The sequence below is a fragment of the Taudactylus pleione genome, unplaced genomic scaffold, assembly GCF_031769625.1.
Source record: "Taudactylus pleione unplaced genomic scaffold, aTauple2 ptg000454l, whole genome shotgun sequence".
Lineage (NCBI taxonomy): Eukaryota > Metazoa > Chordata > Amphibia > Anura > Myobatrachidae > Taudactylus > Taudactylus pleione.
In genome coordinates, this window is record NW_028284856.1 from 1,584,425 (window position 1) to 1,728,603 (window position 144,179).

The 144,179-nt window shown below is 46.5% G+C and overlaps 2 protein-coding genes across 9 annotated transcripts; one reads left to right on the plus strand and one right to left on the minus strand.

Moving 5' to 3' along the window:
* Positions 1-4,329: 4,329 nt before the first annotated feature.
* Positions 4,330-67,466, minus strand: LARP7 (La ribonucleoprotein 7, transcriptional regulator). 4 transcript variants are annotated; one of them, XM_088448330.1, is made up of 14 exons: positions 67,382-67,449; positions 66,995-67,063; positions 51,615-51,824; positions 44,635-44,735; positions 44,471-44,554; positions 42,575-42,739; positions 35,006-35,114; positions 34,283-34,654; positions 34,033-34,171; positions 27,623-27,759; positions 21,049-21,134; positions 18,603-18,762; positions 14,997-15,088; positions 4,330-5,619 (listed from the first exon to the last, which is right to left on the minus strand). In XM_088448330.1, exons 3-14 carry the CDS (start codon positions 51,805-51,807, stop codon positions 5,539-5,541), a joined length of 1,719 nt encoding a protein of 572 aa, XP_088304456.1. In that variant the 5' UTR covers positions 51,808-51,824; positions 66,995-67,063; positions 67,382-67,449; the 3' UTR covers positions 4,330-5,538. The 4 variants fall into 4 exon arrangements, with proteins under 4 accessions (XP_088304456.1, XP_088304458.1, XP_088304457.1 ...); XM_088448332.1 differs by lacking the exon at positions 66,995-67,063 and having other exon boundaries at positions 67,382-67,466; XM_088448331.1 differs by lacking the exons at positions 66,995-67,063; positions 67,382-67,449 and adding an exon at positions 67,111-67,272.
* LOC148504797 (uncharacterized) lies at positions 67,249-115,086 on the plus strand. 5 transcript variants are annotated; one of them, XM_088448324.1, is made up of 6 exons: positions 67,249-67,347; positions 88,485-88,546; positions 88,626-88,706; positions 95,393-95,452; positions 98,555-98,731; positions 113,196-115,085. In XM_088448324.1, the coding sequence occupies exons 2-6, from the start codon at positions 88,526-88,528 to the stop codon at positions 114,819-114,821; spliced, it is 1,965 nt and encodes a 654-aa protein (XP_088304450.1). In that variant the 5' UTR covers positions 67,249-67,347; positions 88,485-88,525; the 3' UTR covers positions 114,822-115,085. The 5 variants fall into 5 exon arrangements, with proteins under 5 accessions (XP_088304450.1, XP_088304452.1, XP_088304449.1 ...); XM_088448323.1 differs by lacking the exon at positions 67,249-67,347 and adding an exon at positions 67,405-67,564; XM_088448325.1 differs by lacking the exon at positions 67,249-67,347 and adding an exon at positions 67,412-67,495.
* The last annotated feature ends 29,093 nt before the right edge of the window (positions 115,087-144,179 follow it).

The window sequence follows — 144,179 nt, forward strand, 5'->3', positions numbered from 1 at the left end:
AAAGATTGATTCTCTCCAGATGGAAGACAGTATCATCTAATAAAGGTCCCAGAGGATCCTTCTCACTACAGAGGTTAATCTCTCCCTCCTGAGGTGGCTGAAAAAGGATCATCAGAACAAAGGGCGCCCATTCTGGATTCCAATTTGGGTGGTTCTCACCACGGACTCCAGTGTACGTGGATGGGGGGCAGTGACAAGTCATCACACCTTTCAGGGCAGATGGACAAATCAGGAAAGGCATCTGCCAAATAAAACATTCTGGAGCTGCGAGCAGTATACAAAGCACTTATCATGGCAAAGGGCCTGCTCCAAGGCAAGCCGGTCCAGATCCAGTCCAACAACGCGACTACAGTGGCTTCTCTCAATCATCTGGGAGGTACGCAAAGTCATGCAGCCATGAGGAACGTGACAAAGGTTCTGATTTGAGCAGAACATCATCTTCCAGCCATGTTGGCAATATTCATACTGGGAGCCCTCAATTGGGAAGCAGACTTCCTAAGTCGTCAGGACATACACGCCGGAGAGTGGTCTCTTCACCTGGGAGTGTTTCAGCACCATGGTGTACAGATGGGGCCTACAAGACATAGACCTCATGGCGTCATGTCACAAGCACAAGTTCCCCAGGTACGGGTCCAGAGACCCATCAGCAGCATTCTTGGACGCACTGGCAGTAAGATGGGACTTCAAGCTGGCGTATACCTTTCCTCCGATTTCCCTCCTCCCAAGAGTGATCAGGAAATTCAAGCAGGAAGACTGAACAGTAATACTGGTGGCTCCAGCTTGGCCCAGACGTCATTGTTTCACAGACATACAGAATCTATCCCTAGACAGTCCCATATCCTCTTCCTCTATGGCAGGATCTGCTGTCGCAGGGTCCCTGCCATCATCTGGACTTACCTTGTCTGGCTTTGACGGTGTGGCCCTTGAATCTTCCATCTTAAGAGCCAAAGGTTTCTCCAGCTGTAATTAAAACAATGCTTAGAGCACAAAAGCCTGCCTCTGCCTGCATCTATTACAGGGTTTGGCATTCTTTTAGTTAATGCTTTTCCCACAGATAGTATGATCCTAAGGTGTTTAGGATTTCCAGGGTACTGGCCTTTCTCCAGCCAGATTTAGACAGGGATCTCCGCCACTTTGAGAGTGCAGGTTTCTGCACTAGCAGTCTGGTTCCAGAGGATGTTTGCCTCATTACCAGATGTTAGAATTTTTTTTTTCAAGGACTTCTTGCGAGTTCAGCCTCCTTTTGTTCCACCAGTAGTTTTCTTTTTTAATTGTATTTATTAGATTTTCAGACATATCAAAAGTGCAGTCAGAAATAACATCTCAAAGCAATGTGAAAGACAACAGACATTGGTATACAATACAGGATTAAAGTAGCATTACAGAATAAAATACTGAAAAATGCAATGAAAAAAGTCCTAGCTGAGCGAAAGTGATTAAATAGTTTTCAGCGATAGCCTTTAAATCATGTGAAACTATATATTTGGTGAAGCTGTTTAAACACATCATACAAGGCAGTAGAGGGTAGAAGTTGGTTACCATGGTGTATAAGAATTGTCATTGGAAAGCATTCCAATGAGATGAATATAAGTATACAATTAATATCATATAAATGAATAAGAAAAAAAGGAGGGCTAAGACATAAGGAAAACACCTGAGGTGAGGTATACGGGGGGGCAGGGGGGGGGGGGGGGAGGGGAGGAGTAGTGATCAATTCAGTAAATTATCTACTTAAAGACAGCACAAAAGTTACAGGCATGGATAAAAATATTGCACTAATTAGCAAAAAGCCATAGAATAGCATAGGATAGAGATTAAATATTGCAAAATTATACAGGTGTTGCTTGTCTTTATTTCTTAAGGGGCTACAAACCTCTGGACTCTGTAGACTTGAAATGGTTGACAGCAAACACTTTCTCCTCGCTATCTCTTCTGCTCGCAGTCTCTGATTTGGCAGCGCTCTTGTCGCTCCCCATTTTTGATTTTTCACCAGGATAAAGCTGTTCTTCGTACTGGGGAGGGTTACCTTCCTAAGGTAGTGTCCCATTTTCATGTGAATGAAGAAATTGTAGTTCCAGCTTTTCAGGCTCCAGATCTTTCTGTAGATAAAGCCTCCCTGGATGTAGTTTGTGCTCTCCGTATCTATGTGGAGAGCACAAACTCAGCTAGAACATCAGATGCTCTTATTGTATTATATGGTTTTCACAACGAGGATGGCCAGCTAATAAGCAGACTCTGGCGAGATGGCTATGCATGACTATCTCTCAGTTGTACGCACAGGCTGATCTCCCTGTCCCAAGAACAGTGACAGCACATTCTACTCGGTCTGCAAGGCCATTGTGGAGCCTCTGCTGAACAGTTGTGTAAGGCAGCCACGTGGTCTTCTGTCCACACTTTTCTTAGGTTCGACGCCTTCGAGTTTTCTTTTCTGTTCAAGAGCGTCCCCCACCCTAGGGGAACTGCTTTAGGACATCCCTGTGGATCCCTATGGACCCTGAAGAAGAAAATTCGAGATATGGTAGACTTACCTTGATAACTCCTTTTCTTCAAGGTCCATAGGGTCCACAGGAGACCCACCTTGACGCACCTGGCTGCATGGGTAATTTTTTTTTTTTTGGTCACGGATTCCCTCATCTTATGTAAGTGTTTCTGGTGTGCGATTGCTCTTCCTTCTCCTGCATTGAGGCTTAACAAAACTGAAGGCCCGTGGCTAGGAGCGGGGTATATATGTAGGAGGACCCGAGGCATCCTGGGAGCGGAAAACTAACTGTTTGGTGCCTGGATCTCTCCAACCACAATATCCCCATGGCATCCCTGTGGACCTCGAAGAAAAGGAGTCATCAAGGCAAGTCTAGCATAACTCTAATTTTTAGTTGTCTGCATAGTACAATGTACTTTTCAGATTGTATTGACTATACACACACACACACATAAATATATATATATATATATATATATTTCCTTTGAGTACTTCTTGGTTAAGAAAAGAACAACTCCAGCACCTCACTTTGGTTCTACACAGAGGGCGTACTATGATGTGTTTTTCATGTGTTCGATATGAGAACACATTGGATGGCACATTGCTTACTGATCTAAATCTCACGTACACAGCTATACTATAATGTCCTTATGCACCACATAATTGAAGAAAAAAAGTTTGCTGATGAATTCAGAATAAAATAATTCATCATACTACTGCAACAATATAAACAAAATATAAATAGAATTATATGCAACCATTCTTACACACCTCCTTTCAATTGGGAGGGATGGATTCACTTAAAAGTAGTATTAAGAAAGTAGCAATTGCAACAGTTGACCATTACTTGCTAGACCACAGAAACAAGACCATGTACACTGATCAATTCTTCCTGCTTTGGAACTAAGTAATGCATGGAGACTATACACATTAAACCATTCACTTACATGGGAAGATTTTGGGGGTAATTAAATAAGCCCTGATCATTTTTCGGGGGCAAAAAACGTGACTTTCCCGTTTTTTGTTTTTTTTACCTTCGGGCAATTCAATTAGAGGCCGTTTTTCATCCCCCCAAAAATGATCTGTTTTCGGATGAAAACAAATAGGTTTGTGAAGTTATTGCTGATGGCTTCCCGAAAACAGGCTAAATTATCTAGGATTTTTTGGAGCCTGCTGAGGCACTGAAAAGAAATTACAGATGCGGCCGCGTTTTGGGGCTAATTGGATAACCCGGGGGGATCAATTAATACTTGCTAATTTACAGCGGCTGACTGAATTCCCCCCTTGGTACAAAATCTTTTCATTAGATGTATAACAGACCAATATTCATGAAATAGTGATTTCAGATCACACCTGAATATCCAGACACCAAGCAATCCTCTCTTTATTAGCAACAAAAAACATTGATGAAGAAATACTATTTTTGCCCGGAGAGAGGTTATTCAGAGAAATTGGTTTAATCCATTTGATTTAACCAATTTGTCTGAACGACCACTTTTGTTTAAGAGCAAAGGTCGATTGTCTCATACATTACCAGATTGTCATTCAAACAAGTCAACTAGTTGGATGGTTAGACAGATAGTTTTTAAGTTTATGGCCACACTAGATAAGGGTGAGGAGGATAGCGAATAATACAATTTATTTATATATACACTTATATGTATGGGGGAGGGGCATTCATTTTTCTTATCTCAAACCTAACCGACCAATGCCTTTCTGCTTAGTCATGGTCATTCTATGCCTATTAAGTAATATTTCTGAAAAATCTGCAGTGAATGATTATTTCATGTAAATACAAAATATAGATGGCTTAGAAGTATTAGTGATAAGAAAAACACAACACTGCCATTTGAGACTTGTTTATGGGATATAAAAAAAAGACGTAATTCATTTTAAACAGAGTATATAGATGTACAGATATGTGTGCCATAATATTCGCCATTATCCCTCGATCTCTGTGGTGGGCAGCAGGATTTTGGTTGTCCAAAGTGGTCTCACAAGTGGTCAACGCTGCACAACTGCAGAAAAAAATCAGATTGCTTGAAATGTTCAAACAGTACCAGTACTAAGTTGATCTATGGCTGACTATTGAGGCATCACTGACCAATCACAGGCTAATGTACTACTGTGTGAAAGCACTGTGCTGTGTCTGACATAAGATTCACTAAAATGACTACAAACAAATGGGCTATATTAATCATCTTTGAGGACCTCATCTTAAACTGTGGCATGTTGTACTCCCCTAGGTAACTAAATTAGTAATGAATAAAACATGAAATGTTAAAAAGTATATTTCCTAGTTTGTTTTGAGTACGAGTTACAATTTTACAAATATCAAGTAAGGCCTTAAAATGTTTATTCCATATAAGTTGTTACACAAAATATGGTACTTTATTAATGTGTCATAAGGATATAAAAATGTACAAAAGGGTAAACAAATACTGCTGTAATAGAGGTCACCTACCAGCAAACAAGCCCCTCTGATAGACACACTATTATTCCATTTAAGTGTAACATTTGCACTGAATGAATCAGCAACTCACTTTGATCTGTCTAGTTACTAGTATAAATGTGATAATGAATGTAAGTGTCTGTTCTATGATTTACTGCAAGAGTAAAATAACAAAAAATAAAAATCCCTCTTAAAACAATCTATGGTGCCTGTGAGAACCACGGTTACAGAAAAATACTTTGTTCAGTATTTACATCCAAAACAAATAGTCTTTAAAAATTTACAAATTGTTTTATTAAACAAACAAAAAAATACAATTTAAAAGCAAGCCAAAATTAAAGCACAATAGAATGACAAATAATGCTGATGTCAAAGCTATGGCAACAGAATTATCAATGAAACCGAACCCATGCATCACTCTGGGGTAACGTCCAATATGGAATATCAATCTCTAAAATACAGGTAGTCCGTTCAGTAACTTACTAGGTTCTTTTGCCATATTTTTTTTTTTTTAACATCAGCTGTATTTGACTTAAAGTGGACCTTGTATTTTTAAAGGACTCAAAATTGAAAAAGAAGGAAAATAGACACATAAAATCCGTGCGTCTCAGGGTTCATCGCAGAAGCGGATGTGTTTGCTTGCTTCCTGTGTTTTGGCGAGCCTGATCTTTTCAGCTTTGGCAACCAACTGCAAAAAGAAAGAAACAGTGGTATTATTCCTTAACCTACCTGAGTGTGTTAATCCATCGGTTGTACCATTCACAGTCCTATTTTGTAATGAAAATGTACAGCTTATTCCATTTCCCAAAGATCAGTAGAACAATGACCTAGTGCAGCTCCTTATTTGTTTTATTTATTTATTAACAGTTTCTTATATAGCGCAGAATATTCCGTTGTGCTTTACAATTGGAACATTAACAGAACAAAACTGGGTAATAACAAACCGATATATAGGTAGGAAGGCCCTGCTCGCAAGCTTACAATCTATACCAGACACATATCGGTAGATGCTTAACAAAACATTGCTTTACCTACACATGTGCTCTTCTAATTTTTCTACATTATTTTACACTAATTTAGTGTCTTTAAATGCACAGATATCAAAATAAACCATAGCTGTATGTAATTTTATATTATGATTACATGCAATTTAGCAACCAGATGTACTAAGGATGGCCATACACTATACAAATTTCTGTCAGATATCTGTCCAATCTGGCTGGTTGGAATGAAAACCTGGTAATGTATGGGAGCAAATGACAATCGTCCATCATATGGTTTTAAACACTGACCAATTTGAACAATTTTTTTTGTCCTTTTTTCAAATTTGTGTGTTTTAACCAATTTGTCTGAATGACCATATTTGGCTAGTTTCCAGTGTTTGTGAGCAAATGGACGACTGTCATTTGCTCCCATAGATTACCAGGTTTTCATTCCAACCAGCCAGATATCTGACAGATAATTGTATAGTGGATGGCCAGCTTTAGCCTTGGAGAGCAATAAAGTGGATGGGGATAAAGTACCAATCAGCTCCTGTCACTTTACAGGCTGTGTATGAAAAATGACAGTTAAGCTAGGTGTAGATGATGATTGTTCACACACACTGAACAACCATCACTGCCATCTAAAGATATATCTGGCCGGCGATTGTGTTGCACCCTCCTCCCCGGCAGCCTCTGCAGCAAGTGTAAGGGCAGTCGGCTGACTGCTTGTACACACAGCACGATGCACCGATATATCTGCAGCCGATGCGATATGTCTGAACGACATCGTTCACAGATATATTGCTGGTATACACTGGATGATGCACACACGACATATCGGCTGTTCAATTGCTCGGCCAATATATCTGCCAGTGTGTACCAGCATTAGGAGCGGATTGGTTGGTACTCTCTGGGTGAGATGTAGTAAGCCTTGGAGAGAGAAAGTGGAGCGAGATAAGTCCCAACCAATCAGCTCCTGTCACTTTACAGGCTGTGTTTGAAAAATGACAGTTAGGAGCTGACTGGTTGGTACTTTATCTCTCTTGAAGGCTTGATACATACGACCCCTTAATTCCTAAAACACCCAAGTAAAGAGGGAAAGAGTTTAGAGAGTCTGGCCATTCTAGAAGCAGTTGGGTCATTTAGGAGTAAGATGTGGTAGGGAGACCAAAGCCCCTGCTGTACTCAGAGCTCCAAAGCAAATTTCTTTTCTACTCATCATTTGGAAAAACATACTGATGGCACACAGCATCCATGAGTGAAGGCAACACGTCTCATTTTGCCTTTGTCCTGATGAGACACTACTCTATATAATCACAGATTATACGGTGCCTGAGCTATGAGGGAAAGCTCTAAAGGAGAAGATGCCTACAGTGAGAACACAAAACTTATATTTTGTTTTTGTAGTGCATTCAGGCTGTTGACCAAAAATTAGTTGGACATTGTATTCTGGTCATCCGTATACCAGGATACAGTGTTGTATTTGGTAACAGTTCAAAAACAAGAGATATGGTAAGAACTTACCTTTGTTATCTCTGTTTCTACGAAGTCCATAGGGTCCACAGGGTGACCTTGGGGTATAGCTGGATCCTGGATCCTCGGGCACCACAGAGTTAAAGACTTCAGCTGCTCCCAGGATGCACTTGGGTCCAACCTCCCCTATACCCCGCCCCCGAGCCACAGGCACCTCAGTTGGTAAGCAGCCCAGGCCGGAGGAGGAGACGAAACAGAGAGAAGGAAGACTGGAACACACAAGAACCATACTCACAGAAATGGGAGACGGAAAACCGGTGACCAGTCACAGAGCCCATATGAAGCCAGGTGCGTCAGGGCGGGTGCCCTGTGGACCCTATGGACTTCGTAGAAACAGAGATAACAAAGGTAAGTTCTTACCATATCTCTTGTTTTCTACTTCATGGTCCACAGGGTGACCTTGGGGATGTCCCAAAGCAGTCCAACTAAGGGCGGGGACGCTCCTGTGCTGATAGGAGAACCCGGCGCCCAAAGGATGCATCCTGAGAGGCAAAGGTGTCAAACGCATAGAACCTCAAAAAGGTCTGAATGGAAGACCAGGTGGCCGCCTTACAGAGCTGAACAGCAGAGGCGCCACGGCTAGCAGCCCAAGAAGGGCCCACAGACCGAGTGGAATGAGCCTTAACAGAGGCTGGAACAGGTAAACCCTCCTGCATATAAGCCTCAATAATAACAGAACGAAGCCAACGGGCTAGAGTCTGTTTGTTGGCAGGCCAACCCCTCTTGTGAAAACCAAAGAGGATAAACAAAGAATCCGACTTCCTCACAGAACTAGTCCGGTCCACATAAACCTGGAGTGCACGGACAACGTCTAAGGAAGCCTCCCCAGCCGAAAGATCAGGCGACTGAAAGGCTGGTACAACAATTTCCTGATTAATGTGGAACCTGGAAACCACCTTAGGCAGGAACTCAGGACGAGTGCGAAGCACCGCTCTGTCCTGATGAAAAATCAGAAAAGGGGGACGACAAGAAAGCGCCCCCAAATCTGAAACCCTCCTGGCAGAAGCAATTGCCAAGAGGAAAACAGTTTTAAAAGTTAGCCACTTGAGCTCCACTGACTCCAAGGGCTCAAAAGGCGGACCCTGTAAGGCCCGAAGAACCACCGCCAAATCCCACGGGGCCACAGGTGGATTCTCAAAACTCCCTGGAAAAAGGTGTGTACGTCCGGCATAGCAGCGATCCTGCGCTGGAACCACACCGACAGAGCAGACACGTGCACCTTCAGCAAAGAAAGACGTAATCCTAAATCCAAACCCGACTGAAGGAAAGCCAGAATACGCGAAACCCAGAACACCTGGGGATCATAGTTTCTGGCCTCGCACCACTGAAAGAAAGTGTGCCACACTCTGTGATAGATCCTCGCGGAAGCAGGCTTGCGCGCCCTCAGCATGGTGGTAATAACGGAGCTAGAAAAGCCCCGAGACCTCAGGACGGCTGTCTCAAGAGCCACGCCGTCAAAGATAGTCGACCCAGATCCGGGTGAAGACAGGGCCCCTGAGACAACAGGTCCCGCCGTTGAGGTAGGAGGTACGGAGCGTCGATGGACAGGCTCTGCAGATCGGAGTACCACGGCCTTCTGGGCCACGCTGGGGCCACCAGGATCAGTGTGCCTCCGTCCTGTTTGAACTTGCGCAGGACCCGAGGCAGCAGAGATATCGGAGGGAACAAGTAAGCCAGTTGAAACAGCCATTTCACCGACAGCGCGTCTATCAGACTTGCGCCTGCGTCCCTTGTCCTTGACCCGTACACAGGCAGCTTGTGATTGTGACGGGACGCCATCAGGTCCAGCTCTGGCAGCCCCCACTTGTCCACGAGTAGTTGGAATACCTCTGGATGAAGCGACCATTCCCCGGGATGCACGTCGTAACGGCTGAGGAAGTCTGCCTCCCAATTGAGGACTCCTGGGATGAAAACTGCAGAGAGAGCTGGAAGATAGCGCTCCGCCCAAGCCAGGACGCGGGACACCTCCGACATCGCAGCTCGACTGCGAGTCCCTCCCTGGTGATTGATGTACGCCACCGTGGTGGCGTTGTCTGACTGCACCTGAACGGCCCTTCCGTGAAGAGCGGTGCCGGACAACTGCAGGGCTCTGTATACTGCCCGCAGTTCCAGGATGTTGATGGGAAGAAGCGCTTCCTCCGCCGACCAACGACCCTGAAGTGACAAGGAGCCTGTCACCGCCCCCCAACCCCGGAGACTGGCATCTGTCGTGAGCAGAACCCATTCCGGGATCCAAAAGGGGCGCCCCTCTAGGAGATGAGCCGTCTGCAGCCACCAGGCTAGGGACAGACGCACCTCCGAGGACAACACCAGCATCTGAGAGCGGATCCTGTGTGGCAATCCGTTCCATTCCGAAAGAATCAGCCCCTGCAGGGGCCTGGAATGGAACTGGGCAAACTCCACCATGTCGAATGCCGACACCATGGACCCCAAAACTCTCATCGCTGAGTGCACCGACACTCTGCCACTGCTCAGACAACTGTGAATCCGCAGCTGTAAGGAGGAGACCTTCTCTGGAGTCAGAAAAATCCGTTGCTGACGAGAGTCCAGCAGGGCCCCCAAATGAACCATCCGCTGTGATGGGATGAGGGAGGACTTCTTCCAGTTGATCAACCAGCCGTGCGCCTGTAGACAAGCGACCGTCAGGTGGAGATGCTGGATCAGTACCTCCGGGGAGCTTGCCAGCAAGAGGAGGTCGTCTAGATACGGTAGCAACCGTATTCCCTGGCTCCGAAGATGAGCCACCATGACCGCCATCACCTTGGTAAATACCCTTGGTGCTGTGGAGAGACCAAAGGGTAGAGCCCTGAATTGGTAGTGGTTGTGGAGAATAGCAAACCGCAGAAACCGTTGGAGCGATGTTGCTATAGGCACATGGAGGTAGGCGTCCTGGATATCCAGGGAGACCATATAGTCCCCTGGTTCCATCGCCAGAATGATGGAACGCAAAGTTTCCATCCTGAATTTGGGAACCCTGAGAAACCTGTTCAGGGACTTCAAATTGAGGATGGGGCGATGAGAGCCATTGGGTTTCTGCACCAGAAACAGCGTAGAGTAATACCCCCATCCCATGTTGAGACTGTGGCACGGGTATAATGACCCCCGCCGTCAGCAAGGCCTCTATGGCTTCCTGAACCTGCAAGGCCTTGGTTTTGTCCTGAGAAGGACTTGTGCAAAAAAACTGGCCAGGCAGCCTGTGCCGAAAAGACAGGGCGTACCCCTGGGAGACCACTTCTCGCACCCAGGCATCCGTGGTGGTATTGTGCCAGCACTGGGCAAATTGAAGAAGTCGGCCTCCCACTCTGGGGTCCCCCAGAGGGAGGCCCGTCCCATCACGCAGAAGGCTTATCTTCTTGCTTGGAAGAAGGGCGCCTAGCACTCCAGGCTTGCTTCTCTGGCTTTGAGGCGGTCTTGGGTGCGGACTGCCTCGGGAAGGACTGACCCTTTGCCTTGCCCTGAACCCGAAAGGAACGAAAGGCCGAGCTCCGGACCTTAGCAGGTGTAGTAGCTGAAGGGAGGAAGGCTGACTTGGATTTTGCCAGGGTATCTACTATTTTGTCCAGGTCCGGACCAAATAGTAATTCTCCATTAAAAGGTAAGGCCTCCAAGCCTTTCTTTGAATCCGCGTCTGCTCTCCAAGACCACAACCACAAGGATCTACGAGCAGACACTGCTGCCGCCGAAACCCTAGAGGTCAACAGGCTAGCATCCAACGATGCTTCTCCAATGTAGGAGGCGGCATCTCTCATCTGTCCTAACAACGCCCTCTGGACGTCCGGAGCTTCATCCGTAAACGTGTCCTCCAAGGCGTTGGCCCACCCCTCAATGGCCTTGGCCACCCAGGAGATGGCCATGGACGGCCGGGCTACAGCCCCTGAGAGAGAATAAATAGACTTTAGACAAGTCTCCACCTTCCTGTCCGTAGGATCCTTCAGCGAGGATATAGACGGCAATGGCAAAGTAGCACTCCTGATGAGGCGTGTTACATGGGAATCGACTGCAGGCGGAGTTTCCCATTTCTTACAATGCGCTTCCAGTAATGGATAATTGGACGCCAAGCGTTTCTGTGGCAGGAAACGCTTACTGGGTGTCTGCCAGGCCACCGCCATGTGATCAGTCAACTGATCAGACAAGGGGAACGTTGCAGAAGTAACCTTAGCTTTTTTAAAACTAGGATACCTTGACTTGGGAGTGGGTGCCTCATCCTCAATCAGAAGAATGGCCCGCACCGCCTTAACCAGAGCCCGCACATTGATGGAAGACTTAGTGTCTACCTCCTGGACTGAGGCATCTGAGGCTGAGTCATCCTGCACCTCACCATCATCCGAGGACCCCTCAGAATCCGAAAGATGCGCAGCCTGCGCCATGACTGAGCGTTTAGACGCCCTGGAGGGCACGTCACTGCGCAACATCGACTGAAAAGCCGAAGATGCTGCCGCCAAATCTTGGACAGTGTGGGAAAGCGCATCCACCCAGGGTGGAGGAGCTGCCACAGGAGCCTGAAACGGCACCACAGCCTGCTGTGCCACAGGGGTGGCCTGAATATACATTGGCAACCCCGCATAGGGACCAACAGGCTGAGACCCCGGGGGAGTCTGCAATAATTGTGGGACACCCGGGGAATGGGGGATGGCAGGCAGAGGCAACGCCCTAGTAGGGGCGGCAGTCGGGACCGACAGACGGTCCGCGATGGACACCAGCACCTGGGAAAACATCGCCCATGGTGGCTCCTGCGACATGGGAGGTTTAGACATACCAGGGAGCGCCTGGCACCGTCCGCACAGGCCGTCCTGTGACAAATCTTCCCTATCCACTCCTGCAGAACAACGCCTGCAGGAGAACAATACTGGAGCCCCGGAGTGCTCAATCTCCTCCTCAGACATGACTTAGGAAGAAAACGTGCGCACTCACCAGTGTGCTGAACAACAGCCCACAATATGGTACTGTGTAGCACACAACTGTATGTGACGGACCTCACAAATACGTGATTTATATAGGCGAGGTCTGTAGAAACACCCTTCCCCCGCACACCTGTAGGGCTTGTAGGAGAAGGAAAGGGATAGGTATAAGCTGACAGTAAGTAGAAAAAAGACACAGACAGGCAGCACTAGCAAAAGTCACATACCATGCAGGAAGATATACTCACTGCACCTTTCCACTACAATCAACCTCCCAGATTCAGTGTCTGGGAGGGCTATAGTGCTGTGTACACTGTCCTTGTCGGGGGGAGAGGTACACAGGGGGACCGGTCCGCGTGCTCCCTGAGAGTATCTGCGCTGCCAGTAAGAAAATGGCCGCTGGAGACCTCAGAGGAGGAGTGGCCGTGTAACTGCAGCTCAGCGACGCCAGACTCCGTGCTGAAAGGCGCGCTGAGCTGAGGGGAGGAGCCGCTAGACAGGGAAGGCTTCCTCCCCTGGCTAGCATATTTAACACCCGGGTTGCCGGCATTCCGCTTGCCGCATAATTTACCCTGGTGGTCTAGTGGTCTGGCGGGGTATGCCTCCGCTGGAGGGGGGGCCCGCCGCCACCGCTAGCGCCCCCGGTCTGTCCCCTAGACCGGGGGCATGGGACTGCATTTACAAGTAACCCACGCACCGCCGCTAATCAGCGGTGCGCGGCTTACCTTAACCTCCCCAGCGTCTTCCGGCAGCAGTCCCGGGGGAAGCCAGAGTCCGGCTAGTACAGACTCTGGCTTCCCCCGCCGCGATCCCCAGTTCAGTGCTGGCGTCGCGGCGCCAGCAGGGAGAAGGAGCGGCAGCGTGGGCGTCTGTACAGACAGCCCATCGCTGCCGCTCTGTAGAAAAAAACTATAGTAAAAAAAATTTAACTAAGTTAAAATAAAAAGCTTTAGGGGGCTGCTCCTGCAGCCCCCCCCCGCAGGGTGACCCGACTCCGGCCGGGCACCATCTTAAACTGAGGTGCCTGTGGCTCGGGGGCGGGGTATAGGGGAGGTTGGACCCAAGTGCATCCTGGGAGCAGCTGAAAGCTTTAACTCCGTGGTGCCCGAGGATCCAGCTATACCCCAAGTTCACCCTGTGGACCCCTATGGACCCTGAAGTAGAAATAACTATTTCATATACTTCACTGGCTATGTAACACCAGCACAACAACCCATACCCCAAATAGTTGATGATATAAAAGCATATATTCCATATAAAACAGACATCAAACAAATAATTTTTCTTTTAAAACTTCAGGTCTAGGAAAGGGTTAACACTTTTTTGTAAAATATAGGAGCCAGCCACCCACACACCAACTTTAATATACTGGGTCTTAAATGGCATAAATAGTGTGCCCCCCAGTGACCAAATAATCATCGACTTTAAAAAGCAACATTAGCACAGAACATGAGCTTTATTTTATGGTAATTCTCTTGCCCATCAGGCAACACTGGACATCAGACCTCTTCACATCCCCTTACATCTACCCATATGCCCAGCTGCCCCCCACCTTGAAGGTCAACAGTGTTCAGTATCTAATTGCCAGGTCTAAGATCTTTGTCAACATTGTGACCTGAATTTGACGAGCCTTGGTCTAATAGGAGGATGTAAGATATAAACAATACTAATTATAACAACCTTTTAAATGATTGGACAAATCAACAATGCTTACAAGGAATGTACAATTCATACTGTACATCCTAACCTGCTGGTTACACACTTCTTCCTCACTGTCTACCCTGTTTTCTGTCTGTCTCCTCCTCCTCCTAATCCCCCCTCTATAGAATGTAAGCTCTCACGTGCAGGGCCCTCTTCCTTATGTGCTTTTCCTTCCCTATGTGGTGAATACAAAATAAATAAGTTGGTGGCATAACTTCCTGGGAACAGAGATATAGAATGAAATATATTTTATATATATATATATATATATATATATATATATATATATATATATATATATATATATATATATAACTTGGATGGATTGTCCGGCACTCAAATAATATACTCAACTGTCCGGGTGCTCCTCCTGCTGTAGTCCATATGGTACAGGTATAATGTAGAAGAAAAGAGATGGATGGCACTCCGGTATAAAATCAAGCCACTCAGCGGTGGGTTGTCAACGTTTCAGAGGCTTTACCTCTTTTATGAAGACATGTCTTGATAAATTGATTTTATACCGGAGTGCCATCCATCTCTTTTCATATTACATATTACACATACATACATATATATACACACACACACACACACACACACACACACACATATACACACACACACATACATACACACACGTACGTACATACATGCATACATACACACACACACGTATATTAATGCACACACACACAAATTAGTTAAGGGGAGTAAGACAATGTAAGCAAAGCCAAACTCTCAATGTGAAATAAAAATGATCTTCATACCATCATCAATCAGATCTGGCAAGTTTATTTTATGTAGCGTATTACAAGCGGAATCCGTAGAAACCAAAACACGAGCGGACATGTATAGAGCAGACATGACAAGAAGTGAAAACTGACTGAAACAGTGGATAGAGAGACAGGTACAGTGTCAGTTATTTGTGGATAAACGGTCAAGAAAATTACCTTTTCAGTCCCACGTTTCTTTTCACGTGGCCTATTTAGTTTTGCCTGCCTGTCCACCAAGATTTTCTGCCAGTATCTCTGCTCACCGTCTCCTAAAGAAGATACAAGAAATAGTATAATTAGTATTTACTAAAACAACTAGCATGATTTTAAATAAGACCAGGAGCATGGGGTTCTCCCTAGTCCATGCAATCAGATACTGGGCTGGGGGATGTTTATTTTTAACAAAGACTAGGAGATCTTGAGTTGATTTTGTACAATAGTGTAATTATCAGTGTAACGTGGATGGTGACGTCATGTCTATGAAACGCAAACGGTCATCAAGCTCTTACTAACAACTTTAGTAACTTGGGGAATTTGTTGCAAAAAACTACCCCTGTGAGGTCCCCTTTTTGAAACAAACAGTAGTCAGGAAGAAAATAAACATACTGTTCCCCACTGTTTAAACTGTCAAGAATATGGTGTTCGATACAAAAACAAATTTGGCATTCATTGTTACCTTCGGGGGTTACTATAGAACAAGTCTTGGTATAAACTATAGCAGTTTTCCAACACAGTATATACTTGCTTACACTGCAATCATCCTCCAAAACTATAGTCAACACATTATCTTGCTGGGCATGAGGCCACAGCGACTAATAGTAGGAATCTAAGTTATGGACTGTGATGGGTGCACAGAATTAGCTGAACACGTTTAGGCAATAATGCATGCATATTTAAAGCAATTTTACATAATGCCAATCATATTAGAGCGATTTTGGGGTAACTTTGTGGTGCCAATTCCTAATATGGGGTTGGGTACGGGATCCCAGCGGTCGGGATGCCAGCAGCATCCTGACACCTAAAGGTAAGTATCTTAAACCTCACCCTAGTGCATATCCCTCCCCCTAGTGCCTAATCCTAATACCCACCGCCTGGATTCCAACAATGGCATCCCAATTGTCGGGATGGTAGCTACATCCCCTAATATGACATTGGTTTTGATAGACTGGCTAAATTTTTAAGATATATACGGACCAGAAATAAGAAAAACACCATATACAATTGTCGGCTGGTTGGGTGGCCGATCACTTATATATGGAGGGAGAATATTTTAGGTGTTCACTCCACAATCATTCTAGAATATTTTCATGTCTCACCTTCTAGAATGTTCCGATAGATTCCCATATGCACGCGTTATGGCTAAGGTCCCTATTACTTCAGGGTATCCATTATCTCAAGAACTAGAGCATACATAGAGTCATGACGTCTCTCCCATAGTTACGAGGAAAGAGTGTGTGTGTGTTCGCGAGGCACTTTTACAAGGGGGCTTACTGCTGGGGGCACATTTACAAGGGACAATTTTACAAGGGGGCTTACTGCTGGGGACACATTTACAAGGGGGCTTACTGCTGGGGGCACATTTACAAGGGGCTTACTGCTGGGGGCCCCACTTACAGGGGCTGGTATGGGCATGTTGCAGAATCTGATGACCAGTAAAGAGGCATGTGGGGAGGTTTAGGGGCACTGAAAGGGCATGTGTGGTGGTCTATACAAGCTTTCATATATTTTGGTAATGGACGATGGTTTGGCTCCTAAACTTTTAAGATGGCTCCTAGATTTTACTAAAATTTGTCGAGCCCTGCAGTAATGAAATCAGAGTCCAACATGGACCCTAAATAACCAATTACAAAGTTCTTATGCCTTTTCAGATTTTCTCTTTCCAACTTCATTTGCTTTTAATCTTATGTATTTCATACTGGGGGCATCGCAGGCAACACCTGCCTCATTATGTGAGGACTACTGCTCTTCAATGCAATTATTGGTCGTGGTCTCGTTCTACTTTTAGCTTTTTCATTATTGCATAAGATTTTACCCTGAAGAAAAACCTGCATGTTTGTCTTTATTGTTCAACAGGCCATGAGCAGTAAAAACCATACTACTATTTCATCATTCATGGCTCCATCCGAATGCTTGTACTGCAAGATCACATGAAATGCCTAAACAGATCGCCCGTGTTGCCATACCCCTGAGATATTGTGAGTTTTCATAACTGAATACAGGGGTAGACAGTGTGGTACCTGCTGTAGAGCTACATATCTCAGCATGCCCTGTAACAGTTTGGCCCGAGCGCCACACGTTGCCTATCCCTTGGAATAATATATGCAGATTACGTGATAGATTACTGGAAAACCTGGATATTTCTAGTAAATTTACCATGAGAATAAAACACCACACACAGACACTGGTCACACTTCTAAATAGCATAAAAAACGTTCAGCAATTCTGGGTGTTTTCTATAGTCCTATTTGCCTTACTTCCCTTCACATGCTAATGACAGTAAATACTGTAATCCAAGCCTACAGTCTGAAATGCAATCATCAATGACAAGGAGCCTGTGTGCAGTTCAGTAATATTGTTACTAATGTATGTACATCTTGTACAAGAGGCTGTGAGGAGACTTCACAAAACGAGTCTCATTACCGTTACCAGTTTACAGGAACAATGTATAGCATGCTATAAACAAAACACACACACAAAAAAAAAAAAGTGTGTTTTAAGGACGATGACATTCCCAAATTTCCATTCAGGTATTTAATTCTGTGTGAAAACAAAAATATATATTATATACAGGTTGAGTCTCCCATATCCAAATATTCCGAAATATGGAATATTTTTAGCATGACTGAGATAGTGAAACCTTTGCTTTTCGATGGTTCAATGTACACAAACTTTAAGGCACCAAATTAAAAATATAGTATAAAATAACCTTCAGGCAGTGTGTATAAGGTGTATATGAAACACAAATGAATTTCATTTATGTACACAAACTTTGTTTGAGCCACAAAATTATTAAAAACTATTGTATAAAATTACCTGCAGGCTGTGTGTATAAAGTGCATATAATACATAAATGCATTCTGTGTTTAGATTTGGGTCCCATTCCCAAGATATTTCATCATATGATATGCAATTATTCCAAACTATGGAATATTCCGATATAACCCTGGTTTCAAGCATTTTGGATATGGGAGATGCAACACGTGTGTACATATATTAATATATATATATATATATTTAGCAAGAACGGCACATCCAATCTTTTCTAATGTCTGATCATTTTTTCATATTTCATTACGGCAGTGCAGAAGACTCGATCTTTAAGAATTTCCACTTCGGAAAAATAAAATAAGTTACTTTAGTTTTTTGCCCTCATACCACAGGAAAAAATATTTGTGAGAATCACATGAAATGGTGTGGAAAATATCTCAGATTATACAGATGAAAGAGAAAAACTTTACACTTTACTTTTGACAGGTGCAAATGAAAAGGAAAAAAAAAAAAACACCATCTGTTACAAAACGCTACAAGTGCAATGTAACATTAATGGAGATCAGAACACATAAAAAAGTACAAAATACCTAGGTCATTAATGTATCAAAGGCTAAAGCGCACGCAGCACGGAATTTGTGCATGCTAAAAAATACTCTTGAATGGAACATACCACAGTGTCAACAAAATAATCACAATAGCCTATTGTTTGGACACATTGGTAAAAGGCAACACTTGTTGTGTCCTTTTATCCCGGTTTGTTAGGTGGCTGATGCCACTTAACACAGCACTTACCAGACAGGATGAGAAGCTTCCAGTTGTGCTTGCTCTGCAGATCTGAGCGTGATTTCAGGACAGTCTGAGCATCCTCAGGAGACTTAAAACGAACATGACACTCCGTGTCACCCTCTAGCATATCTACATAGACAATTTCTGACACCCCAGACAATGCATCCTGTAAAATGTGGGAATAATTATTTATTTTTTTACATTTCTTATCTTTAGAGACATGTATTCTCTACATTGCAGCACTAAGCATTTAATTATCACTTCTACTAACCAGTACAGAGTTCCTTTCCCTGACCCATTATGCTATCATTTTAGCTCACCATTTCAAATAGTCCCTTTGAAATCGTCCTAAAGAAGACAAAACATGTTGGGAGCTCCATCCACTTACCTCCAAGAACTGTTTACCATCCTTTTTAAGATGAGCTTATTACGATCTATCCTTATCCTATTTATTGTGATATGAATTCGTCTTATTATGGAATGAGTTAAGCCGGATATGTTTTTACTTATTTATTTTAATTTTTTATTATAGTACCAGTAGAGTCTATGGATTTTTTTTATTTACTGTTATAGTTAATTAAATTCTCTTTTTAAGTGATATACTGGCATTGATTTATAGCACATTTTTTCCAGTCAGCAGATGGTTGATACATTAAGCACTTTATGAGCAAATGTCTGGTATTACTGGATTCATTTTATGCACAAAGCACTTTTTGGAGCGAATAGGCACACCTAGCACTTTATGTTTATTTAAACAGCCAATTAGCAAAGGTTTTCACATGCACTATGCACTTTTAGATTGACTACATAGCTATCATATATATTGCCATCCTATTACTATATTATTTATTCATATTTATTTTTATATTTATCCATTACTGTGTAGATTTATATTTTGAAAAAGCACTGTAAGCGCTCATTAACAACCTCATATTCCGATTGTATTCTATATGGTGGTTGCCACTACCATAATCCCGTTGTTAGAGCCGACACCCACACAAATTGGGGAATGCATCACAGAGTTTTTCTAAAGCGAATACCAGCACAATACAGGTCTAAACAGTGTACTTGAACCTATTTGCCGCTGAAATCATCCATAATTTCCAGACTTGTGGGTATATTTACTATCCATTGGTTTATCAAATCCACCGAAGATTGGCGGCTTTGACGATAGATTTAAAGTGTCAACTGCTGCTGTTTTAAATCCATCGTCAAAGGCTCCGATCATTGGCGGCTTTGACAAACTTACGGATAGTAAATATACCCCCTGGATCCTACCAATGTAATTCTTTACACCAACATACTATGGGGCTACAAACAGGTTCCACTGATACCTATTAAAGAGGAGTATATGGGAAAGATTCCTGGACTGCACACCCTGAATATATATATTGGGAGGTGCTACCTGATGAGACTAATTGCAGGCACAGAAACAGACAAATCTCAGGTGCACAACTCCAAAGCATTGATAATATATAAATGCAATAAAATTTTGCAATCAATAGAGGTTTTTAGCATAATCATGGCCAAGGTTATGGGCCTACCCACCATATTTCAGGGCACTGCTCTTAACTATCTCTTTACACTGCGCTTTTCTTACTATGGCGGTGCCCTGGGGCAGCTTAGCTGGGCCAGTTTGGGGGGGGGGGGGGGGGTCATGCACTCTAGGTTAGGTCCCTAACATACTAGGGTTCAAATCCAGAGTGCAGGACCCCCCAAGTGGCCCAGCTAAGCTGCCCCAGGGCACCGCCATAGTAAGAAAAGCGCAGTGTAAATAGATAGTTAAGAGCAGTGCCCTGAAATATGGTGGGTAGGCCCATAACCTTGGCCATGATTATGCTAAAAATCGCTCTTGATTGCAAAATTTTATTGCAATTATATATTAGCAATATTTTGGTATTGTGCACCTGAGATTTGTCTGTTTCTGTACCTATTAGAGCGTAAAAGATAACAAAATCACTAAATCTACTTTTTGGCATGTGTTACTCAGTCTTACAAGGCAAACTATTGCACTTTCAGTATGTTTTGGTTTGCCCTTCAATAAATACAGTTTATAATGACTACAAAAGTAGTAACTACTCACATAGGAATAACTATACTATACATCACATTTACTTCTACCCCAGTGGCGAGAAGAGTCAGAGAGAATACCCTTTATAGGGCTAGCTAATCAAACACACTATTTAATTCAAAATGGTCTATAAACAGTAAAAATTATCAGGTCCACTTCTGGCATCATTGGTCCTCTGTGGCTAAACGATAAGTGTGTGGTTAAATTGGACATTAAACCTATGGCCACTATAAAACAGCAGGATGGGCAGTGTATATCCAGCTTTAAATCTATGAGGCCTTATGGTGTAAGCTATGGGTCACTGCTATTCTGTGAGGACAGCCAACTCATGTAATCTGTAAGGACATAAAAATGTAATGAAAAAATAAAATGAAGTGTTACCTTAACAAGTTTGCGACTTGGAAGTGGATCTGAACTGGTGATCTTCACAATGACTCCACTAACAAACTGAGGTCCTAGTGCTTCCACTAGAAGACAAAATGATAATTGAACCATGATGAAAACAATTAAATATATAATTTACCATTATTTTATCATGAGAGTTTGTAAAAAAGTAAAAATAATAAAGGGGCTAAGGCTACTCTTGAAAACACATACTAATACACACATTTTCAACTCCTCTAACTTGAATTATGTTACTGTTGTCTAACAAAACACAACAATGCTGTAAGTATTCTGCATAGAACATACCCACTTAGGCAGAAGCGTGGACTCGCACATCTGTGAGGACACACACAAGCCATCAGTAAGGGTGAAGGGATTCATAAACATGTGGTTCACCCACAATGTTGTCATACCAGGGCCTATGACCTATTCATGACCACTTATAGCGGTTACTGTGTAACTTAAAGTTTGATATATTTATATGTACAGAGTTGCATACAGAATTCTTCACTAATAAGCACCCATATAACAGAGTGGAAATAACAGAAAATCAGACTAGTCACTAGCAACAGCAAGTACTAAACCATAAGCCAAGGCAGCTAGGAGAACTGTCAGAGGCCCATACAGGATAATGGTGCATAGAGGCTGCGCATTAACCAAGCAAAAACCATCCGAAGAAGAAACTTTACACATACTAAAATTCCATTAAATAAAATGAACAACCTGTCGCATGCTCATTATTCCCAAACTATACAAAAGTAAAATTGTGACAAAGTCACTCTATACAAACACCACAGACAAACCAACTTTCCAGTAAGCCCCACTCATTTCTGGGTCCAAACTACAGCAAGCTGCCACATATTGTTGCACTGGGGGGTAAGGTGTACAACAAAAATTTATTTTTTTGCACTATTTTTGTTATTATAAAATTAAATAACCATATAAGTCTCCTATTATGGGTCATTCCCAAATTTAGCAGAATCACTGCTCTGTGTATTAGATTGGATCCAGCCAGCGTCTATACCCCTAAATAATAACAGTTACAGGAAGATCCTTGTAAACTACAGGATTATCTTCTTAAAACATTTGTGTCAATATTTTGGCAAATTCAACTCACAACCATTGCAACAAATGTGATGGATATAGTTATTTTTTTAATTTACCCTGATTTATCGCAAAGTCCGCAGGGAACCTTAACAGTGCATGTTTTCCATATCTCCTTGCTAAGCAGGAATTTCATAATTACGGAGTTACACATTTTAAAAGAATCACATGTGGTACTAATCATTTCATTTGAGATTCTCTGAGGAGACCGGGAAACGAGGACTGTTATGGTGCCCTGAGGGCTGGAGTTTGGAAACAATGTCCAAGAATTGTTTAGGGTCCACTGATGGCCAAATTGTATGTCAATTAGGTTGAAAATGACTAAAACGAGATAGCATATCTGTACTTGTGTGGATAGCTTTCCAGCAATGAAGTTCTGCCCAGAGGAGTTTGTCGAGAGTCTGGTGCGCATACTGGCAACACAGGGTACCCTGTTAGTGAGAGACCCTGGCACTCATGTTTATGAAAAGCATAGGATCACTGTATTGGTTTGAAAATATGTTAAAAGCACTCAGAGCAGCTGTGAAGCCACAAATTACTTTAAGGTTGGAGCTTCAAATAAAAAATTTTATCTGAAGGTTTGGATGGGTAGCGCTGCACAGGTATAGATGGGGGATGGTGGTGACTGGGGGAAAGGGTGAGGGAGGGGGAGGATGAGGGTGTATGGGACAGGGGGGCGAGCGGATGGGGAGACGGGGGAACCCCGTGAGGTGGGGTGGCTGTGTGTGGTAATATATACTGGTGTGTGATGCTGGCGTGAATAAATACTGGACAGTGAATACAGGGTGAACAGGTGTTTATTGCAGTGTACAAATAAGAGAGACAGTGCTCGAAGTACTTGTGCAAGTCCCTTCTGGGTTCAGAACCGTATGAAGCTCGTTGCAGTCCAAGGGGAAAAGTCCATACCATGTTGGTGAGGGGGGGTTGAATAGTTCCAAGGCGGGGGTAGCCTGGCCGGCTCCGTGGATGCACAGTCCGGGGTGTTCCAGTACTTATCGTGGCATCCCGCTCAGACTTTATGGGTGGGTGGATGCAGGGGTCAAGCTGGTGCCTTGTGTCCTTGTCGCTTGGATACGCTGGTGTTGGACTGGGGGCGCTGTGCAGTGTTGCCTGTGCGTTCCTGGCTTCTCAAGGTAGGATCACGAGTCTGGGTGTTTCACCTCACTCGTATTGGTGCGCGACGTCACCTTGCTGGTGGTGTGGGCAGGGTTGTGGTTACCGTAGCAGGTAACTTTCGATGTCTTGGCGGTGGCAGGCTGGGAACGTGATGTTCAACGTTCCTCTGAGCCCTACCTTCCAGCTCCAGGGGCAGGCGGGTTTGGCTTTCACGGTGTTGGCTCTGGTTTCAGCTGGAGATTGGTGTGCAGAGTAGGCAGGTAGCGTCGATGTGTGACAGCTGGTGTAGCTTGGTCCCGGTAAGTCTCCAATTGTTATAAAAAAATGTATGTAGGAGATCTGCATAGTACAAGCGACTTAGGACAATTTTAACACTGATAAAAGCTATTCAATAATATTCTCTTCTCTCTGCAGCCCACATCACGGGACCCCATTTCTCTGCAGGTCCTACACTATCAGTCATACTTATGGAAACCTGGTAGTTGCTATCACAAAGGTTAAACTGAAAACTTGTTAACTGGTTTAAAGCTCATCTGCCAACTAACTTATGGCTTTTCAAGGCAAGGCAGTCACCAAACATAGCTTCTATCATACTGCCAAAAAGGCAGCTGACACAGGTTAATATAAATGAGCTTGCACAGGGGTGCATGAGGCAGCTGTGATCACTAAAAGGTTAATTAAAAATTAACCAAATAAAGTAAAAAATCCACTGCACTCGCCACTCCCAGATTTGGGGTGCAAACCTGCACTCGCCATTCCCAGGCCTGGGGTGCAATGATAGAAGCTATGTTTGGTGACTGCCTTGCCTTGAAAAGCCATAAATTAGTTGGCAGGTGAGCTTTAAACCAGTTAACATGTTTTCAGTTTAACCTCTGTGATAGCAGCTACCAGGTTTCCATAAGTATGACAGATAGTGTAGGACCTGCAGAGAAATGGGGTCCCGTGATGTGGGCTGCAGGCTTAAATGCATTGATCAGTCCATGAACCAAAACCCCATAATTTATGTATTATTGTGAGTGATTTAAAAATGGTGAGTGCTGAGTTTTCTGTTTTTTATTCATTTAAGCAATGTGGTCACAAGCCACTTTGCACCCCATGCCAGGGAATGGAGAGTGCAGGTTTGCACCCCAAATCTGGGAGTGTCGAGTGCAGTGGATTTTTGACACACACACACATATTATAATATATATAAATATATATTAGTGCCTTGCAAAAGCATTCACCCCCTTTGCATTTTTCAATTTCAACCTGGAATTAAAATGGATTGTTTGAAGGTGTGCATCATTGCATTCACAGAACATGCCTACAACTGTGAAGTTGTGTTTTATTTTATATTGTGAATCAAACATTTAGGACAACATAACAGAATACTTCAGCATGCTAAAGTATTCACACCCCTAAAGTCACTACTTTGTCGAGCCACCTTTTGCGGCAATTACAGCTGCAAGTCGCTTTGGATAAGTCTCTATAAGCTTGCCACATCTTGCCCCTGGGATTTTTGCCCTTTCCTCAAGGCAAAACTGCTCCAGCTCCTTCATGTTGGATGGTTTCCGCTTGTGAACAGGAATCTTCAAGTCTGACCACAGATTCTCAATTGGATTGAGATCTGGGCTTTGACTACTAGGCCATTCCAACACATTTAAATGTTTCCCCTTACACCACTCAAGTGTTTCTTTTGCAGTATGCTTTGGGTCATTGTCCTGCTGGAACGTAAACCTCCATCCCAGTCTCAGATCACAGGCAGACTGAAACAGGTTTTGCTCAAGAATATACCTGTATTTAGCACCATCCATCTTTCCCTCGACTCAAATCAGTTTCCCAGTCCATGCTGCTGAAAAACATCCCCACAGCATGATGCTGCCACCACCATGTTTCACTGTGGGGATGGTGTTCTTGGGGTGATGGGATGTGTAGGGTTTGCGCCAGACATAGCTTTTTCCTTGGTGGCCAAAAAGTTAAATTTTAGTCTCATCTGGCCAGATTACCTTCCTCCATACTTTTGGGGAGTCGCCCACATACCTTTTGGCAAACTCAAATCGTGCCTTCTTATGTTTATCACTAAGGAATGGCTTTTTTTCTGGCCACGCTTCCATAAAGCCCAACTCTATGGAGAGTACGACTTATTGTAGTCAGATGCACATATACACCAGTCTCTGCTGTGGAACTCTGCAGCTCCTTCAGGGTTACCTTTGGTCTCTGTTCTGCCTCTCTGATTAATGCCCTCCTTGCCCGGTCTGTGAGTTTTGGTGGGCAGTCCTCTCTTGGTGGGTTTGTTGTGGTACCATGTTCTTTCCATTTGATGATGCTCCGGGGGATCATCAAAGATTTGGATATCTTTTTATAACCTAACCCAGAATTGTACTTCTCAACAACTTTATCCCTGACTTGTTTGGAGAGCTCCTTGGTCTTCCTGGTGTGATGCCTCTTGCTTAGTGGTGTTGCAGCCTCTGGGGCCTTTCAGAAAAGGTGTGTTTATACTGACAGATCATGTGACACTTAGAATTCACACAGGTGGACTTCATTTCACTACTTGTGTGATTTTGAAGGTTATTGGTTGCACCAGAACGTTTGAGGGATTCATACCAAAAGGGGGTGATTACATATGCACATGCCAATTTTCAGGATTTTATTTATAAAGATTCTTTTTTATATATATTTTTCTCATTTCACTTCACCAAATTAGACTATTTTGTGCAGATCCATCACATAAAATACAGATTAAAAAAACTAAATTACAGGTTGTAATGTAACAAAAAAGGTAAAAAGCCAAAGGGGGGGGGGGGTGTGTGTGAATACTATTGCAAGGCACTGATATATATTTTTAGTATTCCCGATAGGCTATTTAGTTTTTAAAAGGGTAAAATGCACCCTGCTTTTTTAGCGGCGCCCCGCTAAAAACTGCCTGTCCTGAACCTTCCCCATTCGCGGGCCAGCAGTGTCCCGAGGGTGGGAAAAGTTGCATAACAGATCACCGCCCGGTGCATAGACGCCGTGCACATGCGCACAGCATCTATTCACAGTGAGGGGTAAGCTTAGGGGAAGCCCAGCATCCCCATATGTGCTAGGTACGCCCCCAACTGTGACGAATTGGGATTGCTGATTTTAACATCGGTTTACCACTCAGAATATTTATGTTTTGCTTCCCTGTGTATACGAAGCACATACTTTCTTGTACCAGTTTGCATAGTTATTAATTCCTCTATACTGTATACCAAGCTGCTCTGTCCTTCAGATGTATGAGAAAGAAGTTTCTGTACAGACTTAAGTTTGTAATGAAGAGGGCCAAAAAATGGCAACTATGTTTTACTGAAACTACACTATGTAGACAAAAGTGATTGGACACTTACAGCAAATAGATCAATGAGATGTCAGTATATCAAGTGATTACTGCAGACACCCTTCTTAGCAAACTGTTCTCAAGTTCCTGGAGGACAACAGCATCGGTATGTTTTGCCATTCCTCCTTAAATACAGTGACCAACTATGACACTGAAGATGGTCCAGTCTGCCTAGAACGCATCCGTCGCTCCAATTTATCCCATAGGTTCTCAATGGGCTTAAGATCTGGACTCTGAGCTGGCCAGTCTATCCGGGTTGCCGCATTCTCTGTATAACAGTCCAGCGCTGCCCTGGGAACATGCAAGGTGGCATTGTCATCCTCATAAAAACATTTGTCGTTTCTGTAGAACTGCAAGTGTATAGGCCTCCTATGAAGTGTTCTTGTCGAAACCGTCACATAAGTGGGCATGTGGAACTGGTGTGCAGTGGTATTCATGTCACTTGTGTGGGGGTGTCCAATCACTTGTCTACAAAGTTTTGTTCCCATATTATCACAATACAGCAGAGAAGGCATACTAAACACAAAGATCATTTACATAAGATGCTTATCAGCTGTGTATCAGACACTCAGAAGAGTCACTGTTGTGTCCTTTTAGGCATATGACATGACAACCAACAAGCATAGCAAAAAAAATACTTAAAGTAGCTTTTGTATATTTTACATTTGAATGTCCACCCTGATCTGTTGATGCAGGAGTGTGTAGACTATGTGCCGCACAGCTATATGCTCACATCCTGGTTGGATACTTGTGTTTTCCTGCCTGATACACTTTAATATGCCGTGTGTGATATAAATGACAAAGTTACATTCCTACAACTATAAAAGTTGGGCGCTCATTACGGGATAGGGAGAAAGGATTTATTTATTTTATTGGAGTCCCACAGTCTATTTTATTTCATGTATTGAGCTCACTGGACATTAAGAAACAAAACCATCACCTACAGTGTGTGCGGCTTATTAGAAGACGCCCAGCATTAGTGGTAGAAATGACTCCGTTTCACATAACTATTACCGTCTTTCATGTTTTTATGTTCTGCTTCCACTTCTCCTGTAGTAGAGACATTTCTACCACTTATTGACTTTTTGAGGGACGCCATGCTGGCTCGCTGCAGCGCCAAATACTCGGCCTTCAGGTCCATCCATTCTTTCCTGCGGAGAAAGTGACAGAAGGATCATCCAGGGCAGTACTGTCAGAGTACTTAGATGAAAAGGAATATATATGCCGACATTATGTGCATGTGGGCTGGATTCCATTGCAAAAATATTGGACAAAAAAACACCTAATACTCTAGTAAAAGGTACAACCACACAAGCCATCCAGTTGAACAACTCCTTTCTCTGACACACAGACCAGAGGAGACAAGCTAAAGGAGAAGAAACCTTTGCCTCTGTAAGGATTTCACCACTGCAAGCAGTGATCTGAGAGTTGATGTTAGCTCTACACAGCAAGCAATGCAGTAAACACTTACTATTCTCTGATGCCAGTACTCTATATTAATACAGGATTTCTAATCTAGTTCTTCAATGACTGCTTCAGTGTAATAAAAATCACAGCTGAAATGCAGTTAATAGTAAGTGCTTACAGTCCGAGAAGTTCCCATAATTATTTCCATTATTCTTTAACATTAGGCAAAACAAGTAAAAATAAATAAATAAAATAACTGCAGCTAGCATAATCATTAATGCAATGCACCAAATACCACTTATATTTTTTTCTGCTTGTTTTAGTACAAACAGGAAAAAAGATAAATAAACTACATTATAGAAATACTCAAATGTAAAAATACCAAGTCATCACACCACTGCTCACCACAGACTGAAAGCCTTGGGCAATGAGACTAATGGAAGGGTGACAGTCAGGAGTAGCCCAATCAGGCATAGTACAGTTAAACCTTACCAAAGTAAATCTGCAGTTTGTTTAATAGGGGTGCAGATAGGATTAAAGGCTTGCCGTAATTGGTAATAAAACAGAAGCAATCAAATCCAGATTTTCATCAGTAAATCATGCATAGATTAAAGACCGGAAGCCTAAAGGATAGTCCATACTCATCACATGGGACACAGAGCTGGATGTGGAAGTCATACAACAAATATACACCATTACAGACGTCACTTATGTCTGAGAGCTCCTGCAACTATTACAAGTACAGAAAAACAGCTACAAGTGCGAGTGAAAAAAAATTATGCAATATGGGATGTTTGCCATACGTATCGTTTAATTAAGCTGAAACCTTTAGAGGTTATGGTTCTGTCCAACAAATAAAGATAAAATAAAACTAAAATTTTGTTAAATTTTTTTTGACAAATCGTTATACATAAAAGGGACTGAGGGCCTGATTCAGACCCGCTCGCAAGCGGGTCGATGGTGCCCAAGTGCGCATGCGCACGATGGAGGCGGCTCCGTCGTGCGCATGCGCTCGACCCGAATAATGACGGCCAAGCCGTCGTTAAGGGTCTCGCACCAAAGGGGGCGTCCTGTCGATGGTGATTGACAGCATGCCCGCTTTGGTGGGCGTGCCGGGGGCGTGGCTGCCCAGATGGAGGCATTCCCATGGGAACACCTACCGTCTGGGTCCGGCCCCACTGACATCACTAGTGATGTCAGTGGGAGTGCTTTTGGCTCTGATAGAGCCAAAAGCACTCCTGGGCTTGCGGCAGCGAGACCCTACCGCAGGGTCTCGTCGCAAGCCCGATGGTCGCGATGGTCTTGACCATCGCGACCATCATTTTGGCCGCTCGCTATAGCTGTGGGTGACCAAAATGAAGGAGGGACGGCCCTGATTCAGAGCGAGCGCTCTGTCCGAGCGTCCGGCTCTGAATCAGGGCCTGATTCAGTAGTGGACGGAATTGCAAAGCCACACACAAGGGGCTTTGCAACTCCGTCCTGCTAAAGTTCTAATGCTGCAGGAGGCCTCTGAAGTGAAGAGACGCCTCCTATTAGCATCTGCGATCGCAGCCTGGGATGACCATTGTGACCATCAGTTATGTTGTGCAGTGCTGTGAAAGGGCTGCACATCATCAGTTATGTTGTGCAGCACTAACAAGCTCAGTAAGCCTCAGCTTGCACAGGCTGTCCAGCTTGCGTGGACAGGAAGTCTGCGCCCATGGACGCTGACCTTGCCCTCATCCCTCCTGGAAAACGGGGGCGACACACCCCGTTTCCATGAACACACGCTTCTGCCTGTAAATGAGGAAGAGGCATAAGTGGGTTGTGTGCAATGCCGCAGGTGTGCAGAATGGGTCCTGCGCAGGTTCCCAATAAACGGGGTCCTGCATGAATAGTATCCTCTGCTGAATCAGCCCCAAAATATTGCAATATGTGAAATAGTATTATTAGTATGTACTGTATTACAGTTTTCCAATAGAATGGCTGAGTGTACAATCTGGAGAAAAGGACAGTCACTAGAATACAGAGAGTGTAAATTAAAGATAGAAACAATGCTAATTAAAGATAGAATTGCTTGAAGGGTTCACAAAGGTAACTGAAGTTTGCACACATCCCAAAGTATCCCTGGTTGTGTATACTATTAGTATGCAGTCACAGCCCAGTCTGATAGCAACACAATGGTCTCTCCTGGCTGCGAGTAGCTCATTCCTGTGTACATTTGCCCCAGGAAAGCACAGTAAGTCTAATTGGGAGCCTTAGCCCTTGCAGGTACTTATTAGCATATGAAATGCACCTGAAAGCAGAACATTCAATGCAATTCAGGCATCAGAAGGGTTAAATGCTAACAATTTCCTCTGGTCACCTGAGACAATGGGTTAAGACACCCACCACAAATGTTTCATTTTGAAAACATCTTGTGCATCACAATAGCAAAAGGGCAGCAACTGGTGCTTTTGGATTGGATTTATCCCAGAGATAATATAGAGGTATAAAAGTCAGGGATGGGAAAGCAGAGCTCAATCTAGTCAGGAAGACAGGAGAGGAGACACAGACCTTGTAGGTGAGTAACCATTACCAGCAGCTCTGGTTCTAGGTGTGAGATTAGATACGTTATTCAATACAAAACTTAATCACACCTGCATTAGGCATTCTCATCCTTACCGTATATGTTTTACTAACTCCATGCGGCTAATCCTGTGTTGCACTTAGTTTTGGTTTTTTTAAAGAGGTATTTCCGGACATGTCACGGTTATCATCTAGCCATGTGCATGGAGATTGTTAAATAATGGTTTTCAAAATAATTAGTGTAAAGCCTTAATGTGTATATTGTAGCCATTTGTGACTGGAATAAAGGCTGAATATTATGTGCTTTTGTTTTATACCTCAGAATAATGCAATTTCCTGCGAGTTACATTTGATCAAGACATTAACAACTACACTCAAAAGGTCAAAATGTTATTTCACACCAATGTAAAATATATAAAAATCTATACACATATCCTAAACATTTATACCAGAAGCCTTTATTCCAGGGATACCAGAAGTGGTTTAAACAAATTTGTAATCCTGACATGCCTAAAATGTAGTTGTGGATTTGTTATTAACTATTTTTATTGCAAAACTAGTAACATACTGTAGTATGATATGAGTATAAGGCCTGTATATTGCAATTTTCCTAATACCTTTCTGATTAATAACTTTGGAGATACGTATTGCATGGATGTTAAATGATGGATATTGGTTTATTAAGAATGTGAGTAGCACTGGAATATTAATTGTCTATTTTAATGTCAAGCTTTGTAAAGATAATGTATTACTGGTATAAATCTCATATCATTTCCTCACTATATAAGTGTCCTTTCTCTATCACTCTGTAGATCACAAATGGAAAATAGAAAAAAAAATAAAATAATTATAGCGGGAGAGATATCATAACTATGGAAAATATTGTTGTGGACACACAATCAAAATATAATCCTTGATCAAGAAAGACATCTATGTATCAACTAAATGGAACAGAGAAGGGCATCCTTATAATGTTACAGAACTGAATATTGCATAGCTTGTTCTAGGACTTGCTTGCATGTAACACATATATTGCTGTCTTTCGCACATAAGGTTTGAAATCATTTAAAAAGAACCCCTGATACTTTAACATTGGGCTGCTTACTGAGTCTTGAAAAAAAAGAGTAAGTGCTCCAATGTTTTAGTGTTAGTGAATCCTGTATTCCAGATAGATACATGTCAGATATTTTAAAAGCATGGTTCCATGGAAGGGAGTTACAAGTACAAAAAATATGGAGCAGTTAGTGCCTCCTGTTTTTGCAGCGGTGGTCCCTTGATGCATGTTTCTGGGCATAAGATAACTGCTGTATGCACTTATCATTGCCAATGTGCACCTCTATGGTATTAAAGCAAGAATTGCACTTTAGCAATGGTGACTGTGTGTGGCTCACCTACAGTATCTGAACATTGTGTATCATGGCAGGAAGATATGTAACATTTTATTCATTTCTAATATGTCCACAATTGTCAAGTAAATACATGGTGTTATATTATAGAATAAAAGATATCATAGATGCATACATATCTGCTTAGTGTTTGGCAGTGTAAATAATACTATGTAATATCAGTCCCTTGGTCTACGTGACACTTCTCTCTCTTGGCTGTCCTCCTACCTCTCTGACCGTTCCTTCTCACGACTCCTCCCCCCCACAGCCTCTTAAAAGTAAGTGCTCCCCAAGGTTCTGTTCTAGGACCTCTCCTATTCTCTCTCTATACGTCCTCTCTAGGTAAACTCATCCGCTCTTTTGACCTCAATGATCATCTCTATGCTGATGATACTCAGATCTACCTTTCCTCACCTGGGACCTCAGAGGCGGTCGTTAGATGCAAGCGGTCGCTCTGAATGAGGGCGGCCACTTGCATCTTGTAGTGCCGCCTCTTGGTCGATTGCTAAGCTGTGGGTTACCACCCACAGCTCTAGCGACCGACCAGGGTGATGGTCGCGATGGTCAAGACCATCGCGACCATCGGGGCTTGCGACGAGACCCTAAGGTTGGGTCTCGGCACTCGCAAGCCCCAGGGAGCTTCCTGCTCTGATCGAGCAGGAAGCTCCCCACTGACATCACTGCTGATGTCAGTGGGGCCGCCCCCAAACGGCAGGCGTTCATTCTTGAACGCCTCCGTTTGGCCGGCCATGCCCCCTGCCCGCCTCCCAAATGGGGCAAGCTGTCACTCACCATCGACAGCTTACCCCCTTTGGTGCGAGACCCCTAGCGACAGAGCGCCCGTCGCTAGCCAGTTCTCGCGCATGCGCACGTCGGAGCCGGCGGCAGCTGTATGCTTGTTATAGCAGCCGATGAGTCAGACAGACTCTCACTGGCTGCTGCGTCGTCCACGGAGTGAGCTGGCTGGAGCTCACTCATGAGCTCCGCCTTCCGGCTCACCTCGCAGCAGGTGATGGGACAGACGTCTGGGGACACTGTGGAGGCAGTGCATAGGTGGGGGTGGCCGCTACTGGGGACACTGTATGGGGGCGCCACCACTGGGGCACTGTACAGGCTGGGGCCACTTCTGGGGGCACTGCAGAGGGGGGGACCACTTCTGGGGGCACTGCAGAGGGGGGGGACCACTACGGGGGCACTGCAGAGGGGGGGGACCACTACTGGTGCAACTGCAGAGGGGGGGACCACTACTGGTGCAACTGCAGAGGGGGGGACCACTACTGGTGCAACTGCAGAGGGGGGACTACTACTGGGGGCACTGCAGAGGGGGGACTACTACTGGGGGCACTGCAGAGGGGTGCCCAAAGCATATTCTTGCATCTGGGCCCACCACTCTCTAGTTTGGCCACTGCCGGCGGTGGCTTTGCTTGCCCGGGGTTTTTTGGCTGCAGAGGGGTGGTCTTTCTGGGGGTTGGTTGCCTGGAGAGGGGGGGTTAGCTGCTCAGTAATGTGGCTGTGGGATGGTGGTTTACCTGGGGTACCCAGTTAGTGGTGTGGCCATGGGGGTTGGTTGCCCGGGGCACAGGTATTCAGTAATGCTGCCCCGGGGGAAGAGGGGGTCTGGCTCCTACACTTTCATCCTGGTTTCTTAGGTTTTAGAAAAAATTGTCAAGCCCTGACATACATTGGTCAGCTACATGTAGCTAAAATAATAGGTTGTTTCAGAACTTGCATGCAATACAGCACTCTGCCTACTGAAAAGAGGAGAGATTGTATTTCCTCCCAGTACTTCAGGTGTAGACCTAGATCATACATTTATTTATTAACAGTTATTTATATAGCACCCAGATATTCTGCAGCGCTTACAGAGCACACCACACACTACTTACACCCAGACATTAAGGGGGCAATTCAATTCTGCAAGATGTTGGGTCATGATGTGCGGATGCACACATTACTGTATATTACGGTAGTCTGTCGTACAGTTACAGCTCCCCCTACGTCTAGTAACATTGCAAGTTACACCACTGCTTAAATCAGTTTTTTGTGTGTGACACTGTTTTATGGAATACATTGTAAAGGACATACTTGAACAGGACTCTTAAGGGGACAACCTCTTCCCCAACCCTATGTCTCTCCTTATGTTTCTTCTTTCGCTTCCGCTTTACTTTCACTGTAGACGTTTCCTTCTTGTCAATGGTGTCCTTTTCTTCTTCTGTAGAAACCTCTGAGAAAAAATAAAAATTGTATTTACAAATTATGCAGGATGCACAGCGATCTAATACCTGCATGAACATCCCATCATGTCCCATATATATGTCACACATAGAAATGTCACCTTTACATTCTGGAAGCTCTGTAGACAGCATTGCTGACTTTGAATTTACAGCTTCATCTTTCGCATGTGCTTTTCTGTACTTTGATGAGGAATCCTGCTCCTCCGAGCTGCTACGTTTCCTCTTGCCAGATCGGCTTTCCTCTGACTGGTCTGAGCTCTCTGCCCTATCCCTTTTCCTCGTCTCTTTCTTAGAGATCTGCTCTTTAGATTCTGATGTCTCAGTCATAGAGCTTTCTGACACACTGCGATGTCTTTTAGTCCTTTCTTCCTTGGTGGACACTTCCATATTTTGGTCATAATTTTCCTCTACTGCTTTCTCATTGCTCTCCTTACGGCTTTTAGTCTTTTTCTTCTTCTTCTTTTTCTTCTCCTCTAGTAAATCAATGACACTCCATTACACTTCTACCATATGTATACACCCCTGCCTCCACATTACTGACGAGGCAATAACATACTGCCATGGTTTTGTGTTAGTGGCTAGCAGTATAATACCAGAGAGGTGGAGGTACAGCTAAATGAAACAGCTCTGCAGTGCATGTTCTTGTGTTAAATATAAATTTCAACTGTGTAAGCCTGAATTTGCTTTTTTAGATGGAGAAAGTAAAAAGCTCATCAATTACTGCAAAAAAATAATACACACAAATTAAATGATAACCTATGCATGCATGGGACCTGCACAGATCTAGCAACCTATCCAGGGACAAAGATATGTTTAACTCATACCAAAGTCATTGGCCTCAGGTGCTGGCAGCTCTGGAACAGGCTTGCTTTTCACTGTTTTTGGGAACATCCCAGCCTTCCTAGGCGCTTCTTCGGGTGGGTTATTTAGAAACTAAATAATTTAAGGGGGAGGAACAGAGGACAAATATAATGATTACCACATGTCTCATGGAACATATTTAATACTTTCTATTAATATAACCTGATTTATAAGATCTTATCTTCCTATTTTGTACCAGCATGCAACTGCCAAATGCCATACCTGGTGCCCATAGCCGACAGATTAGAGCACATTGAAGAGTCTCATGGACATTATATAGCAAAAATAAGACAGGACTATAACATAATGAATATAATCTTAGAAATTTCAAAAAGAGAACTTTCTAATCTCAAAGGGATCATACAAAGCATGTAAAATATATATCTCTCTCTCTATATAGTAAAGATGAATGGCGGCACTCACAGGTCTTGAAAGATAAGGATACGCAGACAACTGTGTCACTCTGGTCCGACGTTTCAGTCAAAGACTTTTATCAATAACATAAATGAAATACCAAACATACATACCTATATAACAGTGTGTCTAATGTGACGGGTGCTGCCTCCGTGCGCTGGCCACCGGGTGCTCCGAGTCGGACGTCATCCGCATGCGCCCATACTGCGGCACTGGCGCGATGACATCACCAGCGTGGTGACGTCACGCGTCAAGCCAGGTACAGTGGGCCACTCGCAGGCTAGTCTAGTCTAGCACACCAGTGGCCTGGAGGATACATTACAATGAATAAACAAACAGTAAATGCACCGACAATTAAACAAAGTGCATGTATTTGAGTATCAAAGTGTTGAATACATGTGTAAAGCACCCAGATGTAAGGTATAGGAGATGTCTGGTGGGGAAATGTGACATGAGAAAATAGAACATGATAAAATTAGTGCATAATGGATATAGTGTAATGCAATCACCCTGATCTCTGGGGAGAACATATAAACTCCACATCATAGTGTCAAAAAAGGGGATGATAATATTGAGTGCAAATAAATGTATAACCTAAATGTCATGTAAATAGACCCATAAACACATCCATAAAAAAGAAACTATTTATAAAGTCAAAAAGGACGTCATAAAATCGAGTTTCTTTTCACCATGTACAAAAGTAGGACATTTTTCTGTGTAACAGCTACAGATAAAGGCTTTTCTATATAGTCGTCACAATATACTGGACTACTATAAAGCAGTAACCAGTTGAGGTTTGATAATATCTATTATATTAATAAACAGAGGTTGGCCGATATCACTAATGCTGGGGGAATCGGTATGTAATACCGGACGAAATCCCGACAGCGACAGGTCAAAATCCCGACAGCTAAAGGTAAGTTACCTAACCCTCCCCTCTCCCCCCACCCAACCCTCCTTTAGGGGTGCCTAACCCCAACCTCCCCCCCTTAGTGCCTAGCCCTAACCTACCCCCAGGGGTGCCTAAACCTAGCCTCTCCTGCCCACACCCTAAACCTAACCCTCACAGGGGGTAGCCTAACCCTAACCTCTCCCCATAGTGCCTAACCCCAACAACCCCTTCCCCTAGCTTAACCCAAACCTTCCCCGTGGGGGGTGCCTAACCCTAAGCCCCCCCGAAGGTCCTTAAACTTAACCCCCCCATCCTCTGCTAAGTGTTATACATACCTGTCTGAGGACGATTGGGATGGCGGGGGTCGGTGTTTCAGCGTCGGGATTAAGATAGGCGTCTGCATTTCGACGCCTATCTTAAGTCCCTTGTCGGGCAGGAGTAGTCGGGTTTTACCTCATCCCAATGCTGGATACACACTGGCCGATCAATTGATCAGCCAATATATCTTTTGGCCGTCGGCCAGTGTGTACAGAAGATACGTCTGTGAACCGCGTCATTCACAGACATATCGCATTGGCTGTGCTGCACAGCCGATGGACAGATATGTCTGTCCTGTCCAAGCATACAGTAGCAAGTACCTTAATATGTATCCGGTGATTAAATCCCTCAATATCCTTAAAAATTGGCTTTGAAACCCATTAAATATTCCCTTAATATTTAAGGATCACTCTGAGCCCCGCATTTGATCAGTAGGGCCTACAAGCAAAAACTAGCTGTGGCCTGTTACTGCTTGGCACAGTCCCCCCTCCTCCATTTAGATTTTTGCCTATATTATGGGAGTCACTGCTAATAAGTCTAATTTACGATTAGAATGTTAGGGAGTTAAATGAGAAAATTAAGTGCTCTCTGGTGTTATGTCAGCTGAAGAATAACTCTGATAATTGTTTACTGAGTCGCCATGGCGGTGGTGTTGGGGTCCTTCTATCCCCTGGTTACTCCTACTAACTCATACCCCCTGAACCATCCTTTACATTCTCTACATTTAATGTTCATGCTATAGGCCTCTTCCAACCAGTACACCTCCGAGTAGCTGTCATTTACCATCCCCCTGGCACTCCATCCAAATTCCTTGACAACTTTGAATCCTGGCTCTCTCACCTTCTTTCCACAGACCTTCCCTCCATTATCTTAGGTGACTTCAATATTCCAATAGATATCCCCACAGAATCCTCTGCCTCCAAACTCCTTTCCCTCAAATCTTCATTTGGTCTCCCCCAATGGACCTAGTCATCCTCCCATGTGAGTGGGTATTCGCTTGATCTGGTCTTCACTCACTGTTGTGATATTTCTGATTACTCCAATTCCCCATTCCCCCTCTCTGACCATCACCTTCTCTTTTAACTTATCCCTCTCTCCTTCCCCTCCTCAAACCCCTAAGGCCACCATCACTAAGCGTAACATTGAGGCTATAGACACAGTTTCTTTTTCTTCCCTGCTTGACTCACTGCTTTCCCCTATTCGCTCTCTCTCTCCTGCCCTGAATAAGCTGATTCCATATACATTGCCTCCTTTACTTCTGCTCTTGACTCTGTTTCTTCGGCGATCACTACTCACCCTCGCAGATCCACACCTCAACCCTGGCATTCCAAATGCACCAGATACCTGCAAAAATGTTCATGAACCGCCGAGCAATAGTGGAGAAGATCACGCTCTAAAGCAATTTTCTCCATTCAAAATTTATCATACAGCGCTGCCTTTCCCTCTCTAAACAGTCATATTTCCAGAACTTCATTTCCTCCCAGTCCTCAAATCCCGAAAATCTCTTCACCACCTTCAACTCCCTCTTCTGCCCACACCCTCCTCGCTCTCTGTCCTTGGCTTTGCTACCTACTTTACATCTAAAACAGATTCCATACGTCAGGACATTATATCCCACCATGCCCATAGCACTCCACCTCCTCCTTTCCTGGATCACCCCTCCCCATCCATTTTACCAACTCTGACATCATTCTACCCTGTATCTGGGGAGGAAGTCACGGCCCTCATCCGGTTCTACCCCTCTTCCATTCCCCCCCCCCCTCCCCCGACCCTATCCCTTCACATCTCCTCTGCTACCTCTCACCTTGTGTCTGTTCCCATCAGGCTCACCTCCTCAATCTCTCCATCTCATGTGGCGCTGTCCCTTCGGCCCTGGTCTACCCCATTCTTAAAAAAACCTACCCTTGCTCCTAACACTCTCTCCAACTATCGACCCATCTTTCTCCTTTCTTTTGCCTCCAAACTCCTTGACCGTATTGTTTACAGCCGCATTTATTTCCTCCCACTCCCTCCTTGACCCCTTTCAGTCTGGCTTCAGTACTCTCCACTCCACTGAAACTGCCCTCAGAAATTACATCCTTGATGCCAAATCTACGGGCCACTACTCTCTGCTCATTCTCCTCGACCTCTCTGCTGATTTCGACACTGTGAACCAACCTCTCCTGCTGCATATCCTTCACTCCCTTGGTCTACGTGACACTGCCCGCATACCCCTCTGACCTATCTGCCTCCATCTCCTCTCATGACTCCACTTCCCCACCAGATTCTCTAACAGTAGGTGTTCCCCCAAGGTTCTGTTCTTGGACCTCTCCTATTCTCCCTCTATACGTCCTCTCTAGGTGGACTCATCAGCTATTTTGACCTCCATTATCATCTCTATGCTGACGATATCTACCTTTCCTCCCCTGACCTCTCCCCCTCTGTCCTCACTTGTATCACCAACTGTCTCTCTGCTATCTCTTCCTGGATGTCCCAGCGCTTTCTTAAACATAATAATAATAATAATCATTATCTATTTATATGGCACCACAAGTATTCCGCAGCGCCTTACAAAGTAGATAAACAAATAAGTTGACCAGTGACTTACAGTACAATACAATACAGGACAAGGATAATATACATTGCTATATTAGCGACCATAACACCAAGATAAGCAACAGAGCAAAGTAACCAAGTGTTAGGTACCCTAGTGGGGAGTAAGAAGTAGATGAAAGTAAAGTAAGGAGAACCACTAGAGGGTAAAGGGCCCTGCTCGTAAGAGCTTACATTCTAAAGGAGAGGGGCAGACTAACAGGTGTGACACAGATGGGGTAGACAGGGAGGAAGGAATATGTAGCAGCAAGTTAAGATGAGAGCTGGAAGGCTTTGATGAAGTAGTGGGTCTTGAGAGCTCGCTTGAGGGATTGTAGAGAGGTGGAGCGTCTGATGGGAAGAGGGAGAGAGTTCCAAAGGTGGGGAACAGCGCAGGCAAAATCTTGGAGGTGGGAGTGGGAGGAAGTAAGGAAGTAATCAGTTTGCATAAGAGGTGGCGTGCATTTCTTGAACAAAGAGGGAGGAGAGTGGAGGGAGATGAGGTCCGAGATGTAAATGGGAGAGGAATGGGTGAGGGCTTTGTAAGAGAGAGAGAGAGAACCTTCAATTGGGTTCTCAAACCTTGCTTTCATAAAGAACACAGTTCACATAGACCTCTATGTTTTTACTAAAGGCTTTTTGACACGGTCTGCATACACTCTCCCTCTATACAACTTTGGAGAAATCAAACTTGGTAGGGAATTTATGGCACAATGTTCCAGCTGTATGTTTAGGATATTTCATAATATCCTAGATGCAGATATTGATAGATGTAGGGAATATAATATCCTGTTACAAAGGGAACACATTTTTTCACGTTTGGCGGGCAGATGAATGTACGGAAGCTGAGACAACCTCATCTTTTTGAGCTTCTCATAAATCATTTTCCTGTATAGATTTGGCACTCCTTGTCACTATGGTTACTGGTGTGAAATAAATGCAGGGTAAAATCTCTATTACCAGAGGCCACCGTAGAATTTTTGTTTCCCAAAAGGTCATTTCTTCTGGAAACTTAATTTATTATGGTTGACAAGGATGTGATTAGGGTCAGGGATGGTTAGTCAGAGTAAAGTATATTTTGACTCAAAACTGGCCACAGCACAGCACCCAATACTGTGGGTTGCAAAGTCTTTATATGAGGAACATTAGACAGTTGTCAAAGCTTTAGAGATTGTCATCCAAAATAGGAGTTAAAAACACAAACGTAGGGATGTGCATTCATGATCCCTATGACAGGAGGACATAGCTGCCGGCCCAAAGATAATACATACACTTACTGTTGGATAAATCTAGGTCCCTGTGGTTTGTTAAACATGTTTAATAGGAGCATTCTGATAGATGAAGTAGTTATACTTGGCAAGAGCCTACAGCGCCAGAGTTCCGACAATTCTGAATAATGGGAATAGTGAGGCACTGCTTAACGCCAGACACAGCACAGGTGTTTAAAGAGTATTATTGATAGTATCTACAAATCAGTAGCGAGCTATACTATGGCTGACTTTCCCGAGTTACTTAGTGAACATATCTCTTCTCACACAAGCCTCATCGGGTAAAGCATTTTTATATTGTTCCTTTATGCTCGAGGAGGTAGACAATCCATTCACTTCTTTTGTGAACAGAAAAGCGCCATGACGAATGGTGGAGCTCGACAAGAAGCACAAAGAAAATTTCTCGATATCTTTAACCAACTATAGTCGAGTGAACTCTCACCGTCTATGTCCAAAACCAGGGAAAGATTTGCACCAATCAAATTCGTACTTCCCTATTTTACTTCTAGCTACCAACATAAAAAACGAAGGTAAAATCCTAACTAATAGGTAGATCAATGTATTACTGGAAATTAGCCAGACTCAAACAGGATTCATGCCAGATAAGCATTAAATTACCAGATGTATATACCATATTCCAGCTCCTTCTATTACTTTCCCAAGATGCAACTATGGTGATCGATTGTCCTTACCTGTTCTAAATAATGTGGAAGGTCTATATGGGCTCAGTAGCTCTATTCCTCCTCCAGTTGCTCAGGTTTGGGTACGTGTATGGGTCATTTGCCATTGGTTGTGTAACAAGTCAGATATGCCGCCCTTGGGCTGTTTTCAGGGGCCATTGAGCCCTTGGTGGGTAATATCAGAGATTGTTCAAATATCTGTGCCATTCCTATACTTTAGAGAATAAAATAGAGCTTATGCTCAATGGACTAAATTGCTGCATCTAGGGGACACATATCAACTTTTGGGCTTAAATAGGAGTATTTTTCCTGTAATTGGGATTCTGCCAGTCCATCCTCCAACATAAATGTACTCTGTTTCAAATACTTTGGGATCTGTATTTTAGCTACTGCCGAAATATGTGCATTTAAATATTTGGCCAAAGTTTCTCTATATACAACAACAACAGACTCCAGTACCGATATCCACATATATTTTTTTAAAGACTGATCATAAAGTTGGGTACAGCATCACGATGGTCAGAACGTTTGCTGTGGGATCAATACTGTGAAAATGCCAGGGAATTTGAGTATTTTCACGCTAACCCTCCAGTTGCGCAGCCCCCCCCCCAACCGTCACGCAGCCCAACCCCCGCGCCACCCAACCGTCACGCAGCCCAACCCTTACTGTTGGTAGTTGTTGCCATTCTGACCGGTCTGGATCCCGTCGCCGGTATTGTGAACGCCAAGATTCTGACGGTCGGGTTGCTGACTACATTCCTGATCACCTTATCTTTCTTGATATTGTTTGAGAAACATGCTAAGATCAGTCTTCATACAATGCGCATACACAGAGACAGGGGTGTTCTTGTCCTGCCCAATCATACACTGTTATTACATTTTGTTCAACTTAGACATCCCAAACAGTGGGTGGGAGACAGAGTCTATAATGACCTGCATTGCGAGCTGGTATGACAGTACAAAGTGCAAATGTCCACAGCAACCACTCAGCACTTACCTTACCCCATACACAGGAAGACTTAGCAAGTAGACTGACTGCCTGAGCGTGTCCCCAACTTGGCTATGTAGGGTGGGATACCAAAGTCTAAATTAGTGCAATATATCACTGCCCTTATAGTCAGTCTCAAACAACTGACCATTTACAATCACATGTTGCTGTTTTGGTGAATGTATTGGAGCCACATTTGCTGCAGTTCCGATCTAAGTTATCTGAAACGACATCATGAGCTGGTGTAATTACAACATGTAGAGACACCCTAATATTACATAGATCAATTAAAAGCAATTGCTAGGTGGTTGCTACAGCTCACAGCTCTTTATACTGTGTGTACTACTTTATCTTGACTGCTTACAGCCAGCCATGTAATAAAAAAAAAGAAAGATCATTACCTCAACTGCTTTAGCAGCTTGTTCCCGATTCTCAAACTCAATAAATGCAAATCCCTTTGGGTCGCCTGTTGATTTGTACCGGGGAATGCTTATATAGACCACTGTGCCACATTTACTAAAAACCCGTTCAATCCAGCTGTGGGTAACGTTTTTAGGCAGCAGCTCCTGAGAACATAAGAAACATCACACATGAAACGTGAACAGCAATTGTATAAGGGTAGATAAACTGAAAACGTTGACACCCTGTTTTGCTTGCTTGCAAAAATAAGTGATTCTAGACAGGTCACTGCAACCATTCTCTGTGTACTGTATGATAATGTTATATTGTCTGTAACAAAAAAAAACCCAGGCTTTCAAATGATTCTACAGAAAAAAATATTGCAGAGCCAGCACTATGAAATACTCCATTCACAAGTTATGGGCCCTTACATCTGCGATGGATTGACTCAATTCCCCGTCCTGCTGACCCCGGGGAATCAGGCAAATCCAACATGTTGTAAATCCTCGATGAGCCGATCCCACCCAAAACACTATCGGGATTGGCGAGTGAGAGATTTTTAACATGATGGTTTGCGGATCGGCAGAACCGGGAATTGAAGCCGTAGATGTAGGACCCCACATTATTCATGACAGATAAGTCACTGCAGATCTTCAGAAACAAAAGCTGAGGGAAAGCTGTCATTTTTCTAGGTATTTACTGCTATACATACAAATGTAATATTTTGAAACATATTAACACTAAAATATGTATGTGTATTGCTTTACAGTATAGAATAGCAGGCATCTCCATATTCAATTCCAAAGACTTTTCGCCGGTGCGCAAAGTCTGCTCCTTGTAACCAGCGGAAAAGATTCGCCTCTGAGTGCAGGTGGAAAAAAGTGCAGAATTGGGGGTTTGGGGTGCAAAGTTGGGGGAACACCCCTGCAGCCTTTGGACATCCCCCAAAAGGTAAACTGCATCAAAAAAAGTTTATTACTTTAAACCACCTCAAAAAAGTACTTTCGTTTTAGGGGGCGAAAAAAATGTAAAGTTGGGGGATAAACTTAAAAACTAGCGAAATAGATTCCAGGGGGACCCCAAAGTATGGCCCAGCTGTTTTTTTTATTGCAGGTGCTCGCTGAAGGTGCGTGTACATTTTTTAAAACAGCACTTTAGCGATTTTTAACCATGCTTGCACCCATTTTCATGTACCCCAAAATTGCTGGGACTACTTATTTTTACACCCAAATAACGGCAAAATTCTATTCTTCACCACTTGTGCAAAGAAGCTATTAGCAGCTCAAAATCACAGAAAAAGACTAAACCCTATTTAGCATCTATTGAGAGCATTTAAGCACCCCAAATACCTTCTTGCAGGGCTATTCGGGGATATCTATAGTGATCCCCAATGTTAGTGCATCTTTTGGGGGGGTGTCAGGCTGATTTCCTCAAAATTGACAGCACTTTGCCTGTTTGAGTTTCGCCGGGACGCGTTTTCGCGTACTTGAATAGAATAGGGCGAAAAGCGGAGGTAATCCATTTACATAGGCTACATGCTTCTCTTTTTCCGCAGTCATGGAAAAAAATGTGCAGAATGGATTTCCACCTGTTTGCCAGTGTCTCCGACTGTCAACATCACTGCGCCCAACAGCAATTCACTGGCTATACCACAATTTTCCCCACCCACGGGACACTGCGTCCCACGGGTGGGGATGGCACCTGGCAGGCTGTTTTAGAGGGGCGCCGGGTGCATTCTGCCCTTTTGAAATCGGGCAGGGAGCAGCGCCCCACTAAAACAGCCTAGCGGGAACGCTGTAAAAAATACTTGACATTATAAGATTACCATGCTGTGCATATACAGTACTTTTGCGGATACCAGAACATTAGGTTCCAATTGACGTACAAGAATGACTTACCGCATACACAGTACGCTCATCCACATCTGGTGGCTTCTCTCCTATAGGAAGCCGTCTTCTGATTTTGGTACTTTCCAAATTCACCTTGGAATTAATTAAATAAAAATGAGAAAAATCCCTTCCATAGTTGGAGCATAGGGATAGGAGCTATGATAAACACTCACCTCTACAACCGAGGAATTCTTTATGGCTCTGGCAATTAGCTTGGCATCTGTGGTTAGTTTCTTCATCTTATTAAAGGAGGCCAGCATGGATAGGTCAATGTCTAAGATAAAAGGACAGATATGATAGGGTATATATGCTGAAAATATTGAGTATATAAAACAGACAATTCGATAACAGTATTTACATTATCCATATACATTTGATTGTGAAATACTCATCTAAAAACCATCAAGTGACGTTTATTACTGTTGCACTTATTTAGATTGGTGTTATTCTACCCATACGCGGCTGACTGCCTGACTGCAAAACACCTTCATCTGTACACAATTTGCCAATACATTCAATTTATGTCATTTCAGCATCTGGCCATTTACTGATCACATTGTTTTGAAAGAACAGTTATTTAGGACCCCCATGCAAAGTGATGCTAGTATGGCAGGACTGAAAACAACTAAAGCTTGGTGACTCGATTTGGGGTTGTGCATGGCACTTACAACCAAACAAAAGGCATATGTATGGTTTTATACAGAAGTTTGTGCCTTTGAAATAGCTTAATGAAAGGATGTAATGTAAATCAAATCAAATGTGGGACGAGCTGAAATAATAGTGGTAGTAAAAACAAGTAGGTTTTGAGCTTTAAGTAAATTGCAAAATAAATATTATAGAGAAAGAGTACATAAAGATCACATTTTAATGCAATAAAATTCCATGGATATTGCATGCTTCAGAGCCACAATGTCCCTTACAGGCTTGAGACTAACAACATTTCCACCTTGAAAATAAAGCTGTGAGGTTAAACACTAGGACCTTTGTACAATGTAAGATGCAGAGTGCTCAATGCCAGGTGACAACAGGGATACAAAGAGGCCTCTCCACATATACTCAGTCCTAGCTACTGGGTTCTCTGCATTGCACATTTTCATGAACATGCACAAAATGAGATTAAAACTTGAATTTCCTCACACAAATGTGACAATGAGGTAGCATGAAACTCATCTCCCCCCCTGGGATGTAAGAGGAAACACACAGCCATTTGTTTTCTATATGCAGATTACCTATTGAGATCCTAATTCGGGTTTAGAACACAAATAAAAATGAGCTCCCCTGCAGTATACTGAATGAGTGACTCAGTAGGTCAGGATGATTTACCTAGATATAGATAAAGGACTACACCGCACCTTGTCCCATCACGATGAAGCAAACAGCAAAACATTATGCTTTAAATCTTCAGATATGGAAGTGTTAAACTATGGAATTCATTATCTAACGCAGTTACATTCCAGAAAACACAATAAAGGAGCGGCAATGCATATCTTTCTTTGCAGAAATAGCTTTGTAAGCAAGGGCAGTATTCAATAGTTTCTACTCCCCTTCGCGCCCGACGGAGCTATTCAATTGTTGCTCCTGCCGGGCGCAATCAGCTGCTGGCACACCATTTCAGCTCACACCCCCTGCGGGGTGCAGCGGAAATGGGTGAAAAGTGACCAGTTTGGGCACCCAAATGGCACTTTTCGTGATCGAGCCCAGCACTTTGGTCGGGGGTAGCTGTTTTAAGCGGCTAAACCCGACCTCTATGGGCGCAATCAGCGCGGTAATCAGCAGTGATAGCGCTGAGCGAAAAAAATTGTGGGTCCCAGGGCCCCTCACTTTAAAAAAAAAATAAGAGATATGGTAAGCACTTACCCTTGTTATCTCTATTTCTACGAAGTCCATAGGGTTCCACAGGATACCTCGGGGTATAGGTGATGACGTCAGTCTTCAGGCACCACAGAGTTAAAGTTTTCAGCCTCCCAGGATGCATCTGGGTCCCTCTCCTATATCCTGCCCCCGGGCCAAGGCATCTCAGTTACGTCACAAGCCATAGGCCGGAGGAGGAGAAGAAAGAGAGAGAAGAAAAATCTGGACACTCACAAGAATCACATTCTCACCATAGGGAGACGGAAAACCGGTGACCAGAATAAAGCCCATCTGCAGTACAGGTGCGACAGGGCGGGAGTCCTGTGGAACCCTATGGACTTCGTAGAAATAGAGATAACAAGGGTAAGTTCTTACCATCTCTCTTATTTTCTACTGCAGGGTCCATAGGGTATCCACAGGATACCTTGGGGATGTCCCAAAGCAGTATCCTTTAAGGGTGGGGACGCTCCTGTGCTGAGAGGAGAATCCGCCGCCCGAAGGAAGCATCCTGAGAGGCAAAGGTGTCAAAAGCGTAATACCTCACAAAAGGTATGGACAGAAGACCACGTAGCAGCCTTGCAGATCTGAACTGCAGAGGCACCACGTCTAGCTGCCCACGAAGGACCCACAGACCTAGTGGAATGAGCCCTCACCGAGGAGGGGACTGGAAGATAAGCTTCTGAAATTGCCATACGAATCCAGCCTGCCAAAGTCTGCTTTGAAGCAGGCCAACCCTTTTTACGGAAGCCATAGAGGACAAACAAGGCGTCTGACTTCCTAAAAGAAGAAGTGCGGTCAACATAAATTCTCAATGCCCGCACAACATCCAAAGTGGCTTCACCCACTGAAAGTCCAGGTGAATTGAAAGCCGGCACAACAATTTCTTCATTGATGTGAAAACTGGATACCACTTTGGGAAGGAATCCCGGACGAGTGCGAAGCACCGCCCTATTCCGATGAAAAATCCGAAAAGGGGGTCTACAAGAGAGAGCCCCTAAATCAGACACACGTCTGGCCGAGGCAATGGCCAGAAGGAACATGGTTTTAGCTGTAAGCCATTTAAGGTCCACTGAGCCCAGTGGTTCAAATGGCGGTCCCTGGAGAACTCTCAGGACCACAGCCAAATCCCAAGGCGCCACTAGTGGAACAAAAGGTGGCTGAATGCGAAGAACACCTTGCATAAAGGTGCGCACATCAGAGAGCGCAGCAAACCTACGATGAAACCAGACTGACAGAGCAGACACCTGCACTTTCAGAGAAGCCAGGCGAAGCCCATGATCCAGCCCAGCCTGTAGGAATGCCAACACCCTAGACAGGCGGAACTCCCTAGGAGAATACCCTCTAGGTCGACACCACCAGAATAAAGTATGCCACACACGATGGTAGATTCTTGCCGAGGATGGTTTCCGAGTTTTTAGCATGTTTTGCACCACAGAGCCAGAAAACCCTCTGGACCTTAACATGGCCGTCTCAACAGCCACGCCGTCAAAGACAGCCGAGTCAGGTCATGGTGAAGACAAGGATCCTGTGACAGCAGATCCGGTTGTAGTGGTAACCTCAGAGGAACGTCTACTGACAAACTCTGAAGGTCGGAGAACCAGTGCCGTCTGGGCCACTCGGGAGCTATCAACAGTAGCGTACCTCCTTCATGTTTGAATTTCCGGATTACCAGCGGAAGAAGGGAAAACGGAGGGAAGAGGTAGGCGAACTGGAACGTCCACTGGACGGACAGAGCATCTACCAGAGACGCCTTTTCGTCTCTTGTTCGATACCCGTACACCGGCAACTTGTTGTTGTGTCGGGACGCCATGAGGTCTATCTCTGGGAGACCCCACCTGTCCACCAGAAGCTGAAAGACCTCCTGGTGCAAAGACCACTCTCCCGGAGGCACGTCCTGCCTGCTGAGAAAATCCGCTTCCCGGTTGAGGACTCCCCGGATGAACACTGCTGATAATGCTGGGAGATTGCGCTCCGCCCAGACCAGAATGCGGGACACTTCTGCGAGTGCTGCCCGACTTCGGGTTCCTCCTTGCCAGTTTAAATAGGCCACTGTGGTGTCGTTGTCCGACTGGACCTGCACAGGGTGACCCTGAAGAACCGGCTGTGCCAGCTGGAGAGCTCTGAACACCGCACGGAGTTCCAAGATGTTTATTGGAAGCTTCGCTTCTGCCCGAGTCCACCTTCCCTGAAACAAGTGCGGACCCGTGACCGCTCCCCAGCCCCGGAGACTGGCGTCCGTTGTCAACAGGACCCAGTTCGCCACCCAGAACGGGCGACCCTTGTTGAGGTGGGTCGTCTGCAACCACCAGGTTAGAGACAGGCGAACCTCCGGAGTAAGCTCCAATGTCTGGGACCTGAGACACTGAGGCAGTCCATTCCATCTGGACAGAATCAATAGCTGCAGAGGTCTGGAGTGAAATTGGGCGTACTCCACCATGTCGAATACCGACACCATTGAGCCCAACAACTTCATTGCCGAGTGTATCGACACTCGACGACACTGCAGACAACTGCGTACCCTCAACTCCGTCACAAAGATCCGCTGCTGCCTGGAGTCCAATAAGAACCCGAGGTGCAGGATCCTCTGAGACGGGATGAGAGTGGACGTCTGCCAGTTTATCAACCAGCCGTGACGTTGCAGTACCGCAATCGTCAGATCCAGATGGTGTAAAAGTAGTTCTGGAGACCTCGCTATTAACAGGAGGTCGTCCAGATAAGGCAACAATCGGACTCCCTGCGTCCGCAGGTGAGCCGTCATGACCGCCATGACCTTGGTGAATACACGTGGAGTTGTCGCCAGGCCAAAAGGCAGCACCCGAAACTGGAAATGTTCGTTGCAGATTGCAAATCTGAGGAACTGTTGATGGCGCAAAAGAACAGGGACATGCAGATAAACCTCCTGGATGTCCAATGACACCATGTAGTCCCCAGGTTCCAGTGCCAGAATAATGGACCGTAGGGTCTCCATCCAAAATAAATTTGTTGAAGGCCTTGAGGTTGAGTATTGGACGGTAAGACCCATTGGGTTTCTGCACCAAAAATAGATTGGAACAGAAACCCTGGCCCCTCTGGGAGAATGGAACATGCACTATAACTCCACCCTGGAGCATAGTGTGCAAAACCTTCCGCAGTTCCGAGGCTTTGTTCCGGTCTAATGGAAGACCTGTGGTAAAGAACCGGGATGGAGGCCGGAAGGAGAGGGCATACCCGTGAGAGACCACCTCCTGAACCCAAGTGTCCGTCGTAGTTCTTGACCAGCACTGGGCGAACTGAAGCAGGCGGCCCCCCACTATGGGATCCCCCAAAGGGAGGCACGGACCGTCAGGCCGCAGGTTTGTCATCTGACCTAGGGGCCGGACGTCTGGTACTCCAGGCCTGTTTCCTGGGCTTGGACGATTTCTTGGTCCCAGCCTGTCGTGGAAAGGACTGTGCTTTAGGCCTACCTTGGACCCTGTGAGGCCGAAAGGACGACATACCAGCACTTGAATGCATCGTAGCAGACGGGAGACATGCAGATTTTGCTGCTGCCAACGTAGCTACTATTTTGTCCAGATATGGACCAAATAGGACCTCTCCATTGAAAGGCAGACCTTCTAATCCCTTTTTGGAATCAGCGCCCGCCTTCCAAGAACGCAATCATAAGGTGCGACAAGCAGCCACAGCTGCAGAGGAAATCCTAGAGGTGAGCATACAAATATCTAAGGCTGCTTCATTGATGTAAGTGGCCGAGTCTCGGAGACTGCCCACCAACTCGGCCTGTTCAGCCGAACAGTCAGAGTCCAAAGACGCCTCCAAACTATCCGCCCAGCGCTCCATAGCTCTGGCTACCCAACACACGGCCATAGCCGGTCTGGATGCTCCCCCTGCCAGGGAATAAACAGATTTGAGGCAGATCTCCACCCTGCGGTCTGTGACATCCTTCAAGGATGACATCGAAGGCATAGGCAACGTGGGACTTCTGACTAGGCGTGTGACATGTGAATCCACCTGCGGAGGGGATTCCCACTTAGAAAAATAATTGTCCGCAAACGGATAAGCCACGGCTAAGCACCTCTGGGGCTGATACCGTTTTCCTGGATTTTTCCACGCCTCCTCTAAATGATCCACTAATTGATCAGAAAGAGGGAACACCGTAGCCTCACCCTTAATATCCTTAAAAAAGGCATATTTGGATTTGGCCACCGGAGGATCCTCATCCTCAATAACTAAAGCCGTGCGGACTGCCCGAATAAGACCAGGGATATACACCTTGGACTTCGCGTCCGGCTCTTTGGTACGGAGAGGTTTTTGGTCAGATAGACTAGTGGGGCCGGCTTGAGACGGTGGGAACGCCTCCGTCTGGCAGGGACGCCCCCGGCACGCCCACCAAAGGGGGCGTGCTGTCAATCAACATCGACAGCACGCCCCCTTTGGTGCGAGACCCGGAGCGATGGAGAGCTCCCTCCGTCATGCGCAGTGGAGGAACATCGACCCGCTTGCGAGCGTACTGCCGCTCACGAGCGGGTCTGAATGACCCCCTATGTTCCCAATAATCTGGATCTACATGGACATAGAAACTTTGCAACCTGTCTTGAGCTGAGGTGACAGACTGGCAGGAGCAGAGAGGAGAGTTGGTGATGTAGATCTGTCAGGGTGGGATGTAATGGGCATTACTGTTTGGCATAATGTGTAGTTGGCATTACTGTGTGCACAATGTACTATTAGGGGCATTACGGTGTGGCATAATGTGAAATAGGGGCATTATGTTGTGGCATAATTTGTTATAAAGGCATTACTGTATGTCATGTGTTATACGTGGCATTGTTGTGTGGCATGTGTAAGGGGCATTGCTGTGCGGCATAATGTTGTAAGGGGTATTATGGTGTGGTATAATGTGTAAAAGGGGCATTCCGGTGTGGCATACTCTGTTATAAGTGGCATTACTTAGTGTGTCATAATGTGTAAGGTACATTACTGTATCATGTAACCACACACCTTAAACGTCGTCTTTGGGTGTGTTTGATTTTTATTTTTTTGGTCTGCCTGAAACTTTTTTGGCATGGGGGAGCAAAATTTATAGTTAAATTTATAGTTAGGCCACTAATGCCAGCCCTGTTCTATTCTAAAGTATGTTTTGACTGAGGTTTGGCGGCGGTTTTGCTATCTGCAGATTTACTAAGGACAAAACCGCGTCAAAACTGCCGTCAACACACATTTTAGAATAGAAAACAGGGCTGTCATTCTGAAACATACCCAATTTTTTTTTTTTTTAAATTTATAAATAACGTGACTGACGTCACTAGTAGTATATGGTTGGACTTACAGCCATCTCTGGACTTCTCAATCTGTTCCCGCAGAAAACGATCCTTGTGAAGGTTAACATCGCCAAACCAGAAGTCCACCTGCTTAGCAATGTCGGTGAGTATCTGCTTCACCCGAGAACGCTTCTTCTTCTCACGGTCCTTCCTCGTTTCTGTGCTTTCATCTTCCTTTAGCTTGCTCCTTGGTGTATCCATCTCAGTTATCAGGTCCGCTACATAAATATACAAAAAGATATATGTTAGGACAGGCATATATATTTGCCACATGGCTATACTTAATAGGTATCCATGTCATAAGCTTCTTTCAAAGTACAGCATTTCACAAAGGTCACAATTCCATTTGTACACATTTTGGGAGAACAACAGAATCAAGCAGGAACATTTTTAGCCCCTTAAGCAGTTATTTTCTTGCGATTACCAGACCATGACACCCTTATACATAGGAATTCCAGAGATGGGGATTCTAATGCCCAGATCTTCCCCATAATGGAATCAACACAACAAGCTCCTCAATTCATTTGGCAAGCCGTCTGGTTTTCAAGATGGTATACATTGAGCTACCATATTATCCCTACACAATTTATTCAAAAACGTAAGAAAAGAAAAGTAAAAATGCATTAGTATTGTCAAGTGCAGATTTTTGCTGTTTTGGAAAGGTAGATTATGTTGAAGGAAGAACCACAAAGTATATCTTGACTATGGTTAAAAATTGTTTTACTCGCATTTACTTTTAGGTCATTTTCATGAAATTTCAAGAAAAGATTTTTTTTGGCCATACTGGGAAGTTTGGCTATGTTGTGTGAGGAAAAATAAGTAAACTAACACTATTTCCCAGAAAACTCAAAATCTTCTTATATAAAAAGGTATAATTTGTGTGGGTACCACATAAACAATTATGGATATTAATGTAAAATTAAGCTCTGTAGTGAGGGGCCAAAGCAAAATACACTCCATAGGCAATGAAGCTTTATGGCAGTGGAAACCAAACTCAGGGGGGAGATGTATTAGATCATATAACTTGCCGCTATAACTCTTTCTGCTTCGCCTCTTTACCAAGGCCAAGCAGGTAGTACTACCGAAGAGATGTATGAACATCTCGTCTGCCGGACTGGGGGAGTGACACCCCCCCTCCCCCCTCGGTGATCCCTGCCACGGCACACAGCATATAGGCCTAGTGCTGTGTCTGTCCTCCCGGCCAACTCCACTGGGCATACGCAAGATCTTGCAAGCATCGCAAGACCTCTTGAGCAGCCCAGAGCCCGGCAGTCGCCACAGCCAGTTATAGGGCTGTTCCTGCTGCGGTGTTAGGGCAACAACAGCGACAGCTGTCGGACTGGTCAGTGCCAATGACCGTTCATACATTGGGTAGCACACCCGCATGCTATCTTGTAGAGGAATCGGTATGAAATCACGGCAGTCGGGATGCCTGCTGTCAATATACCAACAGTGGCATCCCGATGTTCAGAAACTCGACAAGGATCTGGTAAGTATGGTAAACAACCCCCCCCCCTTTCTCCCCCTAACCCTCTGTTCTGCATCCTAACAATAACCCTCCCCACCACTAGGCATAACCCTAAACACCCCCCCACACCTATAGGCCAAGAGCTAAACAGCCCCGCTATATTAACGATTGGCATCCCGACTGTCAGCATCTCCACTACTGCCGGTGTTCCGGCGCCGGTCTTCTGGCCAGGTAGTGGCATTCCAGCGCCGGGATTTTGTCAGCCGCTATGCCGGCTGTGGGTAGCAGACCCGATAACACCCGATAACATCTATTTTGTCAGAAAGGAGTCTTAGTCGCAATGCAATGTGACTAGGATGCACCAGGAAACTGAAATGCGATACTTGTATATCTGTGTGCTACTGAGTCTCTGAATCAGCATACGAAGTGCTATGATGCAACGGCCGCAGCTTTTTTCTAAGTTCCGTTCACAGATATAAGAGTGTTGCATAACAAATTAATCAGCACAGTCTCCTGGCACGTTGTAGTCGCATCACATTGCAACTAAGACTAATTTTCTGCAAAAAAAGATGCTCGATCTGTTTGGCGCAACTGCAACAAAGATGTAAAACCCAACCCCACATAGGGGAGAAGCGGTATCAGCGCACACATGTTACATATCTAATTAATCAGCAGTCACCTGGCGTGTCGTAGTCACATCACATTGCAACTAAGACACATTTTCAGCACAAAAAGATTCTAGAAGCTAGCAGAGTTGCATAGGACCTGGCGGCCTAACTCACGCCAGGCATATCGCGCTGCATGGCTTATTGAGGACACATCTGTACCTCAGTCAGTTTGATTATACCATCTATACACAAGCATGGATAGCCTTAAAACTTGGACTGTTCGGGTGCCTTGAGAACAGTTTGGGAACCCCTGCTTTATACTTTGGTTAGGCGAAGAGCATTCACAATTGCAATTATGAGGTTGCCCTACGTGAGCTAAACCTATTTAAAGTTGCACAACCACCTAGGAAAATATTCACGTAAAATATGACCTGCTAATTAGCCCTTTATTACAGTGGTTACTCAAACTGGGCTCATATTAGAGAAGCAACATCTTGCTGACTTCCCAAGGGGACAGTGAGCAGACCAACTGTATGTAATATAGGCAGTAATTGCAATTAATATGCAAGTAAAAACGCTTATAAACAGCATTGTGTTTATGAATGTTTGTGTTTTCATGTGTTCGGTTGTTTTTAAATATGCATTATCTTGTTCAAGCCACGTGCATGTGTAAAGGTTTATTGACAAATAGACAACACATTTACTGGGGTGCAATATTCAATTATTTTTGGGCGCCCATGCATATCGCGCCCAAAGTTTGGGAGCCCAAAACAGGGCTTTAAACGGGTTTAGCCGTTTTACACAGCTAAACCCTTTCTATTTGACCGTGACATGCATGAGTGCCTAAAAATAACTGAATATCGCACCCTGATCTCACATCACTTTAGACAGGAGATAGGGTATGCTAAAACAATTGAATTGCCCTAATACATACAGGGTACTGCTAGCACTCACCCGTTCAGGGTTACATAAAAATCTGATTTTTTTAACATAAAAAAAATAAAAAATAATCGGATTTGATTTAAATCAGATTTTTTTTAAATAGGATTTTTTTATTAACTTTTTTTTTTAAAGTAAACTGTTTGATTTTAGATGTTTACACCTTGTTTTTAGTAATACATGAACAATTTTTGAAGTGAGAAGAGTAACAAAATGAACACAGTAAAATAAATACACACTAAACAGTTGCATCAAGAAGTACAATTAGGCTCTGAATTTCACTCAAATCAGTTGTTTGAGTCTAAGTCAAACATGTACATGTCTTTGCACACGTCCTCACATTTGTCCTCAAAAGGCTCTGTAGCATGCAAACAGCATAGCTGCTTTTTCATTTCCTAATCTGTTGCGTGTTTTGGATTGTACAAAACTGTACAGTGAAAAAATCCTTTCAATACCTGCACTTGATGAAACTGCGGTGAACATCTGCTTTAGAAGATTTACTACAGAAGTGTCTAACTGAAGATGAGCTGCGTAGGACATCCACCAGGCTAGAGGAGATACTTGGTGTAAAGTGTCCACTTCAAACATATATGGTGCAAATGGTTTCATGGATGCACGAAAGTTGATGACCAGCATAATTTGACGATTATTAACATGAGCAAACTCTATAGCAGTCTCAATTTTAGCAGGACTAAGCTTTTCATTCCCCTATACCTAGGATCAAGTAGATTAGCCAGCAAGTGGTCATCGGTGAGTGAAATTTTAGCTCTTGCCTTTGCCATCTTTACTACATTGCTGTGGTGACCACTCTCTTCAAGATCATCTAACAGCTTCTTCCACACTTGTACGACATCACTGATTGTTCAGTTGCTTCTTTGTGCACAATCCAGGGCTACATTTAAATCATTTTATTTAAATCGTGTAACCCTGAACCCGATATTTTAAAATCAGTTTAATGTTTTATTGTGATATATTTATTATGAACATGTATTACTAAAGAAATATTTTTAATATCTTCAGCCTATTGTTTTCCAAATGGGGAGCAGACATATACATTTTCTTTGAATTGGATACAAATTAAACCAAGTGAAGTGATTTTTTTTATTTTTGGTCCTAATTGTAAGCAATATATGATTTTCTGGGAGCATTAGTAAAGGTACACATCAGAACAACATACAAAAGATGTGATGGTCGTTTCAATTTCTCTTCATCCCAGGACACAAGATGCTAGGTGCGTACACACTGGGCGATTAAAGTGGACGACTGAACGATAACGTTATCGTTCAGTCGTCCACTTTATAGTCCATTTTTAACCTCAAAACGATGAACGATAACGACGACGGGCATTCCCGCGGGTCGTTTGTCATTATCGTTCATCGAGTAAACATGCAGGCCAACCAGACGATGTCGTCAGGTTGCTGCATGTTGAGGAATGGAGGGGAGAGCCCGGCGCTGAACGATATCGTTAATATCGTTCAGCAGCTGTGCTTAATGTCATGGACGACATTGAGCACACCCTGCCGGGGACACACTAGACGATATCGCTCAGGGAGCATATCGTCTAGTGTGTACGCTCCAAGTGAGCGTACACACTCGGCAAGCTTCAGAATGACGGCACAATATATCATGTTGGAGCTGTGTACCCAATTAATCTTTTCTTCTATATGCAATCATCGTGGAATTAACGGTCAGTTCAGGTGATGTCTTCAGAGGAAAGATTCTTATGGTGTTCCGATTGAGCGTACACACCGAGTGATGTGCACCACATCGTATACGACATCTGCCCATCTGATGTGCAGTACATCAGATGTGAAGATGTGATGAATGACCGTGAAGATATGTGACGAGATGAAGATGCGTGACCGCACGACTGAGCGTACACACTATGCAATGTGAATGACGACGTTTTCAGGCAAATTGGAACAGCATACAGTATATTGTCCAATATATCGCCTAATGTGTACCCGGCCTAAGAATACATTTATACAAACCAGAGTAGAAAGGCATTTTGGTTTCAGGGAACCACAAATGTCTTATCACTATATTAACTTAATCTTTTAAACAGACATTATATTGCAGCAGCCTCTATTCAATGAAGCATTTTTTTTCAATGACTTGAACACAATGATATAACTTTACTGCATAAGTCTATATGGCAGAGACTTAAACTATATCAGCAAACATTTAATCATACTGGTCTCTTTTATGGCACCTATTAATTTTTTCTCTGTAAACAGCTTTTCTGAAGTTGAGATGTTGTCACAACTAGATATGACTTCGGTGCCATCTACTGGTTGTTTTTTTATCCTGTTTTATTACATTTTCCAATGAAAGTAAAAACAGTTCCAAATATGTAATGCCATTACAGAATTGACAAACTAGCAGTTGAAGAATATACAGCATAAAATTCAATATACAGTATTTCAATGTAGAAGCGCAAAACAAGCAGATTAAACTTGGAATATATCACAGCACATGCTCACAATGAAGCAAGTAAAATAAAGGGTGGTCCATCCATAAGTGTGGAAACACCCTTATAAAAACAAAATGAGTAGGGAAATAATAATCCAGTGTCTACACATATGATACGGGAGTGGGGAAAACTATTTAGGGTATATCACCAGTATGGCTGTCATCTTGAGGTCGGCCATCTTGTATGCAAAGAATTGTTTTAACAGATCTTTCTTTATTCATTCTCGAGTTTTTAATTGCAGGTAGTGACTTTAAGGACAATGGCACTAACACAAAGAGAACATGTTGAGATTGTCTTGATATCGAAGCACACGTGCCATTGCAAATGATTTTAACGTCACCCAAATAGACCACCCATTAGTCACAAATTTAAAGACACCGTGCGCACTCTCTGCCAGCACCCTGCCCACACTCTAGTGGGAACACTATATTCAATTAATCTTTTCTCTTGTACACACAATGCAATCCAATGGAGTGTCTTTCGCGGACAGTCCACCACGCCGATCACGCTTGACATGCGGTTATTTTCCCAATCAGTCGACGGGTATGACATTCAGCATTTTGCAAAGGGGGGGGGGTTGGCTTTGTGGTTTAATATGGTTGCGATTTAATACGGTGGATTTCAAGCCAATTTTCCCTGAAGATCTATGGCGATTTCGAATTTGCTGAAAAAAAACAGTAGCTTAAATATTGGAGGCTATTACCTGTCCCCTATAGATATCTTTTAAAAAAAACAACCTCTATTGATACATATAACAGTGACTTGTTACAATTTCCTTAAGGGTTTTAGTATGTAGCCTAAGACAAAGAAAATGTTTTTCAACAAGTGGCATGTTGTGTGTAACCACTAGCAGGGAGGTTTACTATTTCAAAGTACTAATTTGAGAATGTAGGACAGACTAAAGCACAGCTTCACAAACTCCGCCAATAGGGCTATTTCACACACGCTGGTTTTCACTGGCCGACAAAAAAAAAAAAACAGGCAAAGTTGGCAGTTTTTTCCGGGCAATAAGTGTCTTTCAAATTCAACGGCTTTGAGACGTTTTTTATGCTGTGGGTTTTTTTTCTCTTCATTTATTAGGCATGCACAGCAGCAGCACAAGCTCAGAAAATCCGGCCGGAGTGTAAAAGGAAACATTGTAATATATACTTGACTGACTTGCAGTGACGGCACAGCAGCCCTCACTGTCAATGGATATTCCAGGCTGTAACACGGCGACATTGCCGTGTGAAAGGACCCACAGCAGGTTTTTTGCCGGCCGGTGAAAACCAGTGTGTGAGAAATAGCCATTACAGTCCAGATTTTAAAGATATCCAGGCTTGAGTGCAGATGGTTAAATCAAATTGACTGAGTTTCTAATTAAGTCACCTGTGCTCAAGCATGGATATCCTTAAAATCTGGACTGTAATGGCAGAGTTTGGGAACCTATGTACCAAAGGATAAAACCCCAAAATAAAAATTATAGGTGGATTTCATAAAAATGATCTAAAACACCAAATTTGTATTTATCTTTGGTCAGTCTGCTTTTAGAGTATTGCTCAGCTATCCCCAATTCTTCAAATGAATGAAGGAAGAAGCATTAAAAACATCATTGTGTGCATGGGTCAATTCTGAGTAACTCTAGCCCAAAGCAAAGTGGATGGTATATTGGGTGATTTATTAGATAACAATAATAGTGCATACACACGGTCAGATTTTTCCTTCAGTTCTGAACGATAATGATTTAAAAATCGTTCAGTCACTCATATCTGAAGGAAAATCTGACATATCTGAACGTTGGACGATGAACGATGCGCGTTCCCGTTTGTCAGATAACGATATCGGACATCTGATGTGTTTGCAGTCAGACTTGGACGATTCCATTCATTTTAATGCAGTCAAAAATCGTTCAAAACTTTGGTAAATTCGTTCAAATTGTTCATCTTACAAATCTGACCGTGTGTATGCTCCATTAGAAGGCAAACGAAGTGAGCAGACTGGAATGTTATTATATCTCAAATGGCAGACTGTGTATATCTAAATTTAGGCCATGTGCTCCTGGACTTGGGCTGTGCTTACACCAGTTTAAATAAGTCCTGGTTTGTATTTTGTGTGTTCTTGTATGTCAGAACTTTGAAAATATTTTACTGTTTTTAGAAAGTAGGCTGCACAGTGAGAAACTACTAGAGACGGGAGTGGGCAGAGCAGAGAAAATTAGGGGAAAGGTGAAGAAAGTGAAAAAGTGGGGCTGCGGGGGGAGAAAAACCAAGGAAAGATTACAGAATTTATCTTATCTGTATACCAAACATAATTATGAGGGAGATGCATCAAAGCTACTATAGAGTGGAGACGTTGCCCATAACAATCAATCAGCTTCAATCTATAATTTTATAGAATGCAATAGATAACTGCTAGCTATGGACAACTTTTCCACTTCTCTCTTTAGAAGCTTTGATACATCTCCCCCTACGTCTGACTGTACGGTATAACTTCTAGGGGTCAATCCTATTAGGTGCGAGCGAGGGGGCAAGTTGGTGTCGCAATGGTGTGGAAATGAAAACACACAACTCTCGCCCCACACAGGACAGGGAAAAAAAATCGTGCCCTTTTTTGTAGTATTCGGGATTGAAAAAATAAGAGTTTTGGTAGACTTACCTAGATAACTTTTGTTGAGGTCCATAGGGTTACCATGGGGATATTATGGTTGGAGACCAGGCACCAAACAGTTAAAGCTTCAGCTCCCAGGATGCCTTGGGTCCTCCTCCATATATACCTCACCCCTAGTCATAGGATTTAAGTTTAGTTAACAAGCCACAAGGCAGGAGAAGGAAGAGCAATCATACATCAGAAACACTCTTACACAAAATGAAGGAATCTGTGCCCAAAAGAAAAAAAAATGTACCCCTGCAGCCAGGTGAGTCAGGGTGGGTGCCCTGTGGATCCTATGGACCTTGAAGAAAAGGTTATCTAGGCAAGTCTACCATAACTCTAATTTTCTTCTTCAGGGTCCATAGGTATCCACATGGATATCATGGGGATGTCCTAAATCAGTTCCCCTAGGGTGGGGGATGCTCCTGAGCAGAAAGGAGAACTCGTTGCCCAAAGAAAGCATCCTGAGAGGCAAAAGTATCAAAGACATAAAACCTAAGAAAAGTGTGGACAGAGGACCACGTGGCTGCCTTGCCCAATTGTTCAGCAGAGGCACCATGGCTAAATGTTCACGATGGCCCTACAGGCAAAGTAGAATGTGCTGTCACTGTACTTGGGACAGGGAGATCAGCCTGTGTTTACACCTGAGAGATAGCCATGCATAGCCATCCCGCCAGAGTCTGCTTATTAGCTGGCCATCCTCATTTGTGAAAACCATATAATACAAAAAGAGAATCTGATTTAGAGAGTTTGTACGCTCCACATAGATACGGAGAGCACAAACTACATCCAGGGAGGTTTCACTTACAGAAAGATCTGGAGCCTGAAAAACTAGAACTACAATTTCTTCATTTACACAAAAATGGGACACTACCTTAGGAAGGTAACTCTCCCTAGTATGAAGAACAGCCTAGCAGATCCTGCCATAGAGGAAGAGGATACAGAGTGTCTATAGACAGATTCTGTATGTCGGTGAACCAATGACGTGTGGGCCAAGCCGGAGCCACCGGTATTACTGTTCCGCCTTCCTGCTCGAATTTCCTGAGAACTCTTGGGAGGAGTGAAATCGGAGGAAAGAGATACGCCTGCTTGAAGTCCCATTTTACTGCCAGTGCGTCCACAAAGGCTGCTGATTTGTCTCTGGACCTAGACCCGTACCTGGAGACCTTGTGGTTGTGAGGTGATGCCATGAGATTTCTGGCAGACCCCATTTGTTTAACAGAAGCTGAAACGCTCCCAGATGGAGAGACCACTCTCCGGCGTGTATGTCCTGGCGACATGGGAAGTCCGCTTTCCATTTGAGTATTCCCGGAATGAATACTGCCGAGATGGCCGGAAGAAAACGTTCTGCCCAAAATCAGAACCCTTGTCACCTCTTTCATGACTGCATAACTTCTTGTGCCTCCCTTGTCGCAATGTCGACTGGATCTGGAACGGCTTGCCCTGAAGTAGGTCCTGTGCCCTGATAAGTGCTTTGTATACTGCTTGCAGTTCTAGAATGTTTATTGGCAGATTACTTTCCTGATTTGTCCATCTTCCCTGAAAGGTGTGATGACCTGTCACTGCTCCCCATCCGAGAAGACTGGCATCTAGTGACCAGTTCCCAATTTGGAATCCAGAATGGGCACCCTTTATTCAGGATGATCCTTTCTCAGCCACCACAGGAGGGAGTGACGAACCTCTGGAGTAAGAAGGATCCTATGGAACTTCATTCAATGATACTGTCCATTCCACTTGGAGAGAATCAATCTTTGCAGAGGCCTGGAATGGAACTGAGCATACCTCATAATGTCAAAGGTGGATACCATTGATCCCAGAACCTGCATTGCTAGAATGAATACCCTTCGCTTTCGAAGCAGCTTGCGTATTCGCAATGATAGGACCACAATCTTGTCCTCTGGCAGAAACACTGGTCTGTGCCTGAGAACCCAGAAGAGCTCCCAGATGTATCATCTGCTGTGTTGGAGAAAGTGAATTATTCAAATTGATGTCCCAGCTGTGCTTTTGTAAGCAGGCTATGGTCAGTTGAAGATGGTTTTGTATAACAACCGGAGTCTGTGCCATTGTCAGGTCGACCAGATATGGCAGAATTCTGACTGCCTGACTCCTAGAGGCCGTCACGACTGACATTTTTTAGGTAAAAACCCGGGAATCCGTAGATAGGCCAAAGGGTAGAGCCTGAAATTGGTAATGCTGAAGGACAGCAAACATTAAGAATTGCTGGTGGGATGGTATAATAGGAACATGCAGATATGCATCAGTAATCCCCCGGCTCCATTGCCAAAATAACTGATCGGAGAGTTGCCATACGAAACTTGGGTGGATAAACCTGTTGAGAGTTTTCAGATTCTGTATAAGGCGATAAGCCCCTTTCGGTTTCTGAACCAGAAAGAGAGTAATAACCCCTTACCTGTTTTGACACAGGAACCGGGACTATTACCCCCGCCTGCAGCAGGGAGTGCATGGCTTCCTGAAAAGCCAAGGCCTTGACCGCATCTAATGGGAGATCTGTGCAAAAGAACTTCTGGGGAGGATGCCTCCTGAAAGTGAGGGCATACCCCTGAGAGACCACTTCTCGGACCCAGACAAATGTTGTTGTTTAATGTCAACAATCCACAAACGAAGAAGTCGGCCTCTCACCCTGAGATCCCCCAGGAGGAGACCCGCCCCATCAGGCAGAGGTATGTCGTCCGGATACATCAGTGACCTGTTCGGATACAGGAAACTTTATTTTGACCACCTTCTGGTGGTGTTTAAACACTGGAGCCTTCTTACTAAGAGTTGGTTTATCTTCCTGAATATCTAGGATTGATTTAGCCACCTTCACCAAAGAAGGAACATCCACTGTGGACGGATGGTTCTCCTCCCCCAAGCTAAACCCTGGAGATGAACCTTGCACATTATCCGATTCCTGTGATCATGCGTCTAAATCCATATGTTGAACAGATTGATAAAAAGATAACTTGCGCTTAGGCGCCTTAGTAACTACCGGTCAGCTATCCACTTTAGATGGTGCCATACTCTGACTAGAATGGGCAAAAACATCCTTCCAGGAAGGATGCATAGGAGGTGCAGACATAGCATGCTGTGTACACCCATCCAAGGCGGCATAGTGGGAGCAGCCATACGATCTACAAACTGCTTCATTACCTGGTGTGAAATACTACATCTGCTGACGCCACGTGGACGCACCTTGCGTATGGCTATATGCAAATGTGAACGCACGGTGTACAAAACATGTGATGCACATATGGACGCACTATGAACACACTGTATGATGCATACATTATACCTTCCCTTACTGTAACACTAACAGTATACATAACAGTTGCTATCTTTATATCAAATTATAATGTATATTACAGAGTAATAAATATCTAAGCATAATAAGTTTACGTGAAAGCAAATGAAAACACACACACCAGTTTCTGTGGTCCAAAGCACAAAAGTAAATATCATATTGAAAGAATATATAACATTATTATTACAAGTATTACAGCGGTACAATACAGTTTCAAGAAAGAGTCAGAGTTACAATACCACTTACGTTCGCATGCGCCCCCCTGGAATCCAGAGCTCAGTCGTCACCAGATGACTGGTAGAAATACAGCTACTACTTTCTGGATCTGGGGAGCCCACTCTTATACTGTTAAAATATGGGTGTCCCTAATGACAAGATGTGTCTCCTTACATTGGTCCAGGGTACGGGATGTTTCCAGTTTACTGGGGGTCATTGGCTGCTTCAAGCAGTGGGTGATGCTTAGGCTTCAGGATGCCATGAAAGGAATTTCCTCTGGGCTCCCTCCAAAAAGCTAGCTCAAATCATCCATTGTTATGTGTTATTATTAAACATAAATCCGGTGTTGACAATATCTGCTTACTACTATGTGCGACAATCTATTTGCAATCTCCGGAATACTGCTACCACAATATGATACTAAACATGATATTAATATGTGGTTCCATCCCTGAACTATATGTATGTTGTGAACTACAAACACTGGGATATATGATAATACATTGGACATGTAATATAAATGTCTAATTCTTCCTATATACATACATAGTGAATTTTCTAAAAAATAACAAAATAGAGTTTGGTTTGGTTTGAAGAAATGTCTCAAAGAAAGTTAGTTGTGACTAATAAAACCAATCTCTCACAGCCACAAGAATGAGCATTGTTGCTGCAACTTGCTGGTATATCACTTGTCACTTGCAAAGTTAAATATTTGTTTAGGAACTATTTCAAAAAAACATCGTCAGAAATAAAACATCACCAATCGTCATTTTAGATACACGGTAATATATACATATATTTCAAAGAAAGAAATACATTAATTTAGATATAACACACACATATACATATATATATTCCTGCAGATGCATTTTTCTCCACTGTGTGACCGTATGGAAACCTGTTCCTTACATAATTGTTAAGCTATCTATCTCACAAAACAATGGATTTGGGCATTCGTGTGCTCAGGTGTGTGTATACGATACGTATAATTAAGATCATATCTCAGTACAGCAGACCTGTGGAGGTCATTAAACTAGTTCATCCATTGTCCAGTGAGGGTCAGCTTATTTGTACCTTAAACACAGGGAATGCTAGTGAATAGAAATTAAACATTTTATGACACCATTGTTGTTTGTTCCAACTTGGGCCAGCAAACATGATTCTGTGAAACTATGCCAGTTTAATGCATAGTCATTATTATTATTTAATATATTTAATTTATCTCTGACTTTGACACTGGGAAAAAAGAGGATACCTAAAAAGGCTCTTGTCCAGGGACAGGTAAACTAGACTGGTGAGGTGGCTCTTTATAACAGACAACACACACACCATCCTAAATGTTCTGAGGTGACAAATAGGCCATACATGATTTACATGAAACCAGCACAAGGGGCTCCCCCTCCTGTATCCCTTTATCTTTTGACATGTTCAATAAAGGTAATAATTGCAATGTTATGTGACAGCCTTCACAAAATCTTAATGAATGTGAAGTACTCAGAGAAAAATCTCCACCCGAAGAGGATGGAGAAAAAAAAAAAGTGATAACTATAAGTAACAGACAGAAATAAAAGACAGTGTCCATACAGCAGCTAGCAAACAGTCACATACAATGCATATGTAATAAAATTACAATCGACTCTAAATCAACTTACTCAAAGGAATGGTAGGATATAGAGCACTATATATCTTAACCAAGGGAGTGGTATATAGGGAGACTGACCCAAACCCTCCTGAGACCAATAGCTACAGGGTGCACTGAGCGTGGACCGTGAGCGTCTCATACACGTGGAGGGTAGGCGGAGCAACCCAGACGCACGAAACCCTTCGTAAGGACTGCATCTGGGTCGGGGGAGCGCCTACCTTCCCTAAGCTGCGTTAACCAGTAGGGCACGCTGGCCTCATGGCAGAAGCGTCTGCTGCCGATCCCCGGCGTCAGACAATATGGCCCCGTTGGTATAGTGAGGACACAGACAATCCCGGGCCCTGACTGCAGCGGCTTCTGGCAAGTCTCTGACACCAGAAGCAAGGACTGCCGCACGAGATTCCCCGTAAGTGAGTAATCGCCTTACCTGACATCTATGTGCGTCTGGTTGCAGCATTGCTGCTAGCAAGCTCAGCTGTGACCTGCCGAAAATTACCAGCCCAGTTATTGGTGTTGTGGCCAGGCGGAGGCAGATGGAGTCGCAGTACATGAGTCTCAATTCAGACGCTCAGTACTGCCAACCCAAAAACATGAAAATAAAAAAAAACAATAAAAGCTTAGGATTGCAGTCCCGTTACAAAGGTGCGTCTTGATCCTGCTGCAACAAATGAACAACTGAAATCCTATGGCTAGGTATAATGTATAATATATTTATTATATGCGGACCCGAGTAATCCTGGGAGCTGAAGCTTTCACTGTTTGGTCTCTCCAACCATAATATCCCCATGGTATCCCTGTGGATCCCTATGGACCCAGTAGAAGAAATCTCAATCCTGGGATTGAATTGTAAAACGATATCCTTCCTTCCCCCTTGTCCCCACCTGGCATCCCTCTCCCTCCTCCCCCCTTCACTTACCTTTGCCACGCAGTGGTAGTCAGAAGGGGCTTCTCGGGCGCGTCGTCCAGTCGCCTCCCAGGCTCAGCTGTACTAGAAGACCTGTCCTGTAATGCGGCTGCTCTCAGTCACTGATTGGCTGGGAGCGCACCGCACACTGAGGACCAGATAATGCATCTAGAATTAAGAAGGCAAGTACTAGCCCTCTGCCCCCAGCCCAATCTACAGTGTGCTTCGAATCCCATAATACCCGGTATAAATAAATTATAATCCCTGGTATTTTTAGGGCTGTAAAAACGTCCTGCTTCCTTAATCACGGATTGTTGTATGCAGCATTATGGGGCTGTAAACAAAAACTAGTGAGTACGGAGACACTGAAAGTGCGGCTAATAGGACCCTCTTCCCCCAGTGACCAGTATCAGTTAATTCATTTATAATCACTATCCCCTATATTTTTTTAATTGGGGCATTACATCCCCTTCCACCCACCCCACTATGGGGCATTACCCTCCCCACATGCAGAGTGCAGTGGAGCGTGTGTCAGGGAAGACTGACAGAGACCAGAAAAATGTGCAAACAGCCGGACTATTCGCAGGAATCTGCTCGCCACCCTAGGAGGGTGCAAGCAGAAATTATTGGCGTCCGCAGTATTGACGCCCGAACGGAGCAACAATTGAATTGCTCTGTTGGGAGCAGGGTGCCCAAAAAACAATTGAATTCTCCCCACAGGTGAGAACAAATGTGCTCTAATGACGGGGATAGTGTTGGGAGACCATAAAGAAAGAGGGCTCTGTCTGTGAGGGTTTACAAAAGAGAAAGTAGAATCCAAGAGGGTCACCTGGGAGAGAGGGTAGGTGGATTTGCAAGAACAGAGTATTATGAGGGCTGATAGGCTTTTATGAAGTAGTGAGTCTCAAAAGCTCATTTAAAAAGAGGTGGAGGCTGGCGGTTAGTCTGACAGAGGGTGGAAGTGAGTTCCAGTTTGCATTTGTGATTGGATTGTACATTACATGGTAAATGCAGCCTTCGTTTTCTTAATGAATAAGACTGTCCAGGCACTAGTCTATCCCGTGTATAGGATATAATTTTATCACAGCACTATACAATGTACAAGCTGGCTCATCATGTCTCTTTAGCATTTACCACTATAAGCCACTTGTTGTGCTACAACCGGGACTTGTTACATGCAATGTGTACTAGTAATAGCTGTATACTCACTGTGCAACTGCCGGGCAGTAGTGTGGGTGCTATCCGCAGCTGACTGGTGCGAAGAGTTCTAATAGCCGCCTGCAGCGCCCCGCAAAACAACAATCACACAGTGTTATTATAATTACCAGTAGTACAGAACCCGACCCTGCCGCTCAGCAGCAGCAATGACTATAGCCCAGCCAATCCCAACATCAGTGCCACTGAGAGAGCGGCAGGCCGTAGCCTGACGCCATAGCCTACGCGTCACGGCGCTTCTCAAGACCCCACCACGGGCGCCCTCATTTGCGCCTGCGTTACCATGGTAACAACGCTCTGCCAGATGCTTGCCGGCACCCCTGTCCGTCTGCAGAGCAATATCAGCGGTAGGTGTCACCACAAACACATGACAGATCATACCTGCCCGAATCTAACCGGGTCAGGAACACAAACAGCAGCACCTATATCTCCGGGGCGGCGCTGGGTTATGACGTAAACACGCGGGAAAGATGAGTAAAGCTGCTGCTCGTGATGGTGGGTGTGCGTGTCTCTTAGATTAGTGTCACACAGATCACACACACGGAGAGCGGTCTCTCTAAGCAGGTATTGCTGGGGTTTTACCCGGGGATCTTCAATAATAGTTTTAAAATCTACAGTATTACGTTCAAGAATGATTAGTATCTCCCAAACAGTCCCCGGGAATCCTTCCCGCCTCTCTTTCTGTAGCTCAGCTGCTGCGCAGTGATTGCTGGAGAAGGCAGTGTCGGATCATAAATTGTGTATGCAGATGGCTTACTGACTGTCTTCCTGAATATTGTGTGTGTGTGTGTGTGTGTGTGTGTGTGTGTGTGCAGATGGCTTACTGACTGCCCTTCCTGCATCATGTGTATGTATATATTATATATGTGTATGTATATATGTGTGTATGCAGATGGCATACTGACTGCCCTTCCTGCATCATGTGTATTTATATATTATATACTAGCGTTCCGCTAGGCTGTTTTAGCGGGGCGCGGTGCCCTGTCCTTCAGGAGGGCAAAAGGCGCCCTGCCCTCGCAGCCTGCGGATGCCGTCTTCACCCGCGGGTCGGGAAATGTGCGGTGACCCGGTCACTGCCGGTGAATAGACGCCCGGCGCATTTAAAACATGGTGAAAAGTTATCCCTGTTTTTTTCAAAGACTTTTTGAACCTGCGAAAAGTCTTTGAAATTGAATACGGGAATAATTGAAATAGGCAAAAATGACGTTTTTATCGCCGATTCCAACTTTCCGCAGCCTAATTGAATACCCCCTTTAGGGTGAAAATCCCTGTGTACTTATGTTACTGTCCTATCAGTATTTCGTTGGGTATCCTTTATTTTTCAAGACAGCAGCACAGCAACGTGGCATTGAGCCAACCAATGTTTGGAGCTTTTCCTTTATTATGTGGTGCCATGAGACAATTATAGCCTCAATTGTCTTTTATTGGATGGACGCCTGAGATGTACCAGTCTTTTCAAACGGAACCACAAATGTTCTATGGGGTTCAGGTCTGGGCTGTTTCATGGCCATCCTAGCACCTGTATGTCATTCTCCATGAACCACTGTTTGCATATCCGTGCAGTGTGGTAGGGAGCTGAATCCTGCTGGAAAAAAAATGGGGCATTATCTGGAAAAAGAGAAGGTAGAAGTTTTGGTTGTAGGATGGTGTCAATGTACTTTCTGCTGTTCAGTGTGCCATCTATGACATATAGGCAGCCTACAGCATCTGCTGTCATACATGCCCAGATCATAACACTTGTAGGATTCTTTGTTGTCACTTGAATGCAATCTGGATGTATCTCTTGCCCCGATGCGATGTCTCGTATATTTTCTGCCATCACTACCAAATATCGATATCTTAGTTTCATCACTCCATATCACTTGTTTCCACTGACCTTCTGTCCATGGGAGGCAATCGAGAAGCCGACTGCCTAAATACCGCAGCCGGCTTCCCGACTGCCATTTCCCAGCAAGGGTGAAATACCGGGCGTCTAGATGTGGACGCCCGCATTTCCCCGACGCCGGAAGACCGGCGCCCGGCATCCCGATCGTAGGGATGCCGGGCGCCGCGAGCGGACAGCCGCGGGGTGGGAGGGTTAGGTTTAGGGCTCCCGGTGGGGACTTAGGGTTAGGCACACCCCCCCCCCCCCCGGGAGGGTTAGGGTTAGGCTAGGGGGAGGGTTAGGGTTAGGCACCCCCCCGGGGGACTTAGATTTAGGCAGCGGGGAAGGGGGTGGTTAGGGTTAGGCACTTAGAGGGGGGATTAGGCACTTGGGGGGGGGGAAGTTAGGGTTAGGCACCCCTAAGGAGGGTTAGGTTAGTAAATACTTACCTATCCACGATCGGGATTTCCAGCGCTGTCGGGCTTCCGCTGCGTCGCACTCTGCTCCTGTCGGGCTGCCGCTGACGGGAATCGAACCATGCGGCCGGCGGTATTTCATACCAATTCCCTGTCCATGCAATGTGTTCTTTTGCCCACTGTATTAGTTTCTGCTGCTGCTTTTTATTCAGCAATGGCTTTTCTCGGGGAATCCTACATGTTAGTCCAACCTCCGTTAGTCTTCTCCGTACCGTTCTTACATTGACAAAAACACCAGTTGCACTCAGGTCACTGCTAATGGCCGCAGATGACATCCATCTGTCCCTGACACAAATTTGTTTTATTCTCCTATCATCAACAGCTGTTGTGCACTTTTTCCGGCCTTTTCCTTCTTTGTTTTGTATAGATTGTGTTTCCTGATAGCGTAAACAAAACTTTCGTACTCCTGATGTTGTCACATTCCCACCAACTTCTCTCGCAATTGCTGCATGCGAAAGACCATTTTCATGTAACACCACAATCCTGAATCTCTTCCTGGGTGACCAGTCACCACTTTGCCTGGACAACATTGTTGTATTTATTTCTTACACTGTCAATAGCACTAAACAATACACACAAACATCAAACCGTAGTTGCACTTCAGTAACCAAGTTTATTCTGCAAAATGAAACAGCCAAACTGACCTTTCCCACCTTTGAACATGACCCTTCACCTGCTCATAAACGTCAGCTGATTGGTCCTCAGACCGACGATTCCAATTGGCTTGTAGTAGCTGTTACTACAATCCGCTTCTTGAATCTCACGCATCTTTGCTTCTTTGTCTGACTGAAAGTAGCATAACTTCCCTTTGTAATGCAAATATTTGACCTCTGTTTCTTGTGTTGAATTCAGCATTAACTTTCATTTAATTTGATATATGAATCGCTGCACTGCGTGAAGTGTAACAGTTTTTATAAGCATTCAAAGTTGAAAAACATTCAAATTTCAGAATGTGTGCGCAATTTTGCCCATCAGTGTATGTATATATGTGTGTATGCAGATGGCTTACTGACTGCCCTTCCTGCATCATAAGGGCACAGTCGTGCCCTTATATTAAGGCTGCATCTAAAAAAACGGATTTCTCCGTAGAGAATTACGAAGGAGGGTGGGGGGGGCATGGTGTTCAAGGGGCTACACCTCAAAAGCTATAGGAGTTACCGAGTTGAAATTTGGTAGGGGTGGGTAGAACTGTCGCACGGTGCTGCATACCAAATTTCAGGGCAAAAACATAAAAAATGAAGACATGGGAGTAATCTAAAGCTCCAACTGTCAATTTTTTCTGACATTCTCAATTAGGAACCCTTTTCTGCTCTAGTCTATGGGGGATATCTGGGAAGGCACAACTCAGGGTAGGGGTGGAATTTAGATTTGGGGTTTCTATTAGGTAGCTATAGTGCCAGGGTATGTGCTTTTGTGGCTCAGGTAAATTAGAAAGTTACTGTTTTTAATCTATAACCTCTAGAATGCGCCATTGTAGAGAGAGGACTTTTCAACTTGTTGCGCAGCCGCAGTAGGAGCCTCCAGCAGGTGTAATAACTGGCTTCACTTGGGTGCACAAAGATGGCTGTTTGCGAGCTTTAGCGGTGGTGGGCTCGGGGTAAAGAAGCTGGCGTTAGCTGCAGCAGGAGCCGGCGGAAAGGCGCGCGGGGGGGTAGCAGGAACCAGCTGCGGCTAGAACCTGGGGACAGTAGCAGGCTTTAGGACCCGGGGGAGGTAGCAGCACACAGAATGCTTGGATCTGGTAGATCCATGATACCTGCGTCTGTGTTTAATGTAAAAAGAAAAAAAATGGTGTGGTCCTGCCCCCCTAGAAAATAATCAGCACCGGGTGTGGAGCCCCAGTAGTGGTTGTGCTAAATACAGGGGACAAACGACGTAGGGGTCCGCCGTATTAAGTACAACCAGCACCAGGCTTTTCGGAACCTGTCCTGGTTGCCAAAATACGGGGGACAAATGACGTAGGGGTCTCCCGTATTTAGCGCAACCAGCACAGGGCTATGAGCCGGTCCTGGTTCTGGAAATACATGGGGAAAAAATGCGTAGGGTCCACCTGTATTTACCAGAACCAGCACCGGACTCCTTGTAGCGGGGGGGTGATGCCATAGCCAGGGGAGCCCTTTCACCGGGCCCCCCAGCCGCAGCATCACCCCTGACCACTAGTCAGCCGGGGATCCCCCAATAAAGGGCACCCCATGCTGATAGCCCGGGGCTATCCCCTGGGCGGTGGGTGTCGGGTTGATTATTTAAAGTTTGGTGCATATGGAATATATAAATATTATCTTTTGCTGTGGAACTACAGTTCCCAGCAAGCCTCTCCCGCATGCTGATACTTGGAGAACCACAAGTATCAGCATGTGGGGCATTACGGGCAAAAGCAATATTAAAAAAAAAAACCAACACCGTAGAAAAGTAAAATTTTATTAAAACATACATGCACACACACATGTACTCACACATGCATACACTATCTCACATACGCACCTAGTATCACTGAAGCCATTCTCTTTTCCAGTAGATAATCCAATGGGGAGTACCTGTAATAGAAACTCACCTCCTCCTATGCGTATTTCAGCTCCTGTTCACACGATCCAGGTTCTTGGTAAAAAAAAAAAAAAAAAAACCGAGATACCCGGACCCTGGCACATTAGTAGTGTTCTCTATGAACACTACTGCCCGAATGACAGCTCCGCCCGGGATTTCAGTACAGAAATCCCGATGCGGGTCGCTCATTGGCTGAGAGAGGCGAGCCTTCCGCCTCTCAGCCAATGAGCTGTTCTCACCTTTGACTTCAATGGTGAGAACCGAGCGTGCCCTTCTCAAAAATGGCCGGCGCGAACCAATCACGGGTCGCAATGTCATCGCCCTGCCCCCTCGGCTGGCATAAATATAGCCAGCGCGAGGCCCCGTCCATTCAGTCGATAGCCGGGGAGCTGGAGAGACCAGCTGAAGAAAGGAGAAACCACGGAAGCCCTGGATGGGCGGCGGCCGCGCAAAAGAGCTTAAAGGCTACTTCACAGGTGAAGGTGCAGCATAATAGAATACTTTAAAAAACGGTGTCTGTTTGTTTTAATTTAATACTTCTTTCTACTTCAGGGTCCATAGGGTATCCACAGGATACCTTGGGGTATAGGTGTGACGTCAGTCATCGGGCACCATAGAGTTAAGCTTTCAGCCTCCCAGGATGCACTAGGGTCCCCCTCCTATACCCCGCCTCCGAGCCAAGGCATCTCAGTTTAGTTTGGTGCCCGGCCGGAGTCGGAGGCACCTGTTAGAGGGGGGCCATGAAGAGCCTCTGAAGTTTTCGTTTTGCAGCTGTGGCTGCACATCTGGAAGTACAGCATGGACAGTCAGTTTTGACGTCCATGCTGTCTTCCCTACACCCCCGCCGGTACCAGAATGCCGGTACCGATCCAGGGATGCTGGTAAGCATCTGGGGTCACAGCTAGCAGTGACCCCAGATGTTTAGGACCATGGCCGGATTCAAGGGGGGCAGCAAGGTAAGCAGCGGGGTCCCGCGGTGGGTCCCCGCTGATACATGGTCCAGAAGTCCCCAGGCAGGGGGCTCCCTGGGGAATGGCTGCAGCGTGGAGCCAGGTACTAACCTGCGTTTCCACTACCCCCTGCAGGACCGCAGCAGAGCGGTAGCGCTGCGGTGTCCCAGGGGTTAAATGCATGCCAGGGGAGCGCGCCTTCCCTGTCTCACTGCCGGGGCCTCCACCGCTGCACACAGCCCTCTCTGCAACACGCTGACTGGCCCTGTGGCAGCGCTCCTCCCCCAGGCCAGCCTCCTCTCTGCTCCTCGGCGGCCATCTTCAAGAACGCATGGTGAACGCTGCTGGAAGTCTGGACGGAGGCATCGTGGTCTGGGTCCCCCCGCATACCTCTCCTCCGCTGTGGTCAGGTCTGTGTATGCAGCGCTGTGTCCTACCAGACTCTGTGTCTGTGTAGTTGATTTATCAGCGCTGTTAGTGCAGGAATTGAGTTTCTTTGCATTGTATGTGACTGTGCTAGCGCTGCTGCCTGTACTTTCCATTTCTGACTGTCAGCCTTATTACTGTCCCTGTTCTTTCTGCTAAAGCCCTTGCGGCGCGGTGCTGCAGGGTGGTCTCTCGCCTTTTTAAAAAAAATTGGTGAGAGGGGTCACATACTTTCTACCATCATGTCTGAAAGTGACTTTCCTCTCCGGCTGCAGTGTACTACGTGTAAAGTACCTTTAGCGGAGGTGGAGGATAGCGCGGAGGGCCTCTGCCGGCAGTGTTTGTCGTTGGCGCGGACTATTACGGTTATAGCACCGCTACAGGAGCCGCCCTGGGCTTGTTTTGCTTAGGCGCTTACAACCTTAGTGGGCCAGTTAGCTCCGCAGCCAGCGTTTAGGCAGATGGATTAGTCCCAGCAGTCAGTGGTGTCGTCACCCATGCAGGGTTTCCCAAGACAATTGGTGGTACCCCGCAGTCTCCCTATTTCCCCTCTCCCGGTTTCTCAGGAGCCGGCGTGGGTTAACTCCCTGACGAGTTCTGTACAGCACTTGTCGGATGTGTTGCAAGGAGAGTCTGTGATGTGGCCACATAAACGGCCGGTGGCGTCTCTGTCGGCTCCTTATGAGGATGACGAAGGGACGTCTGATGATGGGGAGATTCTGGATCCTTACAATCAGGAACCTCTCCGTACTAAGGAAGCGGACGCTAGGTCCAAGGTGTATATTCCTGGACTTATTCGGGCAGTCCGCACAGCCTTGGTGATTGAGGACGAAGTTCCCCCAGCGGCTAAATCCAAGTATGCCTTTTTTAAGGATGTGAAGGGTGACGCCACAGTCTTTCCTCTTTCGGGTCAGTTGGTGGACCATTTAGAGGAGGCGTGGAAACAGCCTGGCAAGTGATACCAGCCGCAGAGGCGTCTGGCGGTGGCTTATACGTTCGTGGATAATTATTTTGCTAAGTGGGAATCCCCTCCACAGGTGGATTCTCATGTGACACGTCTTGTCCGTAGTGCCACATTACCAATGCCATCCATGTCCTCCCTTAAGGATGCTACGGACCGCAAGGTGGAGATCTGCCTGAAGTCCGCTTATTCACTTGCGGGGGGGGCAGCGCGGCCGGCTATGGCCATTTGCTAGGTTGCCAGAGCTATGGAGCGCTGGGCGGATAACGTTGGAGGCGTCCTTCGATTCCGGCTGAGCAGGCGGAGTTGATTGGTAATCTCCGTGATTCGGCCACTTATATCAACGAGGCGGCCTTAGACATTAGTACCCTGGTGTCTCGAATTTCTTCGGCAGCGGTGGCTGCTCGTCGCACCTTGTGGTTGCGATGCTGGAAGGCGGACGCTGATTCCAAAATGGGTTTGGAGGCGTTGCCCTGGGCCCAAACCACAGTCTTTTCCCCGACAGGCTGGCCCCAAGAAATCGGCTAAGTCCCGGAAGCAGGCCTGGAGTACCAGATGTCCGGCACCTAAGCCAGATGACAAGCCTGTTGCCTGACGGTCCGGGCCTCCCTTTGGGGGATCCCAAGGTGGGAGGCCGCCTGCTGCAGTTCGCCCGGTGTTGGTCGGTCACCACGACAGACACTTGGGTTCTCGAGGTGGTCTCCCACGGGTATGCTCTCTCCTTCCGGCACAGACCCCCGGCTCGATTTTTCACCACGGGTCTACCATCAGACCGGAACAAGGCCACGGAGCTGCGGAAGGTCTTGCACACTATGCTCCAGGCTGGAGTTATAGTGCCTGTTCCATTCTCCCAGAGGGGCCAGGGTTTCTATTCAAATCTTTTTTTGGTGCAGAAACGCAATGGGTCGTATCGTCCGATTCTCAACCTCTAAGCTCTCAACAAGTCTTTGCGGGTGCTGAAGTTTCGGATGGAGACCCTACGGTCCATCATTCTGGCGCTGGAACCTGGGGACTACATGGTGTCATTGGACATACAGGACGCTTACCTGCATGTCCCTATTCTTTTGCGCCATCAACAGTTCCTCAGGTTTGCAATCCGCAGCGACCACATTTTCAGTTTCGGGCGTTACCTTTTGGCCTTGCGACAGCACCGCGTGTGTTCACCAAGGTGATGGCGGTTATGGCGGCTTCTCTGCGGCTGCAGGGAGTCCGCATGTTGCCGTACTTGGACGACCTTCTCTTAGTGTCAGTATCGCCGGAGCTCCTTCTGCGTCACCTGGACCTGACCATTGCCCTATTGCACAGGCATGGCTTGTTGTTAAACTGGCAGAAGTCCACTCTAATCCCGTCTCAGCGGATTCTGTACCTCGGAGCCTTATTGGACTCGGGACAGCAAAGGATCTTAGTTACGGGGGAAAAGATCTCTGCCTTACAGTCGAGGGTGCGCAGTTGTCTGCACAGCCGCCGGGTGTCTCTACACTCTACAATGAGGTTACTGGGCTCCATGGTGTCAGTGTTAGACATGGTGGAATATGCCCAGTTTCACTCCAGACCTCTGCAGCACCTAATCCTATCCAAATGGAACGGACTGCCTCAGTCTTTAAAATCCCAGACGATAGTGCTCACCCCGGAGGTTCGCCTGTCCCTTGCCTGGTGGTTGCAGATGACCCATCTCCGCAAGGGACGTCCGTTCTGGGTACCAAATTGGGTCCTGTTGACAACGGACGCCAGTCTTCGGGGCTGGGGAGCAGTTTCGGGTCCACACTTGTTCCAGGGCAGGTGGACTCCGACAGAAGCAGAGCTTCCAATAAATATCTTGGAACTCCGAGCGGTCTTCAATGCTCTCCAGCAGGCACATCGGGTTCTCCAGGGTCGCCCAGTGCAGGTCTAGTCGGACAACGCTACCACCGTGGCCTAAATAAACCGGCAAGGAGGAACCCGAAGTCGAGCGGCTCTCGTAGAGGTGTCTCGGATCCTGGTATGGGCGGAGCGTAGTCTTCCGGCCATATCAGCTGTCTTCATCCCGGGAGTGCTAAATTGGGAGGCGGACTTTCTCAGTCGCCAGGTCGTTCATCCGGGGGAATGGTCCCTGCACCCGGACGTTTTTCAAATGCTGGTGGACAAGTGGGGTCTTCCAGAGATCGACCTCATGGCGTCCTGGCACAACAACAAGTTGCCGGTGTACGGGTCTCGCACAAGAGACGAAAAGGAGTCTCTGGTGGATGCTCTGTCCGTCCGGTGGACGTTCCGGTTCGCTTACCTGTTTCCTCCGGTTTCCCTTCTTCCACGGGTAATCCGGAAATTCAAACAGGAAGGAGGGGACGCTCCTGTTGATAGCTCCCGCGTGGCCCAGACGGCACTGGTTCTCAGACCTTCAGGGTCTGTCCGTGGACATTCCTCTGCGGTTGCCGCTACGACCGGACCTTCTGTCGCAGGGTCCTTGTCTTCACCCGGACCTGACTCTGCTGTCTTTGACGGCGTGGTTGTTGAGACAGCCATGTTAAGGTCCAGGGGGTTTTCCAGCTCTGTAGTGCGTACCATGTTAAGAGCTCGGAAGCCGTCTTCCACAGGGATATATACGATCACGTATGGCATACGTTCTTCCAGTGGTGTCGACCGAGAGGTTATGCACCGCGGGAGTTTCGTCTGTCTCCGATACTCTCCTTCCTACAAGCGGGACTAGACCATGGGCTTCGCCTTGCTTCTTTGAAGGTACAGGTTTCGGCCCTGTCATTCTGGTTTCACCGTAGGATTGCTACAATCCCTGATGTGCGCACCTTTATGCAGGGCGTTCTGCGAATTCAGCCGCCTTTTGTTCCACCTGTTGCGCCTTGGGACTTGACTGTGGTCCTGAGGGCTCTCCAGGGACCGCCGTTTGAACCACTGGGCTCAGTGGATCTTAAATGGCTAACAGCTAAGACTGTTTTCCTTCTGGCCATAGCTTCGGACAGACGTGTTTCTGATTTAGGGGCTCTTTCTTGTAGACCCCCTTTCTTGATTTTTCATGGGAACAGGGCAGTGTTATGCACTCGTCCTGAATTTCTTCCCAAAGTTGTTTCCCAGTTTCATGTTAACGAGGAAATCGTTGTTCCGGCCTTTAACTCACCTGGCCTTTCAGTGGGTGAGGCCACTTTGGATGTTGTGCGGGCCTTGAGGACTTATGTTGACCGCACTTCTCTATGGCTTCCGAAAAAAAGGGTTGGCCTGCTTCAAAGCAAACTTTGGCAGCCTGGATCCGTATGGCTATTTCTGAAGCTTATCTTCATGAAGGCCTGCCTGTTCCTCCTCCTGTGAAGGCTCATTCCACTAGGTCTGTGGGTCCTTCGTGGGCAGCTCGACGTGGTGCCTCTGCAGTCCAGATCTGCAAGGCTGCTATGTGGTCCTCTGTCCATACCTTTGTGAGGTATTACAGGTTTGACACCTTCGCCTCTCAGGATGCTTCCTTCGGGCGGCGGATTCTCCTTTCTGCACAGGAGCGTCCCCATCCTTAAAGGATACTGCTTTGGGACATCCCCAAGGTATCCTGTGGATACCCTATGGACCCTGAAGTAGAAAATATGAGATATGGTAAGAACTTACCTTTGTTATCTCTATTTCTACGAAGTCCATAGGGTTCCACAGGACTCCCGCCCTGTCGCACCTGTGCTGCAGATAGGCTTTTCTCTGGTCACCGGTTTTTCCGTCTCCCTCTGGTGAGAATGTGATTCTTGTGTGTGTCCAGATCTTTTTTTCTCTCTCTTCCTTCTCCTCCGGCCTATGGCTTGGTACAAAACTGAGATGCCTTGGCTCGGGGGCGGGGTATAGGAGGGGGACCCTAGTGCATCCTGGGAGGCTGAAAGCTTAACTCTATGGTGCCCGATGACTGACGTCACACCTATACCCCAAGGTATCCTGTGGAACCCTATGGACTTTGTAGAAATAGAGATAACAAGGGTAAGTTCTTACCATATCTCATATTTTTGCAGGGGTACTATAGGTGCCAGCAGGCCCTTAATGCCCCACCTGCTGGTATTTGTGGTTTTCCAAGTACCAGTATGCGGGGATGCCTGCTGGGACCTGTAGTACTACTGCAAAAGACAATATTTATATTTTCATATGGACCACACTTTATGTAATCAACCCGGCACCCACCGCCCTTTATTGGGGGGGGTCCCCAACTCCCCAGGGATCCTCGGCCTGGGCTGACTAGCGGTCAGGGGTGATGCTGCGGCTGGGGGGCCCGGTGAAAGGGCTCCCCTGGCTGTGGCATCACATCCCCTTTCCGCTAGATGGAGTCCAGTGCTGGTTCTGGTAAATACAGGGGGACCCTACTCATTTTTCCCCCCTGTATTTCCAGAACCAGGACCGGCTCAGAGCCCTGTGCTGGTTGAACTAAATACGGGGGACCCCTACGTCATTTGTCCCCCTTATTTTGGCAACTAGGACTGGTTCTAGAAAGTATGGTGCTGGTTGTACTTAATACGGGGGATCCTCACGTCGTTTGTCCCTTGTATTTAGCACAACCAGTACTGGGAGTCCAAAGCCCAGTGCTGGTTGTCCTCTAGGGGGTGGGGCTATGCCTTTATTTTTTTACACATTCAATTTTTAACAGATGTGTAGATGGATCTCACTGCTGCATTCATGCATCTGTGACGTAATGATTTGATTTTCTCAGGTGCATATGCACCACCAGTGAGCCCTCTGCCGCCCACTGATGCCCCCTTTGCACTGCTGCCACTGCTCTGCACCACTGCTGCTACCCCACACGGCCTACAGCCATCTCGCACTCTCCACCTCCCAAACCAACCTCCTGTTTGCTGTCCCCTCTTCCACCTGCGTTAGTTTACCATTTTGTTGCCCTTCTCCCCTGCAGGTGGCCCGGTTGCTCATCAAAACCCTGATAGTGAATACATTTTAAAAATGCTATGAAATTCCATAGACAAAAAAACCTTACGGTTTCATAAGTCCCATTAATGCTGCTTAGACATGATCTGAAATTTCACAAACCCAACTTGAAAAAGCAATGAAATTATGATAAGGCTGACTCCTTAATGGATGTGTTCCTTGCGCAATACAGATATGGTATGCCATCACACCCTGTGGTTAACTGCAGATTCAGCACTCTCACAGAATGAGATTGCTGTAACTCACAAAATGGTGAAGCTGCTAATTCACAGAATTGTGTGCTCATTGGAATACACACATGCAGTCTCTGCAACTGAGGTCAAAGCAGAAAATAGAGCTGTGCAGATGGGATAAAAGGGTGGATGGGGAAGAGACACAGCAGTGTGGATAGGTGGGACACAGGTGTGTACAGGAGGGAAGGTTAAGCAATACAGAGGGGGGGGTAGCCAAAGTAATGCAGATGGGTGGAAAACAGTGCTGCGGATGGGGGGAAACAGAGTGGCACGGTTTGGGGGGACAGCGATGTGGCTGGGGGGAAAAGAGTGGCATGAACATGGGAAGACAGCAGTGCATATGGGTAAAGACAGATTGGTGCGGATAAGGGAATACAGACTAGCACAAATAGGGGAACACACAGTAGGAATTGGGGAAGTCAGATTAGTGTGGATGGGCAGGAAGACAGAGTAGTGCGGGTTGGGGAAGGAGACAGAGTGGTGCAGATGGAGGAAGAAAGAGTGCCACAGAGGAAAGGAAGACAGCGGCGTGACTTAGGGAAAGGCAGTGGTGCAGAAGGAAACAGAGTGGCACGGATGCAGATGTAGAAAGACAGATTGGTGCAGATGAGAGAACACAGACTACCATAGTTCGGAGACCACACAGCAGTAGGGATTGGGGAAGACAGATTGGTGTGCATGGGGAGGAAAACAGAGTGGTGCGGGTGGTGGGGGGACCACAGATGAGAGAAAGAGAGCAACGTGTCTGGAGAAGGCACGGATGCAGGGCGGTGCGGCTGGGGAAAAACTTTGGTGCAGATGAGGGAACACAGACTATAACAGTTGGGAGACCACACAGCAGTAGGGATTGGGGAATATATAGTAGCATGGAGGCATATAGGGGAAGAAAGTGTACATGCATAGACAGAGTATGATATTTTTAAAAATGGAGCTGAACATGTATTCTAAATGAGATAAATGTATTATTATTATTATCCTTTATTTATATGGCGCCACAAGTGTTCCACAGCGCCTTACATAGTACATAGAACTAATAGGTGAACAGGAAACAAGTAACTTACAGTACAGTGCAGAGCAAGGACACGATTTATATACATTGCTGCAATAGCGATTGAAGAACTCACAATAAGCAGCCGGGAGTTGGCAGTCACGTGTTAGGTGCCCTTATGGGTAGTAAAGAGAAGCACATGAGGTAAGAGGTCCCTGCTCGTGAGAGCTTACATTCTAAAGGTGTGCAGTGAGAAGGATGTTGGAAGCCAGTGAGATTGTTTTGGTGATCAAATGGGAAGATTGTGGGCACTGAGTGGGATGTGGGAGCCACATAACTGCTCAAACCTCAGTTGCATAGACTGCATGTGTGTATTCCAATGAGCACACAATTCTGTGAATTAGTAGCTCCACCATTTTGTGAGTGACAGCAATCTCATTCTGTGAGAGTGCTGAATCTGATGTTATGCTCCTCCAGGTCCCTCTGCGGTCACTGCCAATCCGCAGGAACCCCCTTGGTTGTGCTTTGCGCAAGCACTTATGGCCATTGCGGGACGTTTAGCTGTCCCTCCTATGTTTTCCCTGCTAGGGTTCACACAGCAGCAGCTTATGCCCTCTCAGAGCCTGCTTCAGCAAACCACCTATACAGGTATTCTCCCCTCCATGGGTTAATACGATTCCCACTGCGCTACAAAGTGTGGCTGAGGTGCGGCAGGGGGAGGCATCCCCATAGTAGACCGGCTAAAAGATTTTTGCCGTCGTCTCAATCTACTCTGTATGATGACAATGCTGTATCACCTGATGATGGGGTGCTCCCGGCTGAATCTGAGTCTGAATCCTCTGAGACCAAATCAAAAATATATATTCCAGGTATAATACAAGCTGTCCGGGCAGCCTTGGTCATAGAGGAGGACGAACCTCCAGCACCTAAGTCCAAGCATGCATATTTCAAGGACATAAAGGTAACCACGGCTATATTTCCTTTGTCTGATCAACTGGTTGAACACCTGGAGGTGGCTTGGAAAACACCTGGAAAGCGTTACCAGCCGAAAAAGCGTCAGGGCTATGCTTACCCTTTTGCCAAGGACTATTTTAATAAATGGGAAACTACACTGGCGGTGGATTCCCATGTAACGCGCTTGGTTAAAAGCGCGACACTTCCTATGCCTTCCATGTCATCCCTTAAGGATACTACAGATAGGAAGGTGGCGGTTTGCCTGAAATCCATCTATTACCTTTCAGGTGCAGTGGGCAGACCAGCCATAGCTATCTGCTGGGTGGCTCGGGCTATGGAATGTTGGGCAAACACCTTGGAAGGGCCCTTGTCTACGGAGGCGACCAGGGAGCAGTTGAATCTGGTGGGCTACCTATATTAACAAGGCTGCCTTAGGTGGCAGCTTGTTGAATGCTAGGATTTCCACTGCGGCCATTGCGGCTCGCCGCTCTTTGTGGCTTCGTTCTTGGAGGGTAGATGCGGACTCAAAAAAGGGCCTTGAGTGTTTACCTTATAACGATAAAGTCCTATTTGGAGCTGATTTTGACAAAATCGTGGATACATTGGCAGCAGCTAAGTCGGCTTGTCTGCCTTCTGCTCCTGCTCCCGCAGGGTCTCAGACTTTGTCCTTTCGGACCTATCGGGCCCCAGGTAAGGTTAGAACTCAGTCGTTTCCTAGACAGTCAACCACCAAAACAGACCCATCCTCAATCTCAAGTCCCTGAACATTCAGTCAGGTGCATAAATATTGGGACATTGACAGAATTTTCATATTTTGGCTTCTATTCACCACCACAATGGCTTTGAAATGAAACAAACAAGATGTGCTTTAACTGCAGACTTTCAGTTTTAATTTGAGGGTAATTACATCCAAATCAGGTGAACGGTGTAGGAATTACAACGGTTTCTATATGTGCCTCCCACTTTTTAAGGGGCCAAAAGTAATGGGACTATCAACTCAAAAGCTATTTCGTGGACAGGTGTGGGCTATTCCCTCGTTATTTCATTATCAATTAAGCAGGTAAAAGGTCTGGAGTTGATTCTAGGTGTGACATTTGCATTTGGAATCAGTTGCTGTCGACTCTCAATATGAGATCCAAAGAGCTGTCACTATCAGTGAAGCAAGCCATCATTAGGCTGAAAAATCAAAACAAACCCATCAGAGAGAAAGCAAAAACATTAGGTGTGGCCAAATCAACTGTTTGGAACATTCTTAAAAAGAAAGAACGCACTGGAGAACTCAGCAACACCAAAAGACCCGGAAGACCACGGAAAACAGCTGTTGTGGATGACAGAAAAATTATTTCCCTGGTGAAGAAAAACCCCTTCACAACAGTTGGCCAAATCAAGAACACTCTCCAGGAGGTAGGTGTATATGTGTTAAAGTCAACAATCAAGAGAAGACTTCACAAGAGTGAATATAGAGGGTTCTCACCACAAGATGTAAACCATTGGTGAGCCACAAAAACAGGAAGACCAGATTAGAGTTTGCCAATCAACATCTAAAAAAGCCATTACAGTTCTGGAACAACATCCTATGGACAGATGAGACAAAGATCAACTTGTACCAGAGTGATGGGAAGAGAAGAGTATGGAGAAGGAAAGGAACTGCTCATGATCCAAAACATACCACCTCATCAGTGAAGCATGGTGGTGTTAGTGTCATGGCATGGGCATGTATGGCTGCCAATGGAACTGGTTCCCTTGTATTTATTGATCATGTGACTACTGACAAAAGCAGCAGAATGAATTCTGAAGTGTTTCAGGCAATATTATATGCTCATATTCAGTCAAATGCTTCAGAACTCATTGGACGGCGCTTCACAGTGCAGATGGACAATGACCCGAAGCATACTGCAAAAGCAACCAAAGAGGTTTTTAAGGCTAAAAAGTGGAATGTTATGCAATGGCCAAGTCAATCCCCTGACCTGAATCCGATTGAGCATGCATTTCACTTGATGAAGACAAAACTGAAGGGAAAATACCCCAAGAACAAGCAGGAACTGAAGACATTTGCAGTAGAGGCCTGGCAGAGCATCACCAGGGATGAAACCCAGCGTCTGGTGATGTCTATGCGTTCCAGACTTCAGGCTGTAATTGCCTGCAAAGGATTTGCAACAAAGTATTAAAAAGTGAAAGATAGATTTAGGATTGTTTAGTTTGTCCCATTACTTTTGGCCCCTTAAAAAGTGGGAGGCACATATAGAAACTGTTGTAATTCCTACACCGTTCACCTGATTTGGATGTAATTACCCTCAAATTAAATCTGAAAGTCTGCAGTTAAAGCACATCTTGTTTGTTTCATTTCAAAGCCATTGTGGTGGTGAATAGAGGCCAAAATATGAAAATTCTGTCAATGTCCCAATATTTATGCACCTGACTGTATTCCTCAGGGTGCCTCGATTCAGGATGGAAACCCTACGCTTGATCATACTGGCTATGGAACCTGGGGATTTTATGGTGTTGCTGGATATTCAGGATGCCTACCTACATATCCCGATTGCTTCGGCTCACCAGCGTTTTCTCAGGTTTGCTGTGTCACAACAACATTTCCAGTTTCGGGCTCTGCCGTTTGGCCTCTGTACTGCATCTCGGGTGTTTACAATAATTTTGGCGGTTATGGCAGCCCATCTGTGGCTGCAGGGGGTCCGTCTGTTACCATACATGGACTACCTTTTGCTGTTAGCGGGGTCTCCAGAAGCACTTCACCACCACCTGCAGCTGACGATATCTGTGCTGTAGATGCACGGGTGGTTGATCAATTGGAAGAAGTCCTCCCTGATCCTGTCTCAAAAGATGCTCCATTTGGGGGCTCTGTTGGATTCCCAACAGCAAAGGATTTTTGTGACAGCAGACAAGATCTCCACTTTGCAGATGCGGGTGCGTAGATGCCTCCACAGTTGCCGAGTGTCGATACACTAAGCATTGCAGTTACTGGAATCCATGGTGGCGACGTTCAACGTGGTGGAATATGCCCAGTTTCATTCCCGGCCTCTGCAGAAATTAATCCTCTCCAGATGAGACTGATTACCCCATCGGATCAGGTCAGAAATGATGATGCTCTCTCCGGAGGTGCGTCTGTCTCTGACTTGGTGGCTCCAGTTGGTCCACCTCACCAGGGGATGGTTTCTTCTGACGACAGATGCCAGTCTCCGTGGTTGGGGCGCAGTGACCGGTCCACACTCTTTTTAGGGATGATGAACAGCAGAGGAGTCTGCTCTGCCAATCAACATATTGTGTTGCGTACGTAAACCATCAAGAAGGGACTCAAGTCTGGCGGCTATGTCAGGTGTCACGCATCCTGACATGGGCGGATGGCCATCTGCCAGCCATATCGGCGGTGTTCATTCAAGGAGTTCTAAATTGGGAAGCGGACTTCCCGGGGAATGGTCTCTTCACCAAGAAGTGTTTCAGCTCCTAGTGGACAGGTGGGGTCTTCCGGACGTGGACCTCATGGCCTCTCCACAGAATCACAAACTGCCTCTGTATGGGTCCAGGACAAAGGACGCCAAGGCTCTCTTGGTAGACTCTCTTATCAGTCAAGTGGACCTTCCAGTTTGCGTATCTCTTCCCTCCAATCTCCCTTCTTCCTAGAGTACTTAAGAAGTTCAAACAAGAAGGAGGCACTGTCCCCCTGGTGGCTCCATTGTGGTCCAGACGTCACTGGTACTCAGATCTTCAGAATCTCTCCATCGACACTTCGTTGCTGTTGTCTCAAGGTCCTTGCCTTTACCCGGATCTGGGTCATCTGTCTTTGACGGCGTGGCTGTTGAGACTGCCTTCCTAAGGTCCAGGGGTTTTTCCGGCTCTGTGGTTAACACTATGCTCAGAGCAAGAAAACGTATCTCTGCCAGGATTTACCACAGGGTGTGGCATAACTATTTTGAATGTTGTCGTCCCAGAGGTTACGACACCCAGGTGTTTCGGATATCCGCCTGCAGGAAAGCTCACCGTGGCGCCTCGGCTGTCTGCTTTGTAAGACGGGCACGTGGTCTTCTGTCCAGACTTTTTTTTTTTTAGGTATTGTGCTTTTGATACCTTTGCCTCTCAGGATGCTTCCTTCGGGTGGCTGTTTCTCCTCTCTGCGCAGGAGCGTCCTCACCCTTGAAGGTACTGCTTTGGGACGTGGAACATATGGACCCTGAAGTAGAAAATGAGAGATATGGTAAGAACTTACCTTTTGTTATCGCTTTCTACGAAGTCCATAGGGTCCACAGGGCACCCACTTTGACACTCCTGTGCTTGGGCTTCGCTCTGGTCACAGGTTTTTCGTCTCCTTCTGTGTGAGCATGTGATTCTTGTGTGTTCCAGACTTTCCTCTCTCTCTTTCATCCTCCTCCGGCCTTTGGCTTGCTACGAAACTGAGGTGCCTCTGGCCCGGGGGCGGGGTATAGAATGCATCCTGGGAGAAAGATTTACTGCGAAGGTGCCCGGATGACTCTGCATCACCTATACCCCAAGGTCTCGCTGGGGACCCTATGGACTTCATAGAAAGCGAGATAACCAAGGTAAGTTCTTACCATATCTCTCATTTTTCCATAGCCGAAACCCTGTGCACAGCTACATAGCGCACATTTTTGCATGGCTTTGCCAGTTCTGTAATACAGAATTATGTTTGCCATCTTTCAATGGAGGCAGAGTAGATGTAAGCTGGAGGACTACTCACAGAAGTTGGACTTACTGGTGGATACCTTGGCACACAGGGTTTCAAACTCTGTCCTCAGGACCCTAAACATTGCATGTTTTCCCGGTATCTTCACAGAATCGCAAGTAATATAATTAGCTCCACCTGTGGATCTTTTAAAATGTGTCTGTGAGTAATGACTACACCCATGCACCTGCTGGTTGACTTGGAAAACGTGAACTGTGTGGGGTCCTGAGGACCGAGTTTGAGAACCCCTGCCTTACTAGAATCCTTTACCAGTGGTAGTGCTGTTTTAAGAGTATGAGCAGTGTTTGACTATATTCTTTTATTCAATGTTAGATGGCGTAATATATTATGGTAGTTTTACCCATATTTCATAGACTGATACTGTTCTCTTTGTATTCTAGCACATATGTTATGAGATTGTTTTTCAGCAAACTACATATTCAAGTAATTATTGTAAAGGGGCCTATCCATTACATGACTTTGTGAACAATCCAACCAAAACCAGGAGGTCTTGGTTGCATTGTTCACAAAGTCTTGTAATGGATAGCTGGCAAGGACCAGCAATGCATGTGCACGCTGGGTCCTTGCCGACCCCGACTATCTACTGAACATGCCCGTCAAGTTCGGCATGTTCAGAGATGGGAGGTCAGACTCCTGCACTGAATGACGTTCAGTGAACGCCGTTCAGTGCGGGCACCGCACCTCGGTGATCTGAAGTTCTGAATGCTAGACGTTCAGTCTTTCAGGTCGCCTAGTGGATAGGCCCCTTAAGATTGTTGTCATAAGTTGGGTTTAAGTATAATGACATTTTAAATATTATTTATATATATATATTATATAATATAATTTTTTTTTATTTTTTTTTCAGTCCAAATTGAACCCTTCTGTCCCCTGCATAAACCTATATTCAGGGAGGTATTCAAATAGGCTTGAAAAGTCAGTTTCTGCGGTGACGTCATTTCGCCAGGCGAAAACTTTTCCCGCATTCAATTCCAAAGACTTTTTTGCTGGTGCAGAAAGTCAATGCATTGGAATAGGCAAAAAGATTTGCCTATGAAACCTGTCGGGGATAAAAGTGCAGAATTTGGGTTTTGGGGTGCAAACTTGCGGGAACCACCCAGCACCCTTGGGGACAGTCCTCCAAAGGTTATCTGTGTCAAAAAAAAGTACTTTAATTTTGGGGGCGAAAAAAACTAAAGTTGGGGACAAACTTAAAAACTATCGAAATAGACTCCAGGGGGTTCCCTAAGTATGCCCCAGGTGTTTTTAGGATTGCAGGTGTTTGCGGCAGGTGGATTTTTAAAACTTCACTTTAGCAACTTCAAAATATGCTAGCACACATTTTCATGTACCCCAAATTTGCTGGGACTACTTATTTCCTTCCAAAAAAACTGCTAAATGCTGTTCTTCACCACTTCTGCAAAGACGCTAATTAGCAGGTATTGAGAGAATTTAAGTCCCCCAAATACCTTCAGCACGCCTATTCGTGGGTATCTATAGTGATCCCCAATGTCGGTGCATCTTTTGGGGGATATCAGGTGGATTTCCCCAAATCTGACAGGACTTTCCGCTGGTTTAGAATTCGCCTGGTTCCGTTTTTGCTGTTTTGGAAATGAATACGAGGATAAGCGGGGGCGAGCGCGATACTCTTCCGCATGCAAAACCAGTGATGACGGTGGAAACTCCGGCATTTAGCACCTCATTGAATGCCCCCCATAGTGTTTAAGTGAAAGAAGAAGTAAAAGAATAAATAAAAAATATGACGGTTGCTCAAAACCCTCAAAATTATATCAATGAATCAATATTTGTAATTCTTATCTAACCCTTCATCTTTTTCTAATACAGAGAACACTGATGTATATAAATGTAAGATACACCAGGAGTATTCCACATGTGACTTTCCAGCTGTTGTGGGACTAAATTTCCCAGCATGCCCTGTAACAGTTTTGCCATTAGGACATACTAAACCTGTGACAGGACATGCTGGGATTTGTAGTTCTGCAACCGCTGGAGACCTGCAGGGCTTTGTGCTGGTCCTTGGTCGGGGGTGAACAAAATTATATTCAAGAGCCAGTCTGTTAATGCTCTTTTAAGGAGCCTGGGAAGATGCAATTATATTGCTTTCAATAGATTCTCATCTCACATCATTAAACACAAGCGTTTTTATTGTTGTTAGTGTATTTTGTTAAGGTGGTTTGGCTACTTGGCAATATGGATTTTTCCAGTCTTTTTTCTTGACTTGTTTGTAAAGGACCTTATATTAGAACAAACAATTTGAATGTTACGGCAGCCCTGTTAGGGTCAGAATATGTGTGTGTGTATGTGTGTATGTATGTATGTATGTATATATATATATATATATATATATATATATATATATATATATATGTATATATATATATATATATATATATATATATATATATATGTATATATATATATATATATATATAAATAATATGTATTTTTTTTTTTTCTGTTTTCATTATTTAATCTTCCTGGTTTATTTTATTCTAGGTGGTACACTATATTGAATAAATGGTTACACTTGTCAAACCATGGCTGGTCAGGTATTTACAGTAAGTACAAAGTTTTTATTTGGCCTGTTTAGAAAAGGGAACTACATTTCTGGAGTTAGAATTTTTAATCTCTATTAAGGTTTTGTATACTCATCAGAAGACTAAGAAATCCAAAGTTTGGCAAGATGGAATTTTGAAGCTATTGCCAGAAGGAAACCAGGTGAGTAGTTTTGTTCACTGTGTACTTTCTTCCTCTTGTATATTGTGTTTATATTACAGTGGAATAATTGTAGTAAATTAACTATTGTATTTAAATGATGATTGTCTTACATATTTTTATCTCCTCTGCATATATTTAAATTAAAAATGTTTACTTTTTCTTAAATACAGTTAAAGGGATATTATAATTTTCATTAATTAAAAAAACACTAAGTGGCAGAGGTTTAGTTTTGGATATTTTTGCTAGAGAAGCGGCTGAGTAAGGATTTAAACACCCACCAACCACTCCTCTTGCCAGGTACCGCACAATACAGAAGGGAGAGAGGCTGGTATTAACAAACCACTTTTTGAGTCCACAGAGGTAAAGTATCGCACAAACTCAATACTGCATTGCTGAATGCTGTGTCAGTCCAAGACTGAAGTACCCCCCTAAACACCCAGCCTCTATAGCACAAAGTGTGGTATAAAGTTCTGGTATGCTGGACAGGGAGGGGAGTACATAATTTGTCATCCTATTTCTGACAGGCTTTCACAGCATCACCTCATACTTTACTCCCACACCTTCCAACCGCAGTACATCTCTGCTCTTCTCAACTCATTCACCTTCTTAGCCAATAATCTTCTGGAACCTCAGAAGAGCAGCTGAAGTAGTGGAAGTTATGTCTCCTCACAAGACTTGTTAGATTCGGCTGATAACTGCATACTTTTGTTCCCAATTCTGGGTCTTTGGTTTCATATAATGTATTAGGAACTTAAGAATAGCTTTCTTATATAGCCAAGGAAATGGTATAAAGTCGCAGATTAAGCATAACAGTGCATGGTGTGGGTCACGCATATCGGATCTGTATTTTACCTTTTTACCCTAAGTTGTGTACTTTTTTCTCCGTTTTGCTAATTGGTTCCTCAATTGTGCTACTTTTTGCTCAGATTTTCATCCTTGTTCACTTGTAGTGTACTAGGTCAGTGGTTCCCATACTGTGCCTTGGGACACTTGCAGGGGTGCCTCAGGTTGGTCGTCCAGCACCAAATCTAATTATTTATGGTCAATGTAATGTAAATATGTGGACAAACAGAAGCACAAACCAGTACCCCACCACATAACTGAGCCTGAGAATGACAGGTAGCACAATTTACTTCACTTTACTACTTTACTTCACTTTACTACTTTGGTTAAATTTTTTTTCTGATTTCTCAATAACAAACTTTTGGCTTAGTTGTGCCGTGAAAACAATGCTGATACTCTTGGGTGCCGTGATTCAAAAAAGTTTGGGAACCTCTGTACTAGGTACTTGAGATTAGTGTTTTGGCACAAGAAAGTATTTGGTGCACTAAATGGGGATATTTGGCGCAATGTGAAGATAAATGTATGTGTACACATCTGTACACTGCATCCGGAAAGTATTCACAACGCTTCACTTTTTCCACACTTTAGGTTACAGTCTTATTTCAAAATGGAATAAATTATACCCCATAATGACAACGTGTAAAACTTTTTTTTTGAGATTTTTGCTAATTTAATAAAAAAAAGAAAAAACTAAAATCACATGTACATAAGTATTCACAACCTTTGCTCAATACTTTGTTGATGCACCTTTGGCAGCAATTACAGCCTCAAGTCTTTTTGAATATGATGCCACAAACTTGGCACACCTATCTTTGGGCAGTTTCGCCCATTCCTCTTTGCAGCACCTCTCAAGCTCCATCAGGTTGGATGGGAAGCTTCGGTGCACAGCCATTGTCAGTTCTCTCCAGAGATGTCCAATTGGATTCAAGTCTGGGCTCTGTCTGGGCCACTCAAGGCTGTGTGCTTAGAGTCGTTGTCCTGCTGAAACATGAACCGTCGCCCCAGTCTGAGGTCAAGAGCGCTCTGGAGCAGGTTTTCATCCAGGATGTCTCTGTACGTTGCTGCATTCATTTTTCTCTCTATCCTGACTAGTCTCCCAGTTCCTGCCGCTGAAAAACATCCCCACAGCATGATGCTGCCATCACTGTAGGGATGGTAGTTCAATCTTTGTCTCTCATGGTCTGAGAGTCCTTAAGGGGCATTTTGGCAAACTCCAGGCGGGCTGCCATGTGCTTTTTACTAAGGAGTGGCTTCTATCTGGCCACTCTACCATACAGGCGCCTGATTGGTGGATTGCTGCAGAGATGGTTGTCCTTTTGGAAGGTTCTCTTCTCTCCACAGAGGAATGCTGTAGCTCTGACAGACTGACTATCAGGTTCTTGGTCACCTCCCTGACTAGGGCCCTTCTCCCCCGATCGCTCAGTTTAGGCCGCCGGCCAGCCAACTCTAGGAAGAGTCCTGGTGGTTCTGAACGTCTTCCATTTATGGATGATGGAGGCCACTGTGCTCATTGGGACCTTCAAAACAGCAGATATTTTTCTGTACCCTTCCCCAGATTTGTGCCTCTAGACATTCCTGTCTCGGAGGACTACAGACAATTCCTTGGACTTAATGCTTGGTTTGTGCTCTGACATGCACTGTCAAGTGTGGGACCTTATATAGATTGGACATGATTTTGAAAGGCATACACCTATCAACTGAATTTATCACAGGTGGACTCCAATTAAGCTGTAGGAACATCTCAAGGATGATCAGTGGAAACAGGATGCACCTGAGCTCAATTTTGAGCTTCATGGCAAAGGCCGTAAATACTTATGTACATGTGATTTCTTAGTGTTTTATTTTATTTTGATTTTTTTATTAAATTTTCAAAAATCTCAAACATTTTACACGTCATTATGGGGTATTGTGTGTAGAATTTTGAGGACAAAAATTAATTTATTCCAATTTGGAATAAGGCTGTAGCATAACAAAATGTGGAAAAATTGAAGCGTTGTGAATACTTTCTGGATGCACTGTATATGGTCTCCAGAGATGTGCCAGTCAATTCTCTGGTTGGTGGCCGAGGAGTGACAACCTCCAGATGGAGCCCCTTTCACTATTTGGAAATGAACATTGGAGATAATGGGCGTCTACTTTTGGGGTTGGGAAATTCAGTGTTCTTCTCAGAATGTTTTTCCAGCCGGGTGGCATCCAAAAGTAGCCCGGTGGGGACTACACAGGGAAAAGGGGTATCTCCCTTACCAATCCAGCCCGACAGGTTGCTCCCCCACTGGCTGTCAGTCAAAAGTGCCTATTATGCAGTGCCCCCTGTAGTTTTCCCCTTTATGCATTGCACCCTGTAGTTTAACTTTGCCCTTATGCATTGCCCCCTGGCTGAAGTAGTGCCCACAGACTGGTGCCTTATGCAGTGCCGCCAGGTTTAATAGTGTCCCTTATGCAGTGCCCCCAGGCTGGCCCCTTATGCAGTGCCCCCAGACTTAAATAGTGCCCCCAGACTGGTCCTGGCCCAAGCCCCAGCACAGCACTTACCTTTACTTGCTGGCCATGGCCGCTGCCTCGCACTGACTGGATCTAACTAGATCCAGCAGGCGCGCGGGGCAGGCTCCTCACGTTGCGGGTCATGACGTCACCCACACAGTGCATCACTGGGAACGCTGGCCTCTGAAGTGATCGGAGGCTTCTTTAGCCTCTGGTCACTTCAGAGGCCAGTGTTCCACAGCAGGAGTCGGCGGGGAAAAGTGTCGGGTGGCAGGCTGTTTCTGTTGGCTGGTGAGAACACTGGGAATTGTCACCTTTTAAGTGCCGTTTTCAGGGTCTTCGGATTCCAAAGAGCAGAACTCAAAATAAATTTGCAAAAACTGAGAGCAGCAGGGAACACCTGTTCTTGCAAAGATGAACTATAGAGACCCAGTTAGACAATGCCATGGCGGTGGCATGAATCATTATTGTGGCTTCAGGAGAACACTGACCATGAGACACGCCAGCAGTATCATGCAATGAGCGGAACATACTTCTCCAGCTATTACGGCGATGTCCATCCCAGTGGGTGGAGAACTGGAAAAGTACGTTTTATCAGCAGGATGGCCCTTAACAGGGGATGCACTTGGAAGTCTTCCAACAGATTGTGGACAGGTGGAGTCGCCAAAAACAACGAGTGTTTTAATACCTTTGGACTTTTGTCTGATTTACTGGTTGCCTATGATAGCAATCTGCAAGTGCTGAAAAGGTTACTAAAGCCGTGATCTTTCAGGAAAGCATGATTGAAACCGTGCCCAAGGCCAAGAAGCCAATTTTTATTTTACCAAGAATGTTCACAGGGTGTGAATGGAAATGGTTTGCAACCTCCTCTTTTCCATTGTCCAATTTAATTCTCTTCTTGTATGACGGTCTGAATAGGGGCTTGAGACTCAATCTGGTACCGACAGCCTTGTAATACCCACCATTCAAATTTTTTGATTCAGTGGAGTAGCAATTTATTAACTGGATGACTTTCTTTCTATTGGACATCTCCACAGTCAGGAAAGTATTCGAGATAGGAGTTCTGCCTTGTTAGTTTCATTTTTCTTATCTTACACAAATACATGATTCTTCTCCAGACTAAGGGCCAAATGTAATAGGGTGAGCGTATTGAAATTGTGAGAATTTAGCAGTAAACTATCACATTGGTCGAGTCTTCTATTCAAAATGGTAAAACATCTGAATGAGAGGTTAAATCGTGAGAGTTATTTTAGTCAAAAAACATGCGAGTTTGCATGTTTTCGGACTCTTTTACATCGGCCCAGTTTAAAAAGTGTAAGAGTTTAATGCTAAACTCTCACAGTTTTAAACTCTCACCCCATTACATTTGGCCCTAAGCCTTTCTTTCAATGGAGACTTCTCTTCACATTACATCTTAATCAAGCTATTGTAAATTTATGGAAGAAGAGGGCTCTATTCACTTTCTGTATGTGGTCAGGGCTTCGTGAAACTTTGGGGGTGATTCAGCTTCAGACAGAATGCTTTGCAGTTCCGTCCTTGCTAATATGCAAATGCAGCAGGAGGTGTATGACACCCCCTGCTGCATTTGCGATACCAGCACTGAGATAGAGGTCACAGGCTGGGATCACCATCGCACACACAAATGGTAAAATTTTGCATTCTGCATACACTTTATCTGATCATATCTTGTGCACCTGAACTTGTTAAGTAGTATTCATCTGTTACAAATTCAAATGTGAGTTTGTGGAAAAGTTGATGGAAAGATTAATGGTGTACAACTGTGCAAGGACTACAACCTGGTTGCTATAGCAGCCTTATGTACCAGCTTGGCACAGCCTGTGGCTACAAAATCAACTGGGCAAATAGCTGGTGAGGTAACATTTACTATTAATGTAAATATACAATTTACAGATTAAAACACTTTTAGGTATCAGCTCACCACACCAAAACCTAAAGTACATCCCTATCCGAAAGGAGCTTCTAGTCCATGTTCTCCCAGAGCGCTGTTCCAACTGCTGAGCCACAATCTTTGCTCCTCTAGCAGCAAATTAGGGTCTGGTTCAGCAAGGATCGCTAATGCGATCGCAGCTGCAATTGAGCACGCAGGTCTACTGCAACTATATGCTAATGTTTGCAATCGCAAAGCTGTTGCACGGACAACATAAAGACGCCCACTTCCCTTATCTCACATCCGTAATACCTTGCAATCTAGCAAAAACATCGGTAACACTGAAGTACATTGGAGCCTCATGCACAATTACAGCAGGTCAGACCTTACTTATAAATTGCTAACCTTTCTGCACACAATGAATACTCAAGCTGCTTATGCCGTCGCAGTGGCTAATTTATGTACGCCCTTGTAACGGCGTTCAAATGGACTGGCATGCCTGCGTTTCTCTGACCACCCCCCAAACACTCTCTGCCTTTCACTCACTCGGCGATGGCTTTCCGTGCTTTGCGTGACCGCAGTTGACTGTTTGCGCACTGCGATGCAAGCGCAATACGCAATAAGCGGCCGACTCTGTACGCTTTAGCATTTGCTATCCTTGCTGAATTATGCCCTGAGCCCGCTGTCTACCCAATTATGGCAGGCTCCACAGAGCACAATTGACCAGCACATGACCAGTCCAACAGGAGCTTCACTCTATAATCACTATCACTAATTCCCAGTGTGGCTTCATTATGGTGGGTGCTAGATAGTGCTGACTCACAGGATTGGCACCTGTTTATAGAAGGGGCTGTCACTGGGCATCCCTCATGACTGATGAGCGGCAGTCTCCTTCAATGCTTGGCTTTGGGAAGTCTCAGAGTGGGTAACCACTTTACCAGACAAAAGCATATAATCATGCAAATATCTTCAGCTGTCCACAAATCTTACCGGTTACAGTCTTTTTAGACAGAGTCATGCTCTGGATAGACCAGCTCAATATGGCCATCTGTTATTGAAAGGTACCACTCAAAGTTCTGTGTCAGCGGGAAGGGAGACAAATCACAGGCCATAATGGCTGATGTATGGTATCTGTACTATTTTACTTGGAGATATAGGGCCTCATTTATCAATGAGTTTTATCATTCACAGCGAGTGATAAAACTTGTTGCGTATTATAAATATGTTGCTCCAGCCAATCAGCTCTAAACTGTCATTGGAGCACCATGATCATACACAACGGGGTATATTTTCTAAAGAAGATAATAACTAGAACCTGATTGGTTGCTATGAGCAACATCTCCACTTCTAAAAACTCAATTTAGTAAATATACCCCAATGAGTTTTATCACTCGTTGTGAATTATTAAACTCGTTGATAAATGAGGCCCATAGTTATGTATCATGATCAGGCTAGTTTTCTTTTTCTATTCTAGGCAGTTTTATACAGTGACAAAGGACAACGTCTGGAAAGTGTTTTCCTTAAAACTAGCCAGGTGAGTTACTATTTAATGGACATTTATATTGCACTCCTATTTAAACATACATTTAATTAAGCTTCTACTCACCAAAAGCCGAGTCCAGGAAACTGCAGGCTAAAGCAATTTTCCAGGACTCCTCTGTTTCTATAAAACTGGCCTTGTCTTACCTGACTATGTGGCTGATTCTTAGTCAGATACAGACACGACTATGTAGGCATCCGTAGGCGTTGAACTAACGCTTAGTGCGTCTTTAAACCATCGAAACTTGCACCAACCCTATATCAGGTGCAGTTTCCCTGTCTGAGTATGGCCCCCTATGTGACCTGTTCACCTGCTTTTCGCAACACTGATCTGACACTCATAATATGCAACATCTCCATGCCTCTCTTTACCCACCCGCTGTTATCTCACAGTCACCGTCCAGGAACACCCCTTACAATTCTGCTACCATTGTGCTTCCAAATCTGTACTAATACGCTGTACTTACAGAATCCGTATGTGCTATGCTGCCCAGCCGAAAACATTAGCTCACTGCGTCCAACTCAGATTCAGACCCATTGTTTGTCAGGTGGAGGTGTGACCCTACAGATCAGTAGGAAGAGAGCTTTCAGCTTCCTATTGGTCTTTGCAGCCACACCCACACAGTCTGTAAAGCGGTAGTATAGCAAAGCTAGTTTTATAGGAAAACTTGTCAGCATGCAGGTCTTGGGATCAGGGGTGTTTCCGTGTCGCAACAATGCAGACGTGCTAGTGGCCGGTTGATGATTCTATGGGAAGAAATGTTAGCAATGTTATGCCTAGTGCATGTGGTAGTGTGTCTTGCGAAGCGGTGGTATTTGACTAGTTCACTGGAAGAAATTGTACAATTGTCCTCGTAGGACGGGCCTTTTTCTTTATAGGTGGCTCCGTCAGTTATTTAGAGTCTGCTGCCACTTTTGGGCAAGGAGTGGGTGGCACCAGCCTCTGTTTCTCAAAACGGAGGTGTCGCCAGCGGTGGGAAGGAGCCAGGATCTCTGTTGGCTGACTGAGATTTCCTGGCCACTTTTCCTGAACTGTGATGGCCTGCCTACATGACCCCATGGTCACTCAGCCGGAAGAGGATAACGCAGATGATCTGATGTGTCCACGGACGCAGCTCGGAGCATTAATGCATAGAGGAGGCGTGACTCCTCCTGCAGAATTAACAAGAGCAAGGACGGTATTGCAAAGCTGCTTGTGTGCGGCTTTGAAATTCCGTCCTGTGCAGAATCAGGCCCTTAGAGGCATTTGCTTTGCTCCTGTATAATTGGAGAAGGGTCCTGAGTGCTGAAGTCTGCGGATAAGGGTCTCTTCATCAATTAATTTTTACAAAAGCAGGTGAAAATGAACAATTTCACCTGCAATTGTAGTAATTATGTTTCCAGGCCATTTATCAAGAAGGTAAAGCAGGAGATATCACGGATATCTCTTGCTTACCTTTCCCTCCTGGAATGGCCTGATGTCACCATACACTGGTATGGGGACAGAATTCATCAAGGTCCGAAAATACAATATTTTCAGAGCTTGACTGCGGGAGCGTTTGCCATCTTCAGATGGTGTTTGGTCCCGCTCGCGCAGGGGCGTATTCATAATGGGTGCAGGGTGTGCGTTGCACACGGACTCCTGGGTCCAGGGAGGGCCCACACCGCACACCCTGCACCCATATTATACTGACCTCTCCGGAGTCCCACGACAGCACTGGTGTCAGCGCTGTTAAAACGGCTGGAAAATGGCCACTGCGGCCATTTTCCCATCATTTGCGCATGCGCAGTACAGGGAAAATGGCCACCACGGCCACTTTCCCAGTGACCTGCGTATGCGCTATAGACTTTGGGCACACTCTAGTGCCCAGAGTTTTTAAGTGCGCTGCCGACCGCCAAACAGAGAGGAGGGGGCCCCTGACGGAGACTGCATATGGGCCCCCTCCTCTCTCGAAACGCCCCTGTGCTTGCGGCTTGCAACCCGCTCCTTCCCTATGGGAAGGAATCTCTGGTTGCGAAGATGACTACTTTTGGAGCTCTTGGCCCCATCCGGCTTTTTCTGCCGGATGTCGGGGTTCTTGTGTGCTTGCATGACCTGTTGGTCATGCAGGCGCACTTGTCTCACTGCTCCGAAAGGGGCAGTGAAAAGATTTACTGCTCCGAAAGGAACAGTGAAGCCGCCTGTGGAGACAGCTGATTTTCGGATCGGCTGTCTCTCTGTGCCGGAGCAATGATGAATTGCTCCGGCACTCGTGGCGAGTTATTATGTTAAATATTGGGGTCCGTTCATACCCGGATATTTAACATTATGAATAGACCCCTTAGTCTGTTTTCCTAATTAAGAGAGGTTTTAGCATTTTCTATGGAATGGCTGCTTGTGTTATTTGCCGGCGTGTAGTGGGATGTTGGAGTATATGTTCTGGTAGGAGCAGTTTGGTTTGTGCACTTGGTCCTGCTAGGCGATCTTAGTGGGGTTTTATGTGTGCTGAATCTCTGAGTATGTAATTGCATAACTTTATGCCAATACTTTAGCTAAGCCTATGTATGAGAAACAAGTATCATTTACATATTTGATTCTGTCAGATTCACTGCATCAAGTGTTCACCAGATTATGGGCTGCATTTAACTATGTGTATGCCACCGGTATTTAACATAATTTCGATGTACAGCGATGTCTTTGTCGGCATCTTCTGCTGTGTTGCCGCCAGTCTTATCGCATCCAGTGACGGGCTAATGCACATACATGGCGTCCATCTGCACATTGCGCTTCAACCTGGCGAGGACTCAATAAAGCCAGAAAGGCTTCTCCGAAGAGTTTTTGCCGGCAACAGGGACCGTACCGCTAACTCCATCTATATATGGCATATGTAGTACAGTCAGAAACATGATCAAGCTAATCTTACCGCTGTTTGGCAAATACAGAACGGAGTCCATAACCTCTTCATTGAGTGCTAAAGGGGTTATGACCCATTCTTAAATGGAGCCCTATATACCCTAATCAATACCCCTAAGCAAAAAGATCTGATTTTGCCCTTGTTTGATACAGCTAATGTAAGAAGACTGATGTTTGCACTTTGGTAGTAACTGGTCTGCTTGTGGTGCATTTTTAACCTTGCAGGTAGGTCCTGGGGATGATCTGGAAAGTGATCGCTTCCTAATCACTGTGGAGACAGAGGGCGAAATCAGCGCTGCCTCCCAGACTTCCACTGAGGCTAAAGAGGTGCCCAAATATACCACAAATGGACTGAAACCTGTTGGCCTGCGACCTCCATCTGGTTTAAAGAGGAAATTTATTGTGAGAACAATTTGAATATGTCTTATTGTTTAATGCAAAAGAAATCTACTATATCATAGTTCTGCATTTACACCTGCTGCAGAGCATGATGGCTTCTTGACTAAACCCTATACTTTTCCATTTGCCTTGCTATAATGCTCTTTTGTTTACTTTTAGTATAATAAGAACGTTCTACGGTACTTAAGGTGCGTACACACTTGCCGATATTTTGAACGATAACGATATCATTCAGTCGTTCACTATATCAGCCAGTGTGTACGCTAAAAAGATGAACGATAACTACCAACGATGCGCGTTCCCGCAGGTCATTGGTCATTGTCGTTCATCGACCGAACATGCAGGCCAGCCCGACGATATTGTCAGATTCTTGCATATCCGGGGATGAGGGAGAATGCCCGTCACTGAACAATTTTATTCATGATATTGTTCAGTGTGTGTGCGCTCAATGTCGGTAATGACATTGAGCACACCCCTGCCGAGGGCACACTAGACGATTTGCTCATGGAGCGAATCATCTAGTGTGTACGCACCTTAACATTTCTGTCTTTGTTCACAGTCTTTTAGTTGATTGCGTAAGTGTGCACAGGAGTGATATATGGAGCGCCTGAAAGAGTTAGGGGGGAATTCAATTAGACCCGTTAATTTAACGGGTATGCAAAAGGAAGATGACCAGGGGCTATTCAATTAGAGACCCTTTTTTTGTCCACTAGGGGACACTGGAGTTATACTGGTGGTATAGACAGGTGATCCGCGGAGCCTGGCACTTTTAAAATTTCTCTTAAGAAAGAAGCTGGCTCCTCCCTCTCTGTACTCCACCAGACTCAGTTTAGATTACCGTATATACTTGAGTATAAGCCGAGTTTTTCAGCACATTTTTTGTGCTGAAAAAGCCCCCCCTCGGCTTATACTCGAGTGACCAGGGCCGGTTCTCCCGTTACGCAGCTGAGTAGGGCGCCACATATTGGAGGGCGCCTCACTCAGTTGCGTACCATGTGGGGCGCGGTGCAGACTGTGTCTCTGTGACACAGCTGCACCGCGTGTGTAGCGCTGACCGGACGGAGTTCAGTCAGCACTACACAGTGCCAAACACACAGCCGCCGCCGGCAACTGTGTGTTTGTTGTAATTAGCAGCCGATTAGACTGTCATCGGCTGCTGTTGCTCCCACTGCGGGAGCCATCTTCCAGCTCCCGCAGTGGGTAACGGGAGAGACGTCATGACATCCATGATGTCATGACGTCTCTCCCATAATGCAAAGCGGCCGGAGGAGCCGGTAGCAGCGTCGGGACCAGGAGCGGGATTTCAGGTAAGTGTTTTTATTTTTTATTTTTTTATTACGTCTCTCTCTACTGGGGGGGGGGGGGGGGGCTACTACTACTGGGGGCAGTACCAGGGGGGGATTACTACTGGGGGCATTACCAGGGGGGATTGCTACTGGGGGCACTACCACGGGGGGGATATTACTACTGGGGGCACTACCACGGGGGGGATATTACTACTGGGGGCACTACCACAGGGGGGATATTACTACTGGGGGCACTACCTGGGGGGGGATATTACTACTGGGGGCACTACCTGGGGGGGGGATATTACTACTGGGGGCGCTACCAGGGGGGGGATATTACTACTGGGGGCGCTACCAGGGGGGGGATATTACTATTGGGGGCACTACCAGGGGGGGATATTACTACTGGGGGCACTACCAGGGGGGGATATTACTACTGGGGGCACTACCAGGGGGGGGATATTACTACTGGGGGCACTACCAGGGGGGGATATTACTACTGGGGGCACTACCAGGGGGGGGATATTACTACTGGGGGCACTACCAGGGGGGGGATATTACTACTGGGGGCACTACCAGGGGGGGGATATTACTACTGGGGGCACTACCAGGGGGGGGATATTACTACTGGGGGCACTACCAGGGGGGGGGATATTACTACTGGGGGCACTACCAGGGTGGGGATATTACTACTGGGGGCACTACCAGGGGGGGGATATTACTACTGGGGGCACTACCAGGGGGGGGGATTACTACTGGGGCACATTTAACCTAATGATGCCTCAATTAATGTAATTTTATTGGTATCTATTTTTATTTTTAAAATTTACCTGTGGCTGCTGCATTTCCCGCCCTAGGCTTATACTCGAGTCAATAAGTTTCTACTTCAGGGTCCATAGGGTATCCACAGGATACCTTGGGGTATAGGTGTGACGTCAGTCATCGGGCACCATAGAGTTAAGCTTTCAGCCTCCCAGGATGCACTAATGTCCCCCTCCTATACCCCGCCCCCGAGCCAAGGCACCTCAGTTTAGTTTGGTGCCCGGCCGGAGTCGGGTGCACCTGTTGGAGTGGGGGCTAAGAAGAGCCCCTGAAGTTTTCCTGCATGCAGCTGTGGCTGCACATCTGGATGTACAGCATGGACAGTCAGTCCTGACGTCCATGCTGTCTTCCCTACACCCCCGCCGGTACCAGAACGCCGGTACCGATCCGGGGATGCTGGTGAGAATCTGGGGTCACAGCTAGCGGTGACCCCAGATGTTCCGGACCATGGCCGGATTCAAGGGGGACAGCAAGGTAAGCAGCGGGGTCCCGCGGAGGGTCCCCGCTGTTACATGGTCCACAGTCCCCAGGCAGGGGGCTCCCTGGGGACTGGCTGCAGCGTGGAGCCAGGTAAGAACCTGCGCTTCCACTACCCCCCTGGGACAGCGGACCGCAGCAGAGCGGTAGCGCTGCGGCGTCCCGGGGGTTAAATACATGCCAGGGGAGCGCGCCTTCCCTGTCTCACAGTCGGCGCCTCCCCCGCTGCACACAGCCCTCTCTGCACTCTGCCGACTGGTCCTGTGGCAGCGCTCCTCCCCCAGGCCAGCCTCCTCTCTGCTCCTCGGCGGCCATCTTCCTGAACGCATGGTGAACGCTGCTGGAAGCCTGGAAGGAAGCATTGTGGTCTGGGTCCCCCCGCATACCTCTCCTCCGTTGTGGTCAGGTCTGTGTATGCAGCGCTGTGTCCTACCAGACTCTGTGTCTGCGTAGTTGAGTGATCAGCGCTGGTTAGTGCAGAAATTGATTTTCTTTGCATTGTATGTGACTGTGCTAGCGCTGCTGCCTGTATCTTCTATTCTGACTGTCAGCTTTATTACTGTCCCTGTTCTTTCTGCTAAGCCCTTGCGGTGCGGTGCTGCAGGGTGGTCTCTCGCCTCTTTAAAATACAATTGGTGAGAGGGGTCACATACTTAGTACCATCATGTCTGAAAGTGATTTTCCTCTCCGGCTACAGTGTACTACGTGTAAAGTACCTTTAGCGGAGGGGGATGGTAGCGCGGAGGGCCTCTGCCGGCAGTGTTTGTCAATGGCGTGGCCTATTACGGTTACAGCACCGGTGCAGGAGCCGCCCTGGGCTTGTTTCGCTCAAGCGCTTGCAACCTTAGTGGGCCAGTTAGCTCCGCAGCCCGCGTTTACGCAGATGGGTTTGTCCCAGCAGTCAGTGGTGTCGTCACCCATGCAGGGTTTCCCAAGACAATTGGTGGTACCCCGCAGTCTCCCTATTTCCCCTCTCCCGGTTTCTCAGGAGCCGGCGTGGGTTAACTCCCTGACGAGTTCTGTACAGCACTTGTCGGATGTGTTGCAGGGGGAGGCTGTGATCCGGCCACATAAACGGAGGCGGCGTGGAAACAGCCTGGCAAGCGATACCAGCCGCAGAGGTGCCTGGCAGTGGCTTATCCGTTCACAGATAATTATTTTGCTAAGTGGGAATCCCCTCCACAGGTGGATTCTCATGTGACACGTCTTGTCCGTAGTGCCACATTGCCGATGCCATCCATGTCCTCCCTTAAGGATGCTACGGACCGCAAGGTGGAGATCTGCCTGAAGTCCGCTTATTCCCTTGCAGGGGGGGCAGCACGGCTGGCTATGGCCATTTGCTGGGTTGCCAGAGCGATGGAGCGCTGGGCAGATTCATTGGAGGCGTCCTTTGATTCCGACTGTCCGGCCGAACAAACGGAGTTGATTGGTAATCTCCGTGATTCGGCCACTTATATCAACGAGGCGGCCTTAGACATTAGTACACTGGTGTCTCGAATTTCTTCAGCAGCGGTGGCTGCTCGTCGCACCTTGTTGCGATCCTGGAAGGCGGACGCTGACTCCAAAATGGGTTTGGAGGCGTTGCCCTTTAACGGAGAAGTTCTCTTCGGTCCAGATCTGGACAAGATTGTGGCCACGCTGGCGGCAGCCAAATCGGCATGTCTCCCGTTGGCCGCGGGTCCTTCTGGTTCAGGACCATCGTCCTTTCGGTCTTATAGGGGCCAGGGCAGGCCCAAACCACAGTCTCTTCCCCGACAGGCTGGTCCCAAGAAATCGGCCAAGCCCCGGAAGCAGGCATGGAGTACCAGACGTCCGGCCTCTAAGCCTGATGACAAGCCTGCGGCCTGACTGTCCGGGCCTCCCGTTGGGGGATCCCAAGGTGGGAGGCCGCCTGCTGCAGTTCGCCCGGTGTTGGTCGGTCACTATGACAGACACTTGGGTTCTCGAGGTGGTCTCCCACGGGTACGCCCTCTCTTTCCTGCATAGACCCCCGGCTCGATTCTTCACCACGGGTCTACCATCAGACCGGAACAAGGCCACGGAGCTGTGGAAGGTCTTGCACACTATGCTCCAGGCTGGCGTTATAGTGCCTGTTCCATTCTCCCAGAGGGGCCAGGGTTTCTATTCAAATCTTTTTTTGGTGCAGAAACCCAATGGGTCGTATCGTCCGATTCTCAACCTCAAAGCTCTCAACAAGTCTTTGCGGGTGCTGAAGTTTCGGATGGAGACCCTACGGTCCATCATTCTGGCGCTGGAACCTGGGGACTACATGGTGTCATTGGACATACAAGACGATTAACTGCATGTCCCTATTCTTTTACGCCATCAACAGTTCCTCAGGTTTGCAATCAGCAGCGACCACTTTCAGTTTCGGGCGTTACCTTTTGGCCTGGCGACTGCACCGCGTGTGTTCACCAAGGTGATGGCGGTCATGGCGGCTTCTCTGCGGCTGCAGGGAGTCCGCATGTTGCCTTACTTGAACGACCTGTTATTAGTGGCAGGATCTCCAGAGCTCCTTCTACGCCACTTGGACCTGACCATTGCGCTGCTGCAACGGCACGGCTGGTTAATCAACTGGCAGAAGTCCACTCTAATCCCGTCTCGGCGGATTCTGCACCTCAGAGCCTTATTGGAATCGGGACAGCAAAGGATCTTTGTGACGGGGGAAAAGATCTCTGCTTTTCAGTCGAGGGTGCGCAGTTGTCTGCACAGCCGCCGGGTGTCTCTACACTCGGCGATGAGGTTACTGGGCTCCATGGTGTCGGTGTTCGACATGGTGGAATATGCCCAGTTTCACTCCAGACCTCTGCAGCACCTGATCCTGTCCAAGTGGAACGGGCTGCCTCAGTCTCGAAAGTCCCAGACGATAGTGCTCACCCCGGAGGTTCGCCTGTCCCTTGCCTGGTGGTTGCAGACGACCCATCTCAGCAAGGGACGTCCGTTCTGGGTACCAAATTGGGTCCTGTTGACAACGGACGCCAGTCTTCGGGGCTGGGGAGCAGTTTCGGGTCCACACTTGTTCCAGGGCAGGTGGACGCCGACAGAAGCGGAGCTTCCAATAAATATCTTGGAACTCCGTGCGGTTTTCAATGCTCTCCAGCAGGCACATCGGGTTCTCCAGGGTCGCCAGGTGCAGGTCCAGTCGGACAACGCTACCACTGTGGCCTACATAAACAGGCAAGGAGGAACCCGAAGTCGGGCGGCTCTCGTAGAGGTGTCTCGGATCCTGGTATGGGCGGAGCGCAATCTTCCGGCCATATCAGTGGTCTTCATCCCGGGAGTGCTAAATTGGGAGGCGGACTTTCTAAGTCGCCAGGACGTTCATCCGGGGGAATGGTCCCTGCACCCGGACGTTTTTCAACTGCTGGTGGACAGGTGGGGTCTTCCAGAGATCGACCTCATGGCGTCCCGGCACAACAACAAGTTGCCGGTGTACGGGTCTCGCACAAGAGACGAAGAGGCGTCTCTGGTGGATGCTCTGTCCGTCCGGTGGACGTTCCGGTTCGCATACCTGTTTCCTCCGGTTTCCCTTCTTCCACGGGTAATCCGGAAATTCAAACAGGAAGGAGGGACGCTCCTGTTGATAGCTCCCGCGTGGCCCAGACGGCACTGGTTCTCAGACCTTCAGGGTCTGTCCGTGGACAGTCCTCTGCGGTTGCCGCTACGACCGGACCTTCTGTCGCAGGGTCCTTGTTTTCACCCGGACCTGACTCGGCTGTCTTTGACGGCGTGGCTGTTGAGACGGCCATGCTGAGGTCCCGGGGGTTTTCCAGCTCTGTGGTGCGTACCATGTTACGAGCTCGGAAACCGTCTTCCGCGAGGATATACCATCTCGTGTGGCATACGTTCTTCCAGTGGTGTCGACCGAGAGGTTATGCACCGCGGGAGTTTCGTCTGTCTCGGATTCTCGCCTTCCTGCAAGCGGGACTAGATCATGGGCTTCGCCTTGCTTCTTTGAAGGTACAGGTTTCGGCCCTATCTGTCTGGTTTCACCGTAGGATTGCTACAATCCCGGATGTGCACACCTTTATGCAGGGTGTTCTCCGCATTCAGCCGCCCTTTGTTCCACCTGTGGCACCTTGGGATTTGGCTGTGGTCCTGAGGGCTCTCCAAGGACCGCCGTTTGAACCACTGGGCTCAGTGGATCTTAAATGGCTAACAGCTAAGACTGTTTTCCTTCTGGCCATTGCTTCGGCCAGACGTGTTTCTGAGTTAGGGGCTCTTTCTTGTAGACCCCCTTTCTTGGTTTTTCATGGGAACAGGGCAGTGCTCCGCACTCGGCCCGAGTTTCTTCCCAAAGTTGTTTCCCAGTTTCATGTTAACGAGGAAATAGTTGTTCCGGCCTTTAACTCACCGGGTCTTTCCGTGGGTGAGGCCTCTTTGGATGTTGTGCGGGCCTTAAGGACTTATGTTGACCGCACTTCTTCGTTTAGGAAGTCGGACGCTTTGTTTGTCCTCTATGGCTTCCGTAAAAAGGGTTGGCCTGCTTCAAAGCAAACTTTGGCAGCCTGGATCCGTATGGCTATTTCTGAAGCTTATCTTCATGAAGGCAAACCGGTCCCACCCTCTCTGAAGGCTCATTCCACTAGGTCTGTGGGTCCTTCGTGGGCAGCTCGACGTGGTGCCTCGGCAGTTCAGATCTGCAAGGCTGCTACGTGGTCCTCTGTCCATACCTTCGTGAGGTATTACAGGTTTGACACCTTCGCCTCTCAGGATGCTTCCTTCGGGCGGCGGATTCTCCTTTCTGCACAGGAGCGTCCCCACCCTTAAAGGATACTGCTTTGGGACATCCCCAAGGTATCCTGTGGATACCCTATGGACCCTGAAGTAGAAAATATGAGATATGGTAAGAACTTACCCTTGTTATCTCTATTTCTACGAAGTCCATAGGGTTCCACAGGACTCCCGCCCTGTCGCACCTGTGCTGCAGATGGGCTTTGCTCTGGTCACCGGTTTTCCGTCTCCCTCTGGTGAGAATGTGATTCTTGTATGTGTCCAGATCTTTTTTCTCTCTCTTCCTTCTCCTCCTCCGGCCTATGGCTTGATAACTAACTGAGGTGCCTTGGCTCGGGGGCGGGGTATAGGAGGGGGACCCTAGTGCATCCTGGGAGGCTGAAAAGCTTAACTCTATGGTGCCCAGCGACTGACGTCACACCTATACCCCAAGGTATCCTGTGGAACCCTATGGACTTCGTAGAAATAGAGATAACAAGGGTAAGTTCTTACCATATCTAATATTTTATTTCATTTTATTGACTCTTCTATCAAGGCAACAACAAGCTGACTGTAAGTTGCTACAGTCAACTTGCATCCTGGGAGCCGCTGGAGGGGCTCGCAATAGTTCACTTACACCAGTGTCCGGATCCCTGGCTGAGGTCTTCCGACTATCAGCCTGCCACGCGCCAGCTGGCAGGTGGCGGAAGGTTTGTACATCCCCCTTGATTGGCAGGGGGGATGTCTGACAGACGTGGCAGGGCTAGTCGGCCGCTCAGTCAATTATGCGGGGATGTGTCTACGCAGTTACAGGCTCCCTCAGTCCCAGAGGTCTTCCCCTCCTCCCTCGTTGGCGCACACTGCACGCGGTCCTCGCCATCTTCTAATACCTGCGGACAGACCGACAGCAAAACCACAGCAGCCAGCTTCACCGCTGAGGCAGATCCTTCCCAGGGACTTGCACTGGAAAAGGGGGTGTCAGGGAGTGTGCAGTTCTGCAATTTACTTTGCTTCTCCCTCTCTATAGCCTGCCTGGACCCTCACAGGTTTTCTTTCCCTCCTCCATTATCCTTTCAGATGAGCGTGAGCCTTGTGGTGTCTGCACGCTTATATATATATATATATATATATATATATATATATATATCGCTACTGACAAGGGGAATGCATCCCAGGAACGTTTGCTTGCTCTAAATGTAAGAAGTAGTTTTCTCACCCACGCTCTGATGGGAGAGCTTTATGTGATACTTGTGAATCTGAGGGCTCGGCTCCTGTAAACCTGCCCCCCCCCCCCCCCCTCCCATCTGCTGACTCGCCATCTTGGGTGTCTACGCTAGCAGGTGCAATGTCGGAGCTCATCCAGGCACTGTCACCCAAAGGAAGAGGGAATTTGCTAGAGGAGAGGGGTCCAATGCGGGGTCCCTACCTTTGTCACAAAGGTAGGGACAGTTGTCTTAGCCCGGGTTAGCACAGTAGCACAGGAATGAGCCCGTACAGTTGAAGCCTTGGTCCAGGTTTCTTCCACTCTAGAGAGGTTGGGAGATAGGTTGATGCAGAAAGAGGAGACTGGCGTTTACTTTTTCTTCTTCGCAGTTAGAAACGCAAATGACTGCAGCGTGGAAACAGCCAGACAAAAAGTTTCAAATGTCTAGGCGTTTCCTTTCACTTTACCCATTTTCCTCATCAGATAGGGCTAAGTGGAAACCCCTTCTCAGGTGGACCCATCTGTATCTCGGCTATCCAAGAAGACACCGCTCCCTGTCCATCTATACAGCAGCAGGTATGTCCCTTAGACTAGCTTTAGTTGGCGCTTGGGTGAGTAAGGATGTGGAGAAATGGGTGGAGCAGCTGGTGGAAGGCCTTAAATCGAATGTTCCTCGTTTGAACCTCATTTCCCTAGCTGAGCATATTAGGGAGTTGGCCATATACCTGGGGGATGCCTCCATGGATGTTGGCCAGGTTAGTTTCATGATCTCAGGTTTGTCTGTTGCTGCTTGCCGTTCTCTTTGGCTTAGAACTTTGCATGCTGATGCTGAGTCTCGCGGGGGAGATTTTGTTTGGTCCTGAGTTAGACAAGTGCATTGCCCTAGCTACGTAAGGAGAGTTCCTTTTTAGCCTCAGCGGTCCCCAAACGGTCATACTCTGGACCTTCGTTCCCTCTCCCAGTGTCAAGAGGATCATTGTCACCTCCTAAGGTTCAGGGAGGTTTGGCTTCAGACCTTTTTGGACGCCTGGGTCCGCAATCTAGTGTCCCAAGGCAACAAAATAGTTAATTTGTCTTCCTCCAGTTTGCTTCTTCACCACAAGTCTGCCCGACTCTGCAAAAACAACGAAGCTTGCAGCAGTCGATAGACAAGCTTCTAGCAGCAGAGAATTGCTCCCGGTTCCGGTACCCCAACAATCGCGGGGATTTAATTCCAACCTGTTTGTAGTTCTCAAACTGAACGGTTCAGTCCAGCCTATTTTGAATCTAAAATCTTTGAATGGTTACTTACTGTAGCATTTCACTGGTTCAAGATGGAATCCCCTACACTTGTTGATCGCGGGTCTGGAGGCTGGGGAATTTCTGGTGTCCCTGGATACTGAGGATGCCTATCTACATCAGGAGTTTCTTTGGTTTGCAATACTGGATTTGCATTACCAGTTTCGGGGCCTTTTCCTTTGGCCTCATATCGGCACCCAGAGTTTTTACCTAGGAGTTTTTACCTAGATCATGGCAGTGATGGTGACCCATCTTCGATCCCTGGGGTGACCATTGTTCCATACCTATACTATCTTCTGATCAAGGCTCGTCAGTGGAGACACTTCGGGACCATGTCTTCTTGATTCACCAAGTCAACTTTCAAAAGTCAGTTCTGCAGATTGCTCTCAGGATATTCCAGTTGGATCTTCTATCCCAGTGGTCGGAATCTCACCTCTGGATGCACAGATTGGTTCGGCTGTCTGCTGGAACCCTGGTTTCGCTGCTCTGATGGCTCCAGACAGATCATCTCACAGTCGTTCGTCTGTTCAGCATCTGGAATTGGATTCTTCTGATCATGAACTCCAGCCTTCGAGGTTGAGGTGCCGTGGTGTTGGACTGCCAGTTTCAGGGCTGCTGGTCTTGCCAGGAGGCGCTCCTTCCTATCAGTGTTTTGGAGCTCAGAGCAGTATATAAATTGTCAGACTGGGACTCTGTCGGTTTGCCATGCGCCAGTCGCCAAGAACTTCATCCCGAGAGTGGGGCCTTCAACCGGAGGTGGTTCAGCGCTGTGGCAGAACTCAGATTGACCTCATGGCCTCTCGTCGGAATCGCCAGCTACCATGGTACTGTTCTAGGATGAGGGATCTAGCAGCGGAGGAGTTGAATGCGCTTTCTGCTCTGTGGCTGTACACTCTGGTGTACCTTTTTTCCACCTTTTCCTCTTCTTCCATGGGTACTCAACGCATCAAGCGAGAGTCCGCCATTCTGGTAGCTCCGAATTGGCCACGTTGGGCCTTGTACTCAGGCATTCTGCGCCTCTTTGCAGACTGTCCGTTCTGCTCAGGCCAGATCTTCTTTGACAGGGTCTATTCCTTCACCCCGGTTTAATGAGTCTGTGTTTAATGGCATGGCTGTTGAAGCCGGGTACTTAAGGCGAAGGGGTATCCCGGAGGAGGGTACTGATGCTGGCCTGCAAGCCGCTTACGGTGGCTCATTACCATCTAATTTGGAGGTCTTATGTGACTTGGTGTGACCGGAAAGGTTTTCCTTATTTTTTTGGCTGTCCTGCCTCCTGCTCTTCTTACAGGCTGGTTTGGCGGCAAGGTTGAGGTTAGGATCGCTAAAAGTGCAGGTCTCTACTTTATCAATTTTTTTCCAGCAACGCTTGGTCTTGCTTCCAGAAATTCAGAATTTCTTGCAAGGCGTTCTTCGTGTTAAGCCTCCCTTTATGCCTCCTACTCCGCCGAGGGACCTCAACTGGGTGTTGACTTTTTTTCAGTAATCAGTGTTTGAGCCCTAGGAGGAGGTGAATCTCAAATATCTCTCTTGGAAAACTGTGTTTTCGTTGGCCCTGGCTTCTGCGTGACACATATCTGCGCTGGAAGCGTTATCCTGCCGCTCACCATATCTTGTTTCATGATGACCGGGCGCAGCTTTGTACAAAGCCGGCTTTCTTGACGAAAGTGGTTTGCGCTTCTCACATAAAACAGCCTCTGGTGGTTCCGGTCTAGTCTGGTGTCGAGGTTTTTTTTTACTCCCTTGGAAGTGGTGCAAGGTCTTCGCATCTATTTGGCTTGGACTGAGAGTCTGCGGAAGTCAGACTCTCTTTTTGTCCTTTATGATGATGGCTGGCTTCCAAACAGACCTTGGCCAGATCGATACGTTTGGCCATACGTCAGGCTTATTTGGCTAATGGTAGATCTCCGCCATCTAATATTCCTCGCACGCAATTGGTACTACTTGGGCTGCTCAAAGAGGGTCTTCTGCGTTGTAGCTGTACCGTGCAGCCACTTAGTCCACGGTTACCACTTTTATTAATTTCTATTGTTTTGATACCTGTTGCGTCTAGTTTTGGTCGTAGGGTCTTGCAGGCAACTTAGCGCTCTCCCTTCCGGGGTGACCATTGTTCCATACCTATACTATCTTCTGATCAAGGCCTCGTCAGCCGAGACACTTCGGGACCATGTCTTCTTGATTCACCAAGTCAACTTTCAAAAGTCAGTTCGGCAGAATGGTCATCCCAGGGCTTTGGGATGTCCCCAGTGTAACTCCAATGTCTCCTAGTGGATGAAGAAGAAAACAAGATTTTGGTAGTTATCGTTAAATCTATTTTTCCGAATCCATGGGGGACACTGGCGCTGTTTTTGGTCTGTCAGGTTGTACTTTTGCCTGTGTGTTTAGTTTTTTAACTGTTGTTTTGCTGGTTCCTCCTATTGTGTTTTTGTTTCTCTATTTTTTCCTCTGTCATTCTCAATCTCCATTTGGTTTTAGTTAATCTTAAACTAAGGGCCTGATTCAGAGCCGCTCGTAAGCGGCCGCTCGTTCGCTCCGAGCGATGTTCGCACAACTGCGCATGCGTACGGGTTGTAATACGCATGCGCGAACCAGTCATTGCGGTCGGAAATTGTGGGCTCGCAAAATAGCGAATGCCTGCTAATTTGAGTGACAGAATGAGGCGTTTGTGGGTGGTAACAGGGGAAGGTACTTGAAAACGGGGAGTGGTGATCCGAACGCAGGCGTGCCAAAAGGTCAAAACTGCGTTTTAAGGGTGTGCATAATTAACAAAGCAGCGTCATCGACCACGTCACTTGGTTGTCTCTTAGCCTGAACTGTTCGCATGATTGCAGTAGGAAAATCCAACCACAAGCACTGCGAGCAGTTCAGATGCCTTTCGATGTACTCGATTAATCAAATAAATAGCGGAGATGACGTAGGATGCGAGCGGCCAGGGGGCGTCTTTACAAAATATCGAGTGCATATTTCGTTCACTCGCTCAGACATAGAGGCGTCAACAGACCGCAAAGATCGAGCGTTCAATTTAAATAGCCGGCCCCTTTTTCTGAACGACCGTTCGCAAATAGCGTCCGGCTCTGAATCAGCTCCTAAGTCCGGTGGGATATAGACGTGGAGGAGCCAGCTTCTTTTTTTTTTTTTTTTTTTTAGAGAAATTGTAAAGTGCCAGGCTCCAAGGATCACCCGTGTAAACCCTGGTGTAACTCCAGTGTCCCCTATGGATTCTGAGAAATAGTACCAAAATCCTGTTTCTCACTTGAGACCTTTTTTAATGCCCGTTAACTTAATGTGTTAACGCATAGGGGTATATTTTCTAAGAATCGAGTTTGGTCGAGTAATCATTCTCTGGAGAGTTTGGCCGTTTTTTACCACTCGGAAATTTACCAAAGTCAAACTCAGGAGAGAATTTTCGTTTGCTACAGGAAAAGTCAGGAGAGTTAGCAAAGACACTTCAATTCACCATCGCCCAACCTCGAGAAACTAGTAAAAAAAAATCCACAGTACACACACACCGTTGATAGCAACATTTTATTTCACACCAAACACTCTCACACGTACCTTATCCCCGGTGATTGGTCCCCTTGTCCAGTAGAAATCCAAGGGTTTTAATAAACAAAAAAAATATTTAATTCTCCCCTACCTCTTGGCGCCAGTCGGTCCTCTTCTCCAGAAGAGTCCTGACCTTGGCAAAATAACAACCCGACTGAGCCCAGACTACTTGGACATAGTGTTCATTCTAGGTCCGGCGGCAGGCAGGGTGCCAGACCTAGGGCAAGGGCACTTTTGCGAGCGCTGATGGCGCGTGCCCAAAAAGGGGGTGTGTCCAATGAATGGGGCATGTCTTTATGACGCGTTTCGTCACCCTTGGGGGCGTGTCTGACGCTTATGGACATGCCGGGCAGGCCCAAGCGTCGCGGTCACTGAATGGATGCCAGGCGCATGCATCCGGCATCCATTCACCGGCGGTGAAAGCTCCTCTGCCGTTTTCCCCACCCGCGTGACACTGCGGCCTGTGGGTGGAGGACAGAACCCGCAGGCTGTTTCCGCGGGGCGCCGCACTGGAGGGCAGGGTACTTTCTGCCCATCAGAAATAGGGCAGGGCGCGGCGCCCCGCTGAAGCAGCCTAGCGGGAACGCTAGGTTATTGACAAGATGTATGTGTTTCTACATACATCTCTTTCCAGGTAAATGACTGAGACCGCGTGGATTATGTAATTTGCTAGGCCATCTGCCAATCAGAGGCCGCGCTAGTGTAAGCGGACGCTGATTGGCTATAAGCCGCATGGCTGTCACTCAACAGCCAAGCGGGTCCTATGTGCTAATGGGTATTTTCACCTGTTAACATGCACCTTTATGGGGATTTCTTTTCGGTTCTAAACAAACTCTAAAAAAAAACTCCCTGTGAAGTGCGGGCTGCCTTTGGGGCTAATTGAGCCCCCCTTAGTTGAAGTGCAGTTACATTCTTTTACTGGTGTTGTTTCAGATGCAGCTCTATCATTGCCATTTTAGGTGGAGAAGATCATAAATATGGTGCTTAGACGTGCCCAGGAAGCTCACCATAGAAAATGGCTTTTTTATTATAGTTTTCTAACCGTGACAGTTCTTTAAAGAATAATTAGTAACAAAATGTTTGAGACAAGCTGGAGTTTGGCGCTTCATATGTTTAGTAACGCACAATATTCCTATTATTTCAGGGTTTTCAAGGTCCTCGTGAAGTTTCAAAGAAGCCATCTGTAGGGGTGGAGGAAGCTATGACTGCGTCTTCAGCTCAGATATCACAGGGACGCTTTTCTCTGCCTGCCCAGTTGTACACTACATCTCCTCTGTTTGCTCCATCGTACAGGAGTCAGGCAGGCTCAACTCAGACACCTGACTTCTGTCCTGACAAAATTGTGACCTGGAGGAATCCGAATGTTAATGGAGCAAACTTCTCCTGTAACTTTACAGTCTCTGCAGAGCAATCAGTAGAAAGAGAACATGTAGCTGACGTACCAGTAGAAGGAGGCAAAGTGAAACAAAGCATACGAAGCACAGCACAAATTTTGGCTCTTTTAAAGTCCCAGCCAAGTGAAATGGGTTCATGTACAGATCTTGCTGAGCCATGTTCTGAAGAACCACTGGTTAGATGTAACAGTGAGGTGCTAAGAAATGCCTGTACCAGTAGTGCCATTGTATTACAGAGGGAAAAGCATCGGCAACACCCTCATGCACTTTCTCCTATAAAACCTGTGACTACAAAGAGTCGATGGGATATATACCTAGATCAGTGCCAAGCTGACAACACTGTTGGTGACAACAATGACTTAGCTGTACTGTCTAGCAGCCCAGACAAGAGGCCCAAAGCTGGACCTGTTATTTGCATACTGGATAATAAGGCAAAACATGAGGGAATAAGAGTTGAAGACATGTTTACATCAGAAGCTGATAACCTCTCAATTAAAGATGACAATTCTGGTGTTTTGGTAGATCTCTTAAAAACTGACAAACAATCAAACAAACTGCTTTCTAGTACTGACCAGCAATCTTCTGATATTTCCTGTGTGCCTGGCCTTAGTCATAGACAATCCCTTATACCAGAAACACACACTACTTCTCATATTACAGCAACAGTTCATACTGATGATTTCAATTTAGATGATAAGTCCGATGAACATTTCTCAGAGGTCACATTTAATTTGATGGACAGTTTTGATTTTGCAGAACTAGATGATGGCTGTACAACAGTGGATTTACCTCCTCCCCAAAGTGCATCAGCCGTGGCAAAAGAGGGCTTATTTAAGGACAATATATTAGAAAAGAAAGGGCCAGAAACATGTGCTGATCATGTGTTGGAAGAAGAGAAATATACTAATGGTCTAACTGATTCTAATTGTAAAGATTGTATTGCCTCTATGGTATCTGATGTTTCATGTTGCAAAGTGGAAAGTGAATGTGCTGTACTTTCCAATGTCCACAGCGAGGCAAAAACTGGTGAGTGCAACAGCAAACCAAAGGGAATCAGTGAGACTGATAGTAACAATTTTGGATACTGTAAGAGCAAATCTCCACCACAGTTGCCAGTTACTGACATACAGCATTCACTTAAAGGAATCTGGTGTAATAACATGATTGCGGACTCTCCTGAACAGTCACATTTGGGAATAAACCTTTCCCTCTTGAGATCTCTAACAAAACCTAGTAGTGCTATAGAGAGTTTAAACGTTCTAAAGGTGAACTCCCCATCCACAGCCAAGAAAAGAGATACTGATGCAGAGACATGTCTGGAGAACGGAGCAGCTGAACGTCAGAATTACAGATTTTTAATGAAACAAATAAAATAAAAAGTAAACTGATAAATCTGACGTTTAGTCTTGTTCTCAAACTTTCACTACACAAGTTGTTTAGTTTCCATGGGTTACAGCGCACCATGGGTTAATGTGCATCATTTGGGAATGTTAGTAGGTAACCTTTAATGTCACAGTAGCGGTTCCTAATAACTGTACACCTTTTCAGTTTTGAAAAAAACATCTTGTCTGTACTCTGGGCCTGATTCAGAGCTGAACGCTCTGACCAGAGCGCTCGCTCTGAATCAGGGCCCTCCTCCATGAAAATGGAGCGGCCTCCTGGACGCTCGTATAGCTGTGGGTGACCATAGCTATAGCGAGCGTCCATGATGATGGTTGCGATGGTCTTGACCATCGCGACCATCGGGCTTGCGACGGAGACCCTGAGGTAGGGTCTCGCTGCCGCGAGCCCTGGAGTGATTTTGGCTCTATCAGAGCCAAAATCACTCCCACTGACATCACTAGTGATGTCAGTGGGGCCGGCTTCAGACTGTAGGCGTTCTCATGGGAACGCCTCCGTCTGGCAGGCACGCCCACCAAAGGGGGCGCGCTGTCAATCAACATCGTCAGCACGCCCCCTTTGGTGCGAGACCTGGAGCGATGGAGAGCTCGTCGCTCGCCGGGTCTCGCGCATGCGCACGACGGAGCTCCCTCCGTCGTGCACATGCGCAGTGGGGGATCATCGACCCGCTTGCGAGCGTACTGCCGCTCACGAGCGGGTCTGAATGACCCCTTTTGTCTGTTTGCATTTAAAGAGACATCTTCCCCCCTCCCCCCACCTAAAAAAAATGTTGGTTATTTAGAAGATTGTTAATGGAAGCTATTCAAAGAACTATGACAAATAAACATCTATATAACACTGTACAACAAATTAATACTTTTAATTTGTTTCCTTTCTAAATATAGTCATACATTACTAATTTGAGGTCAAGAAAAACTAAAATGATTTCAGAATGTTTTTACTAGCTCTATTTCTACTTCAGGGTCCATAGGGTTCCACAGGATACCTTGGGGTATAGGTGTGACGTCAGTCATCGGGCACCAAAGAGTTAAGCTTTCAGCCTCCCAGGATGCACTAGGTCCCCCTCCTATACCCCGCCCCCGAGCCAAGGCACCTCAGTTTAGTTTGGTGCCCGGCCGGAGTCGGGTGCACCTGTCGGAGTGGGGGCTATAAGAGCCCCTGAAGCTTTCTTCTATGCAGCTGTGGCTGCACATCTGGATGTACAGCATGGACAGTCAGTCCTGACGTCCATGCTGTCTTTCCTACACCCCCGCCGGTACCGATCCGGGGATGCTGGTGAGCATCTGGGGTCACAGCTAGCGGTGACCCCAGCTGTTCCGGACCATGGCCGGATTCAAGGGGGACAAAGGTAAGCAGCCGGGGTCCCGCGGTGGGTCCCCGCTGATCACATGGTCCTGAGACCCCAGGCAGGGGGCTCCCTGGGGACTGGCTGCACCGTGGAGCCAGGCGACCAACCTGCGCTTCCACTACCCCCTGGGACAGCGGACCGCAGCAGAGCGGTAGCGCTGCGGCGTCCCAGGGGTTAAATGCATGCCAGGGGAGCGCGCCTTCCCTGTCTCACAGCCGGCGCCTCCCCCGCTGCACACAGCCCTCTCTGCACGCTGCCGACTGGTCCTGTGGCAGCGCTCCTCCCCAGGCCAGCCTCCTCTCTGCTCCTCGGCGGCCATCTTCCTCTGAACGCATGGTGAACGCTGCTGGAAGCCTGGACGGAAGCATCGTGGTCTGGGTCCCCCCGCATACCTCTCCTCCGATTTGGGTCAGGTCTGTGTATGCTGCGCTGTGTCCTACCAGGCCCTGTGTCTGCGTAGTTGATTGATCAGCGCTGTTAGTGCAGGAATTGATATTTCTTTGCATTGTATGTGACTGCTAGCGCTGCTGCCTGTAACTTTTCTTCTAAACTGTCAGCTTTATTACTATCCCTGTTCTTTCTGCTAAGCCCTTGCGGTGCGGTGCTGCAGGGTGGTCTCTCGCCTATTTGATATATAATTGGTGAGAGGGGTCACATACTTGGTGCCATCATGTCTGAAAGTGATTTTCCTCTCCGGCTACAGTGTACTACGTGTAAAGTACCGTTAACGGAGGGGGGGTAGCGCGGAGGGCCTCTGCCGGCAGTGTTTGTCCATGGCGCGGCCTCTTACGGTTACAGCACCGGTACAGGAGCCACCCTGGGCTTGTTTCGCTCAGGCGCTTACAACCTTAGTGGGCCAGTTAGCTCCGCAACCCGCGTTTACACCGATGGGTTTGTCCCAGCAGTCAGTGGTGTCGTCACCCATGCAGGGTTTCCCACGACAATTGGTGGTACCCCGCAGTCTCCCTATTTCCCCTCTCCCGGTTTCTCAGGAGCCGGCGTGGGTTAACTCCCTGACGAGTTCTGTACAGCACTTGTCGGATGTGTTGCAAGGGGAGTCTGTGATCCAGCCACATAAACGGCCGGTGGCGTCTCTGTCGGCTCCTTATGAGGATGACGAGGGGACGTCTGATGATGGGGAGATTCTGGATCCTTACGATCAGGAACCTCTCCATACTAAGGACGCTGACGCTAAGTCCAAGGTATATATTCCTGGACTTATTCGGGCAGTCCGCACAGCCTTGGTGATTGAGGCCGAAGTTCCCCCAGCGGCTGAATCTAAGTACGCATTTTTTAAAGATGTGAAGGGCGATGCCACAGTCTTTCCTCTTTCAGGTCAGTTAGTGGACCATTTAGAGGAGGCGTGGAAACAGCCTGGCAAAAGATACCAGCCGCAGAGGCGCCTGGCGGTGGCTTATCCGTTCGCGGATAATTATTTTGCAAAGTGGGAATCCCCTCCACAGGTGGATTCTCACGTGACCCGTCTTGTCCGTAGTGCCACATTGCCGATGCCATCCATGTCCTCCCTTAAGGATGCTACGGACCGCAAGGTGGAGATCTGCCTGAAGTCCGCTTATTCCCTTGCAGGGGGGGCAGCACGGCTGGCTATGGCCATTTGCTGGGTTGCCAGAGCGATGGAGCGCTGGGCAGATTCATTGGAGGCGTCCTTTGATTCCGACTGTCCGGCCGAACAAACGGAGTTGATTGGTAATCTCCGTGATTCGGCCACTTATATCAACGAGGCGGCCTTAGACATTAGTACACTGGTGTCTCGAATTTCTTCAGCAGCGGTGGCTGCTTGTCGCACCTTGTTGCGATCCTGGAAGGCGGACGCTGACTCCAAAATGGGTTTGGAGGCGTTGCCCTTTAACGGAGAAGTTCTCTTCGGTCCAGATCTGGACAAGATTGTGGCCACGCTGGCGGCAGCCAAATCGGCATGTCTCCCGTTGGCCGCGGGTCCTTCTGGTTCAGGACCATCGTCCTTTCGGTCTTATAGGGGCCAGGGCAGGCCCAAACCACAGTCTTTTCCTCGACAGGCTGGCCCTAAGAAATCGGCCAAGCCCCGGAAGCAGGCATGGAGTACCAGGCCCCCAAGCCAGATGATAAGCCTGCGGCCTGACGGTCCGGGCCTCCCTTTGGGGGATCCCAAAGTGGGAGGCCGCCTGCTGCAGTTCGCCCAGTGTTGGTCGGTCACTACGACAGACACTTGGGTTCTCGAGGTGGTCTCCCACGGGTACGCCCTCTCCTTCCGGCACAGACCCCCGGCTCGATTCTTCACCACGGGTCTACCATCAGACCGGAACAAGGCTACGGAGCTGCGGAAGGTATTGCACACTATGCTCCAGGCTGGAGTTATAGTGCCTGTTCCATTCTCCCAGAGGGGCCAGGGTTTCTATTCAAATCTTTTTTTGGTACAGAAACCCAATGGGTCGTATCGTCCGATTCTCAACCTCAAAGCACTCAACAAGTCTTTGCGGGTACCGAAGTTTCGGATGGAGACCCTACGGTCCATCATTCTGGCGCTGGAACCTGGGGACTACATGGTGTCATTGGACATACAGGACGCTTACCTGCATGTCCCTATTCTTTTGCGCCATCAACAGTTCCTCAGGTTTGCAATCCGCAGCGACCACTTACAGTTTCGGGCGTTACCTTTTGGCCTGGCGACAGCACCGCGTGTGTTCACCAAGGTGATGGCGGTCATGGATGGCTTCTCTGCGGCTGCAGGGAGTCCGCATGTTGCCGTACTTGGACGACCTTTTATTGGTGGCAGGATCTCCAGAGCTCCTTCTACGCCACTTGGACCTGACCATTGCGCTACTGCAACGGCACGGCTGGATAATCAACTGGCAGAAGTCCACTCTAATCCCGTCTCGGAGGATTCTGCATCTTGGAGCCTTATTGGACTCGGAACAGCAGAGGATCTTCGTGATGGAAGAAAAGATCTCTGCTTTACAGTCGAGGGTGCACAGTTGTCTGCTCAGTCGCCGGGTGTCTCTACACTCGGCGATGAGATTACTGGGCTCCATGGTGTCGGTGTTCGACATGGTGGAATATGCCCAGTTTCACTCCAGACCTCTGCAGCACCTGATCCTGTCCAAGTGGAACGGGCTGCCTCAGTCTCTGAAGTCCCAGACGATTGTGTTCATCCCGGAGGTTCGCCTGTCCCTTGCCTGGTGGTTACAGACGACCCATCTCAGCGGGGGACGTCCGTTGTGGGTTCCAAATTGGGTCCTGTTGACAATGGACGCCAGTCTTCGGGGCTAGGGAGCAGTTTCGGGTCCACACTTGTTCCAGGGCAGGTGGACGCCGACAGAAGCGGAACTTCCAATCAATATCTTGGAACTCCGTGCGGTCTTCAATGCTCTCCAGCAGGCACATCGGGTTCTCCAGGGTCGTCCGGTACAGGTCCAGTCGGACAACGCTACCACCGTGGCCTACATAAACAGGCAAGGAGGAACCCGAAGTCGGGCGGCTCTCGTGGAGGTCTCTCGGATCCTGGTATGGGCGGAGCGCAATCTTCCGGCCATATCAGCGGTCTTCATCCCGGGAGTGCTAAATTGGGAGGCGGACTTTCTAAGTCGCCAGGACGTTCATCCGGGGGAATGGTCCCTGCACCCGGACGTTTTTCAACTGCTGGTGGACAGGTGGGGTCTTCCAGAGATCGACCTCATGGCGTCCCGGCACAACAACAAGTTGCCGGTGTACGGGTCTCGCACAAGAGACGAAGGGGCGTCTCTGGTGGATGCTCTGTCCGTCCGGTGGACGTTCCGGTTCGCATACCTGTTCCCTCCGGTCTCCCTTCTTCCACGGGTAATCCGGAAATTCAGAAATTGAGACGACCATGCTGAGATCCCGGGGGTTTTCCAGCTCTGTAGTGCGTACCATGTTGCGAGCTCGGAAACAGTCTTCCGTGAGGATATACCATCGCGTGTGGCATACGTTCTTCCAGTGGTGTCGACCGAGAGGTTATGCACCGCGGGAGTTTCGGCTGTCTCGGATTCTCGCCTTCCTACAAGCGGGACTAGATCATGGGCTTCGCCTTGCTTCTTTGAAGGTACAGGTTTCGGCCCTGTCTGTCTGGTTTCACCGTAGGATTGCTACAATCCCGGATGTGCGCACCTTTATGCAAGGTGTTCTCCGCATTCAGCCGCCCTTTGTTCCACCTGTGGCGCCTTGGGATTTGGCTGTGGTCCTGAGGGCTCTCCAGGGACCGCCGTTTGAACCACTGGGCTCAGTGGATCTTAAATGGCTAACAGCTAAGACTGTTTTCCTTCTGGCCATAGCTTCGGCCAGACGTGTTTCTGATTTAGGGGCTCTTTCTTGTAGACCCCCTTTCTTGATTTTTCATGAACAGGGCAGTGTTATGCACTCGTCCTGAATTTCTTCCCAAAGTTGTTTCCCAGTTTCATGTTAACGAGGAAATCGTTGTTCCGGCCTTTAACTCACCGGGTCTTTCCGTGGGTGAGGCCTCTTTGGATGTTGTGCGGGCCTTAAGGACTTATGTTGACCGCACTTCTTTGTTTAGGAAGTCGGACGCTTTGTTTGTCCTCTATGGCTTCCGTAAAAAGGGTTGGCCTGCTTCAAAGCAAACTTTGGCAGCCTGGATCCGTATGGCTATTTCTGAAGCTTATCTTCATGAAGGCCTACCGGTTCCTCCTTCTCTGAAGGCTCATTCCACTAGGTCTGTGGGTCCTTCGTGGGCAGCTCGACGTGGTGCCTCTGCAGTCCAGATCTGCAAGGCTGCTACGTGGTCCTCTGTCCATACCTTCGTGAGGTATTACATGTTTGACACCTTCGCCTCTCAGGATGCTTCCTTCGGGCGGCGGATTCTCCTTTCTGCACAGGAGCGTTCCCACCCTTAAAGGATACTGCTTTGGGACATCCCCAAGGTATCCTGTGGATACCCTATGGACCCTGAAGTAGAAAATATGAGATATGGTAAGAACTTACCCTTGTTATCTCTATTTCTACGAAGTCCATAGGGTTCCACAGGACTCCCGCCCTGTCGCACCTGTGCTGCAGATGGGCTTTGCTCTGGTCACCGGTTTTTCCATCTCCCTCTGGTGAGAATGTGATTCTTGTGTGTGTCCAGATCTTTTTTCTCTCTTCCTTCTCCGGCCTATGGCTTGGTAACTAACTGAGGTGCCTTGGCTCGGGGGCGGGGTATAGGAGGGGGACTTAGTGCATCCTGGGAGGCTGAAAGCTTAACTCTTTGGTGCCCGATGACTGACGTCACACCTATACCCCAAGGTATCCTGTGGAACCCTATGGACTTCGTAGAAATAGAGATAACAAGGGTAAGTTCTTACCATATCTCATATTTTTTTGAGCTACAGTGCTTGCACTATACTGTATGTACATTAGTAATATAGTCATAGTGAAAAGCTATTTTAAAATAATCTATTTTCTTGATAGAAAAGAAATAACAGTTTTAATTAAATCAATCACGATAAGAACACAAAACGAAACAAACATACAGCATGGGAAAGTACTATCTAATATAGTGGCCCATTCATGGGGGTGCTTTCTCTTTGCTTGTCGCTTGTACTTCTGGGGCATCTCTTGTCACTGTCCAACAGTCGTGATTCACCTACCCTGATATTTTTGTTCCATTGCTGAAATGTCTTGGTGGAATCTCTCAGTATGCTTGTCACTCAGTGCACCACAGTTATCTGGGGGGGTAATCCCGTGAATCGCATATATTTGAATAGGGGAGGGGACAAATAACTGATTCATTTAATTGGGTCATTAGACCCTGCCCCCTCTGCGCGGAACGCAGATTGCTGGTAAGATTCTCTCCATTCTGCCCACTTCACTAGGAATACCCCTACATCGTCATAAATGGGCTATATCTCGGAACTCAGAGCTAACTGGGAGTTTTAAATGTCATATTCATTCTTTGCATGCTGAAATCAATTAGAAGTAACTATTTTCATATCGGAAACATTTTCATTGTTGTGCAGTGTAATCAGTGGGTTGCCCTTTAAGCAGAAATATAATCTGCATCTTTTTTAACTGTGTATCTAATACTTTATAAAGAGGTATGTTTTGTTTTTATTCTCCATATATAAAGCACAGTAGTTGCCAATTTAAGAGGCATTCACGTGGAGGTTTGCTTGAATCACTTCACACTAAGCTCCAGCACTGAAAGAGTTAAACTATTATGCTTTTACTGTCTGCTGCAAGTGGAGGGCATCATGCCAGGGGCCCAAAGCTACAAAGAGAAACCGATAGTTAAAATGTTCCACTGCACAGATACAAAGTATAAATACAAGTATATATACTCTTTCGTCCACTCTGGGAAGCACTGACTCTGGGATATGAGGGAGGGGTTGAGGTATAGGCACTAAAAATAATTGCCTGACAAACTACCTTTCCCTAGCTCTCCAGTTATTTTTTTAGTGCCAGCAGAAGCAGGCACAACGAAGTATAGGGCTTTGTTTGTTTCTAGCCTAAAACTTTTTCTAAGTGCACGGGCAGGGTCCGGTTCGATCTATGGGCCATATTCAATGTGGCTGTGATGACGTCCTTTTCGCATGTTTTAATTATCCCTGTATTCAATTTCAAAGACTTTTCGCCGGTGCAAATAGTCTTGAAAAAAAACGGGGATAAGTTTTCACCATGTTTTACATGGCGAAAAAAACTGCAGAATTGGGGTTTAGGGGTGCAGGCTTAAAAAAATAGCCTGCACCCCTGCAAATAGCCCCTAAAAATGAACTTTGTCAAAAAAAGTAAAAAAAAAACTAGGGACACCCCAAAAAATTTAATTCTGGGGTTAAAAATAAAAAATGTGGAAAACGGTTTTAAATAACAAAATTAATTCACGGGGGTTCCCAAGTATGCAGCAGGTGTTTAAAAGAATGCGGGTGGTAGCGGTAGGTGCATTTTTGAAGAATTTTCAAAATGCACTTTAGGGACTTAAAAATAGGCTTACCCCCATTTTCATGTACCCCAAATTTGATAGATTTTTTTGGGGGGTAAAAATAACTATTCCTAAGTGTTATTCACTACTTCTTCATAGCCGCAAATATGCACCTGCAGTGGCTATTACAAATCTGACTTCCTTCAGCAGGCAAAAATGGGGGTACCCATAGTGATCCCCCATGTCTGGACATCTTTAGGGGGGTCCCAGGTACATTTCCCGGAAATTCCCGTTTGTTTTTTTTCGCAGATCCTGGTTTCGCTTTGTCCCGTTTTCGCTCCTTTTAAATTGATAATGGGGATAAGCGGGCACGCGCCCGATACTTTATCTCCACTCTAACCTCCGATGTGGAGCGAAAAGTCCAGCACGGACTTTTCGCTCCCATATTGAATATGGCCCTATGTGAGCTTCGGTTTCCCCTAAGGGGGCACAGGAGGCATTGGAAAGACACTGCCTGGAGAATACTAGGTGCTGTAGTTTTTAATAAAATTGTGCTTACCTGGGTAACAGGCACCATCTTCTTATGGTGGATGTCTTCTTGCCCACACTCCCAGAGGCCTGTGGGAGATCCTTCCAGGTCAGGTAATTTCCTGCTGCTACCTGGATGACTATTTGAAAAAGTGAAGACATGTGCTGCTCCTTGCTGCTGCTCAAGAGTCTGGAGGAGTGTGGTATAGTACAAACTGAAAAGTGAAACTTTTTTTTTTTCTTTTTAGGGAGGTATTCAATTAGAAGCGAGAAGTTCGTTTCGGCGATACCTTTTCGCCGGTTCCAACTTTTCCCCGTATTCAATTTTAGCGTCTCTTCATCGGTGCGATAATGTAATGCAATGTAATAGGTGAAAAAGTTTCACCTATGAATACCCGGTGGAAAAAAGTGCAGAATTGGTGTGCAATGTTACGGGAACCACCCTGCTCCCTTTACACCCCCCCCGACACTAACTGCGTTAAAAAAACGAAAAAAAAAAACAAAGTACACCCCAAAAAAGCACTTTGAGAAAGTGGGTGAAAAAAAATCAAAGTGGGGGTACAAATTAAAAAAAACTAGCAAAATAGCCTTTGGGGGGGGGGGTCTGTAAGTAAGGGGGAAGGTGTATTTTTGATTGCAGGTGCTTGCTGAATGCATTTTTGGTGCTTTTTAATGCTTCACTTTAGACTTTTTAAAATATGCTTGCACCTATTTTCATGTACCCCAAATTTGATGGGAATGCTTATTTTCCCCAAAAGTTGCAAAATGCTAGTCTTCACCACTTGCTCATAGACGCTACATGATTTACCGCTAGCCGCAGCGCATCCCGTCAGCAGTGGATATCCCGATCGTCCCCAGGTAAGTATTTCCTAACCTATTCTACCCCCTAACCCTCCCTTAGGGGTGCCTAACCCTAACCTCCCCCCCCCCAAGTGCCTAACCCTAATCCCCCCTTCACCGCCACCTGAACCTAAGTCCCCCGGGGGGTTGTCTAACCCTAGCCTACCCCCGGGGGTGCCTAACCCCCCTTCCCCTAGCCTAACCCTAAACTCCCGGGAGGTGCCTATCCCTAAGTCCCCCTGGGAACCCTAAATCTAACCCTCTCTCCCGCGTCTGTCCGCGCCCGGCTTACCTTCGAACGGTAAGCTGGGTGTCGGGCTCCCGGCGTAGATTAAATGACAGGCGTTGGGATTTCAACGCCTGTCATTTAACCCCTTGCCGGGATTACAGTCGGGATTCCGTTCGTAGACTTCCCGACTGCTTCCCATTTGGGGGTACCCATAGTGAACCCCCATGTCAGAGCATCTTTTGGGGGGGTGGCAGGCTGATTTCCCCAAAAATGACAGCACTTTTTGCCTGTTTGCGTTTCGCCGGGTCCCGTTTTCGCCAATTTCAAATTGAGTACGGAGATACGTGGGGATGCGCGCAATACTTTTTCGCACCTGAAACCAGCGTTGATGGCGAAAAGTCCGGCAACTGACTTTTCGCTTGTAATTGAATACGGCCCTAAAAATAGGAGAATAGTTAGGTTAGTTTTCTTTTTTGTTTATATTTCTTTGTCTTATTAGATTCATTACTTTCTTTTGTCTTCTTTAAAATAAAATTTAAAAAAAAAAGGTATTTTTGTTCTGTGTGTTTCACGGCTGCCGACACTTGAGACTCCTGGGAGGAGGCAGGCCTAGTAGGCACAATAAACTGGGGTGGCTTTAGGAATGACCTTTTCATGAAATCTCGATAGCACGGAATAAAAGTAAATATAATTTATACACAGAAAAGTTAATATGGTAGGGAACCCCGAGTCCAGTATGAGGCTAACACTTCAGGATGGTATAGAGGAGCTTCACCTGGGTGGAACCCTGTAGTGATGCAGATCCGGAGCAGAGTAAGCCCTCTTATGCAGTGAAAGACTGAGCAGTGTTGAGCCCTGTGATGCTGTGAGGTTGAAGCAGGGTTGAGCCCTGTGATGTGGTGAGGTAGGAACAGGGTTGAGCCCTGTGTTGCGCGGAGGTCGGACCAGGGTTGAGCCCTGTGATGCAGTGAGATTGGAGCAGGGTTGAGTCCTGTGATGCGCTGAGGTAGTAGCAGGGTTGAGCCCTGTGATGCAGTGAGATTGGAGCAGGGTTGAGCCCTGTTATGCGATGAGGTTGAAGCAGGGTTGAGCCCTGTGAAGCAGTGTAGTTACGGAACAGGGTTGAGCCCTGCAGTGTAACTAGAATCCGGAGCGGGGTTGAGCCCCGCGATGCAATGAAGGTTGAAGCAGGATTGAACCCTGTGAAGCGGTGTGTTCCGGAACAGGGTTGAGCCCTGTGGTGTGACTAGAATCCGGAACGGGGTTGAGCCCCGCGATGCAGTGATGATAACTGTAACGGTACAGTTGACAACTGTAACGAAGATGGGTTCGATGTCCACAGGAGTGAGAGGCAACAGGCAATGTAAATAGTGTAGCAAAAGGTGAAACCACAGCAGTGGAGCAGAAAGCAATACTTAGGCAATGGCTAGGCTGAGCTCTGTAGTGCGGCTGGTAACTGGCATCAGAAGTTAAGCTGGAACATGAGCGGAGATATAGCAAAGTCCACAGCAACCCACAGGCACAGCAGGGATCTGGCAGGAGTCCAAGAAAGACCTAAAAGTAACGTTGCACAGACACTGGTAACAGGCTTTATACTAGAGGTCTGTGATCCATAGGAAGTTCAGAACATGTGACCCAAATGGAATCAGATTTGAAATAATGAACAATCTAGAAATCCCACAACCTGACAACACCTTGGAAACAGATGATCACTTTAACTCTCTATTCCCTGTATGTGAAGAACACCAGCAAGCAGGATAGCTCCTCCAACGACCACAAAGGAACTTTGGAAAAATGAATCTATCTTTATGTACTGAAATAGTTGCAGTCCTGACAGTATGAGTTGCTGTTTGTGGTAAAAGTATGTCTAAAAAGGGGAACCAATCTCTGAAGCATAAGCAGGGTGCTGCATTACATTATACATGTTTTAATTGTCCTGCCAAGCTCCCTAAGGGAAGTGAACTCTCCATCAGAGGAGGTGTTACCGGTATGGGCAGAGGTAATGGCTCAGGCCCTGATTCAGAGCCAGATGCTCTGAATCAGGGCCATCCTTCTTGTTTTTCATAGCGGCCTCCTGGCTGCTCGCATAGCTGTGGGTGACCACCCACAACTATAGCGAGCAGCCAGGAAGATGGTCGCGATGGTCAAGACCATCGCTACCATCGGGCTTACGGTGAGACCCTTGTGGTAGGGTCTCATTGCCGCAAGCCCCAGAGTGCTTTCGGCTCTAACAGCCGAAAGCACTCCCACTGACATCACTAGTGATGTCAGTGGGGCCGGCCCCAGACGGTAGGTGTTCCCATGGGAACGCCTCCGTCTGGGCAGCCATGCCCCCGGACCGCCCACCAAAGGGGGCATGCTGTCACTCAACATCGACAGCACGCCCCCTTTGGTACGAGACCCGGAGCGACTGATTGCCCAGCTCCGTCGGGCGCATGCGCACTGGGCCACCATCGACCCGCTTGCGAGCGCAATCAGGCCCTCAGTCCATTGCAGATCTGGCTAAGGAGCTACAAGAGGTTTGTGTCCAGGCTGATGTTAGTGCATCAGCCTCTATACCTCTACAGCAGGTTCCACCATCTCCGTTTCCTTCCTCTGAGTTCGCTACCACCTCGGTGAATAGAGATATGTCTACTCAGATGAATAGACTTTCCAGGGTCTGTTCTTCTTTAGAGGCAATCTTGGGTTCGGCTGGTGCCAGTGCTTATAATCACAAGCCTATCCAGGCAGTGCATTTCTTGGGGGAAGGGGAGGATTCAGAAGGATCTTCTGCTGAGGATGGGGAGGCTTTAGATCAGGAAGGGATAGACCATTGTAGTTCGGAAGACAGTTCTCCCGATAGTTTGGGTGTTACTGAACTTAACCAGGCCATTCGACAGACTTTAAAGATTGAAGACGAGAGGCCTTATGATGAAGCGGCTTCTGCTTCATGTTTTGAATTTTCCTTCATTTATGCATTTTTCTGATGTGCTGGGGGAATCCTGGGCTAAGCCAGATAAATGTGTTAAGCTTTTAAGTTTACTTATCTTTTTGCTGATAAACATACGGCTCCATGGGAGGTACTTCCAGCAATGAATGCACCGATTGCTCTTTTGGCAAAGACTACGGTTCTTCCAATGACTTCTGCAGTGACACTGATGGATGCTATGGACCGTAAGTGTGAGCATCTGCTCAAATCCTTGTTTTCTTTAACTGGTACTACCCTGCGTCCGGTGTTGGCAGGGGCCTGGGCTACATAGGCCATAAAATCCTGGTCAGACCAATTAGCAGAAGCTATTCAGTCAGGTGCAGATTCCTTGGATATCCTTACCCTCTTGGACAACCTGAAACAGCCTTCAATTTATATGAGTCATGCGTCTTTAGACACTATTTCTCTTGAGGCATGTATATCAACCTTATCTGTTTCAGACAGAAGTACGATGTGGTTACGATCTTAGCAATCAGATAGCGTTTCCAAGAGAATTTTGGAGGGAGTTCCCTTTACAGCTCAAACTCTGTTTGGTCCAGAGCTGGAACGAATTATCACCTAGGTGACTGGTGGAAAAAGCCAGTTTCTTCTTCCGGCTCTAGGACTTCTAGCTTCAGCCCTTTCGGTACTCTGGTAGGTTCCGGCCTCTGCCCACCAGAGGTACGACAGGAGGTCAGAGATCGGGTCAGTTCAGAGGGCGTATGGCCATGTGGTCCCGTCGCCCTGGCACCCGTAGGGGTGACAGATCCTTCCAATTACTCAGATCAGGTGGACTCCCAGTCCATTGGTATACGTGGCTGTCTTCTCTCTTTAAGGGGAAGGTTTCGGTCAACCACAGATCTTTGGGTCAGAGGAATCCTTTCCAGAGGTTATATACTGGATTTTGAGGAACCATGTCACCATCGTTTTCTTGTAACCCCTCTTCCTCTGGATCGGCTCAGAAGAAGGGCATTAAGAGGGGCAATTCTCTCCCTTTTAGATTCAGGGGTAGTGGTCCCTGTTCCGGTATATCATCAGGGTCTAGTTTTTTATTCAAATCTTTTTCTGGTTAAAAAGCCAGATAGTTCTTTTCGCCCCATTTTGAATTTAAAAAGTCTCAACTTGCACTTAAGGGTAAGAAGGTTCAGAATTGAGTCGTTACGTTCAGTAATTGCCTCTATGGAAGTAGAATAAATATTTTTGGTTTTACACTATTTTGTGTCCCCATATTGTGTTTTACATATGCCATCAAGGACACTGCGTTGACATTGAGGGGCTGTAGTGTTGAACCTAATTCATGTGATTGAAGGAACCTGGTCATTTCACTTTAAGGGATTAAATACTTCAACAGGAAAAATTTTTGACTTCAAGTGAAGGACGAAATATCTTCAGAAAAGTGACTATGACTCATTTCATTTATCTTGGGACTAATCAACCGGTAGACTGTACCAAAAAAGAGCGCTTTTAACTGTTTTATAGCTTGCATTTATATGGGAACAAGACCTTGAACTGCTGCAGTTTGCGATAGGCCCCTGGCATTTTCAGTTTCAGGCTCTGCCCTTCGGGCTTTCCTCCGCACCAAGGATTTTTACAAAAATTATGGCACCTATGGTTCTCAATCTACCAAAATACAAATTGGTTCCAACACAGAAATTGGTCTTTTTGGGCCTCCTGTTCGGCACTGTGTCTCAGCAGGTTTTTCTGCCTGAGCACAAGATCAGGAGGTTGCCGTACCTGGTGCACATAGTTTCTACACAGGGTGTACATGCTACGCTGCATGCAGCTATTGAGGAAGATGGTGGCCGAGTTCGAAGCGGTTCCGTTTGCGTGCTTCTATTCCATGCCCCTTCAGCATTTCATTCTTCAACGCTGGAGGAGGTGGGATCCCTGTCTAAATCAACATTTTTTTTTCCCTGTCTGTGCAGGTGCACCAATCCGTGGTTTGGTGGCTCTAGCAACCTGTCCAAAGGTTGTCAATTCTCTCCCTGGGAATGGACGCTAGTAATTACGGATCCCAGTCTTCAGGAATGTGGTGCAGTGGTTCTAGGGTCCCAGTTCCAGGGGGTTTGGTCTCTGGAGAGAGGATGTTGTCAATCAATGTGCTAGAGCTGCGAACAGTCTTTAATGTTCTGGTTTAGACACAGGATCTTTTCAGAGACAGACCCTTACAGATACAGTCGGACAATGCCACGGCGGTGGCATATATCAACAGACAAGGAGCATAGGCATAGAAATTTATTCCAGCCATATCGGCCATTTTTATCCCAGGGGTGAACAACTGGGAAGGCGACTTTCCCAGTCGACACAAGATTTACCCAAGGGAATGGTCCATGCATCAGGACATATTCAACATGATTTGTGGAGAAATGGGGTCTGCCAGAGATGGATCTCAAGGCTTCCAGGTTGAACAGGAAGCTTCCGATTTACGGGGCGCGGACCAGAGACCATAAGCAACGCTGGTGGATGCCCTAACAGCTAAGTGGTCCTTCCACTTTTGTTATCTTTTTCTTCTTATTCCCATGCTCCCACATGTAATCAAGAGGACCAGGTAAGAAAAGGCTCATGTCCTTCTAATAGCGCCAGACCTGGCCACGGAGGTCGTGGTACTCGGATCTTCTGTCTCTGGTGGCCAACCAACTGTGGAGGCTTATACTAAGAGATAGGCATTCTGACACTGAATTTTATATTAACATTTTATACTGTTTTGATGTTTATTACATATGTGTGTATTTATATACACACATATCCCTGAAGTGCCTGATTAGGATATATGCGTATTTAATTTATAGGTATGTGTTCCACTGGATTGGAACTCGATCCGGGATTTCCTGCTAGAACCTTGGTAATTGCCAAATTTGTGTTCCATTAATATGGAGCGCAGTCCGGAACTTCCGGGTTAACAAACACCGCTTGTCATGTACGCGGCTATTGCGTTCCACTGATGTGGAACGCAAACCGGAATTTCCAGTGAGTGATGCGCTTCCAGCCAAATACGCGGAGATCATAGTGGATTCTTGTGAGCTACACGCCAAACTACTGTTCCCAGAGTTGGCGTTTGAGCTCCGATATATGGAATCTCCACTTTGGGGGCTGTTTGGGAGTTTTTAGAGCACTCCTAATAAGTTTGGAATGAAAGGGCGTCACATCCGGTTTGATCATGTAACCGGAGTGATGCAGACAACCTACACTATAAAAGACAGGAATGGTACACCTCTCATTAGACCTTGACAAAGATTTTCAAATTGAAACGCGTTGGTTATAAGATGTATACTGCACTACTGAGAGGATTTGGCGATAGTGGAATGTCACACTACAAGTAAGGTACTCGGGTATATAACTTTGGAGATTATTCCGGAAGGTCTCCATTGGGACTATAACCCCCTCTTTTTGAAACATCTGTACCTGGGGATTGTGATTTCCTCCCCCACCTGGACTGTGTGCATATATGTTTACATTTTTATTTTGACCTTTTATTAATACTTTTTTTTGGATCCTGTATGTTTCATGTGACTTTTTAACAATAAATATGAAATATTATTTTTTGGGCTGACTAAGTTTTCGATACATACTGAGGGAACCTTCTCAACATAAAGAAACCATCCTGTGCTTTATCTACATTTACTGAATGTGAGTTTTGGTACGTGTTGGTTACCTATTGGAAAAGACACCTTTACATACTTTACCCTGCTCTGTTTTAAGTGAGTAGGGTAAGTTTACCCCCCTTTTTGCGAGATACTGTTTTGATAGAAAAGATACCATTACAGGATTTCTACCACACTAACTTTATGTGAGTGTGGTACGTCATTACAATATAAGGATTTATCCCCTGCAAGATCTTCTGTAGAATAAATATAAGGATTTATCCCCTGCAAGATCTTCCATACGTGAATGAGATATATGAACTTTCTTTTGAAACATTTCTACACATGTGTGTGTCTTTTTTTCCCTTTTTGTCTTTCATACAAACGTTTGGTTTGAAGAAGATATATCTTGAGAAAGTGCTCTGATAACATTACCTTAAACCTCTTTATAATTGTAAATTATTTCTTGTGTTTGGGCAAGACGAGATAAAGTTCTTTGGAGCTGCTAGTGTCTAAGCTGTTGCGCCCCACTTGTTCCAAATAATTCCTCTGTATATTTCTACTAAGAGAAGACCTACTGTCACAAGGTCCATTCCTTCATACCAATTTGCCTTAATTGGCTTTAACGGCGTGGCACTTGAGACCAGTCTTTTGAGGCCCAAGTGGTTTTCTTCAGCCGTTATCCAGACTATGTTACAGGCGCACAAGTCATCCACTCTGACTTATTATAGGGTGTGGAAAGCTTACATCCGGTGGTGCAAAACTGGGAAGGTTTCTGCTTCCCAGTTTCGCTTGCCGTGTTTACTTTTTTGCAGGACGGATTGCCCAAAGGGCTTTGCCTATCTTCCCTGAGGGGTCAGGTGTCGGCTTTGTGTATATTTTTTCAGAGATGTCTGGTGTCTATACCAGACGTCAGACACTATTGCATGTCCAACCACCTTATGTTTCACCAATTCCGCCTTGGGACCTTAATTTAGTTTTGGCTGTTCTTCAGCGGGCTCCTTTTGGACCACTTGAGAAGGTGGAATTAAGGTGGTTAACTTGGAAAGTAGCTTTTCTTTTGGCAATTGCCTAAGCTCGCAGAGTTTTTAAGTTATCGGCTTTGTCAGCAGCATTCCTCTTTTTTTTTTTAATTTTTCATATGGACAAAGCGGTTCTCCGCACTTGGCCATCCTTTATTCCTAAGGTGATTTCAAGATTTCACCTAAATCAGGAGATTGTGGTTCTAGTATTACATCCACCTGATCCAGAGAGTCCTGTCCGGTTTCTGGATGTGGTACGAGCACTCAGAATATATATGGATAGGACTTCTGCCTTCCGTAAAACAAACAGCCTTAGTACTTCATGATGCCCATAAAAGAGGCTGGCCAGCATCAATGCAGTCTATTGCTTGTTGGATTACTTCCACTATCAAGCAGGCATATATAGCCTTGGGTGAGTCAGTACCTGATCCCATTCGCCCACATTCAACTCGGACTGTGAGTGCTTCCTGGGCACCTCGCTAGGGTGCCTCGATTGAGCAGTTGTGCAAGATGGCCACCTGGTCGTCAGTACACACATTTTACCAAATTTTATTGGTTCCACACATTTGTGGCTAAAGATGCGAGCTTAGCTCGCAAGGTTTTGCGTACAGCATTGCCTGTGTGTAATCCCCCTCTTAAGGCTTGCTTGGGGAAGTCCCAGCATCAGTGCTTCCCAGATTGAACGAAAGAGGAAACAAGATTCTGGGTTTCTCATTGTAGAATCAATTACTCTGAGTCCATCTGGGAATCACCGAGTTCCCTCCCTGATGTGTGTGTGATCCTGGATTATTATGTTCATCTCTTATTCTTCTCCTTTGGCTTTGCTAGTCAGATAATTGAAGAGCTATTGAAAGGTGGTATATAAGGGAAGGGGGAGTTCCAGTCAGTGAATTATTTTTAGTGCCTACTCTGTCCCTCCCTCATATCCCCAGTGTCAATGATTCCCAGATGGACTTGGAGGAATTGATTCTACCAGAATCTTGTTTGAGCATTGAATACACATACAGGTTGAGTCTCCCATATCCCAATATTCCAAAAATACAGATTTTTTTTTTGGCATGACTGAGATAATGAATCCTTTGATTTTTGATGGTTCAATGTTCACAAACTTTGATTAAGGCACAAAGTTATTGAAAATGTTGTATAAAATTCCATGCAGGCTGTGTGTATAAGGTTAAAACATAAATGCATTCTGTGTTTATATTTGGGTCCCATTCCCTAGATATTTCATTATGGTATGCAAATATTCCAAAATACGAAATATTCCGACATCCAAAATACCCCTTGTCCCAAGCATTTTGGATATAAGAGACTCCACCTGTACAAAACAATTATAGATCAATTAATGAGTAGGAACAAATCTAAAGTTTGAAAACCTAAACCATAAATAAAACACTTTATGAAGCAATTTCACTCTGTACTGTAGGCAGAGATGATAGCTGTTATGTGATTAATCAAGAGTCCCGTTGGGAGTGGCAGTCAAAAATTAAGGTGTTTGTAGAAGCTACATAATATGGACTAGTGATACCTGGTGGGTGCGATAAGGTGGTAATCTCCAAAATGAAGTGGTCCCACAAGTAGTGTTAGCGGCAGGCTCCAATAACTGACAGATGATAGTAAAGGCACTGCGCACTGCTACAGCAGATTACTTTTTCTACTTGATGAAATTAAACGCGTTGAGCTTTTCTTCTTCAGGTTCCACAGGGATATCATAGGGATAATGTGGTTGGAGTGATCCAGGCACCAAACAGTTATAGCTTTCAGCTCCCAGGATGCCTCTGGTCCTCCTCCACATATACCCTGCCCCTAGCCACAGGCAGTTGTTTGTTTGGTACGACAGGATTCAGAGGACTGCTCAGGCAGTCCTAAGCTTTTATTTTATGATTTATTTATTTTCTATGTTTTTGAGTTGGCAGTGCTGAGTGTCTAAATTAAGACGCATGCACTGCGACTCCCTCTACCTCCGCCGGGCTGCAACACCAGTGGCGATTTCTACTTCAGGGTCCATAGAGGGTCCACAGGGTTGACCTTGGGGTATAGGTTGGGAACCAAATCCGGGCATCACGCAGTTAAAGCTTTCAGCTCCCAGGATGCACTGGGTCCACTCTCCCTATAACCCCTCCCCCAAGCCAGAGGCACCTCAGTTTAAGTTGGTGCCCGGACGGAGTTGGGTCACCGTTATCGCAGGGGGGGCTGATTAGCAGCCGCTAAGCTTTATTTTTATGAGTTCACAGTTTTTTTTATTACTTTTGAACTCTTCAGAGCGGCAGCGTCGGACTGTCCATAGGACGTTCAAGCTGCCGCTCCGTCACCCTGCCGGCGCTGAGACGCCAGTACAGATCTGGGGGACCCCAGAGTCTGTACTAGCCGGACTCTGCGGGCACCCAGGACTGCGGCCGGATCGATGGGGAGCAGATAAGGTCGCGGGTCACCGCTTGTGGTGATCCGTGCATTTAAAATGCAGTCCAGTGTCTCTGGGGACAGACCGGAGGCGATGGCAGTGGCAGCGGGGCCCCCCATACCCCGCGTGTCCACTAGACCACCAGGGACTTAACGATCGGTGCATGGAGCCGGCGTCCCGGGGGTTAACAGCCGGCCAGGGGAGGAAGCCTTCCCTGTTGTAGCGGCTCCTCAGCTCAGCACGCCTTTCAGTGTCTATAGTCTGGCGTCTTCGAGCTGCTTCCCCCGGGGGCCACGCTTCCTCTGAGGTCTCCAGTGGCCATTTTATCTCTATGTTGCAGCAGAAATCTCTCAGGCTGACAGTTGGTCCAGTCCTCCTGCGTACCTCACCATCAGGTCAGTGTACACAGCGCTATAGCCTTCCCAGACACTGAATCTGGGCAATTGAATGTAGCGACATTTTGCAGTATATTATCTGTCATGTGTATGTATGTATGTGTGTGTGTATATATATAATATTTACTTGTCAATATTTGTGAGGTTTGTCACATACTGTTGCGTACTGCAAGTTGCCATATTTTAGATGGAACTGTGGGCCTGATTCAGAGCCGGACGCTCTGACAAGAGCGCTCGCTCTGAATCAGGGCCCTCCTACCTAATATTGGAGCGGCCTCCTGGCCGCTCTCATAGCTGTGGGTGACCACCCACAGCTTATGCGAGCGGCCAAAAAGATGGTCGCGATGGTCAAGACCATCGGGCTTGCGACGAGACCCTGCTGTAGGGTCTCGCTGCCGCGAGCCCAGGAGTGCTTTTGGCTCTATCAGAGCCAAAAGCTCTCCCACTGTCAGTGGGGTCGGCCTCAGACGGTAGGCGTTCCCATGGGAACGCCTCCGTCTGGGCAGCAACGCCCCCGGCACGCCCACCAAAGGGGACGTGCTGTCACTCACCATCGACAGCACGCCCCCTTTGGTGCGAGACCCATAGCGACGGCTTGGCCGTTGCTATTCGGGTCTCGCGCATGTGCACGACGGAGCTCTATCCGTCGTGCGCATGCGCACTAGGGCACCATCGACCCGCTTTCAAGCGCTCAGCGCTCGCGAGCTGGTCTGAATCAGGCCCTGTGTGTTGCATACGTTGATAATGGGTACCTGCAGCTAGTTAGCGTTAGTCAGTACCAGGATAGCGCTGCTTGATTTTCCACGATGGCGTGTTAGTCAAATATGTCTGACTAGGGAATAGAGTACTATACTGCACCTTTTCTTGCTATCCTGCCTGTCATGTGCTGCAGGTGTGAATGCGGAGAATTTGATGGGCTCCTTACAGAATCTCCCTGGGGCAGTTTGTTTCTCTGGAGCACTGACCTCCCTTGCGGATCGCCTGGCGGCCCCCTTAGTTGCAACCCACTTTGGGTTGCTTCAACATGCTACCCTTCCCTCTCAGGGTATCTTGCAGTTCTTGCAATTGCCCCTGTGACACAGACTACCGCTTCCTACCAGGGTTTTTAAAATTCCTTCAGGTAACAGTCTGTCATTTCCCTGGCAGGGACTACCACAACAGCCACCCTGGGTGGATGTCGTTTTTACGGTACACAAAATGGCGTAATAAATGCCCAGTTTGCACTGCTGTCTAACACAGATCGTCAGCCAAGGGTGCACTGGATGAGATGTCGGACTCCTTCACACGAGGGGGTGCCTAAATCAAGTATTTTTTATCCCTGCCTTGGTGCTGGTGGTCATGTCCATCCTGGTTATAGAGGATGTTGAACCTGCACCTAAAATCAAAACGCCCTCAGTTTAAACAATTAAAGTGTCTTCGTCTGTTTTCCACCTCTCTGACCAGCGAGTGGATCACATGGCAGAGGTCGGGCAATTGCCAGATAAGAGGTATCACAAGAGCGTTGGGCCTCTTGTTTCTCATTCCCTGAGGGTCATTGCAAGTAATAGGAATCACCTCCTGGGGTGGATCCTTATATTGTTTGTCTGATTAAGAGCGCTACTATGCCTCCCATCCTTGCCTGGACGGATTCTACGGAACCGTAGGTGGTGACTTTGCCAGAAATCAATATACACGTTTTCAGGGGCTGTTGCCCACCCAATCATGGCTATCGCAGGGGTGGCTAATGCTATTGAGTGCTGGGCCGCTGCATTTGTAGAGCTTTTTCCATTAAAAAATAAAACAACTTCTGGGGATCAGGCGCATATAGTCGCTTACATTTAATAATGCAGTTTCATATGTTGGAGCAACAACATTGGGCGCCGGTCTCCTACTCTTCAAGGTTTCGGCTGCGACTGTATCCGCCACCATACCCTATGGCTGCGCTCATGGATGGCAGAGGTAGTCTCCATGATAGGCCTTAAAATGGACTATTTTGGGGAGATCTTGTTTGGTCCTGACCTTGACAAGATTATAGCAACGTTGGCAGTTTCACTGTGCAAATTTCCGCCTTCAGCTACTCCCACTACGAGGCCTCGGACTACATCTGTTGAGTCTTTTTGTCCTCAGGGACAGCCTAAAGGCCAGTCTTTTCCTAGGATGTCGGTCTCCACGAGGGCCGCCACACCCGGTACCGAGCAGACCTGGTCATACAGACACCCTGCTTCTAAAACTGAAGGACGAACCTTCAGCCTGACGGGACAGGTTTTCATCTGGGGGATCCCAGAGTGAGATTCCGACTTTCTCAGTTTGCCCAGTGTTGGTGTAAAGTCACCACGGACTCTTGGGTAAGAGGTGAAGTCTCTCACGGGTGCGCCCTCTCATTGCTCAGACGGCCTCCCCACATAATTTGCTACACAGGCCTTTCTTCAGACCCGAACAAGGCCTTACAAGTCCAGAAAGCTGTACAGTCCTTGCGATAAGCAGGGGTAATTTTGCCAGCCACGCTATTTCAGCGAGGGACTGGTTATTCTACCTTTCTTTCTGGTGCAGAGGCCGAAGGGTCCTCATTGGCCTATCCTCTATCTGAAATCCCTGAACCAATTCCTAAAGGTGCCTCGGTTCAGGAGGGAACCCTACGCTCCGTCATCCAAGCTATTCATCCTGGGGACTTTATGGTATCGCTGGTTATTCAGGACATGTACCTACAGGTACCTATGGAGCCCTCTCATCAGCGATAACTCAGGTTTGCTGTGCCACAGCAACTCTTCCAGTTTTCAGGTTCTGCCCTTTGGACTGTCCACAGCCCCACCGGGGTTTACCAGATTTATGGCTTTTATGACAGTCCACCTGTTCAGGGTATCCGACTGCTCCTGTATCCGGGCGACCTCTTGTTCTTTACAGGATAACCAGGATTCTTTGAAGGCATTTCCAATTATCCATTGCTTCCCTTCACTAGCACGAAGGGTTAATCAGCTGGGAAAAAGTCCTCCCTGAATTCCTCACAGGATATAATTCATCTGGGAGCCCTGCTAGATTTTTCTAGCTTCAGACAAGATCTCCACTTTTTAACTACAAGCGCGCAGATGTCTCCACAGTTGACAAGTGTCTATACACTCTGTCATGTGGGTTCTGGAATACAGGATGTCTACCTTCAGAAGGGTGGTATAGGCTCAGCTCCATTCCAGGCCTTTGCAAAGACTGATCCTCTCCAGATGGAACAGTTTTCTCCATCGGATCACTGTTTAGAGATGTTCTCTCCGGAGATGTCTGTCTCTATCTGGGTGGTTATAGCCACCTCATCTAGGGTAATCCTTACTACGGACGCCCGTCTTCGAGGTACTGTGACCGGTACACACTCCTTTCGGTGCTGTTGGACGTCTGTCGTTTCCGCCCTGCCAAATAACTTGTTGGAAATGTAGGCTGTCTTGGGCCCTCACTCTGGCCTAACACAGGCTTCATGGTGAACCTGAAGCTGTTCAGTCCGACAGTGTCACAACAGTGGCTTACATCAAGGACACTGGTCGTTGGGTAGCAAGGACGGGAGTGTCACACATTCTGACATAGTCAAAGAGTCTCCTCCTGGCCATCTCTGCAGTGTTAATTGCAGGAGTTCTCTATTGGGAACCGGACTTCCTCAGCCGTCACGACGTGCATCCCTGGGACTGGTCTTTTCTCCAAGAGAGGTTTCAACTCCTAGTGAGCAGAGAGGGCCTCCCAGAGGGGGTCCTCATGGCCTTCTGACTCTATCACACACTGCCGGTGTTAGAGTCCTGCTCTTGAGGTACTGAAACAACCTTCGGTGACACATTGTCAGTTAAGTGGTCCTCCCACTTTGTGTACCTGTTTCCTCCGGTCTCCCTTCTTCCTCCAGGTCTAAGGAAGTTTTCCAATCGAGACGGAGGTGCTTTCCTTCTGGTGGCTCCTGATTTCCCCAGACATCACAGGTACTTAGATTTTCGGAGTCTCCCCATCGATACTCCGTTCCTGCTGCTTCACTATTTGGACCTGTTGTCTCAGGGTCCTTGCTTTGCCCTGGACCTGGATCGTTCGTCTTTGGCTGCATCCCTACTGTGGTCCTAAGGCTTCCCTGGCTCTGTCATCATTGAGATGTTTAGAGCGCATAGACCAGCTTTGCTGGGATCTACCACAGACTGTGGCATACATAATTCTTATGGTATCATACCTGTCGTTTCGATCCTCCGGTGTTTAGGATTTCCAGAAATTCTGGCATTTCTTCCAGCTGGCTTGGGTCTCACCCTCCACCTGGCCTTCCTGACAGTACGGATCTCTACACTATCAGTGTGGTTCGGATGTGGAATTGCTCCACTCTCTGGTATCCGGTTCATCCTTCAGGATGTTTTCTGGATTATGCCTCCCTTTCTCCCCCCTAGGGGCTCCTTGGGATTTAGAAGTGGTTCTTCGTGCCCTCCTGGGACATTCAGTTGACCCACTGGCTATGATGGCCATTACTTGGTCTATTGCTTAGGCTCTCTCTCTCTTTTATGGGTTTTGCATCCGCCAGGAGAGTGTCGGAATTGGGAGCGTTCTCCCGTGGCTCCCTCTTCTGGTTAGTCCACCGTGTCAGGGTTGTGAGTTGCACTTGCCCTATGTCTCTTCCTAAAGTGGGTTTTAAGTTCCATATTATTCCGGAACTTATGGTACTGACATATCAGTCACCAGTCCTCTCGGCTAGTGTGGCCTAATTGACTGGAGTCCGGCCTTTCCGGATTTATGTGATCCGTTCAAGTTCCTTCAGGAAATCAGACTCCTTATTTGTGGTCTTTGGATTTCACAGGAAAGGAAAGCCGGCCGATAAATTGACATTGGCTAGATGACTTCGTATGACTATCTCAGGGGCTTACACATAGGCTAGGCCTTTCTGTTTTGGTTGATACTTATTCCCCTTCTACTCGGGCTGTGGGCGGCTCGCTGTGGCGCCTCGGCTATTCTGCCTTGCTAGGTGGCCACGTGGTCTTCTGTCCACACCTTTTTAAGGTTCTGTGCATTTTTTTTCCTTTGCCTCTCAGGGTGCTTCCTTTGGGCGACAGATTCTCCTCTTAATACAGGAGCATCGCCACCCTTATAAGGACTGCTTTGGGACATCCCCAAAGGTCAACCCTGTGGACCCCCTATGGACCTTGAAGTAGAAAACAAGAGATATGGTAAGAACTTACCTTTGTTATCTCTGTTTTTACGAAGTCAACAGGATCCACAGGGCGCCCGCCCTGACGCACCTGGCTTCATATGGGCTGTGTTACGGGTCACCGGTTTCTCGTCTCCTTCTCTGTGAGTATGGTTCTTGAGTGTTCCAGTCTTCTCTCTTTCTTTCTTTCCTCCTCCGGCCTTTGGCTACTTACAAACTGAGGTTCCTCTGGCTTGAGGGCGGGGTTATAGGGAGAGTGGACCCAGTGCATCCTGGGAGCTGAAAGCTATAACTGCGTGGTGCCCGGATTTGGTTCCCAACCTATACCCCAAGGTCAACCCTGTGGACCCTATGGACTTCGTAGAAACAAAGATAACAAAGGTAAGTTCTTACCATATCTCTTGTTTTCGTCAGGTCACGACAGTGGCGATACTGGGGCCCAGGCTAAAACCGGACACAGAGATGTCAGGTAAGGCAATTCCTCGCTTACGGAAGCCGCTGCAGTCATGGCCTGGAGCGTCCATGTCCTCACTAGACCACCATTACCTTATCGTATGCCACCAGGGATTGGCAGCAGGTGCTTCAGCTGCCATGAGGCCAGCGTTCCCAACTGGTTGATGCAGCTTAGGGGAGGTAGGCTCTCCCCCAGCAGCTCCGACCCAGACGCAGTCCCTTCAAAGGTTTTTGCGCGTCTGGGTTGCTCCTCCTACCCTACTCATGTATATGAGATGCTCACAGTCCACTATCGGTGCAATGCTGTAGCTGTTGGTCTCAGGAGGTTTTGGGTCAGTCTCCCTGTATACCTCTCCTGTGGGTCAGGTATATAGTGCTCTATATCCTACCAAGCATCGTGTTTTGAGTAGTTGATTCAGAGCCCAGTGCAACTAAATTGCATATGCATTGTATGTATCGGTTTGCTAGCTGCTGTGTTTATACTGCCTTTTTATTTCTGACTGTCAGATATAACTACCACTGCTTTTCTCCTGTTGCAGGTGTGGGGGTTTTTCTTTATACTTCACATTTATTTGTTATTTGTGAAGGCTGTCACATTACATTACTTTACAACATTACATTGTTACCCTTTACTTTTTGAGATAGCAATTATAAAGGTATCAGGAGGGGGAGGCCTCCGCCTCTCCTCTGCTCCTACACCTTTCAACCTCAGATAGCCATAGGCTAGCAGAAGCTTATGGCGATAGGAATCCATCAGAAAGCAGAATAATCACACTTTGCAAAGCCAAGCCTTAAAACAAAGCAGAACACACTAGCAAAGTACAGCATTCAGCAGGGTATAAAACCAAGCCTCACTAGTCACTGAGCAGAGTGTGCACAGATCTAAAATGGATGCTGCCTTTTATACCCCCTAGATAAGCCCTCCCTTATTCAGATTCCAGCAGATTAATTGTGAGGTTTTTGGCAGTAAATGATGCATTGTTAACGATTTGCAATAGTAAACAACGCATCAGTATCGTATGTACAATCTTACACCATTTGACCAAATCGTAGAGCGAATTTCAAGGGATATCGTACAACACATCTTAACGTTTGAAAATCGCACCATGTATGGCCGGCTTTAGGGGGTCATTCAGACCCGCTCGTGAGCGGCAGTACGCTCGCAAGCGGGTCGATGTTCCCCCACTGCGCATGCGCACGACGGAGGGAGCTCCGTCATGCGCATGCGCGAGACCCGGCGAGCGACGGGCTCTCCATCGCTCCGGGTCTCGCACCAAAGGGGGCGTGCTGTCGATGTTGATTGACAGCACGCCCCCTTTGGTGGGCGTGCCGGGGGCGTGCCTGCCAGACGGAGGCGTTCCCATGGGAACGCCTACCGTCTCAAGCCGGCCCCACTGACATCACTAGTGATGTCAGTGGGAGTGATTTTGGCTCTGATAGAGCCAAAATCACTCCAGGGCTTGCGGCAACGAGACCCTACCGCAGGGTCTCCGTCGCAAGCCCGATGGTTGCGATGGTCAAGACCATCGCGACCATCATCATGGATGCTCGCTATAGCTGTGGGTGGTAACCCACAGCTATGCGAGCGTCCATGAGGACGCTCCAAAAAAGGGAGGAGGGCCCTGATTCAGAGCGAGCGCTCTGGTCAGAGCGTTCAGCTCTGAATCAGGCCCTTAGTCAAAAATGCTACGTTGCCTATTCCATCAGCATCTTCTATTACAGATCCTACAGATAGGAAAATTGAAACATGTCTTAAGGCAATAATTCTCATCATCTGGAGCTGTTACTCGTCCAGCTATAGCTGGGGCTTGGATAGCCAAAGCAGTTGAAGAATGGACAGGGGAATTGGAGGATTCACTACCAGATTCTACCAGAAAACAGCTCACGTATATCTCCCACAGCAAGCAGCCTCCTATTTGGGAGGAGCGGCAATAGATGCAGGACTCCTTTGCTTAAGGTCCTGGAAGCTGATACAGGGTCAAAGAAGGCTCTGGAATCCTTACCTTTCTATGGAAATATACTTTTTGGAGCAGAGTTAGATAAGATAATAGCTACTCTGGCAGCTTCAAAATTTGCAGGTCTGCCATCTACGGGTACTTTGGTCTAGGCAGTTTTCTTTTCGATTCTTTCGTCCTCAGGGACAAGTAAAGGAACAGTCTTCCTCCAGACCATCTAGTTTTCGCAGGACAACCAGGCGACAAACTAAGAGGTCTGGGCCGCACAGACATCCAGCTTCTAAGCCGGACGACAAACCCTCGGCCTGATGGGGCGTGCCGCCTCCTGGGGGATCCCAGGGTGGATAGTAGACTTCAGTTTGCGGAGTATCAAACAACAACAGATGCCTGAGTCCGAGAAGTGGTCTCTCAGGTGTATACCCACACTTTCCGGAGGCATCTTCCCCAGAAGATTTTTTGCACCTGGGGATTTTATGGTTTCCCTGGACATTCAGGATGCTTTCCTGCATGTGCCTATTATGCCATCCCACCAACAATTTCTGTGGTTTGCTGTCCTGCAACAGCATTATACGTTTCAGGCACTGCCTTTAGGTATATCTACAGCCCCTCTGGTTTTTACCAAAATAATTGCAGTTATGACGGCCTATCTCAGGCATCAGGGAATCAAAATAATACCATATGTGGACGTCCTTCTGATATTGGCACAGTCTCCAGTTGTTTTACAACACCATCTCCAACTGACCATTGCCTGTCTATAAAAGCACGGCTGGATCATCAATTGGAAGAAATCCTCTCTATCTCCGACACAGCAGATGGTACATCTGGGAGTACTTCTGAATTCTCGGGAACAAACAATGTTTGTACCAGAGGACAAGATTGTGTCCCTTTCATTGCGAATAAGCAAATTGCAAGCGAAGGGTATCCATTCTATCAGCGATGCAGGTCCTGGGGTCAAAGGTATCCACTTATGACATGGTGGGATATGCTCAGTTTCATTCCAGGCCTCTGCAAAACTTGATTCTCTCCCTGTGTCTAATATAAGGTCCCAGAGGATCCTTCTCACTCCAGAGGTTCATCTCTTTCTCTTGTGGTGGTTACAAAAGGATTATCTGGACAAAGGTCGCCTATTCTGTATTCCAAATTGTGTGCTTCTCACCACGGACGCCAGTCTTCGTGGATGGGGGTCAGTCACAGGTCATCACACCTTTCAGGTTAGATGGACAAATCAGGAAAGTCATCTGCCCATAAACATTTTGGAGCTTCAAACAGTATACAAGGCACTCATTGTGGCACAAGGAACCTTCTCCAGGGCAGGCCAGTCAAGCACCAGTTCGATGACACGACTATAGTAGCTTATCTCAATCATCAGGAAGGCACGCAAAGTCATGCAGCCATGAGTGAAGTGACAAACATTCTGATTTGGGCAGAACGCCATCTTCCGGCGATCTCTGCAATATTCATCCCGGTAGTCCTCAATTGGGAAGCAGACTTCCTAAGTCGTCAAGACATACACGCCGGAGAGTGGTCTCTGCACCCAGGGGTGTTTCAACTCCTGGTGAAGAAATGGGGCCTACCAGACATAGGGCCTGATTCAGACCCACTCGCGAGCGGCTGTCCGCTCGCAAGTGGGTCGATGTTATGGACTGA

Coding starts and splice junctions, on each gene's coding strand:
- LOC148504797 (XM_088448324.1), top strand. CDS start 88,526: ATGGCTGGTCAGGTATTTACA. Junction 88,707..95,392: donor TATTGCCAGAAGGAAACCAG/GTGAGTAGTTTT, acceptor TTTCTATTCTAG/GCAGTTTTATACAGTGACAA. Junction 95,453..98,554: donor TTTTCCTTAAAACTAGCCAG/GTGAGTTACTAT, acceptor TTAACCTTGCAG/GTAGGTCCTGGGGATGATCT.
- LARP7 (XM_088448332.1), bottom strand. CDS start 51,807: ATGGATACACCAAGGAGCAAGCTAAAGGAAGATGAAAGCACAGAAACG. Junction 44,736..51,614: donor TGAGAAGTCCAGAGATGGCT/GTAAGTCCAACC, acceptor CTTTTATCTTAG/ACATTGACCTATCCATGCTG. Junction 27,760..34,032: donor CCCTTAAGAGTCCTGTTCAA/GTATGTCCTTTA, acceptor CTTTCTCCGCAG/GAAAGAATGGATGGACCTGA.